This window comes from Dryobates pubescens, chromosome 3 (genome assembly GCF_014839835.1).
Source record: "Dryobates pubescens isolate bDryPub1 chromosome 3, bDryPub1.pri, whole genome shotgun sequence".
Lineage (NCBI taxonomy): Eukaryota > Metazoa > Chordata > Aves > Piciformes > Picidae > Dryobates > Dryobates pubescens.
In genome coordinates, this window is record NC_071614.1 from 707353 (window position 1) to 822511 (window position 115159).

The 115159-nt window shown below is 53.0% G+C and overlaps 1 protein-coding gene across 1 annotated transcript; it reads right to left on the reverse strand.

The window, feature by feature from the left end:
- Nucleotides 1-10479: 10479 nt before the first annotated feature.
- Nucleotides 10480-102073, reverse strand: PREX2 (phosphatidylinositol-3,4,5-trisphosphate dependent Rac exchange factor 2). The gene is made up of 40 exons (XM_054178955.1): nucleotides 101581-102073; nucleotides 79053-79124; nucleotides 78856-78978; nucleotides 77838-77942; nucleotides 75944-76045; nucleotides 74385-74546; nucleotides 69080-69213; nucleotides 68328-68431; nucleotides 63985-64134; nucleotides 63151-63295; nucleotides 61923-62023; nucleotides 58614-58717; nucleotides 57598-57647; nucleotides 57026-57101; nucleotides 55946-56018; nucleotides 54750-54892; nucleotides 54518-54610; nucleotides 54276-54424; nucleotides 52958-53043; nucleotides 50513-50649; nucleotides 48054-48171; nucleotides 47016-47200; nucleotides 45868-46029; nucleotides 41855-42077; nucleotides 41245-41452; nucleotides 38890-39069; nucleotides 36120-36214; nucleotides 34811-34893; nucleotides 34386-34476; nucleotides 33598-33726; nucleotides 31440-31481; nucleotides 29470-29687; nucleotides 28153-28255; nucleotides 26391-26534; nucleotides 24889-25003; nucleotides 18230-18296; nucleotides 17441-17631; nucleotides 12801-12903; nucleotides 11794-11861; nucleotides 10480-10593 (listed from the first exon to the last, which is right to left on the reverse strand). The coding sequence occupies exons 1-40, from the start codon at nucleotides 101719-101721 to the stop codon at nucleotides 10548-10550; spliced, it is 4821 nt and encodes a 1606-aa protein (XP_054034930.1). The 5' UTR covers nucleotides 101722-102073; the 3' UTR covers nucleotides 10480-10547.
- Nucleotides 102074-115159: the final 13086 nt, after the last annotated feature.

The following is a 115159-nucleotide window of genomic DNA, read 5'->3' on the forward strand; positions in this document are numbered from 1 at the left end:
AGAGGCTTTTGGTAGCTTGTTTCTGGTTTGACTTAGTCCAAGGACTTCACCAGAGTAGGCAATCCCTTCATATCCCACACCATCCCAGTCCTGTCACCCATTTTTCAGCAAGGAGACTGCTGCAGATCCAATGCTGAGCACCCAGTTTTCGAGTCCTGGGCACCTGCAGGACCCATCCATCACTGCTGGAGCTCCAACCCCCTGGGCTTCACAAAGGTGTTCAGCCGCAGCCAGAGCCGCTGCTGCCAAGCAGAAAAAGGAGCTGATGGCTTGGCTGGCTCTGAGGTGCTCTGGGGGTCACAACTGCCCAGAGATAAGTCAACAATGCTCTCCCTGCTGGCTCAAATCTCATCCATCTGCTCTGTGGGAGATCTGGGGTTCGAGATGGCATCTGGGGTGCCAAAGACACATTAAAATCTAAGAGGAACCCACAGTGGCAGCATAGGAATTTATTGCAGACCTTCACAGAGCTTTCCACCTCCCATTAAGTGCTTGATGCTTCAAACATCAGGCATTCCCTAATGAACCTTTAAAAAACGATCAGGGGAGGGGGGAAATAGAAGAGGTAGCAGGCCCAGAGAAAGAGGTGGTGATCATCCAGAGCTGGGGATGCTTTGTAAAGCTCTCCTCTTGTGTTTAACATAAGGTCTTTAGAACAGAGAGTTCTTCTGCCATCACTGTGGCCAGTTCCTGTTGAGTTTGATGTGCTGTGCAAAGTCATTAGCTGCTTCAGGAGGAGATGGGAGAGCTGTTAGTCAACAGCTGAGTGAGTGCAGCCCTTACAGGAGTGAAATGCAACTGAGGTTACCTTCAGGAGAAGAAAAGCCCCAGGTCCCTGCTTTTAAACCACCAGGCATTATTCTTTATGGCTAAAGCACAGCCTTGGAACTTCACAGACCCCTGCTGTAAAATTCTCTCCAGCAGCACACACACAGACACAGGCTGAGGACTGCAGTGCTTCCAGCTGCTTAAAATAATTGAGGTCTAGCAGATCCTGACCCAGAAAGCTGCCATCCAGCTCTTTATGTAGTGTTCCCTAAAAATGGAGCTGCTCCCTCAGCATCTTGTCAAAAGAAACAGCAGCAGCTGAGTTCAAGGCACTGAAACCCCCACTTCACCTTTTACCCCACACCCCTTTAGCAGCCAGAAGGAGGAACAGCAGCACTGGAGGGCTCTGCTGATGCCTGCCTGCACTTCATCTGCTTTGGTGGCTTTTCAGACCTGCCCAGGGAAGGATCACAGCCCCACAAGCATCAGCCTGGCTTTGGGCAAACAACCTTCATTGCCCTTTCCTGGCTCTCTGTTTGCAGCCAGCTCAGACCAGGCTGCAGCTGCTGAGCAGAGCTCTCCTAAACATGGCATTGGGACAGGCTGCCCAGGGAGGTGCTGCAGTCACCATCCCTGGAGGTGTGCAAGAAAAGAGCAGATGTGGCCCTTCAGAACATGGTCTAGTGGTCATAGAGGTGCTGGGTAGAAGGTTGGACTTGATGATCTTAGAGTTTCCTTCCAACCTTAATGACTCTATGGTGACTCTTGGCATGGTCTGCTGTCCCAGGAGCTTGCTCCAGATCCTCCAGCCGCTGGCAGAGCAGCCACTAGAGGGGAATAAAGTCCCACTGCACTCGCTCGGGGCACCGGTGTCAGCTCTGCAGCACACCTCAGGCTTGGCCACGGCCAGGAGCTGTCCCTCAGCTCTCCTGTGCAGTCTGATGATGCCCGAGGCAAGGCAGCCAGGCTGCAGGGTTTACCCAAGGGTCCATCCCCCCAGCATTTGTGTGCTGGCTCAAAGCCAGCATCAAGAGAGACCTTAAGATAGAGTTTAACACCACACAGCTCCAGTGCCCCCACTCTCCCCTGCCAGGGAGCTGGGAGCTCCAGCAGCTCTCTTGCCACTGAAAGCAAAGATTCTTCTGTGGTCATTTGACTGCAGGAACCAGAGGTGGAAAAAACCCAACAGTAACCACAAAAGGAGTGGTGATAAAAACCCACAAGGGTTGGCAGCGCTGCTGTGGCTTCTGTTCCAGACACAATGGAGCTGGAGTGGAAGACAATGCCCAGGGACAACAGCTTAAGGACTGAACATGTCCTAAGCTAAAGATTGCTATCTGCACACCAGCCCAGGGGAAGAGGGATGTGGGGGCAGGCTCACAGCCATCCCCTTTAATTTCCTGTGGTAGGAAGCTTAGCAACTGTTGGGCAGCAGCAGCTCCTTAGGTGATCGCTGCTGGTGCTGGGAGGCTATGAAATTAGAGGAAGCCCTTGAAATATTAATGCCAGTGCCCATTCCAGCCCTTGGAGAGGAGGCCAAGGACCTTGGGCTGTGCCACTGAACGCTGCCCCTGGCAGTGCTGCAGCTGTCACATCTGACTCTTGCTACAGGGAAAAGAATTCTTGGCTTGGGATCCATCCCCTTGGGTTTGTTCCTCATGGAGAATGCTGGGCACAAGGTTACCTCTCTGTGGCTGGTTTGCTTCACTGGAAAGGGAGATTGATATCTCTGCTGTGCAAGAGGCCAGTGCCTGATGCTTCTGCACCCAGCTGCCTTCAGCTGCAGCACAGTGCAGGGCTGCATGGGCTGCTGCTGCCTTGCTCTCCAGCTGCCTTTTCCACCTGCTGCATTCCAGATCTCGGCCAGGCAGCTGCCTCCAGGGACGGTCAGGCCCCCGGAGCACTCAGGAGAATGTGCATCACAATAAGAACATCCATCAGACTATCAGCAGGCAGGTAATTGACTTGTCTCCTGTCCCACAGCCAGAGGGGAGAGCTGGGCTTGCCGCTAGTGACATGACATCCCCAGGAACATCTGCAAAGGCATTTTTAATCTAGGATTAATTTCCCAGCGCTTGATAAAGCAATTTCCATTTCCTAAGCTTCATTGTCCCAAACAATTGTGAGAGAAAGGATTCTCCTCTGCAGCAAAACAGACAGGCTCCTCTGGAGCCTGGTCACCCAGTGATGGGGATAGAAACTTCCCCCCTCCCCAGGCAAATAGAGGCAGGCATTATCTAGATCACAGAATCTCCAACCCAACCCTCCCCTGGCACAGTTTCAGGCCACTTCCTCTCCTTCTATCACCTGAGAGTAGGGAGAAGAAACCAAGCCCTACCTCACTGCAGCCTCTCAGGGAGCTGTAGAGAGCAATGAGGTCTCCCTCAGCCTCTTCCCCACACTGAACGCCCCCAGGTCCCTCAGCTGCTCCTCCCCAGCCCTCTTGTCCAGACCATTCCCCAGCTTTGTTGCTCTTCTCTGGACCTGCTCCATCAGCTTAGTGTCTCTCTTGACATGGCTCCAAGATGAGTTTCCCTTCCACTCCATCCAGCACCCTAAACCAGCCCAGCCCAGGCAAGTGCTGCCCAGCACGCTGCCATCCTTGCCAAGCTGCCATTCAATCAACTGCCAGCCCAAGGTGTGACAGAATGACCTGGGTCTGGCTGCTGGGAGAGGCTGCAGCCCCTCCTGCCTCCCAGCAGGGTATTGCCTAAGGAGAGCAGGAGGGAAGCTGCCACCTGAGAATGGTTTCTTTAAGCACTGCAAATGTACCTTCAAGAGCTCTGAAGGGGGCTGTGGAGGCTTGCAGAAAGCACTGCAGGGACACAGCAAGGAAGAGGCAGTGCTACAGGAGGACATTTTCCTGCCAGCACAGAGCAGAGTCTGATTTCAGTTTCAGTTCACATTCCAACAGCTTGGAAAACAACCTCTCAGCAATGCAAATGTGTAGATGTTTAAAGGGAGCTGTCATGTGGCTGGCCTGGGCAGGAGCTGCACCGGGAAACTGCCTGCAGTTGGTGTTGGTCTGACGAGAGCTGAGCACGCTTGCAAGGCTGCTGAAGGAGAGGCTTAGGACCATCGAAAGGCTGCACTCAGACGCTGTGCTCTTCGGAGGAGTCCTGCCCCCGGCGCTGAGGCACAGGATGAGTGTGGGGATGGGGGTGAGAGCCCTGCAGGCCACCAGAGAGGGCAGCAAAGGTTGGAAGGAGGCAAGGAAGGAGGCAGAGCATCACTTGGAGGTGAGGTGACACAGGGACATGGGCTGCAAGGAAGACAAGGAACTGCACTGGCCCCAAAGCACACCTCTGCTTGTCACAGCTGATGAGCACAGAGCATGGGGACACATGAGGGCTTCCATATCCTGCCTGGACTGGAGGATCAACCTAGCAATGAGCAAGTGATGCTCTCCCAGCTGATGTGGAGCTTGGAGATCACAGAGTCATTAAGGCTTTAAGATCATGAAGTCCAACCATAACCACTAAACTCAATCCTGAAGCACCACATCTGCAGGCTTCCTGAACACCTCCAGGGATGGGGACTCCACCACCTCCTTGGGCAGCCTGTGCCAATGCCTGACCACTCTTGCAGCAAAGAAGTTCTTCCTAATCTCCAGTTTTAGCCTCCCCTGGGGCACCTCGAGGCCATTAGAGAGAAGAATGCAAAAGTAGGGCTGTTAGTGCTCAGCTAGAGACTCACCACTGAGTATTAACAGAAGCCTGAGAGCGAGGAAAGCGATGCTGGCAGAGCTGCTTGCACATTGAAGGGACCTGTGAGAGGGCTGCTTGCCAGTCCTGCAGAGCTCCCATCAGAGCTGGAGAGCAAGTGGAGTAAAATTGCTAACAATGAGTAAGAAAATGCCTGTGGAAGAGAGCGGTGTGATGAGCTGAGGATAAGATCTGATGTCTGCCCATATGGCCCAGAGAACAATGAGCTCAGAGCCCATCCTGGAGAGAGGCCAAGGAGCATGCCAAGCAAAGCAAAAAAAAAGATCTGAGCTGAAGGAACATTAGGAAATGAGTGATCACCATCAAATGAGATGGAAGATGCCAAAGCACTCAGCAGGAAGAGCTGCTGTGCTCTGCAGCAATGGACTGGAGGAGATGGAAACTGCAGTGCTTGGCCTGTGCTAATGGCAGAAGTGATGTCACAGTGGGTGAAAGAAGAGTGAGAAACTGGGCCATGGAGGCACAGAATGCTCCATGGCAGAGCAGCCACCAAAGAGGTCTCCTATCCATCCTGCCCAGTGAAGCTCTCTAAAGCTGGGCTGGGAGGGTGACCTGCAGTCTGCCACTAACAGACCACCCCAAAGACTCTCAGCTGCCCCCCCAGCACTTTGGCAGGGCGACAGCCACAGCAGAACCACTCTGCAAGCATTGGCAAAACCTCTCCAGAGTGCAGTCCCAGTGAAAAACCCAAACGTGGCCCTGCAGCAGCACTTCTCTGCTTACCTGAGCTTCGCTCCCCTCCTGGGGGATGCTGGGGAGCTTCTCGGGTGCAGGAGTTCAGATTTCTTGGGTAAGGACTCCAGCAGGAAGCAATTCTCCTGCTTTGTGTCAGGGCAGGACACAAGGCTGCCAGGCACCAAGTCCCTCTCAAGAGCCTTTTCCTAGCAGTGTGGCATTCACTACCAGCAGCTGAAAAGAAACTCTTGACAATGAGGGTGGGGAGGCACTGGAGCAGGTTGCCCAAGGAGGTGTTCAAGACCAGGCTGGATGAGGCCTTGAGCAGCCTGGGCTGGTGGGAGGTGTCTCTGCCCATGGCAGGGGGTTGGAACTGGATGATCTTCAAGGTCCCTTCCCACCCAACCCCTCCTGTGAATCTCTGCTTTCTCCTTGTCAGTAGCTTGTGTGGTGCTGCAGCACTGCCAGTTGCAGCAGCCCTGCTGCCCCCTCGCCCCAGCCCTGCCCTGTGCTGGCTGGATCAGTGCTGCCCTGCTGTAATGCTGGCTGCTGACAAACCCCCATTGATTACATGGGGGCTGCTTCCCCTTCCCAGCCCAGCTTTCTGTCCCCAGCCATGAATAGCTTCATTAATTAGCTGAACTAAAGACGCTGACAAGCATTCAAGCTAGTCCAGTGCTGCCATAATAGTCCCAGTGTGATGGATTCATCCTCTGCAGTCGATGAAAATTTGGTTATTCATTGGGATGAAAGCAGCATCAAGCCCCATTGGTGTGCCTTTGATTTGATTATGCTCCCAGGATCTGCCCACTGTGATTTGCTCCTCTGTTTGGAGGCTGTTCTGCTTCACAAGGGAAGACAACCAATTATTTATCCCAGATGTGAAACCCCCTCCAGCCCTGATCGAGAAATCTGACTAAGAAGGGCAGCAAAATCCTGCAGCTCCACACAAAGGCCTGGGTGCAAGTCAAGCCAGCAGCAATTTCCAGGGAGCCTTCTCCAGGGCTGCAGCTGCTCAGCTGCACTCAGTGCCAGAGGTTGGATTTCATGCTCCTGCAGCAGCATTCCATGGGCAGCCCTACTGAAAGGGTTAAACCCCCTCAAAACCCTCCCCCCCCCCCACTGCTGACAAAGGAATAGGTCTCAGAGGCTGTGTTATGAAGGGTTTATTGCTGGCTGTCACTCTGTAGTACACTGCTACCATTCCAGTCTTTAAGAGGGAGCTAAGAAAGGAGCCCACAGCTCCAGCAGGACACATTAGTTCAACGCAGAGCAACTGACTCAGAGAATGCCACCCAGGGGCTGCACAGAGCAGGGACCGAGCTCCACCTTCCAGGGTTAGCTACCAGAGCACTCCAAAGGTCACTGCTGAGACTCCACTGCCCCAGGGCTGCTGCTCAGGCCGGGTCCCAGCAGCAGCTGCCCAGGCTCTGTGCAGGGCTGCACTCAGAGCATGTCCCAGCTCTGCTGCTCCAGACAGTGCATTTCCTACCTGAGCCAGGTGTGCAGTGCTCAGTCAGAGCCAGGTTTGAAGTGGAACACGATACAGCCAGATACAGACACCATGTACAGGGGGTTACAGAGTTAATAAAGTTGTTTCCATCTGCCAGGGGGCACAGAGGGGACACCTACAGCCACACGGAGTGCTGGGCACATCCCTGTGACTCCAGACCTAAGCTCTTGCAGAATGTCCCAGCTGTGCCTCTCAGACTGAAGCAGAAGTGGTCTCTGAAGCAGCTCCACTCTACCCAGAGAGGATTCCTGGCACAGAGGTTCTGTTTGTGGAGGAGAAGGCAAGGAATGGCTATGTGATGGCCTCTGGAATGTCTTGCTGATGCCAACACCTGCAGGGCTGTGTGCTGGACACCCACTGACACAGACAGGACAAGGACAGGGGAGCCAGGCCCTCCAGCAGGGAGAGGGAGACACTCCAAGGGCACTGTAGGGGAACTGGGTTGCTATATACAGTGTATAAAACCCCTGCCAACGGCCAGCATACAAAAATAGCAGTTCAGAGTCTTTTTACAGGTCAAAAGCCAAGGGTGAGAAATCCTGGGATCCTGAGACAGGCAGCTGCTGTCCATCAGCTCAGCAGTGCCAGCAAGGAAAGCACTGCCTGCATCCAGCGAGTGCAGGGATCAGACACAGGGCAATGCCCCAGCTTCAGCAGCTCTCCTGTGCTCATCCCCTCACGCAGACATGGTGCAGAGTGTGTGCAAAATGCTGGCAGCCAGGCCCAAGAAGCAGCTGTGAGGGGCAGGGAGCAGTCTGCAAGGCTCCGAGTTCACCACTGCTACAAGGACGAGCGAGAGAGACTCCTGTGAGCACCCTGCTCAGCCACAGCCGGCAGAGCTGGCACAGCTCTGGGCCTTCACCCACACACTGCCCCTGACGAGGAGCTCAGGGAGCTCAGACTCACTGTGGCTTGCTGGGGAAGCTCTCTGGGCACAAACAGATCAATACAACTGGTTCATTGTGTTCCATTAGGGGATTCTCACAAATGAAATGAAGTAGGATTGCTGTAAATCCTCATCAACTTCATTCTTTGGGCTCTCAAGCTGCAGCAGAGCAGCTCTGGCCACTGCTGGCTGCATTAAAAACCAGTAACACCCAAGCCCAGCCCCTGGTGTGTTGGCTACAGGTCACTGACAAACCACCCAAAAGGCACCCAAGAGTGCAGCTGTGCCAGGGGATGCAAAAGGGGCTGGGGGGGTTCAGCTGACAGCAGGAAATGTTTCCTCTGGAAGGGATCTGTAGGCACAGAAGTGTTTGGCATTGAGGAGCAGGAGCTCATTCCCTGGCTGGATCTGGAGTGTCAGGACAGAACCTGGGGAGCTGGGCTGCAGCAGTGCTCAGTGCAGAGACTGGAGGCAGCTGAGCCTCCATGATGGCTGCAAAGATTGGCCAAACACCACCAGCTCTGCCTTAAAATCAGAATCTAAGCTTTCTCCAAGCATGACCCCGCGGCAGCCTGGCTGCCCCTTGGCCCTTCACCTCCCTTCCCAGCTGCTAGATCTCCTGTACGTCCCCCCCAGCCCCCACTGGGCCAGGGTCACTATGCTCAGGTATGCCTCTAGCCCCTGGCACTCATTCCCAGAGAGTTACACTTGTCTGGGATGAAACAGTACAAGTCAGGCAGAGACTTCGTCCCCTAAGCCACTACAAGAGGCTGTCAGGAGGAGGGGCAGCAGCTCCGTTGCTGTGGAAGCAGAGATCTGAGCAGCCAGGGCTGTGACAGCTCCTGTAAATCAGCAGCTCTGGGTCATCTCCTGTCAGATAAACTCCCTGTCAGCAGAATGCTCTGCAGGTGCAGCTCCTGCAAGCAACAAACATCCTCTGCATGCTCCACACGGGATGAGCAGCTTCAGTAATGAGCAGCTGCAGATGGATCAGTGAAAAAGGGCTCTGCAGGGACCAGCTCCGAGGCTGTTGGATGGCAGAGGTGTGGAACACACAACCAAGGGAAGAGCCTGGGGAGCTGCACAGGCTTTAGGATGCATGATGGCTTCTGAAGGACATGGAGAAATCAGGCACCCAGGATGCCCAGCTCCACATTGCTCATCTGCCTCGAGGTGAAAAACCAAACCTCAGAGGAGACCTGAGCTGACCCTGACCCATCCCTGGCAGGAGGAGGTTTCTCCCTTCTCCTGACCCCTGAGCTCCATCCCTGGCCTCAGGCTGCCTTGCTGAATAAAGCACAGCAAAAAAGAACAAGATCTGACCAGGACAACTCCAGGGGCCCTGACTCTCTGTGCCCTAGGTCACCCTAGACAGAAAGGGTCAGCTTCTGGAGACTCAAACTTTGTTTTCTGTTTTGTTTTGTAATCAAGAAGTTTATAGTCCCAGCTTCCAGGAACACACAGGAGTGTGAACTTGACTGCAGGAAGGTGAGAGTGGGAGTGGGGGGTTTGTGATTGCCTGTCTCTGTCGCAGCTTAAGGCCAACATTCCCTGCTTGGACCAGGACTCGATACAGCTACCTAAATATTTACATATTGCAGGTCACCCTCGGTGCAGACATCTCAGCTGTGGGGGTAGAAAAATAGTGATCTCCTTAGCAAAGTTAAAGTGAGTGAAAGATGAAGAGTGCTGGGAAAGGTCAGAGCTCTAATTCCTCCTTTGGAGAAAAGCCACAAGTCCCCAAGAGATCCTACACAGAAAACACTCTGCAAGAGCACAGCTCCCTTGGGATTCTCCCTGTGCCCCTATGGGCCAAGAGGGTGGCGAGTTCAGCAGGGGTGAGGGAACCTGCAAGCACTCTGTGGGCAGGCTCGGGTGCTGCGGCAGAACCAGAGTGCAGCTGGCCCAGGCAGTGGCTGGCCCAGGCAGTGGCTGTCCTGCTCTGCAGCTGCTGGCTCAGAGGGGAGGTTGTGTGTTCATGTGGAGCCTCAGCTGGGGGAGATTGCTCTGGGAGCCTTTGGCCACAACAGCAGCCAAATGCAGATGCATTTTCCCTGGGCCCTCTACACACTCACTGCAGCTTCCAAAGAAACCTCTAGCAAGCAGCACACCAAGGAAGGGCCACACCACACACAGCAGCCCTGGCACAGCAAGGGGAAGGGCAGCACAGGCCAGCAGACTCCCAACTGCTGCATCTCAACCCACAGAGACTTCCACTCTGCCCCAGCCCTGCCTGGTGGAGGTTTGCTGGGACATCCTAGGCATGAATGTGCCCAGTGCTGGCAAACTCCAGAGGAGCAATAGTGTCAAACATCCATCAGGCAGTGGAATTCAGTCAGCTATGAAGAGCAGACTCTTCCTTCTCCTTCCATCTAATGGGAACTGTCCACGGGCAGAGCCTCAGCTCCTGTGCCATGTGGGAACCTCTTCCAGAGGAGTGAGACAAGGCACTGCTCAGCCCTGCCCCCGCAGAGCAGCAGCCTGCCCACAGCTCTGGGAGGAGCCTTCCCTGCCTCCCTCCCGTCACAGCCTCCAACAGCAGCGTCCTGGCGGGCAGCAGTCGGGAGGGTGGCAGGGAGCAGGGACCACCAGAGCAAAGGGCCCTGGGAGGTCCATCTGGTCACCATGCCTGGGGGCTCCACGAGGCCCCAGCCTCTGCAGTGTCCCAGTGCTGCCATTCCCTCTGAAGAAGACATCTGTTTTCCAGCTGCTGGCTACACCTCTGGTGTGACTGAGCAGGACACACCAAACAACTCCAATTCCAGTGTAAAGCTCCCAGGGAAGGTTCCTGCCGCTGGTGTGTGGCCACAGCCACTCCAGACACGCCTGTGGAGGGCCCTCTGCAATGCCAATAGAGAGTATGTCGGGGATGCTTTATCCTGAGTGAAGGGGGTACAGCCCCAGGGCACGCTGCTCCAGGGCAGGCAGATTCCCAGGATCCTGGAGGCCACGACTGGAATGGTCTCTGGAGCTGCTCTCCTCACTCCTCCCCCGCAGGTGGTGGCGGCTGGCACAGTTTGTACAACCTGGCAGCAACGAGCAGCAGAGGCAGAGTTACTGTGAGGAGCTGGACATGGCCAAGATGGGTACAGCTGAGCAGCACCCACCACACCCCAGCCCTCCTGCCCTGCAGAGCCAGAGCTGCCAAGCTCGGTTTCACAGCAGTGATGCAGAGGTATCACTGACACCTACAAATGATCCTCCACAGACAGGGGATCCTTGGGGATCCTCCCAGGCTGGCATGCTGGGAGAGCTGGTCAAGTTCCCCTCTTTCTGCACTGAAGAGCCAGTTCTGGAGCGGGCAAGCTCTCCACTGATCCTGCTAGCAGTCACTGCTCCAAGTTCCTACCTGGGCAGAGCTGCTTGTGAAGGCAGGTGTCTGATTCTGGCACAGCCAGACCCTGCTCTAACACAACAGGAGCAGCAGCCTAGTCCTCTATGGGAGAAACTGGGGGGAACAAACTGCCTAGGAAGCTCCTGGGTATGAGTGGTCAGAGGCCACAGTGTCTCTGTGAGGCTATGGGCAGTGTGTGCCCCATGGGCACCTCCATCAGCTGCTGCCAACTCCCTGCTTCCTCCCAGGACACAAACACTGCCCTGCGGCTGCTCTGTGTTCCACTACCTGCTTGGCTCTCCAGTGTCTTCTCATTACTCAACAAAAGCCATTATGCCTTAAATTGGCTAAAGGGAGTTTAAATTGGAGCTGGATTAATAAAACCACTCTTAAATTAAGAACCTTGTTGCTGGGTTATTTTCCTTCACAAGCACTGTGCTTGTTAGGAAACATTTCAGGTACCTGCAATCCATCACAGCATTAAGCAGCAGCATAACCACAGCAGAGCTGCATTTTTCATTCTAATGGATGCTTCAGGAGCAGACAAAGAAGGGCTACACCACCCTGAGAGCAAGAGGAGCATGGCTCTGCAGTAGAGGATTCATTGAAGTGGGGGCATGGTTTTGGTGGTGAGCCTCTCCCCCAAGCCACTAACCAGCACGAGGGACCAGGGACTCATCCAGGCTCCTCGTGATGAGCAGCCACCAGGTTCCCCTCTTCAGCCTCAACTTCTGCAGCTCTCTGAGTGAAACTGCATGGCTGAGAACCTGACTCCATGCACGTTACAAGCCCAGTGTCGCAGCCAGGCTTTGCTCTTGGCTTCTGAGCAGGCAGGGCCGAGCTGGGCACAAGGTAGCCCCAAGCACAGCCCGGGGCACAGGGAGCTGGTTACCTTGGCACAGACTGCGGCGTCCGGTCCCTCACTCCCAGGTTCTTGGCTGTGTTTTGTACTCTTGCACCCTGTGCACGGAAAACAACAATTTTGCTTCATTTAGGCCAACAGAGGAAAGTGTTCTGAGCTTTCTGGATGAAAATTCCTATTGCTGGATCAATGCCCATGCTCCAGCTCCCACCTGCTAAGGTAGGGAGCAAGTTAAAGCAATTCATCAATTCCCAGCTTAGAGAGATAGGCAAAAGGAGAGACAAAATCCTTCCCCTTGTCACTGAGGCAGATGCAGACAGACCTTAGGAACACAGAGGGTTGCATTAAAAACTAACACTTAAGGCTTAAATCAACCCAATTTGGGTTTGCCACTGTTGCTAATTTCTTTCTGACCTTCTCCAACCCTTCTCCATTCTGCTGTACCCTTACCCTGAGAAGGCCATCAGGGAGCTCAGAATGCAGGCTCATGACGTGCTGCATTATCTCCCCTTGCCTAAACCATTATGAGCTCTGATTTGCTCTATTGACAGCCCTGAGACTGGAGCTGATGCTCCCATCACATCCTGAGGTGCTGAGCAGGAGCTGCCCGGACAAGCTCACAGTAATTTTGAGTGTGAACTCGGGGTTTGTGCCCCCTCTGTGTGCATCACTGGAGAGCTACCTGCACCGATTCTCATCTCCCACTTTATTGCTCAGCCACCAAGCCTTGCAAGATCCTTTTGTAGCTCCTCAGAGATACTTCTCACCTTCAATAAAATCCCAGCAGGAGTTCAGGGGAGAAGAGGGGGACCGGCGAGGTAAGAAAACAACTGCAGGAATGAACTGCAGTCTTCCCATCCAGGCAGGGATGGCTTAGGGTGAGATTAAAAGAAAACCAAGCCCATCCCCAACACCAAAGTACCCAAAGGAAGAGAAGTCAGCAGCCATGGAGCCACAGCAGATGGAGGTTAAAGCAGCTTGGTCGGGCAGCTGCCCTTGGCTGAGCCCTGGGCACGGCAGCATCCCACGGGCCTCACCTGCTTGCGCATGACGTCCGTGGCTTGCATGATGTAGCGAGGAGGCAGCCCGTGGCTCCTGGCCAGAATGATGGCCTGCTCCAGGGTGACACTCAGAGTGCAGCTGCAGGGGGAGATGCACGTCAGGGACCTCCTTCAAACAGTCACTTTGAGATCAAACCAGCGCTCTGCCCTCAGACTGGGATCAGAGTGCGCAGCGCTCTGCATCTCTCCTTAGCTTAACGCACAGCTTCGCTTTCGGACCTGTGACCACCGAGGCTGACAGTTCCCAGCAGCCTTTCCCTGTGCTGCATCCCTGTGTTTAGTTACATTTATGGATGTGGGGATGAGAGGAAATGGCAGTGCAGACATTTGGGCTTTGCCAGCACAACTGGGCTGAGAATTCCTCCTTTTGCCCATTTGGTTTCCAAGAGACAGAAGGGGCTGCAGCTGCTCCCAGCCCCTGCTGCCATCCCACTCTCCCAGCAGCCGTGGCAGTATTGATATGAAGATTAAATACAGACTTCCAAACACCTTCTGGCTCTCTCAATCCTGAACAAGAGGCTCAATCCCTTTGTGTCAGCAATAGCTGAGGTGTTTTGGGCTGGATGTGATCCTCACTGAAGGACAGATACACCTGCCCTGGAAAACGCAGCTGAGAGAGAGGAAAGCAGAGTGAGATGTCCTAAGGAAGGGATTACTTGGTGACAGCTTGTTCAATGTCACTGAAAGGAAAAGGAATTTGAGCTCCTGTTCACTCCCTGCAGAGCTGCCTCACAGCAAGCCCTGCAGAAAGCATCCAGATCCTGCCCATCACTCACAGCTTTCAGTCAGGACTCCAGCCCTCCCACCTCCACAGAGGCAGCAAAATGCCCCTTAGAAAAGCACCCTGAATAGGAAAGAGGAGGTGAAACAAATTGCTGGAGGAGTTACCACAGCCAGAGCTCCAGGATTGATCCTGCTCTGGCTATGGGAAGAGGCAAAACAAATTAAAGGATGCCTGCACACTCGGCCTGATTAAAGTCCAAAGCTCCTGCTCAACATGTAATTGAATGCCAAGGGCCTTACTTTAATTACTTTTCATCCTATACATCACAAGCTAACCACTTGTCACCTCTTTCAAACCAGTTACACCCCCAGGGCTCCATTTGTTTCTGCTGTCACTGGACCAAATGCCCCCACAGCAGTCATTGCTTAGCCCAGCCCAGGCAGCAGCTCCAAGCTCAATGCTGAAGTCACTCACGTTGGGGGAACAACTTGGATATTAGGGAGCATTTCCCCACAGAAAGGGCTCTCAGGCTGCCCAGGGAGGTGGTGGAGTCCCCATCCCTGGAGGTGTTTAAAGGACCTGTGGCTATGGTGCTGAGGGAGGTGGTTTGGTGGCAGTGGCTCAGCAGCGGTGGGGCTGAGCTCTGGGTGAGCTGCTGGGCTTGGTGATCTCAAAGGTCTCTCCCATCCTCAGCAGTTCTGGGGTTTTACCTTTTGGGGTCTTTCTAACTACCAGGTGTGATCACTTATTCCTCAGTGATGGCTGGTAGCAGGTATTGAGTAACCCAGAGAAGAAAATGGGTTGTGATTAACCCAAAACTGAGGGAAAACGTTTGGGAGTATAAGGAATAGGCATCAGATGTGCAGCCAGGTCTGGCCCAAGGCTCTCCTGGGATTTCTAAGCTGGTCTCACCTTGGGAGTATGTCTCCATGTAAGCAGCAGTGATGGCACAGAATGCAATACTCCCCTGGCCTCAACTACCTCACCAAGATCAAGGTTTGGTGTTGCCTCCTCAGCAGGCACCACAGCAGCACAGGAGGTGCAGGCAGCCACTGAAACACCAGGAGGGAGCCTGGACTGAGAGCACAGCTTAGAGCAGAAGGCTGGAGGGAGCAAGGATCAGCTCCTCAGCCTGTGCTGATCTGGCTGCTGGAAGCAGTCCCACCAGAAAGCCTCTGCACTGTGGAGCTCACACAGGCAGCTGCACAACTGCTAGGAGACTTGGGGTTTTTTTTGTAGGATAGAAGCTCAGAGCTAAATTCCTACAGGAAAAGTCCCCCAGAAGATAGCCCAAAAGGCAGAGTGCTTACAGCAGAGTGGCTGAAGCCACAGCCCCCATTTTCACCTTGCTTCACCTGGCTCACAGCAAGGCAGCTGGCCAGGAGGCACAGCTTGTGGTGTGACTCCTCAGGGAAGATGGAGCAGCTTTAGCTGGGCTTCAGGAGCTGGGCCAGCTCCAGGAGACAGCATCCTCAAGCCTTGGCACAAGCCAGCTCAGCACTCAGCCAGAACCCTGCTGCCTGAAGGATGCTGACACTGAGGAGAGACTTTCTAGAGGGGAAATGAAAATTGGAGAAGGGAAGCAGGACAGAATTCCCTGGGGTCCATCAAGCTTAAAGCCTTCTTTTCTCCCAGTCCTCCAGGAAATGCACAATTCTAAATAAACTTGGGATTTGTTTTGTTTGGAAGCCTGAAAGGATTGCTCTGAGCCTGGGAGGCCTGCAGTCCCTGCAGCAGCTGCTGCACCTAATTCCACCTTGGCATGGGAGGAGGCAGGGCATGGCTGAGCTGTGCAGGGCTCTGCCCTGGAGCAGGAGCCAGCACCAGCACTCAGTACCGTCCCAGAGCACCTCTCATCACCCAGGGGAGCACAGAGCCTCGGCAGCTCCAGCCAGCATGGGTCAGGAGTGCACAGCCCTGCGTGCAGGGCCACAGCCAGGGGCAGGCAGCAAGAGAATTGTTCCCAGTGGCACACCTCCAGCCATGGGGACTCCACCACCTCCCTGGGCAGCCTGTGCCAGTCCCTGACCACTCTTGCAGCACAGACATTTTTCCTCCACTCCAACCTAACCCTGCCCTGCACAATTTCAGGCCATTTCCTCTCCTTCTATCTCCTGAGACCAGGGAGAAGAGCCCAATCCCCACCTGGCTCCAACCTCCTTTCAGGGAATCATAGAGCAAAGAGGTCTCCCCTCAGCCTCTTCTCCAGGCTGAACACCCAGGTGCCTCAGCTGCTCCTCCCCAGCCCTATTCTCCAGCCCCTTCCCCAGCTTCCTTGCCCTTCTCTGGACCTGCTCCAGCTCCTCAGTGTCCTTCTGGGAGTGAGTGGCACAAAACTCACCCCGGGATTCCAGCTGTGGCCTCAGCCGTGCCCAGCACAGGGCACAATCCTTGCCCTGCTCCTGCTGGCCACACCATTGCTGCTCCAGGCCATGCTGCTGGTGGCCTTCTTGGCCACCCAGGCAGAGCCTGGCTCAGACAGCTGTCAAGCAGCACCCCCAGGGCCGGGCAAGTCTCCAGCCCCATATTTGTGGGGCTAGCTCAGAGCTCTGCTCCCAGTGCTGCCCACCAAGGCAGGTTCACTTCTGCTCTCCACAGGGAGTCTGCACTGCTCAGGTGCCACTTAGGACAGTGAAGGTTAAAGGGACTTATTTTTCCCCACCATTGTTTTTCTGATGATGGAGATCTACCGGAGGAGAGCTTCTGCCTGGCACAGATAGAGGATTTCAGGCTCTGATGTAAATTGCAAACATATTGTCATCATAGAAAGCAAAGCAAAGCAGTCAGCAGCAACCCAAAGTCCCTGGCATTATCTTGGATGTGGGGATGGGAACATGAGCCCTGCCAAGCTGCTTGAGCCCAGCACAGTGTAAAAAGCAATTTAGTATGGATCAGAGAGAAGTCAGACACCAAGACAGTGCTGATCCAGAGATCAGCAATCACTGTCAGAGCAGACAAAGCTGCTGTTTCATAGTTCTTGGCCTCTCCTGCACTCCACTGCCATCCAGCACCTCCCTCCCTAGCTACCTGGGGTCTGCTGCTGGTTAGGAGTGGTGGGAGAAGCCCCCCCCAGCTCCCTATCAATCCATGGCACACAAAGGCCTCTGCAGTCAGCTCAGGGAGAGACACAGAGCCTGGTGAGACTCAGAGCTATTTTGTGTGAAGTGCATTAAGCAGATCTCCACTCTGACAGGCTAATGGGCTGCTCAGTGCCCATCAGCAGAAGATGCTGACCTGCAGAGCACCCTGAGCTCTCACACAGCCTCTCCCATTAGAGACCAATCAGAGAAATCAGGCTAAGATGAAGGGTTTCACAGAAAGCACACAGGAACCTTGCTCTGAGTTGCTCAGTCTCCATTTTTTGGCTGGCAAATGGAGAATACTCTGCCTAGCTCTGCTTGGGAGACCTTCTGGTGGCCTTTCAGTGCTCTAGGGGCTGATCAGAAAGCTGGGGACAGACTCTTGAGCAGGGCCTGCTGTGACAGGACAAGGGGTGATGGTTTGAAACTGAAAGAGGGAGATTTAGACTCAGTGGAAGGCAGACATTTGTGGAAGAACTGGTGAGAGCCTGGCCCGGGCTGCCCAGAGAAGTGTGAGCTGCTCCATCCCTGGCACCACTGCAGGTCAGGTTGTTTGGGGCTCTGAGCAGCCTGCTCTAGCTGCAGATGTCCCTGCTGGCTGCAGGGGGTTGGGCTGGATGACTTGAGAGGTCCCTTCCCACCCAGACCAGTCTGGGATTCTCTGACTTCAGTCCAGCACTGCACATAGAGCTCTAGGGTCCCCACAGCCCTTCCCAGGCTCAGAGGGCAGACGCCGAGCCCCGCACAAACCCCCCCGGCTGGTGCCCAGCCTGCCGCGGCCGAGAGCAGGGGAGGGGAAGCAGAGGTCCTACCGGTGAACTCCGCTGTTGCACATGATGATGTGGCAAGCCCCCAGCCTGCTGCAGAGCTCGGAGGCCACGGAGAGCAGCCCCACGCCCGAGGCGCTGCAGGCGGTGTAGGCGCAGGCGGCAGTGCGCTTGGAGCGGATGAAGGACCCCACCAGCCGGTACAGCTCCTCCAGGCAGTTCAGAGGCCTCAGCAGCTGCAGGACAGCGACAGAGGCAGGCTTCGGGATCTGCTGCTCAGAACCCCCCCACCCCCATCTGGCAGCAACGTGGCCACGAACTCTCCAGCGGGAGCAGAGAGCATTAAATGAATGTTCGCAGCCCCAGAGGTTTAAAGGCAGACAAAAGGCATTGGAAGAAAACCTAAGAGAGGAGCTTCAGCAGAAAGCCTCCTGAGCAGGCTGCTGCAGCAGTCTCTCATTGGGAACAGCACTTCCAGCTCTCAGAACAAAGAATTCCTGCCTCTGCCGGCCCTTCACCCCCCACCACGCTCCCACACAGCAGCCCCACTGCTCGGAAAGCACAGGGAGAGAGCAGAGCTAAGGTTCTCCTCCTCAAAGACATCGAAGCCCTCCAGCCACACCTTTGCAAGGAGAACCGTCCAGCACCACCCCCCTACAGCACAGAATGCTGCAAGAGAGCTCCTCCCGGTCCCGGTCCCGGTCCTGTCCCCCCTCAGCCCCGCTCTAAGGAATTCCGATTTCCAGGGGAGCGGAGAAGGGCTCCGGAAGGGATCAGAGGAGCCCCGGGGGGTAACCTGCAGAGCTCAATTAGCCACTGCACATTTTGATGTACCTTGTCTATGTAAGCTGCTTTAGAGGTTGAATTTGGAGGCAAGTCGGACTTGTCCAGGTAGAATGCCCTGAAAGAACAAAGGGAACAAGGCAGGAGCTGTTAGTTGTGCAAACCTGAGCAGTGTGTGGGGAGTGACTCCCCTTAGGCACCAGCACGAGGCTGCAGTGGGTTTTGAAGTGTATTTCATGCTCAGAGAGGACGAAGGAATAATTCAGGGATAAGCAGGCACAACCACTCTTTCTTTTCCAGTCAGAAGAAGTCTCTGTGTTGCTCTAGAGACAAACTACCCCTGTGCCCTCTCCCAGCAGAGTGCAAAATGTTCACTTCTAGGCAGCACAACTGGATCTGAAAACCTGATGTGGAAAGAAGCAAACAAAGCAAGCATCCCCCCACCCCCAGCTGATTCCCATAGAACCATGGAAGGGCTTGGGCTGGAGCTTGAATTCTGGTGGATTTTGCTTTGCAGTTTTGCTAAGCACCTCCTAGACTGCAGGTCTGAGTGGGTGCCCTCAGGGAGCAGAGCGAAGCTCACCCAAGCCCACTGTTCCCTCCTGTGGGTTCCAGGGTGTGCTGGGTGTCAAAGGGAGCTACAGGCTGTTGGGAGGAAAAGAGGTTTGCAGAGAAAATTGCTCACAAATCACTTTGCCCACAGCACAGGAAAGCTGCCTGAGCAGCCACAGACCAAGCTCCTCCTCTGTCAGCAAAGCTAAAGCACAAAGCAGCCCTAACCCTGCCAGCAGCACAGCCTGAGCGCCCGGGCTGGTTTCTCCGGCCACGCCACACTAAACCTGCTCCACTCAGAGTGTCCTCAGCTCCCCCATTCCCTTTGGGCTGCTCTTTCAGCACACCGAGCTGCACGGAGTGAAACCAGAACCCCAGCAGAGAGAGGACAGACATGAGTGGGGGAGGTGGGAGGCGACCGGCTCGGGGCACAGAGCGAAGCAGCAGGGACGCAGGGATGGGAGCTGCACTTGCAGCAATTATCCCATTAATGCATTAACCTAAAGGGCAAACAAAGAATCAGCCACAGACAGGATTCCTTTGAACCATCAAAACACCCTGCTCCAAAGGAAGCTCTGCCCCCCTCCCCAGTCAGAGAGCACTCCCAGATGTTCCTCAAGTGCTTCATTTTTACTGCCTTCCAGAGGAGCTGTCTCCAGTATTTCACAGAACACCACAAACTGTGGACAGCACATAAATTTCCAAAGCACTTCACTTAATTACTAGATGCTTGTTAAGGTCCTTAATCATATTTTATGGGAAAAGTTAATGGCACTCCTGGCATGCTGCCCAATTTGGACAATATTTTCTAATCCATTTGCAATGGAGAGGGATGAAATCATGGCTCTCTGGCTGCTAGGGCATGCTGGTTTGGCTCCTCCAGGCCTTGCAGTTCCTCTGAGCTGCAGCAGCAAAGCCTTCCTGTACAAAAAACACCCCCAAAAGCCAAAGGCAAGGAGCCTGCAGAGGGCTCTTGCTGGGCTAAGGCATCCCCTGTGTGACAGGGTCAGGCAGTGGGACGAGGATCCCAAGGAGAACTCCCACTGGAATCAGGTGACAAACATCTTAGTGATAACAAGGCTGGCATGAGATGGGCAATTCACATTCCATGTGCCAGCCCTGCCTCTGTGCTGGCCACTGCTGGGGCCACTCCTCGAGTCCTGGGCTCAGGTGTGGGCTCCTCACTCCAAGAAGGACATTGAGAGGCTGCAGCAGGATCTGAGAAGGGCAGCAAAGTTGGGGAAGGGTCTGGAGAACAGGACTGGGGGGAGCAGCTGAGGGAGGAAGGTTGCACAGGAACAGCCCTGCTGAGCCAGCAGGCATCCCATGGCCCTACTCATACCTCTAGAAAGACAGCAGCAGGGGTCACAGAAATCAGTAATCAGTATCACTAAGGTTGGAAGAGACCTCAAAGATCATCGAGTCCAACCTGTCACCACAGACCTCATGACTAGAGTAGGGAGGACACTAGTGCCCACTGCAGGCTTGAACTCACGACCTTCCCCATTAAAGGTCTTATGTGCTACCAACTGAGCCACACCACCCTCTTAAATGTGAAGGCAAAGTCATGGATGTTGAGGAAATGGAAACCCTTCCACTTGCCCTGTGTTCCCCTGCCCATGGTCCACATGCTGCATCCCAACCCCTGTTTTGCCAGGAATCTGCTCTCCAGCATCTCTACCTGCTGCAAGGTCACCTGGAACCATCCTACTTGTGAGGGGAAAGGGAAGTTCCTGGGCCACAGACCAGTCACAGCTGCCTTCCTGCCTCCCCAACAGCCAAATCCAGGCTGATCCCATTAGTACTAACTAATTGTTTCCACATTTGCCTTGCAGACAGTAGACATCTCCCTTTTGGCTCCTGATGTTCCAGACATGGAGCAGACTGTTAGACAAGGCAGCAATGCCAAGCAGCCACTGGGTGGTCAAGGCTTCTGCTCAGCTAGGAGGTGTGCAAGCTGCAGCCCTGGGCTGGATTCCCAGCACTGACCGGGAGGGGAAGAGCACCCCTGCAGGTCCTCTGTGCTTGCAGAGCATCAGGAGTGCAGGATGAAGCAGACACCCCCCTCGGGGGGCACACAGCTTCCCATTCCAGGACACCACCCAGCAGAAACACTGACCAGGCTCTGTCAGGAGCCTACAGAAACAAAAACGCATTGGAGGAGAGGAGAAGCCAAAGCCAAGCTGAAGGCAGCTGGCAATGCCTCTTGGACCAGCTAGACAAACTCAATTTCCTTTGTCCAGCCTCTCTCTATTCCTCACTCAGATGCAATGAATCTTCATTTCTGTTCTACCTCAAATTAAGCTCATCAGGAGCCAAATTCAGTCATTGTTTCCTTGTTCTGCCCTTCAGAGGCACTGCCTCATTTCCAGTCCTTCCCTCATAAAGGTTTTGCCTCTGGAGTTCAGCCACAAGTGCCCAGCTCCTGTGGGGCCACATCTTCAGGCTCTAACAGGTGTCAGGTTTGCAGTGTTTCTGGTCACAAAGCACAGGACAGATGTGTGCAGCTGGCTCTGCAGCCCACTCTCACTGCTGCTCTGTGAACCACCAAGGCCCTGGGACTGTAAGTAGGAGAGGAGCTTCCCACCTGCTTTATAAACATCCCCCTGCTCCCCAAAGGAAATATTCTCACAGAGTCCCTCCCTCAAACCTGCAGCTCTCCTCAGGTTACTCTCGTCTGGGTTTGATGGCCTGAAGGGGTGCCAGGGGAGGGTTAGGTTGAAGAGGAGGAAGAGTGGTCAGGGATTGGCACAGGCTGCCCAGGGAGGTGGTGGAGTCCCCATCCCTGGAGGCGTTCAAGATGTGGCCATGGCACCTGGGACAGGGTTTAACAGCCATGGTGGTGCTGGGAGGGTGGTTGGACTCTGATCTGAGAAGGCTTTTCCAGCTGAAACAGTCCTGTGATGGCTCACAGAGGGCACAGGGCTGAGGGGAGAGGACTCAGGGGGGAACAGAGCAGACAGCTGAAGCTGCTTAGCCACATCAGCCTCTCCCTTTGGAAAAGCTTTGCCGTGGAACCAGCGTGGGGAGGAATCTGCCACTTGTCAGGTGGATCTCGGAGCAGTTCTTCCAGGAGTGAAGCCCCGGTGCTTGTGCTGCTGCAGGCATTGTCTGGAGGCCCCAGCGGTTCCCTGCAGCCAGAGAAGCTCTGACAGTAATTAACTCTAAGTGGCTCTGTCCTTTCTGTCATTGTAGCTCACTTCTACCAAAGCATCTCTTCGACAGTCCCAGCCAGCCCGAAGCCGCGAGTGCCATCACAGCTCTTTTCTGCCTTGTCTGAGTGACACAGGATCCAGGCAGCATCAGCCTGCCAGGGAGCCTGCAGCGTGAGGCTGCCCCATGTGGCTCCAGCGGCAGGAGGTTCTGCTCCTCACACAGATCTCTCCATGCCCGCAGAGAGTCCAGGGGCAGAGACAGCTTCCTTTTATCGGCTTGCTTCAATCGAAAGACACAAGAAAGCCTCATGGCTCCTAACATCCCTGAGTGAGGGACTGAATGAAACTTGCCCTCCCCCTCTGGATGGGACTTGTTTGAGGCTGCTTGTGCTACAACACAGGAGGCTCCAGACAGGGAAAGTGCTGGGAGTGACACTGGGAATGAAACACTTTGAAGTGACAAACATTACATTCAGCATCATCAGATGCTCAGTGTAATGAGGGTAGTTAGCTAAATCATTAGTCATTAGATTCACTGATTGTAATTGCTGCCTTAGCCTACCAGGGCTGCAGCCACCTCCTAAAACAACATCCAAGGGAGCAGCAACACGGGGCAGGGGGGAGAGGGGGGAGGGGAACCAACACAAACCCCTCGAAAAACTGGCAGCTAAAGAAGTAGCTGCAATAACCCCAGGCACTGCTGGCTTCAGAGAGCAGCTCGAAGCATACAGGAGGAAAGGGGCAAAAGGGAAATGTGTGTGGGGGGAAGCTACAAAGGCTCTGCACAGAGAGTTCCTCACACATGATCCATGTGCTTTACCACAAGAACTCAAGAGGTGGCTGAGCAAAGGTTCAATCCCTGTTCCTGTCCTGTTTGCACACCCCAGGCCAGACCAACATCTCTGTCTGTAGGTGGGACCATGCACAACAAAGGAGTCTCACCTGTCCCACACTCAGAGCTGCCAGCCAAGCACATCGGGAATGAGAGAGGCTGAAATGGTGTGAAGAGTCCTCACCAGCCAACCAGTAGGCTTGGCCCCAGCCTCTTTTCCCACCACTTCTCCCCTTGCTGTCTGCTGCAGCAGCAGTGGAGAGGGTGCAAGATGATCACCAGATGGCCACCTCAGAGGCAATGTGCTCCTGTGCCACGGAGACTGAGTGCCTCACGGACTCTGGCTTCAGTGACTGATTTCATTGCTGGTGAGGTGCTTCTGGCCCCAGGATTGCTTCCACCTGAGCAGTGCAGGATGGCATTGCTGCACTTGGCTCTTCCCAGGGAATATTCCACTTCAGGGTTTGCTCTGCTGAGCAGTTACCCCAACATTGGTCTCTTTTGCTGCTGTAGCTACTTGGTTCTCCTGGCCAAACACCCACACAGGCTAGCAAACAGCAGAACAAAGCATCTGCTCTGCTCCTTTTCCTCTTCACATTACAGCACTGAATTCCTGAAGCAGCTTGTGCCTCACTTGAGAAATGGAAGAGCTCACCAGACAGCAAACACAAAATATCAGTTACTGAATGTTCTCTTCAGATGGCTGGGGAAAAGCCTCCAGACTGCCCTGTTCTTGGGATGGGGCAGAGCTACCCAAGGGAACTGCTTCATAGTAAATTGGAGCTTAGCTGATCGGGGCTGGGAGTCAGCACAAGAGGAATGGAGCTCATCGGCGCCCCAGCGTGAATGGAGGTCCCAGCACAGAAGGTAAGCAAGGTCAGGGAACACTTGAGCATAAAGCCAGGAGAATTGCCTTTCAGAATGTCCATGGGGGCTAAATTTGGGCTATGCTTACAAAAAGCAGCACAGAAAGCCTGACCTTGTCCAGCTCATAGCAATCTCTTCCCAACAGCAGCTGACTGCACCTAGGCCAAGCACTGGCAGGAGCACAGCTCTCCCTAAAGCTGATTTACAGCAAGAGCCTTGTCAGAGACACTCAGGAGGAGGAAGGGCTAATAGAGGCAGGTGGGGAACAGTCTAAGTAAAGAAGAGATTTGTGCTTAGCAGAGGGGAGCTCTGGTGCAGATGGCACTGAAGATGGAGCACCCAGCCCTGCCTGAAGGCAGCTGCCTCCAGCATCACTTCTGCAGTAGCCCTGCTTAGACTAGCACAGACTCCAGAACTCCACTGCTCTGCTAACTCATTAGGGAAACTCTTTTGCAAGATCCATCAGGAAAACCTTCCAAAGACAAGAGTAGGCCAATGGGAAGTGAAGGCCACCCTTCCTCATCCTCGTTCCCCTTCTCCACTGTCCTTAACCTATGGTAACTCCTGTCCTCAGCTGCTGAAGAGCTGCCCAAGAGCTCTGGTGAAACCACAGCACTTCCATCTGACTCAGGAACTCTGACAGCAGAGAGCTGATTGCTCTGCAGCCCTCTGCCCTCTCTTTCCTCCCCTCACACACTCAGAGAGGTGCTTTTCACAGGCAGGCTGATGCAGGAGCAGGCTGTGCACACATCTGCATCATTTCACTCCACAGCCCAGGGACTGTTCTGCATCCCAGAAACTGTCTTTGTGTGCCACCTCCTAATGAAATATTTACTGCGGTGCCCCAGCTGCACATCTCTGCAGCTGCTGGCAGGCATGCACTCTGTAACCCACGCCCCAGGCTGCTGCAAGCATCCAAATGTGTTTACATCCCCATCAGCACAGGGAGGGAGATGCTCAGCTGTGAGGGAAGCAATACTATTTTTAAGTCCTGTTCTGTGGAAATTAGGTAAACATGGCCTGCAAATCAGATCAGAATGTTTAGCCATTCCAGGATGCCCCTGGTGACCAGGCAGCCACCTCCCTCCCTAGGTACAGCCACCTGTGGGCAGCTACAGCTGCAGCTTTCATGGGAAAACCCTTTCTCTGAGCCCAGAATGCAGAAAGCCGAAGTCAGAACCGTGAACCTTGGCCCTCAGTCACACACCAGAACACAGCCACCACACAGGGCACTGTGGCAGAGAAGTGGAGCTGCAAGGCAGAAGGTGGTGAGCTGAGGCCAGGGCTGTTGGGTTGCTACCCACCGTAGTTTCTGGTTGTACTGCTTGACTTTTTCCAGGGAGGCTGCATTGATCTGGGCTTGGAATTCTTCCACAGAGACACTGTCTCTGTAATAATAGCCTTCCATGCTCTCCAGTGCTGTGGGGGGAGAAAAAGCCAGTATTAAATATTCAGCATCCTCCTGCACTGCAGCTTTGCCCACACTCCAGTGAGTAACTATCGACCTTGAGGCTGTGGCCCTTCTGCAGCTTGCTGAGCTGCCTCCATGTGCCCCCAAACTCCTGCAGATCTCTCCTTAAGATTGCATGGACAAGAAAAATGATCCTGCTTGCCTTGGAAACCAGGCAGGAGCACACTAGCCTGAGCTCTGCTGCTCTAACCAAAGTCTTCCTGCCTCTGAATGTGAAGTGGGGTTTGGCTCTGGCACAGCCTGGAAGAGCACAGTGGGATGGGCTGGGGTAGAGAAGGGGAAGGATCAAAGTGCCAGAGGGAGACCAAACAACTTCTTAGGAAGCCCCATTTTGGGAGATGTGGAGCACCTGAGCCTCTAGCACTGTGCTCATGTGAATGTCTTCCTCTGGATCAAGCAAGGCAAACTTCTCTGGACCCCTGAACATGCCCCAGGATCTCCTCTGCAGGCTTCAGGCAAGTTTCCCAAGTCAAATATTGACTCTGCCAACCTTTGTGGCATTCACCACAGCAAGGAGGAAGACTGCTGCAAGAACTCAGGAACCAGCCACAGACTGCCACTGGAGGATCACCTCCTTCCCTCACCACCACTGCCCAGCAATTAGGAGTAAGAAACAGCCACACAGCCACTCCAGTTTGGGAGCTATCATAAAGAGACAGCAACCCCCAACCATTCCCCAGCCTCTCCCACTGAGAGACCTGGGCAGGTTTAACCTTTCCTTTAGCCAAGGCAAAGCAAGCATTTGAGAGGCTCTTGAGCAAGTTTGGACTGCAATAAAACCCAAACAAAGAATCCAAGGTCTTCTCTTCAGGAGTTCCCCACAAGACTCAGGCTCTGGGTGAAATTCCAGGCTCGGGAATATTGGCCCTGTCATAATCTACACACTCTCAGAACTCCTCACTCCAGCAGCAAAGGCAAGCACTAAGCAGAGCTCTGGTGGAAGGGTGCTGCCCCCTCACAGCTCCAGCTGCCCCCGGAATATCAATGCTGCTTGCACTGCTCGGTGTGAGCAGCTGATAAATCATCCATCCCTTGGAGGGAAGGTGCAAGTGCACTCCTGTGCTCCCAGGGCTTGGGATTCTCCTTCTGCAGGAAAAGAGACTCCATTTCAAGAGGCAGGCTTGCTGCTGAACTCCCCTGGTGCCGAGCCACAGCAGAAGGCTCCCCAGAGTCCCTGCCGGACTCCCCTGCAGCGGCAGCGGCGTGCAAACCGAGCTGACGGTGCAGCGCCAGCAGGGAGCTGGGGTTAGCCAACACCCAGCCTAAGCCGTGCCAGGATTCCATGAGGAGTTGAAACATGGTGTCAGAGAACAAGGGAATGAGAACTCGAGTTACCTTGTGAAAAAAGCACTGGGTGGATCTTAAAGCCCCCTCCATTCTTCAGCCTCTGAGGAAGCTGTTCAAAGTGGCAGCTGTCAAGGTAGAAGTAAACCTTCAGGCTCTGGCGGCTTCCTTCTGCCTGGTAGGTGATTGGCACGTCTGGGAACACAGCCAGAGTCACCACTCCATGAAAGGCATCCACATGTCCTGTGCCAGGAGCTCTGGCACCCCACATTCACCCCCAGACAAAGGCCCTGCAGCCAGGGGAGCAGCATGGGCGGCGGTGCTGGGGGTCACTTCGGGCTCAGCCATCAGAGGGAGGCTGACAAACAGAGCTGCAGCGAGCAGCCTGTGAGGGACACCAAAAACACTGAGCCAAGGGGACCTCAGCCTGCAGAAGCACACTTCCTTAGCCTGGGAAAGCTAAATGGCAGCACAGAGCAGCTGGGATAACCACCAGCACTGCCCTGCAGCGGGGCCCAGGGGCAGCACAAGGGTGACAGGCACAGACTGGAACGTCAGAAGTTCCATCTGAACACGAGGAGGAACTGCTGCGATTTAAGGGTGGTGGAGCCCTGGAGCAGGCTGCCCAGAGAGGTGGTGGAGTCTCTACCTCCAGAGATGTTCCAAAGCCAGCTGGATGTGCTCCTGTGTGACCTCCTCCAGGTGCTCCTGCCTTGGCAGGGGGTTGGACTCAGTCTCCAGAGGAGCCTTCCAACCCCTCCCACGGTGTGTGTGATCCCCCAGCACACACAGTGTGCACTGTGCCAGAGGCTGAACTGACCATCAGCAAGAGCTGGGGCAAACTCCACCTAGCTCCAGCTCTCAGAGGCAGGCTGGCTCCATCCAGGCTCTGGGAGTGCTTCCTGCTCAGCCACCATCCCCACGCTGATGTGGCTGTAGGGATTTGCACTGACCATGCCATGCAGCTTTTACTAAACCATTTTGCACCCACATGGGAAAGATTCCAAAGGGATATTTTTCACTCCTTGGTAACAAGACACAGACCTGGGGCACGGGCAGCCTCGTGGAGGAGCTTTGTGCCTCCTGGTCTTGGTTCCTGCAGCAGCTCTCTCCTGTGTGGTCTCCACCCAGCAAGGGGATGGGTTTAGGGAAGCTTGATGGGAAGCAGACAAGCTTCCCTCCTTCCCAGGGCAGCTGGGAGGCTTGGGGGGAAATGAGGGCTTCCTGCTCACTCAGCAGAGTTCCCTGCAGGAAAATCTACTGGCTGCAAGCTCAATAAAGGAGCAAAGGGGATAAAGAGCAGACTGCAAGCCAGTCCCTTCCTGTGAGCCAGGGGGAAGGGGTCAGGATCCTGACCCTCTGCACCAGGAGGCCTCTTGCACAATTTGAAGCTATCCCAGCAGTGTTTGCCCTGAACTTCCAAGGAACTTTCCCAAGATCTCCTTTGGCTTTCAGGCAACGCCATGGGAAGGGTTTTGTGCCTCTGCTGCATGTCTCCAGCAAGACCCTCCTGCTTCACTCCTGACCCTTCAGTAACACCTTGGTCTTCCAGGGCTTCCCTGGGGCAGTCACTCCCCATGCAGCATTCTGTGAAGCAGCTTTGCCCCCAGGCTTGTGACATCGCCAGACAAGGACTCTGCCTTGCCACTGCTGTGCTTCAGGGGCTCTAGGGGCACGAGGGGAGCTCCTAACCCCCCACAACCCCAGTTACAGAACACTGCCTGTGGGAGGCAATGGCTGGGAGAGGAAAATGTGACAAATGCAGGTGACTGTTCTGGAGAGCAAAGCTCAGCTGCCGATTCCACTCACTCACTTGCAACCAGCGGCTCTGGCTCTGCTTGTCTGAAGTGAAAAACAACTTTCTCCAAGTCAAAGAGTGCAACCAGTGTATCCTCCAGCATGGCCTGCTCATCAGCCTGGGGAGGGCAGAAGGAAAAGGGAAGTGGTCACTGCAGCCAGATGTTTCCCCTCCCAGAAATAACCAGGGCAGGACCCAAAAGCCACAACAAACATTGCCCCAGGTTGCCCTGACGCAGTGCACAGCCCAGCCAACCCCCAGGTAATGGAGAGAGTTCTGCTTCCACTGGCACTCTGAATTCAAGTCCAAAGAGACTGAATGAATGTTCTGTTCCCCACGCTGAATCAAGAGCCAGTTCAGAGCTGCTGTTACTTCTCCTGGCTTTTAATCAAACAATCCTGCACTTAGCCTTTACCTGCAGTACCAGACTGGAGCAGCTCCTCCTGGCACTGGGTCTGGCAGCTCAGTGAACAGAGGGGAAATGGGAACCCAAATTCCTCCTTCAGGAAAAGCTCTGTGTGAAAGTTGCCTCAACTTGAGCATTTCCTTGGCAAGCAGCAGCTGAGGGCTTACCACATCCACTCCCAGCACCAACAGCTACACTGCCCTGGGTGCAAAGAGAGCCTGTGGACAGGCCAACAGCTCTGGGGATGTGCCACACCAGGGGTAGGAACTGATACTTTGGGGCAGGAGGAGGAACCCAATCAGCTGTTTTCAAACAGCTCCAGGGGGTTGACAGAGCAGAGCACACAGACCCCTCCCCAGCTCGCAGGAGCCAGTGCAGTGTGAGAGCAGCTGGAAGGGCTGAAGGAGCACCCTGGGGACTGGGGACTACAAAGCCAGGTCCATTTTAGCTCGTTCCTAAAGCGTGGCTCTGTGCCTAGCCTTGCAAAGAAGGAGCAGGCTGCCAGCCTGGCAGGCTCTGAGGGTCTGCCCTGTGCCAGCAGCAAACCAGACCAGCATGCCTGGACCTTTCAATAACTGGGGTTTGAGGAAAGGGAGAATAAAATTGTCCAAACCAGGTATTGTATTGATCTTGCCCTCGGGGGGGGGGGGGGGGGGGGGGGGGGGGGGGGGGTAGGGGGGTGGGCACAGGGGTGAACTCTCTGTCTCCAGACTCCAACTGCCCTTGGGGAGAACATTTCCCATACCATGAACAAGCTTCTCCCATAGCTGGAATTACCTAAACTGCAAAATCTCCAAGCAGCAGCTAATGAAGTGAGAAGCTGAGCACAAAGGCCACAGGAAACCACATTCACAGCTAAGGCTTTTTCACTGGGTTCAGGGAGCAAGCAGGGGCTGTGGCCAAGGATGCCACAGGAAGAGTCCTACCAGGTTAGGTGAGAGCAGGGACTGGAAGTGGAGGAGAAGCCCAGCGCTGGCTATCTGCTCCAACCACCTTCTGCTGGCCTCCAGGGTCTCCATTTCATACTCTCTGTTGCTGTCAAACATCTGATTTAAGGCCACCATGAGCTGCTCTGAAAAGGCACAGACTGTGGCCACGAGGCTCTGGCAGAAGACCATGTCTCGCCTCAGCTGGATCTCGCTGTCTGTGATGGGCAAGAGCCAGGGAAAAAAGAGGGAGAGGAGAAGCAAAGATGGATCAGGAGATTCATTAACAGCAAAGCAACTGGGCTGGAAACTTCTCCCTTTGTCTACAACGAAGCCATTTCGGTGCAAAGTAAATCCCAGGTTTACAGGCTGGTGTGAGCCCCAGCACTCCACACCCAGAAGTGCCAGGCAAGGATGGCTTCAGTCCCAAAAGGTACAGAAACGTCTTCCAAACCTGGGATTCAAAGCAGACCCTGGAAAAACAATGCACATTGTGGCAGCAGTGCCGTGGGCTTGGAACCTGAGAGTCAGAGCTCTGCTGAGCTGTGCAGAGCAGCTGGGCACAAGCACCAGAGGAAGGTGAGGAGCATGAGAAGCAATTCAGATGCCTGCATCACCACTCTGTGACCCTGGGCCATCACTCAACTCCACAGCAGCCAGCTGGGCTGGGCAGCTGAGGAATGGCCACTGTCAAGCGCAGGCAGGGCAGACAGGAGGGTGGCTCCCAGAACAGCCTCTACCCAAAGACAGTATTTATGACTTCAGAATCCAGAACATGAGCACAGAGCAGAATCACATCTTCAGCATGCAGCAGAGATTTATGGTGCAGAGAAATCCAGGACAGGTCCCCAGGTAGAAGTCCAGGACCCATTAGGTGCCAATTGAAATCAGGACAAGCTAACTACTGATTCGTTCTGGAGGGCACAGCCATTAGACCAGCTAAAGGTCAAAGGAGTGAGAAGGTGTCCTCAGTAAAGCACACAACTGTGGTGATAAATACTCAATCCTTCCTCCCCCTCCTCTTTTCTGAAGGGCTTCAGGATGTTTTTATCCTGCTGAGCTGCTAGGCAAGCATCAATCACAAATGGTGCAGGTAGACTTCACTCTGTCTCAGAGCAAGAGAAGAGTAGGTGACAGAAAGGCCCTTCCAAAGCCTAAAGTCTTTGTCCTCTCTTTTAGATCCTTCTGCCTCTAAGAGGCTCAGCTCCTTTTCCACCTTCCCCATGGAGCTGGCATGGCAGAGGAAGTCAGCACAGATCATTCTGTACTCACAAATGAGTCCTGACTCCAGCAAGAGGCTTTTCCTCAAAGGACTTCTATTTTGTCTGCTTTCCTCCTGAGCTCTCCTTCAGCCTCTTCCTCACCTATTGATAACAGTGACCACTCCTTCCCTATCAGTTTGATTCCATTTCCCAGGCTCTCAGGCACCTTTTCCATAAATGGTCTAATCCTGCTCCTGTGCTGTGACTCACTGCCTTGTGTTTGGGTAATTCAATTTATCCTCTCTCCAGCCCCTCCAGCTGTGCACAATCCAGGACAGCATTTTCAGCTCTACAAACTCCACCCAGCTCCAAGCCCCCTCCAGCTTCTCCATGGGCAGACAGGCCTGGAAATGGATGGGAATGAAAAGAGGAGGAAACCAGGAAAGAGCCCAAAAGAAGACAGAGCAGAAGTGCTGTGCCTGAGCTGAGTGATTCAGCAGCTACTGCAGCTCCCAGGATCCAAAGCCAATGACCACACAAGGTGCTTTACATTCAAAAAAGCCACCAAGGTGCAGTGTTGTTAGAAATGTCCTTGGAACTGCTGTGTCCTTCAGGAATCCTCCCTGTAAACACAGGGGGGAAGTTTTGATTATCAGACTCTCCTATCTGCCACTTTCCTCCTCTCTCTAAACAGCATTCTGGCCAGAAGCAGAGAGCAGCTCAAGCCACCCACATTCACTGCCCCGCTCCCCAGCCCAGCAGCATTACCTGTGTACTCCAGCAGGGCCAGGAGGATTCGTGCCTTCACCTCTGACAGAGAGAAGAAGATACACTGAGGTCATGGTCAGGGACTTCTCCCCCAGCACAAAGCATCTGCAGCTGCTCATTGTGCAACTTATCCACAGAGAGGATGTGTGTTTAACTTTCATTTCTAAACCACTGGAGAGTGGCAGCAGTGTCAGTGCCCTGCAGACATCCAGATGCCTGCTGCCCAACACCAGCATCACCTTGGGGCAGCACTGTCAAAGAGAGAACTTTTGTGTCAGGGAGGCTGAAAATCCTTTGGATTTTGCTGAGCTCTGCCACAAAATTTTGTTGGAGACTTAAAAACAGAATGGGTTGGAAGCAGCCCTGGAGAAAGAGACTCGAAGGTGCTGGCTGCTGAGCAGCTCCCCAGGAGCCAGCAGTGCCTCCTGCAGCCCTCAGGCAGCTGTGTGCTGGGCTGCAGGCAGAGCAGTGTGGGCAGCAGAGGGGATTCTGCCCCTGGGCTCTGCTCAGACCTCACCTCCAATCCTGCCTCCAGCTCTGCTGTCCCCAGCAGAAGAAGGACACAGAGATGCTGGAGAGAGTCCAGAGGAGGCCACAAAGACAATCCAAGGGCTGGAGCAGCTCTGCTGCGAGCACAGGCTGAGGGAGCTGGGGCTGTGCAGAAGACTCTGGGAGGATCTTAGAGCTGCCTTCCAATAGCTGAAAGCATCCTGCAGGAAGGCTGCAGAGGGACTTTTCATGATGGTGTCTGGAGCCAGGCCAAGAGGGAATGTTTGAAGCAGAGGCAGAGCAGGGTTAGACTGGAGCAGAGGAAGAACTCCATGCTGAGGCTGGTGAGACTCTGGCACAGGCTGCCCAGGGAGGCTGTGGCTGCCTTCTTCCTGGGGGTGTTCAAGGCCAAGTTGGATGAAGCCTTGAGCAGCTGAGTCTAGCTGAGAGATGTCCCTGCCCCTGGAAAGGAGGTTGGAGAGAAGATCTCTGAGGTCCCTTCCAACCTGAGCCATCCTAGGATTCAATCCCAAGGGCAAATGACCGCTGCTGGGCTAAGTCTGCTGCCTCTATTTATGGGCAGAGGGTCCATGAGCAGCCAGTCTGTGAATTCTATTTATGGGCAAACAAGTTAGGTGGAGAGAGTCTGCAGGAGGGGCAATGAAGGACACTTAAAGACATATCTCCACTCCTCCAGAGCTCTGAGAGAAAGAGTGATTAATGCTTGGCTGTAATTTGCTTTAGGCTGAAGATAGACCTGCAGGAAAAGGATCCCAAAATACTCATTCATTTTTCACTCAGTGACAGCCACAATTAAGCTAAAAAAAGGTATTCTCAGAATTGGGAGAGTCAACCTGTGGTGACTGACTCCCAAAATAGGAGACATTTCCCTGCTGGTGCTGCTGATTTTCTGCCCCAGAGCCTGAAAACATGACTGCATCTGCAAGGAGAAATACCAAGAGCCAGGGAGGAGCAGTTTGTTTGGTTTGGCCAGTTGGCTTTTGGAGCTTTATCTTAACAAAACTTATCACAAAGTTCTCCTCCAGTGACCTGAAATGTAGCAGCTCCCTTCTGGGCCAGGCTGGCCAGCAGCCAGCACGCAGCAGAGCTGACCAGACACAAATCATCCGAAGCTGGAGCCGACACCAGCGTTTGTTCCCACGGCAGCCCCCACGGCCAGCAGCTCTGCTCAGAACCTTTTGCCTGTGATTTCTGTTTATCAGACAGCACAGGAAATAAAGCAGAAGCCACAGGCAAGATCTGCTGGAGAGGAAATCCCAGCGGCTTCCTTCGGGAGCCAGTGCAGAGAGCAGAGCCCCCTGCTCCCGGTGCCACTTGGCGGTGAGGAGGAGCAGGCACAGGTGAGGGTTAGTGGTGGGAGGGAGGTGAAGGACATCAGCTGTGATGGAGAGAGCGAAAAGCAGTGGGAGAGGACTGGCTTTGGGGCACGTTTTAGTGGGATTCCAGACCAATGACAGGTAAGAGCAGGAGAGAGGACAAAAGCTGCCTGCAAAGTCCTCATCCTCCCATTTCAGGTGGCACCAAGAGGCAGATTGGACGTCCAGAAGAGCCCTGTGCTGGTGCACAGCAGCCCCCTGCAGCAGCTGTGCCCTTCCCCAGGCTCTCTCAGGGCTAGGAGGTGTTTATTTCTGGCCATGACCTTACTGACCTTCAACAAATTTCCTGATGCTCTGGGCCAGGCTGCGGACACTGCTGGGGAGGTTCCAGGGGTCCTGCTTGATCTGAAGCCGCAGCCTCTTCGGACAGTTCAGCTTTGGTTCCATTTCCTGCTGGAACTCTGAGCAAGGACAAAGGGAATGCTCTTCTGCTTAACCCCCCGAGAAAGCAACAGGCAGACCTTCTCTCTTCCTAAATGCTGTCACACCTGAGTGCTGAGGGGGTGCTGAGACCATGGCCCAGGCTGCCCAGGGCGGTGGGAGATGTCCCATCCCTGGAACCATTCCAGGTCAGGTTGATTGGGGCTCTGAGCAGCCTGCTCTGGTTGGGGATGTCCCTGCTGGCTGCAGGGGGCTTGGACCAGATGGGCTTTGAAGGTCCCTTCCCACTCAAGCCATTCTGAGCCTGTGACTCAAGGAGCAAGCTCTAGTCAAAGCCAGGGTGCCAGCTCTGACACCTGTGCTCCCTGCTCAGTCTAAGGCAGGAGTGAGCAGCATCTCCCAGCAGGACTCTTTCTGTAGCAGCTGCCTCTCTCCATGGAGTGAGAGAGATCCTGGAACTTTCAGAGGCAAAATTAATTCAACCAGGAAATGTAAACACAATTTCTTTGCTACTGACTTTGTTTTCAGCTGAGACCTACCCAGCAAGAATCTCAGCCCTCAGTTACTGCAGAGCAGGTCAGGATTAAGCCAGACCAGTTCTCTAGCTCAAGGACTGCAAAGTCCATATCCATGCACCCATCCAGCTGCCTGCTGATTCTCCCAGAGACTTAAATGTTACCTTGGAGGCCTCGACCTGGTGTGAAATACTTGGTCTGCTCAAAAGCCCTCATCACAGCTGGTCCCTTGAGGAGGTTGGCAATGGAATCGACCTGTTGGGATCAAGGGTCTGTGAGGAGATTTGACAGCACCAGTGAGCAATTCTCTAAGCAATAAGGACTCCAGAAGAGCAGCTCTGGATTGTTCCTTACCTAATGGCTCTAAGGGAGCAAGCCAGGGAATGCCAGACTAAACCTAAGGGCTTGTTGTCAACTGTTTACAGCAAGCTGAAGGAGAGCGAGTCAATACCTACCGGCCCAGGAAACACATACATGCCGGCCCAGTAAACAGTGGGAAGCAAAGCAAAGAGAGAAAGAAGTGTTTGCTAAACACAGCTCAGCTCAGACACAGACAGCAGCCTCAAAGCCAAGGAAAACCATCCCATACTTGACCGAAGAGGTGCTCCAGGCAGCTGTGGAGCTTGTCCTGCTTGTCGTGGGAGATGCGAACGCTGATGGGGAGCTCGTCGCCTGCAAGACATTGCGCAGCAGGAGCTGCTCAGAGGCTGCAGCGCATCTGCACTGCACACAGCCTGCTGCTCAGGCCCTCAGGGGGCATCCACAGGGACACTGCCAGCCCGAGCAGGCTGCCCAGGGTCCCACCAGGGCTGGCCTTGAATGTCTGCAGGGGTGGGGCCTCCGCAGGCTCCCTGGGCAGCCTGTTGCATGTCTCACCACCCTCACTGGGCAGAGCTCCCTCCTGCTGGCCAGCCTAAGTCTGCCCCGCTCCAGTTTAAAAGATGGCCAAGTCTCCCTGGTGGCTCACATTCAACTCCCATCCCCCCAGTCTTTCCTTCCCTAAATCATTCCCAAAGGATGAAGTCCCAGCTTCAAGTAAACATTTCTTCTGAGTAGTCCCTGTGCCTGACCTGCTGCTCCAGGCAGCTCCCTGCCATCCACCCCTAGCAGCAGCTGCATGTATTTAAGTTCACATTGCCATGGCATAAACAAGAGCATGCTTCTGTGTCATCACACCCTTCAGCAAGCACAGCCACATCCTGCTGTCCTGGTGCTGACACAGCCTGGGACAGCACCCCACACTCACCTAAAATGCTCCTGACCCTCTGCAACCCGAGGCACTGCCAAGGCCAGGGCAGGAGGTGACAGAGCTCTGTCTAACCCAGCCTGCCCACATGGGTGCTGGAGTCTTGGCTCTGCCACAGCAGCATCCCAGCCAGGCAGGAGCAGAATTGTGCAATCCCAGACTGGTCTGGGTGGGAAGGGACCTCTCAAGTCATCCAGCCCAACCCCCTGCAGCCAGCAGGGACATCTGCAGCTAGAGCAGGCTGCTCAGAGCCCCAAACAACCTGACCTGCAGTGGTGCCAGGGATGGAGCAGCTCACACCTGTCCAGGCAGCCTGGGCCAGGCTCTCACCAGTTCTTCCACAAGTGTCTCCCTTCTCTCCAGTCTGAATCTCCCTCTTTCAGTTTCAAACCATCACCCCTTGTCCTGTCACAGCAGGCCCTGCTCAAGAGTCTGTCCCCAGCTTTCTGATCAGCCCCTAGAGCACTGAAAGGCCACCAGAAGGTCTCCTGCAGCCTTCTCTTCTCCAGGCTAGACAACCCCAGTGACACTTCTAGCACCAAGGAGGATGCCATTCTTCAGACAAACCCAACCCAACTGCCAGGCAATGAAAAGAACAGACCTGGCTACAAGGAGCAGCTGGCAGAGTCCCAGCTGAGCCTGCTGACCGTACCTGAATCCATCTCATCACTGTGGAAGTAGGAGCTGCACTGGCTGCTGCAGACACTGGTGAAGGAGGCAATGGAGTTCCTGTTGCTGTTGCAGTCACTGAGAGAGAGCCACAAAACAAATGCAGGAATGAAGCCATGTCCTTTACCACAGGCTCTGCAGCAGAAATCCTCTCCCTGCTCCCCCAAGAATGTACCCAGGAGCTGCTCTGCACAGCACTTCAACACCACCACAGAGCCCTCTGCTCAGCCTCTCATCCCATCTGCAGTCCTGGCAGCACTCAGGGGACCAGATTCCCAAACCAGATGATGCAGCTGCCTCCCCTCACCCTGCATGTGAGCAGGTACCCTCAGGATGGCAGCCCACATCTCGCTCACAGGAGTTGCAGGGTCTCAAACCATGGCCCCAAAGCTTCTGCCAAGCTGTCCCACGTCCCACTTCTGCACTCCCAGCCCAGAGCTGGTGCAGCCCCCCCCAGCACACTGGCTTATGACTGGAGTCCATGGCAGGGTTAGGAGAGACCTGATCCATTTGAGCAGCACCAGAACTCAAATTACAAACTGTTTTTCCCTGCCAGGCAGAAGAGAGCTGATGATCCTCTCCCCTGGAGCTGCTCACGTTGGTAGAGACATGCAGGCATTTACATCTGAGACTTCACTGAAGACTTCAGTGCACACAGAATGTCACCCACGCTGGGCTAGCAAGGAGATGTGAGGATGAAACTGTGGAGTTTCCCTTCTGCTTTCCCCCCACCCCAAAACTACCTGGCTCTGTAGAGAACACAGATGGAGAGCAGCCCTGCTGCTGCAGCACCAGCAGAGCCAGACACAGCCTCCTGTGCTGCAGACCCTAGGAAGGTAAAGCTTGAAGTCATTTAGCCACGTGGAGGTTGGTTCCCCTGATGCAGGACATGCTTGAGTAATAATTACCCAGCAGAAGCAGCCTAAAGACCCCAAGAGGACAGGAGGCAATGTGGAAGTGCACCTGAAGGCCACCTGCATTCGGTGACCTGGGGCTTGGCTGCTGAACTGGCTGCACCCTCTGCCCCCCCCCAGCTCTGGGTCACATGCAGTGCTGCAGCCCCACGCCAGCCCAGCTGCTCCCTGCTGCCTTCTGGATGTTCCTGAGCACAGAGGTGATCTGTGCCTGCTTCTGGCACCCTGACTGACATGTCCTGGCCAAGGGATGTGTTTTGGACCTGCAGCCAACCAGGTAAGTGGCTGGGGACAACTTGTAATGAAGCAATATGATCTAATTACAGTCACATCCATTAAGCAGATGAAAAGACAGCAGCAGCATGTTCCTAGCAGAGGGTGAGCAGTCCCTGAGAGCAGGGAGGGTTTCTGGCTGGGTATTAAGAAATGTTTGCTAACCAACTCTCTTCACTTACTGAAGTCTCCAAAGGGGAGCTGAAGGTTATTTAAAACTGGATTGTGCAGAGCATGAGAAAATAAAGCCCAGGGAAAGGAGAAAGAGAGCAGAGGTATCAGCCACAGCACTCTGCAGCTTGGGGGCTGTGTTGCTGGACTCCAGCAACCACACAACAGGAACATTGCAGGGCTGAGGCCAGCCCAGCCGGGGGGCATGAGGGGGTCTGGAGATTGTAAGCACTGCCTAATGTAGTGACTGAGGCAAAGAAACCAAACCACCCCAACCTCACCCCAACCACTGTTTTAACCTCACAGGGTTTGTCACCATTCAGCACGTGGAACCCTGGACTGCATCGCTCCTGAACAGCCGGAAGGGGCTGGGAATGCCTGGAGTCAGGACCAGGCTGGTTGGACTCAATGGCTTTGGGAGGCTTTTCCAACCCTAAGGGTTCTGTGGTTCTTGCTTGCACCAGGGCCACTCCCTTCTCCACACACAAATCCTCTGCCAGCTGGGGACCTGCACAGAGGGAGCAGCTCCTGCACAGCCAGTTGGACACTTCATGGACATGCAGCAAGCCCTGAGGGAGCTGCAGCTGGCTGAGCACTTAGTGTGCTGAGCATGGTTGGAAAAGCTCAGGTTCCTCTGTGCAGGTGAGCTCTGCCTCCACTCCTGTCTCAGTGTCTCTCTGCACTTCTGCTCTGAGCAAGGGCTCCTGTCTGCCCTGCTGCAGTAATCAAATCTCAGCTTATGAAAGAGAGCTCAGCAAGCCAGGGCTCTGCTCAGAGAGCGATGACCCCACGGAGCTGCTGCTGCCTGGGCTCAGTAACGAACGCTGCTAACGAGCAGATAATGAAGCCTTATTGCACTCGCAGCTAACATTTCATTTAGGTTTTATATCTGGTAGTTAACCAACTCTCTCTGAGCAACAGAAGATCATCTTTATAAGCCCTCTGCTCGCCCTCATTACTTCTTCCCTTTCCAAACTCCTTGCATCTTCCCTCTCAGCGAGCATGAGGCATTATGGCTTCTAGAGGGGAGCTGGTGCTGCCACACAGAGTGGGGGAAGGTGAGGAAGGTGTGGAGAGAAACAGGGGTTTGCCTTTGGCTCAGCCAGCATGGGGGCTCCAGCTGCTGGCTTTCCATGGCAGGTGTTGGAGGAAAACAAGAACAGAAATCCTTCTGGCTTTGTTAAGAGAGGTAATCCCAAGGAGATCTGTGCAGCCCTGGCTCTGACAGCCTTGTAAAGGACCTGGTAACTCATGGAGGAGTTGGGTTTACACATCCTGTACCACATCTTGAGGCAAGTGGGAAATGTCAGGGTCCTTATATCATTGCCACCTGACAGCCTCCAAAGCCCCAGGCTCGATTCAGCTGCCCGATCAAAGCTCTGTTAGCAAAGCTACCTGTACGAGTCCCTGTTGCTGATGGTGTCATGGCCAGAGTCCTCCTGCTCCTCCCCTGTCACGCTGAAGCAGACTTTCTTCCCATTCCTCTCCCCCTTCTCGTTGTCACTGTCTGCTGGCACCACGGGCTCAGGCGTCTTCCGATCCGACTGCGGGGAGTAGGTGATGGAAGAGAGGAGGCTGCGGGGGGCGACAGCAGCAAGAGACATTCATGGCTTGCAGGAGTGAGCTGACAACGGGGCCACATTCCTCCTCAGCTGCCCCCAGCTGCTGCTCCATAGCATGAGAAGGAGATAGCTTGATCCAGTCCATGTGCAGGTGAGGAAGGGAAGGAAGGGACACATCCTGCTGCTCAGAAGGGTGACTGAACCCCTAACGAGCATTGCTAAGCTCTCAGTCCTGTATGGAGGCAATGACTCCAGCTGGGGAAGGAACACAGCAGGCAGCTGGACACTGGAGGTCAAATCTGATGCCAACACAATTGTTTTAAAATCATGAAAGAAAACAAGACACCAAGAAAAGGAACCCCCAGAGGCAGCACTGCTGCACCCCACACACCAGCCACGCCAGCCTGCCCCGCCGAGCAGAATGCCTCTCCTCAGGCTTTTGAGGAGCCTCACACATCTGTGCACTTCCTGACATCCCCAGTGCCTAAGCCACCAGCACCACTGATGATTAATGTCCAGGCTCCTGTGCCAAGCACAGAAGCGAGACCAAGCCAAGAAGCCAGGAGAGTGCAGGTTGCAACGTCCAGAAGCACAGATCCTGGGGGCTAGAGAGCGGCAGGCTTGGGGTTAAGATTAACTGCTGCTGAGATGCTCCAGCTTGCTGCCAGGATCAGGACAGCTCTAAAGGGCAGCTGCTCTCCAGTTCCTATTGCTCAAACACTCCCTTACAATAGAGCTTTCAATCCAGTATCTGGATGTGCAAGGCAGCTTTTCTCCTGCCACAAATACCTGCTGCCTGCCTGCCTGCAGAAGACACCAAAGGAAGCTTTTCTGTCCTGTGAAGTCCTTCAGGAGCAGGGCTTACTGCAGGAGCTGCCAGAATGGTCAGCTGGAAAACTTCCTACCACAAGCATGGTGGGACTGCAACACATCACAGACCTTCTCGGTACACAGCTCCTCCTTCTGAAGGGAAGCCCTGGGAGATGCATCTCAGATGTGAAGCAGGGTGCTGCCCTGACTGGAAGTGAAGGAGACTCTCAGAGTTCCTTCCTTTGCTCTCACCACACATACTCTGATTTGAAGTGGGTCAGGGCTCCACCTCCCTTCTGGAGGGGCTCTGCCAGTTGAAGTAATTCATTATTAATCCTAATCAAGGTAACTTTCTTCAGCTGCAGCTATCACTTTCTCTGCTCCTTTGACGAGGAGGCTCTAAGCAAACAGCCTGAGCCGAGCTGCTGCTGGCAGTTTCCAGCCTCCCCTGTGCTCCCATTACCAGCAAAGCAAATATGGGCTTTGGGCACATCTCTTCTGGTAACTTCTGGTGGATTTTGTTGTTGCAAGAAAATAATCAAGAGTAAGAAACAAGCCTAATGAACTGCAATTGCAGCTCCTGGAAATATCTCCCCCTGAGTAGTTATTTGTCAAGACACAGACAGACTATTATATCCTCCTCTTTTATGTGAGTGTTTAGTCACTGCTGCCAAGAGCTCAGCAGAAGACTGATGAAGGTAGCTGAAGCTTTTCCTGAGGGAGCTTTTTGCTGTCTCTCAGCAGGCAGGCTCTTTTTGCAAGGAGAATGGCTTTGCTGAACTACTCTGAAGGAAAGCTGGAACTCTGGACAACAGAGCTCCAGAGCTGGTGGGTCCTGAGGTCACCCAAGTGCTCTCAGAAACCCAGTTCAGGGAGTCTAAACCACACAACCCAAACCTGGCTGCAAACCCAACTCAACAATCCTGCTTTAGACCTCTTCAAAAGGGTTTTATGTTGTCTTTTTCCCCCTTGAACACAGCACCTGCACGTTAGCTTTGCTGTGAAGATGAGTCTGCCCCAGACCAATCCAGCCTGAAGAGTTCAGTACAGCTGTCTTCATACCTCTGCCCTTTGTTTGCATTCCCAGAGTATTTTCAGCTGACCTGGGGGTCTCCTGTTTCTCTCACCTCAAACCAATCAGCATTGCCACATGAGAGGGAAAAGCTACGAACTGAAGTGGGGTTATAAAGACCACAACAGGGATGCTGTGAGAAAGAACCAACTGCAGCATCACCTACACTTCAACTCTCTTTTGATCTTCAATCTTTGTGATACTCTCTGAAGCCAGCACTGATCCCACACCACACAAACAGGCTGCCCAGGCTCATCCATCTTCAATGGCAAACTGAAGCCAGCCCAGATGGTGCCATTTACTTACTCATCTATCTGACAGACACAGGATTCCACCTCCTTCAGTGCAGCCTGCAGTTTGAACAGCAGCTTCTGATACACATCTTGTGTTTCCAGATCCTCTTCTTTCAGGAGGTATCTCAGCCCATGGCCTTCTTGCTGCCCAAGAGACTGGCCTGAAGGAGCAGCCATGGTAGTGATGGTGTGCTGGATATACACCATGGGATTCAGCTTACCTGGGAGACACCCAGAGAAGTGATGTCAGTACCTTTACTCTTCCACACACTTCTAGAAGTTAGTTTGATACTACAGTGCAGGCTGCCCAGGGAGGATCAGGCTGCCAGGGAGGCTGTGGATGCCTCCTGCCTGGAGGTATTCAAGGCCAGGTGGGAGGTGTCCCTGCTGATGGGAGCCAGATGACCTTTAAGGTCCCTTCCCACCCAACCCATTCTGGGATTTCATGATTCATGTCATTATTTCATTTGCTATTTAAGATGTGAAATTCTGATTAGACTTATAATGGTTAAAAATAAACCCAAGCACCAGAAAGAGAGGCATTTCACACAGGCTGCTCCTTGTTTTGGGGCACAGACCTAACCCAGTTGCCTTTTGAGCTATTCCCACTTCAGCTGGCTTACCTTGATCTGAGTTTTTAGTTTCCTTCTCATGGGAGGAATGTTTTCTGCTGTCTAGCTGCACACCAAAGGCACTACCCAGGGAAGTGGAGGTCTTAGGGTAGGACACCTCCATCACATTGATGTGGCAGTTGGTGGGACAGAAATCGCTGCTGTGGAGAGGGGAAATCTTCGACTTGGCCTGTTTGAAGGTGGGCCAAGCTCTGTTTTTCAGTACTCTTGAAAACTAGAAGTGAGAAGGAAAACAACACTTTGATTAGCAGCTGCTGAAGTGTCAGTGCTTGGCTGACAAGCTCCTGTCAGTGTTTAAACTGAAATATTCAAAGGTCTCCTTGACTTCAGAGCTTCCACCTTCCTCCACAAAGGAAAGAAAACCCCTTCTGCATTCACAGAGGTTTCCAAGTCCATCTCTCTCCCATGCTTGTCTATACTTTATGCCTGAAGCTGTAATAAATCCAGGCTTGGAAGCTATTAATTGTGGATTTCAGATTCAGGAAGGATGAATCCCTCCCTAGTGGAGTCCTGGGAGAGCTGTTGCAGCAGGTGGAAGGAGGTGATCCTGCCTCTCTCCTCAGCACTAGCTGAGGCCAGACCTGAAGCTCTGTTGGAGTCTCTTCTAACCTCAACCATTCAGTGATTTTAAGTGATCCTGTGAAGCTGATGGATTCAGAGCATAAGAGTTGCAAGCACCACACCTGACAGCCTTTGCTGGTCCTCCACCTCTGCTCCCCCCCATAGAGCAGCTCTGCAAATGATGACTGTGGATCCCCCCCTCCTTGTCCAATTCTCCTACAGTGCTCAGCCACATCTCCCTCACTCCAGCACCTGGAATTCTGTGCACAGCTGACCAGGCTCAGAGTTATTTGTTTGCTAGGATGAAATGATGTCAGCCCAGCACAGCTGAGACTGAGCTTGGAGCCCATGAGAATGCATCTCCTTCAGAACCACAGGTCAGGAGACCCAGCTCTGCTGCTGCAAAAGAGACTTGTCACTCACAAGCAGGACTTTTGCCAAGCTTTCCAAACTGTTGTTAGGGGAGATTTCTGTCTGGAAGAGATGCAATCAGTTCCAAGGCCCTGGTATTTGAATCACAGCATCTCTCCAGTCAAAACATCGCCCAGCCCCACCTCAGCCAGGCAGCGCGGCTCACGCACCGCAGGATTTTCAGAGCTAACTTGCAGAGCTCCTTCCCCAGTAAATGTCAGCACCAATCCAATCAGTCAGGCTGTGACAAACACTTCAGCTGAACCAAGTTATGCCTCTGGAGTCAAAACAGCTCTTTTTGTGCTGGGATCCGAGTTCTGTTTATTTGGCTGTCACACGACTCCAGCCTGACGAACCTTTGGCTGATTCGTTACATTAAATCTTTACATCAGAACCAGATCTGGAAGGCTGCAAGAAATCCAATTATGGACTTGTCCACAGGCTGAAGAATGCACAAATAGTTAAGAGGGGCAGTGAGGACAATGTTCCTGCGAGCAGGACATATTTCACATCTCAATCTCCCACACATCCTGCTCCAGAGAGACCAAATGCCTGGCTGAGATTTAATCAGGTCATAAGTCAGGCCCAAAATTCTTTTCATATATGTGTTGAGAAACATCTGGGACTGATGGTGCTGGGCTGGAGGGCTGTTATGAGCAAAATGTTCTGGTGATGATAATAATAATAGCAACTGCAGAAATCTACAGGCTTCCTATTTATAGGCCTGGAAGTTGTGCAGCGCAGCCAGGAGCCAAGCCGGGCCCAGGCGCTCGGCAAAGCCTCCTGTAGCTATGGTTACCTGCACCTTGCCAAGAAAACGACACAGCTCTGCCCAAAGCCACTGCCTGGCTAATTGGCATTAAAAGCTGTGACTGTGAAACCAGTGATTTTTCAGCAGATGAGCTTGGGAGTGCAGTTTGTATCAGCAAGATCTGCTCCCAGACAGCAGAGCACTGCAACCACCTCCCCGAGGCTCTTCCTCCGCTCCCTGCACGCCGTGCTCGGGTGTTTCGGCTGCAGGAGAGGTGTAACCCACCCAGGTGTTACTCAAACTCAACAGCTCACTGGATGTTATTCATGTTAATACATTATTCATGTTAGAAAGTGAGGAATTTGGGGTTCAAGATGAGCTATTTTGATATTGAATCCATCTGAACAGATGGAGGTTTCCAATCCAGGCAGGCAAGAGAGAAGGGATGTTTGGTAATGCAGCACCAGAATCCTCTTGACTCTGCACTCAGCTCCCCAGTTTATTCCATCTCCTGCCAGACAGCACCCTGAGAAGTCTTTGGAAAGCCACTTCTTGGCCTTCATCCTGCAGAAGCTGCAGGTTTTCCTTGAAGGCTTCCCTCCTTGTCCTTTGGAAAACCAGAGTTGAGCTGCTCCTTCTCAACCTCCAGACCTGTGTGAAACTTTTGAATAGAATTGAATAGAATAGAATTAACCAGGTTGGAAGAGACCTTCGAGATCATCATGTCCAACCTATCATCCAACACTACCCAATCAACTAAACCATGGCACCAAGCATCCTGTCAAGCCTCGCCCTGAACACCCCCAGCGTCGGTGACCCCACCACCTCCTCAGGCAGCCCATTCCAGTGGGCAATCACTCTCTGTGTAAAACTTCCTCCTAACCTCCAGTCTAAACCTCCCCTGATGCAGCCTGAGACTGTGTCCTCTTGTTCTGGTACTGGTTGCCTGGGAGAAGAGACCAACCTCTGCCTCACTACAACCTCCCTTCAGGTAGTTGTAGAGAGCAATAAGGTCACCCCTGAGTCTCCTCTTCTCCAGGCTAAGCAACCCCAGCTCCCTCAGCCTCTCCTCACAGGGCTGTGTTCCAAGCCCCTCACCAACTTTGTTGCCCTTCTCTGGACACCTTCCAGCAAGTCAACCTCCTTCCTAAACTGAGGGGCCCAGAACTGGACACAGGACTCGAGGTGCAGCCTAACCAGTGCAGTGTACAGGGGCAGAATGACCTCCTCTTCCTCTTTTCAGTTTCTTGCATATTACCTCCCAGAACAAACCAGTTTGTGAACGCCACAGCTTAGATGCCCTACAGGATCAGGCAAGGCAGTTTGGCTCTGGTTCCAAACCAGTTCCAAGCTCCTAAGAATTAGTTTGGATGGGAGAGAAACCAAGAAGCCAGGATGAGAAAATCAGTTTGCTTTAACCAACTGGCAAGTGGTTGATTCCCACTCCCTGAGAGCAAGCAGAGGTCTCACTGCAAGTCATGACCTCATTCCCATCTCATTAATTCACATCTTGAGTGCATGGAAGTCAGCACCCTCTCCTTGTTTCCATGCTATAATGTTTTAAGCCAAGTCAGCCTAACCCTTTACAGAGCTGTGGCCATTAACAGTCAGGCCAGAAAGCAAACTCCTGCAACCTGGAGAGCAGAGCAGCTGAATCAAAGGGTAACCATTTGCTATTTAAAACTGAGATGCATTAGAAGGACAAACAACTCTGCTGTTGTTGCTTCACTGCTGGTGAACATCTGCAGGCTCCCCAGAGCACTGGTGTGAGGCATTTGGAAGGATGCTAGGCCCAGTGTGGGAAGCATGCAGGATTGTGTCTGCAACTGCACACAGAAGGGGCTGAAAAGGGGACAATAAAGGGCAGCCTGAAAACAATTGGTGCCATTGCTCACTGCAGGCACTCACAGCTCAGAGCAGCTGAGGTGCCAGCCAGCTCTGCCCCTGCAACAGCCACTGGGCAAGGGGCAATGGATATCAACTCCAGCACAGGAGGTTCTACCTCAACGTGAGGAGGAACTTCTTCACTGGGAGGGTCCCAGAGCACTGGAAGAGGCTGCCCAGAGGGGTTGTGGAGTCTCCTTCTCTGGAGCCTTCCCAGCCCTGTCTGGATGTGTTCCTGTGTGACCTGTGCTGGACTCTACGGTCCTGCTCTGGCAGGGGGGTTGGACTTGATGATCTCCAGAGGTCCCTTCCAAGCCCTGCCATCCTGTGATCCTTGGGCTGTGCCACTTCCCCTGGCCTTCCCCCAGAGGCAGGTCTGAGGAGCTGCTGGCCATACCTTTTTGTAGCTGGAGATCCTGCGGTGGATGTGCTCAATCTTCTCACTGCTGATGACACTGAACTTGCTCTGCAGCTCAGTGGGGATCACCTCATGCAGGCAATTCAGACTGGTGCAGCTCTGCACAAAGCATTCATCACTTTTTGCCAGGGCTTCCAGAATCTAGACAATAAAAGCAGGAGCAGGAGGTGGTAAGATGGCCAAGCTGACCCCTCACTCATCAGCCCTTATCACTGGAGCTGTAGAGCCTGGCAGCCAGCTGCCTTCTACCATTACAGACCCTGCAGCCTAACAACAGCTGATGGAACTTGGGAAGCCAAGAGGCATCCTTAAATCTATCCTCTGCATAATTTATACCCATAATAAGTACTTCTATTTGCCTTCTCATGGCACTGATAATGGATTCACTACTAATATCCTACTAATGTAGCCACCACAGCTCCTCTGCAATGCATTGGCTGCTGCAAAGCTGATGAATTAATTCATTGCTGGTAGCAAAACTTTGCTCTGGCAGAGTAAGTGATGCTAACAGCCTGAGAAGGCACACAAGAGAAGGGAGTGCTGGCCTCTTGAGTGTGCTGCAGAAGTAAACAGGAACTGGGAACCAGAAGAAGCTGTACAGCCCCAAGCCTGACAGTTTGCTGCAGTGGGAACAGCACCAGAAAGGGTAGAAAACCCAACAAAACCAGGCATAGAATCCTAGAATGGCTCAGGCTGGAAGGGACCTTGGAGATCACCTACTCTAATGCCCCTGCCATGGGCAGGGACACCTCTCAATCTGACTTGGTTGCCCAAAGCCTCATCTAGGCTGCCCTTGAACACCTCCAGGGAGGGGGCATGCACAGCCTCCCTGGGCAGCCTGTTCCAGTGTCTCCCCACCCTCACTGGCAAGAGCTTCTTCCTCATTTCCAGTCTAAACCTGCCCTCTCCTAGCTCAAAGCCGTTGCCCCTCATCCTCTCACACTCCCAGCCCTTGTCAAAAGTCCCTCCCCAGCTTTCCTGTAGCCCCTTCAGGTACTGGAAGGCTGCTCTGAGGTCTCCTTGGAACCTTCTCTTCTCCAGGCTCAAGAGCCCCAGCTCTCCCAGCCTGTCCTGCTGCTCCATTGCTGCTGATCAGAGAGTTACTAGACAGGAAAATGGCTTCACACCTTTGCAGTCAAGCTGAAGAACCCCTTTGGTTCAATCATCTTCTCCAGTACGTGGCACTTGATGCCAGCTGTGCTGTCATACTCATAGACCACCCCATACTCCAGGTGAACGTTGTCCACAGTCAGGCTCACGTGGTCTTTCTTCCCATCAATTATTGCCATGGTGTTAAACTTGTCAATTACCTCTGGAATGAAGAGAATCAGAGCAGAGAGTATCAGGATCACCATCAGTGTACATCAATAACAGGATCGGGATCGTCAGACTAAACAGAGCTCAGGTGAGGAGGGTTGGCCATTAAGCAAACTCAGCAGGACACAGGTCTGGAAAGAGGAATGCTGTGATCATTCCATGTGCAAACATTCAGCCCCACCCCCAGCTGAATGGTTGGAAACCCAGACCCCCCAGCAGGGGTATGGGTGCTCAAGCAGTGGCTTGGTGCAGCGGCATGGGCAGGCACAGCAGCCTCCCTTTGCAGGCAGCGGGGGGGACTCACTCAATTTCCTTTACAATCCAGAGACAAAGAGCAACAGAAAAAGGAAAACCGAGAAGTAAACAAACTAGAAGAAAGTGACCATGGGAAGTGTCAGCACTGAAAGGCAACCACAGCAGCAGCATCTGCCCAGAGAACACAGCTGCAGCTCACATGGGAACTGTCTCTAACCACCAGGATGCACAGGGATGCAGATTATTAACTGCCCTGAAGACCGCCTGAAGGAGAGCTGACTTGGCAGAGCTCCTCCAGCAGCGACTTTCTGAGCCTTCAGTGGCTGCCAGTGGTGACACAACTCAGGTAATGCCTAGGATTCTGTGTCCTGGGACTCAGAAATGATCAGCCTTCCCCTAAAGTGTGCAGGGAAGCTTTTTTCCTCTGATGGGAAATAGAACCAGAGAGCAGCATGCTGGATGCACACCTTTGGAAGCAAATCCTGGTGTAAAAAGCATCTCATGCTCTGCTGGCAGCTTCCCCTCTGGAAACAAAACCCTGCCTCTGTTTTCCCTGCTCCTGCACCAACAAAAGCACAGCAGGCAGCACAAACCTTCCACTTTGCAGTCAAAGGCATCTCCTCCATCGTCTCCAGAGGGCTTGCTGGAGGCTTTCTGAAGATCTTCCTGCGCACTCTCAATGCTGTTGTAAACCCACTGGATAGAATCTTGCTGAAAGACAGCAGCAAAGGCAGCTAGGAGCAGCTTTGTGAGAGCCTCTGAGAGCAGCTTCCTGCACTGCACCCCACCACTGAATACTGCTTTAATTCCCTGGTTGTTATTAGCTTCCCTGGAAAGAGTCTGGCCCCAGCCTCTTGCCCTCCACACTTTAGCTCTTGCTGAACATTGATCAGATGCCCTCTGGGGCTGCTCTTCTCCAGGCTCAACAGCCCCAGGGCTTTGCTCCTCAGAGGGTTCCCTCGTTGTTTGAGCTTCATCTAGCCTCCTGGAAGCAGTAACTGCTTCAGCTGGAAGCCTCTGTTTCCAAAGGCAGAAGCTGGGTTGCAGTATGGTTTGCTCTCCAAAAGCACTGGAGAGGCACAAACCTGTCACACCAGGATTAGTGCCCCTGCAAGGGAATTGCCATCCCCAGTAAAAGCTGCTTTCAGTGTTATTTATCCAGGCAATGCAGAGGGAACACAAACATTGCCCAGCAGAGACTCTGCAATGAGCTTCACACATCAGGCAAGCAGGAAAAGTCCTCCCCCTGAGAAGTGGAACTCCCAGGAAAAGATTCCCCTCTCAACTGCACATCTGCCAGCCCCAGGAGCCTGCAACGTTGGGATCATTGGAAGGCAAACTAATGAACTCTGCTCACAAACCAGGAGAAACCCACAGCCACCCTCCCAGCAATGAGCCCCCAGGTTCCTGAACAGGAAATGAAACTGGAGCTGTCTGCACTCCAGGGGGGCTGCTGCCCTCGCTTCAGCCCATACAGCTCTGCCCTCACACTGCAGAGCACTACAGCCTCAATTAAGTTCTGCTTGTCAGCCTGGGGGATTCCAGGGATCCCTGAGCTGCTGAATTACGACCAGCTCCTGAAGGACTGAAATAAATACTGTGTGTAGGAAAACCAGCTCAGGACTCCCCCACACTACACAAGTGGATTAGCAAACAGAGCAGCGCTGCTTGTCAGGGCACTTCTGCCAGCCAGCACGAACCAGCCCTCTCTGGAGGCCCCTGAGCACCACAGGAGCGCCACACTTACACACAGAGAATCTCAATCATTTCTGGGAGACCTTCCAGACCAAGCCCAACCATTAACCCTGCTCTGCCAAGTCCACCACTAAACCATTGCCCCAAGCACCACATCCACACAGCTCTGAAACACCTCCAGGGATGGGGACTCCACCAGCAGCTCCCTGGGCAGCCTGTTCCAACACATCTGCCATAAAGAATTCAACTTCTCTCTGATTTGAGGCAGTTGCTGGTGCACAGAGCCCCACTGCTCACTGGAGTGCATCCTCCTCTAAAGAATAGGTGAGCCTGACCTTGACATGGAATTGAACCACCTCAGCTCTGTGCTAAACACCAACATCTGGCCACACATCTCCAGAGGGACTGTCTGCATGACACAGCTGCAGCTAACTCTTACTTATCATTCTTGTCTCCTATCTGTGCAGTAGGTGTGGGAGAAGGAGTTCACTCTTCATTCTAATTGCATTCTTCTTCTCAATTAATGTGCACTGGTGCAGCTTGAGGAGTTTAATTAATACTGGCTCACAGCTTATGGAAAAATTGCAGGGAGTTGGAAAAATTACACTAGAGAAGGCAGCTGCTTCGGGGCTGCTTCCTCCTGTTTGTGTCTTGCAAGCCTGAGATTTTCTCCTGTGCTAATGTGAGGAAGGGAACAAAACCTGCAGGTGAAGAAGGAACAAAACCTGCAGGTGAAGAAGGAACAAAACCTGCAGGTGAAGAAGGAACAAAACCTGCAGGTGAAGAAGGAACAAAACCTGCAGGTGAAGAAGGAACAAAACCTGCAGGCTTACATCAAAACAAAAAGGCAATGCTGAGTCCTTGGCTGCATGCTTGCTCCAGGGCTGGAATGCAAAGAGAGGACAGAGGCTGTGGCGGATGCTGCAGGTGCACTCTGCTCTCTAGGTGCTGAGGTGTTACAGGCTCTGGGAGAAGCTTTGTGCATTGCACTCCGCTGCTGCTCGGCAGGCAGTGAGCTGCATGAACCCCTCTGCACCCCGAGGGGAGCACAGCTCCCAGGGCTTTCAGCTCCCAACTGCACAAACACCTGCAGGATCCCTTTCAAAACACCATGTGAAAACAAAACCAGCCACAGGCTGGGATTCCCTGCAAAGCAGAAGCTAACCCTGAGCACCAGCAACACCTCCAGCAGCCCCCACTGCTCAGCTGCCTTCCCCTCCCTTGGGCTCACCACTCCTGCCCCTCAGCCCACCTGAGCACAGGGGAGACGTGGGCAGGGATACACACACCAGGCTGCTCACGGTGGCCAAAGCCAAAGGCTTCAGCAGAGGTGTGCCAGGGCAGGAGGGCAGAGTACCTGCATGGGGCGCCGGTACTTCCTGCAGGCAGTGACGTGGGCGATGACGCTGGCGTGGGTCTCTTTGCTGACGTTGATGCCATTCACTTTGATTATGCACTGCCCGGGGTGGAGACCTGCTGCAGCTGCCACTGTTCCTGTTAAAAAAATCCCCAGAGTTCACAGATCTCTTCCCCTGAGCATGTCCCTTGCAGCTCACACCCCCAAAGCCTCATTCGTTTAAGCAGGCTCTGCTCTCTCCGATGCTTACACCCTGGCCCTGGCCACGGGGCGCTCCTGCAGCTGTTCCCCGGGAGATGGTCCATAAGAGGAGACCAGACCAGGCCACTGACAGAGCCACAGAGCTGCTGAGGTTGGAAGAGACCTTTGCGATCATCAGCAGCTCACCCAGAGCTCGCAGTCCCACCTGGGCTGCTAAGCCACTGCACCCTGTCCATCAGCACCACAGCCACAGGTCCTTTAGACCCCTCCAGGGATGCAGACTCCAGCACCCCCCCGAGCAGCCTGTGCCAGTGCCTGAGAGCCCTTGCTGGGAAGACATTTTTCCTAATCTCCAACCTGAACCTCCCCTGCACAACCTGAGGCTCTTTCCCCCTTGTCCTGCCACTTGCTGCAGTGAGAAGAGACCAGCCCCCACCCGGCTCTCCAAAGGATGTTTTGTCACACAAATGTGGATTGGGAATCTGAAAATGGGGAGAGTCTGTCTCAAAGAAAAGGACAACAAGAGCTTGAAACTCACCACTTACACCTAAGGCCACTTTTACACACCCCAAGCTGATGAGTTTCTTGACTACTTCAGATGCCTCTCAGAATAAAAGCTTCCTGACAACTCCTCATGAAGCATCGGAGCACACCAGAGGTCCTTGTTAAGTAGTAAGTGAAGTATCCAAACCCAGAGGCACTTCCAGGGCTCTTGTTCTTATTTCAATCCTTTCACCAACTCAGTTAGTGCAGTGCCTCAGCTTTCAGCAAAGAACTCAGAGCTAATCATGAAGGGGATCTCAGATTCAGTGATGGTGGGGAGGGAAGCAAACCCCCAAACACTCTCTTTGAGCAACATGAAATATATGGCTCAGTGATTTACTTTCACAGTGGGACAGCCACCTTGGGAAAAAGGTAAGGAACACTCCTGGATTCTCCTCTCCTTGGGTACCACCAGCTCAGCTGACAGCTGCATTTTAAATCTAATATCAAAAGCAGTCTGTGGCAATGGCACCAACCACTGCAATCCCACCCCCCCAAACAAAGAGGATTTAAAACTAGACATAGAAAGAGGCCTTATTAAGGCTCATGAAGCCCAGCTCCTCAAATACCCAAGCTCCCAATTCAGCAAAGTATTTAAGCATATGCTTCAGACCTGCCAGCTTTAGCAACCCCACAAGCCAGCAGCTCCATCGTGCTGTGGCTGGCTGGCTGAAGTGTGTGCCTAATGAGAAAGGAAAGGCAGCAGAGCTGAGATCCAGGTGCAGAAATAATTATCACATCAGCCCAACTGCCTGCTCTTCAGGACAGACTTTCCCTTGGAAATCTCATTTCTGGCACCACAGCCTAGGAGAAAACAAGTCCTCGAGCTCTGCTCAAATCTGGCTGCAGCACATCAGGGCACTTGAAATGCCTCAAAGGGAGGGGGGAGGAACAAGGACCCAGTTGCCCCACAGCAGCTGAAAACACTGTCCTGGTTGGCTCCTCCTTGGCAACAGCATCGAAGAGCTTTTCAGCTTTGTTTATTGCCAGTGCACCAGTCAAGAATCAGACTGCTCTGGGTGGGAAGGGGCCTTCCAAGGCACCCAGTGCAAGCCCCCTGCAGCCAGCAGGGACATCTGCAACTGCAGCAGCTTGCTCAGAGCCCCAGAGAACCTGACCTGACCTCTGGGAAACTGGGAGCAGGGTCTCCCCAGCACTGTGGTACAAAACTTCTCTCCAGTCCAAATCTCTTCACCCCTTGTCCTGTCACAGCAGGCCCTGCTAAGGAGATACTGAGTTGAGGATGGCAGCATGTGTCAGCCACAGCACCAACTGGCCAAAACAGTGTGGGAACATCTGCAACCACTGAGAGCAGTTCAGCAGCACCACTGAGTTGGAATAAGTGCATTTGGTGTGAGCAGCTTCCAAAGCACTGCAGCCCCAGGTGGCTCCCCCCCAAATCAACACTGACTGGCTCCCAGCACCCACCCACTGGAGACCACCATTTGATCCATCAGCTGTCCCTGAGGCTGTAAGCAGCACACAGCTGAACTTCCCTTTCCTACATTCATGTAAAGGCAATTCTAAGCCCAGGAAAATCTGTCCCAAGTGTACCAAGTCCCACAGAACGGCTCTGTTGACTGCTCTCTGTTCCCTTGGCGGGGATCTGAGCTGAATCACTGAACCTAATGTTGATTTCTCTCAGCCACATGACTTAGATGGCAAATATTCACCAGCACCCCAGCAGCTCTCCTGGCTTACCTCTCCCAACAGCATGAACCACGGACGGGCCAAAGCCCCGGATCTGGAATCCAAGGCCATCTGCAGAGTCAGGAATCTTCACTGTCCTGATACAAGCAAAGGTTCCATCAGCAAAGCAAAAGGCAGCACTTGGTTATTCAAGACAGAAGTGGGCAGCAATAAGTCAGTCAGAAGGGTGCCAAACTGCACAGCTGCAGTCAGTTCACAGTCTGAGGTTCAGCAGCATTCCTGCTCCTGCACTGCACCACTGACAGCAGACACGGGAGCAAGCCGAGGCACCAGAAGAAGAGGAAGGCAAGAGGCAGGGAAATCCCAGCTGCTGACCACCAAAGTGGCACTGGGGTGAGCTCTCCGGCACAGCCAGCTCTGGGAAGGCTGCAAGTGCCTCAGCCAAGAGGTCACAGCCTGGGGAGCTAAGAGACACCTTCTGTGCTTGCTGCAAGACTGTCAGCTACTGCCCTGGGGGCACTTTGCTGCTGGTCTTGTTTGCTTGGGTTGTTGGGGGGGTTTTGAGTACCAGCCCAGATAGCATCTTTGGGCCACATTTCTTTGCTCTCTTTCGCTCTTGGGTGCCACAGCATTTCTCAGGACACCTTTAGTTATTAACAGGAGAGACACATCTCCAGTCCATCACTGAACCAGAGCCATTTCCAAGGCTCTCTGCTTCCTGTGTGCTACCAGAGGACAGCTCCTTCTTACCTGCAAACTGGATCAAAATTACTCCTGGGCCCTGCTTCTTACCCTCTTCATGCTTTGGCATCTCTAAACCAGTGCCACCTGCACTTTGTTGGCAGCCCTCTGCTCATTCACATGCTCACTGAAGTCCTTCAGCTTCACTTGGTATTTCTTTCAGGTAACAGAAACTGCATCCCAGAGAAAATGCTCCAGTCTGTGCCCAGAGCTGCTTCTGTCAGGCACAGCTGGGAGCTCCTCACTGGCTCAGCACACAGCGAGGGTCCCACCAGAGCACAGCATCCAGCTTCTGCCCCAGGAGCAGCTCACCCCCAGGAGAACTTGCTTAATAAACACAGGGAGGGAGGAGTGAACAAAAGTGGCCCTGCAGTGAGGGGGAGCTTCCCTCCTGCCTGCAGCTCCTGCAGGTGCTGCAAGTGGCAGAGCTGCTGGTCTGCAGCACTTGGGGTTTGCTTTTGCTGACTGCCAAGTGCCACGAAGCTAAACCAAAGCAGCTCAAGCCGCTTGACTTCAAGCCAGCTGAGCTGCCGGGGCGGAAGGAGCTGCCAGCGGTGCCGGTGAAGCTCCCCTGCTCCTGCCCGCTGCAGCCGGGCTGTGGCTTGCAGCAGTGCTGCTGAGGACTCACTCTCTCGGCTTGGTGCTGACGAGGACGCGGAGGGGCTGCCTGCTGCTCAGCAGGGCTCTCAGGAAGCAATCCACCTCCCCGAAGGGCCGCAGGAACACCAGGTCGCCGTTGATGGCGAAGATCTTCCTCCCAACCTCCAAGCCTGCCATCTGCAAAACAGCACCGGCCCTGGCTCTGCTGGCCTCCTACAGCCACTGGCACCGAGTGCTCCTCTGCCAGATAGAGCAGGGAAGGGGATTTACCTCAGCGCTGGATCCTTTCTCCACCACTTTAATGATGGGCACTTTGTTTTTATCTTCCAGACCAAAGCCATAGGTGCCTTCATTACATTTGATCTGGAAGAGACAGTGGTTGCAGACTGCTCAGAGAAGAGCTGCAGCACTGCCCCACCGGCTAGCAGCTCTCAGTGCTCGTGCCCTGGTGCTCAACCCTTTTTTCCCACCCAAAGCACACAACCACCACTGCTTCACTCACCAGTAAGGACTTGGCTATGACATTCTCCACCACCTTCAGATCGTGTTTCATCAGCCTGTGCTTCATGTTGGACCCTTCCATCTCCTCGTCCGCGTAGAAGCGGAACAGCAGAGGCTCGTCCTTAAACTCGCTTTTCTCCAGCACTGTGGGACACAAACCACTCAGCCTCAGCCTCTCTCTTGCCAGTAGTGTGTCTTCTGGGAGCCACAAACCACTGCACCCACGGCAGCCTCAGTGTGTCACTCCTGCTTCCCACCACAACCAACCATCACAGGCAAGTGTCACTGAGATCACTTTCAGTTACAGCATCTGGATTCCACCAAGCTGAGCCTGAAAAGGTTTCCAGGGAAGATGCCAAACAGGAGAGTTTCTCCTAAAAAGGACTTCACAACCTGGTTTGGAGAAGTTCTGCTGGGCTCCCAGCTGCTGGGGATGCTTCCCAGCAAGCCATGGACCTCTCCAGGAGGTGAGGCATGCCAGGGTCACTGTTAGGAATGGGCTAGGTGAGGATGTGGAAGCAACTAGACAGCAAAGGGATGCAGTTTGCATGGCCAAGGGCAAAGAATGGACAGTGCCAGGGAGGAACGATTCTCCCTCCTTCTCTACAGAAGGTGCTGAGGAAATCCTCTCTCCCTCTTCCAGTGCAGGGAGTGACCTGCTGCTTCCACCCTTCCCCTGAAATCTGCCCTCTGAAGGGGTTCAACATGCCCTTGTTCACCTCCTTTCTGGCACTGCACACATCTCTGCCCTTCCTTCTTCCTTTGCTGCTGTCAGGAGGATTCTCTCCTTTTCCTCCCTGCCACTTGCTGCCTTTCTCACCACTCACTTCTGAAAGCCATGCTCCTTCAGCCTCTCTTCACCACTCCAAAACCTCCTTTCTGCCCCACAGATTGCCTCAGCTTTATCCTCTCACCTCTGCAAACCTGCTTTACCTGCCTCATGTCTTCCCAAGGGGCCAATGAAGCTGCTCCCCTCCAATGCCTGTGAGGGTCAGCTCCCCAGGACATGCCACAAAGCTGAACCAATTTGCAGAGGATGCAGTTGGGTTCCCTCCCTTCTCGCAGACTCCAGCCTGGGGCTCCTCAGCAGCACAAGGAAACAACTCCCTGAGAGTCATTCCCATGAGAGCTTTGCCAGCTCCCACATTTCCTCCCAGCCATGCAGAGAGCATTAAGCAGCAGAAAGGACTTACTCACCGTGGTGCATGAAGCCATTATCACAGAGAGCCACCCCAAATATCATTGCTTCCTCCCTCGTCCGGCAATCCCCCTGGGTAAAAACAGAGCAGATTTGGTTAATGTCCCCTGCAGAGCAGCAGAATGGATTCTGTGCACAGTGGTGCAACCTCTCAGGGCTGGCAATGGATGGAGATTATATTTACCAAGGCCACTTTTATATCCATCTATAACCACAGAGAGGACTAAACAGTGATTTTTGGTTGGAAGAGACCTCCAAGGTCATCCAGTCCTACCCCTCACCCAGCACTGCCAGGGCATCACCAGCCCATGGCCCTCAGCACCACAGCTCCAGGGCTTTGAAACCCCTCCAGGCATGGGGACTCCACCCCTGCTCTGGGCAGCCTGGGCCAGGCCTTGACAAACCTTTCAGGGAAGAAATTGTTCCTGATGTCCAACCTAAGCCTCCCCTGGTGCCACTTGAGGCTGTTTCCTCTTGTCCTATCAACTGCATAAACCAGAAGGGGATATCCATGTTTATCACAGGATTATGGAACAGTTTGGGTTGGAAAAAGACCTCTCTCTGCTACACCTCTTTCTAGTTACAAATAACTACATCACTGTTTCAGCAGCACTGCTTTCTCCATACCAGAAGCCACCACTGTCAAGGTGTTTAACTGCTCTGAGCCTGGTGCATGCTGCATGAGTGGCCAGGACAGGCTGTGCTTGTTCTGAGCTCACTTAAAACAAGGCAGAACCAATGACAGCAATTTGCTGCTGCCTCTTATCCACCTCGATAGTAACAGAGATTTCCAGGGCCTCTCCAGGTCCTGTTAAGCCATGAACAATGCTGGATCACAAAGCTGAGTCTCATTAGAACATCCAAAGTTCAATGGCAAATAAGGCAGATAAGCACCAAGGGGCTGAGCAGCTGACAGCTGATTTCTGCTCCTTCCCTGCTTTAAGAGGATTACAGCTTGCACAGGCTGCTCTAATAACCCTCACACAAAGTGCCTGCATCTCATTCTGCTCAGCACATCACCACCTCTCAAGGCAGAGCTGAAATGCAGAGTGCAGAGCAGCCCACAGGCACCCACTCACCTGGGCAATCAGCCAGTCGATGAGCTTGTTAGCCATCACCACCGACTTGTAGGTTCTCAGGTGGTAATCCTTATCCCTGCTCAAAGCACAACAGTTTCAAAAATCAAACAGAAGTCAGCAGAGCCTAAGAGAACAAAATCTTGTATTGGGTAAGTTAGTGCAAGCATGGCTGGAGTGGTTGGTACGGGCTCAGAAGCTGCCTCCGGAGGCCAAAGGCAAAGGAAACCTTCCCGTGGAGGCAGCGGGGAGGAGGCTGCCCAGATCTCACTTGGCTGAGAGCAGCACTGGGGTACAAAGGCAGCTGGACTCTCCAAATGAAGCAAGAGTGCTAGAGAGGGGTATCAGTATCCACAGCAGCATGGCCAGCAGGGGCCAGGAGGCTCTGAAAGGCTGTGACAAAGGTCAGGCTGAGCAGAGCTTGCAGCCACTCGATGATTCAGTGGCAGTTCTGGTCCCGACAGCCCTTCAGCCTTGTTTGAAAGGCTGGGTTAGGCTCCTACACCCAAACACAGGGTCTGCAGATTACAGCCCTCTCCCAAATGCTTCCCTGAGGCTGTCCCAGCTGGACTCACCTGATTACTGGGGTAAAGAGGCTGTGAAGGCGGCAGTACAGCCGCACCCCCTGCGAGAGAGGAAGATGAGGTTAGTGTGCTTCACGTCAGGGACGCAGCAAGGGAGCCTCTAAGCTCGAAATGCACTGAAATCAGGCAGCAGAGACAGCTTGCTCAGACTTCTATCTGCTTCACATACCAAAACATAGCATTTCCAGATAACAACTCTGACCAACAGCTTAGGAGAGAGGAAACATTCCCAGTCCAATCACAGCCACACGCAGCAAGGATTAGCTTGAAGGCAGCATCGAAACATCCCCAAGGGACAGCACTTGGAGAAGTGCAAAACAGCTGGGTGGCAAAGCAAGGCTCCTGTCTGCTAAGGTTTTCCCAGCCACTGGCTGCTGCTCCACACACCAAGGGAAGACCTCTGCCTGTGAGTGTCTGCACCAGCACCTTGGCTGCAGAGGATAACCAACAAATACACTTTGAAAAAGGAGTCAATAAAAACACAAGTCAAAGGCTCTTCTGCCTGCTTAAGGCACTCATGGGAGACAGAGTCCAGAGAAAATTAACTCCAATTTTCCATCTGGTGGAAGCCTCATCCCTGGAGGTGTTGAAGGCCAGGCTGGATGTGGCCCTGAGCAACCTGATCCAGTGTGCGGTGTCCCTGCCCAGGGCAGGGGGTTGGAACTGGATGAGCCTTGAGGTCCCTTCCAACCCTGACAATTCTCTGATTCCATGACCTAGGGTTTCAGATCTATTAAAAGGGATTGGAAAACACAATGGACTGAAACAGCAGCTCCAGAATCCCCCAGAAACAGGAGGCACAGGCACTGAAAGCATCAAAGGGCAGAAAATTGGCAAACTTTGGCATTTCCAGGGTGCAACGAGCCCAAACCCTTCCCTCTCAAGCAGAAGGCTCCTCTTGGCTCCCATCAGTGCAGAGCCAGGCCAGCGTGAGGGGATGCAGCCTACCCTAGCAGAGCACTGTAGGTAGTTCTCAGGCAGCCCTTCCCCTCCTGCCGTGTGCATACCTTGGAGATGACGTCCTGCATCTCGCTGCGGGGGTAGTACGTGCCGTCGTCGTATCGGAACCTGTACAGCATCTGCTCGGGCTTGAACTGGTGCTTGTCTGTAACTGGAGCCACAAACATCCTCATCAGGCACTGCTGGGGCACAGCTCCACAGAGAGAAGAGAGCCAGCACCATCCCTTCTAATAACAGCCCATTAGAGAGCAGGCAGGAAGGGCAGGGAGGCTAATTAGTTCATCAGCTCTGAGCTCCTTCGTGTCACTGCTGAGAAGATTTCTCACCACGTTCAGAGAGGCCAGAAGAAAGCAAACAAGTTCAGGCCAGGGGGCAAAGAGTAAGAAGGACAGGCAGGCAGAGGAGAGCCTGCAGAGTGAGGCACTCAAGTCTTTCTAGCCTGTTGCAAAGCTCCTCAGCCTAGCAGAACTTCTCTGCAGTTGGCCACATCAGTGTTCCACATCATCCTCCCTCCTGGTTCCTGCTGAGGCCAAGCTCAGAGGAGTCAGTAAGGATACCAACCCTCCACAACACATTGACCACCCTCGCCCCAGGGAGGAGAGGAATGCCTTCTTCTGCACAAAGCCAGCTGAAGGTCTCCAGGAGAGGACACTATGGAGGTGCTGTTAATCCATTTCCCCGTAACTCATGAAGAAGGATCTGAATGGGTGGCTTCCCAGAATCCCACAAGATCCCAGCAGCAGACCTCACAATGTGGAGATGTGGTGCTGAGGGACATGGCTCAGTGGTGACCTGGCAGTGTTGGGGCAATGGTTGGACTGGATGATCTGAAAGGTCTCTTCTAGCCAGAGCCATCCTAGACCCTAACTTGAAGCTCCCAAACTTCTCCTGGGAATGGCCCTACAGCAGCTCCTGCTGGAAGCAGCTGATTCAGCTGGAGGCTGAGGCCAGCACTAGCACCTCCCCAGGATAATTGTCTTGTACTAATTACTGCTTTGCTTGCAGATGTAAGCTCCAGTTCTGAAACTCAATTTGCATGGCATCAGCTGAAAGGAGGAGGCTACAGTAATGTCTTCATCAATCACAGAGGCCTGACAGCATGTCCTGGTTTAGGCAGTTCTCCTGTGCATGCCTTCCCCCTCCAAGGGATGAACCCATCACACCTTCTCCTCCTCACAGGATGCAGTCAGGCACTGGCTCCAGGGAAGTGCTGCTGCCTGCATCGCTGCTCATGCCCCTCGCAGCCCTGCAGGCTCCCCACACATCACCTGGCAGCTGCACATCAAAGCTGACAGAGGGGCTTCAGCAGTGCCTTGTGCAGGAGCAAGAGGACTTCTCTGCATGGATTTATCCATGAACAGCAGAGCCCAGGCCACTGCTCCAGGTGCCTGCTTGCACTGCTGCCTCGTGCCAAGGCGATTACCCAGGACAGCCCCCAGGCTCCTGCACGTATCATTGCTTCTCAAAACATCAGACACAGACTGCTACACCTTCACACAGAGTGCCCACAACAAGGACCTGGCTTCATTTTACTGGGTTGGGATCATTTAACTGAGGAAAATGATATCCTCTAGTTCTGCAATTAAAAATTCCTTCTGTTGAAGAGAAAGGAAAGGATTTCTGGCAGCCTTCCAGGACCTGAAGGGGGCTACAAGAAAGGTGGGGAGGGACTTTTGACAAGGGCTGGTGGTGGTAGGACAAGGGGCAATGGGTTTGAGCTGGCAGAGGGGAGATTGAGACTGGAGATTAGAAAGAAATTCTTCCCAGTGAGGGTGGGGAAGACACTGGCACAGGCTGCCCAGGGGGGTGGTGGGGTCACCATCCTTGGAGGCGTGCAAGAAGTGTGACCATGGCACTTGGGGACATGGGTTGATAGCTATGGTGGTGTTGGGTTGATGACCTTAGAGGTCTTTTCCAACCCAAACAATTCCATGGTTCTATGATTCAGACCCCAGGGAATGGCAACAGGTGGATTTGCACAGAGAGCAAGAGCCAGGCCAGGGAGTGAGCAGAGGGAGACAAAGCCCTCTGCAACATCTGCAGTGTGACAGCCACAGCTTCCCCCTGCCCTGCTCCCTCTGGCAGAACAGATGGTTCATTCAACTTTATTTTAGGGATCCTGTTTGCACTGAGCCACAGCTGGATGCAGTATTCCAAGGAGCAGCTCTCACATTTCTGTGCTCCAGCATAATCAGCCTTTTATCTCATGAAATTACACTAACTTCATTTAACTCTGGTGAGAAAGTCTGGGGCTATATTTGGGACATCAGTTGCAGGACGAGGGGAAGAATCTTTGGCAACAGAATGATTCCAGTGCAAACAATGCAGTGTGTGCAGTAAACAGAAGAGCTTCTGACACTGAGGCAAGTGCTGGGGACTGGCATTGGCTACTCAAAGCCTGCACAACTCCACATGAACAGCCTCCATGCTCTTGCTCCCCTGCTGTGCAGGTTTGAAATGCACACTCTGAGCCTCCTGCTTTCCTCCCAGGCAAGGACACTGCAAACGTGGTGGCAGAGAACTTGGAGGGTATGAAATGCCCCCGTGGCTGAAGGCCAGCAGCACTGACATGCACACTGGCACTGACTGCAGCTGGGCTGCCAGCCTGCACCTAAGCTGCAGCAGCAGCTGCTTCACCACTCGTGTTTTGCAGGGCTGCAGCTATTGCAAGCCAAACACACTGTCAAAACCAGGAGTCTCTCCAGTTTGCTTATCTGGTCCTGCTGGACTGTGCCTTCTAAAGGGGACGGAGCCCAGGAGCTGATCTGGCCAAGGCAGATGACCTCCAACCTTCCCCTCAGCTCAAACCCTGAACCATTTCAGGGATGCCTCTCTCCAGGATGGGCTGCATGCAGGTAGTTGAAAGTCTCAGCATCAAGACAGGAAATTTAGTAAGGATACAATGCAGGGAAAAGAAGGCCTTGGAATTCCCAAGATTAAACTCTTGGGTCTAGGCAGGATTCCACCAGCTGCACTTGCAACACCCAAGAGCTGAGCAGGCACCTTCCTGGGACTCATTCTCTTTTACAGTCCTCAGCTGAAGGTGAACCCCTGCACATCCTGGCCTTAAAGCCTTCCAAGCAGTCCCCCCTCCCCTTCTCTGCCCCCAGAATGTATTTTGCAGGTCCCTGCTTGCACTGCTGAGTGATGCCCAGAGCACAGCTGTAACCTGGCTGAATCAGTGGAGCCTCTCCCAGACGAGGGCCACAGCCCCCCGAGGTCCCTGCAAGGAGGTGCAGCAGATCCCCTGAGCCAGCCTGCATGAGCAAGTCCACCTCTGCCCCAAACTCAATTAAGTCAGCTCCAATCACAGCAATTACCTTGCAAACAAGTGGGTTAGAACTCATTACATTTACCATGATGGATGATGCCATTCTCTAGCAAAGCTTGGCCAAGATGAACTCCTTCTTCAGACTTGTGGATCTCTCCAATTTCCAGCAGCCAGGACACAAATTCACTGGAAGAAAGGCAGACACAAGCCCCAGACTTCAGATGTCAGACCAGCAGGGCTGCTGCGTTCCCCTCTCAGTTCCTTGTGTTTCTCTCTAACCTAGGAAGTGATTCTGGAGCCCTAATGCTCCTCAGAGCATCACCCCACCTTTAAACCCCCACTCATTTCAACTCCACTGTTCCACCACAAGTACTTCTGGCTTCCCTGGAGAGGGTTTTTTGTTTTCTGCTCAGAGGTTTGGCCTGCATGAAGTCTACCCTGCGTGTGGTGAAGGCTTTCCATCTTCTCTGGGAGCTCCTAAACTAGCATAGTCACGTTGGTCTTACCTGGTGACCCAGGGGGCAGCAGAAGTGCACCTCAAAAGGGTCCTCCCCAAGCCCAGCAGGGGAAAGCAGGTGCTTGATGCCAGCTTCAAGTCTCTCACGGCTCCTCACTATTCTTTACCTGCTTCCATCGACTTCACAGAGGGAGCAGCACTCAAGCACGACTCAGGCACTAATCTTAACCCTGGCCTCATTCTGACAGCAGATGAGGATCTCCCAAGCTTCACTTCCACTTTGGAGCTCAGTGGCATCTTCACTACAAGGTCTCTGTGTGAGAGTCCTGGGAGTTCAGGAGAGCACTTGGCTGCCTTGTGGTCAGGACTCTGCCTCCTAAACTGTTTGGTCACATTGACATTTTTTGGCTCTCTCTCTCTTGCACCCAGTCTCCTTCAGCCCCAGGCATAATGTGCCATTAAGAAGAGCCTCTGGATAAGAGGGGCAGCATTTCAAGCTTTATTTAGTAACTTTATCCCTGGCATTCAGGCAAGAGAAGGACAAAGTTTTAGGCACAGAGATGTTATGAAGGGGAGCAAAGCAAATGTTGCTGCTCTAAACTAGACATTTCAGAGCCAAACTGCATTATTTCTCTCAAGGAACTCTTCCTTGATGCATTCTGCAGCCTTGTCCCTTCCATAAAGCTCCTCTGAAGAGGAGCACACACCTAGGAGCTGCAGGCAGATCCACTTACATTTTGGCTAACTCCAGGGCAGGGACAGGGCCAGCAGGCACTGCAAACCAAGTGTGGTTTGCCCAGAATCCCAAAGAAGGCTGGAAATGGCCACAAGTCCTGCTGAGAAACGCAGACAATACCTTCCAAGAAAGCATTTGGGGAAAGTGGTTAATTTCCTCTTCCTGTCCTTGATGAGGTTCCCTTGTTTGCACATCATTTTGTACAGCCTTTCTCCTTGCTCAGAGATCATCACCCACGTGTCCTGCTCCATGCCCAGCTTTAAGCCTGCCAAAAACACAGCAAAGTGTGATGAGGTGATGCAGCTGGGGGGCTCAGCTCTTCCCAGGACTGGAGAAGCAGATCTAATAATTGCACATCAAAAGAAAGCAAAGAAACTGCTTTCCTCTCCTTTCCTTTTCTCACCAGGAAGGTCAGCTCTTCATGAAGCACAAGCAGATGGTATCCAGGTTCCTCAGAGTGCAGTTAAAGTGCCCCTGCATGGACCCCACCCTGGGTGGGTGTTGCAGTAACAAATGCTAACGGGGAGCTTTGCAGATTCCAAACCACAGCAGGGCAAGGCAGCAGCCACATCTTCACAGGGGGAAGAGGAAAAGGCCTTGGGATTGCTCAAGAGTGATCAGCAACCTGATCTAGAGCAAGGTGCCCATGGCAGAGGGGCTGGAGCTAGATGAGGTCCCTTCCAGCCCTGACAGTTCTATGATTCTGTGAAGATCTCTCTGCCAAAGTAACTTCACCCAGGGCATTCCCTCCCCTCCCTGGAAACATCTTCCCACCTCCAACCCAGCGGTCACTACCGGTGCGCACAGCTCAAGCCACGATGCTCCCACCCAGCACAGCCTGGGCTTACTCTTTCCAGCCCTTCAGGCTGGATGTGACAGCTGAAGTTTGCCTGGCAGCACAGAAGCAGAGCCTGGCTTTGTGGTGGAGCAGCACCAGGAGGGTTTCTAACTCACCTTTTCTCCTCTCTCGCTCTTTCAGGATCGCTTCCAGCCACTCCTGCTTCTCCTCTGGGGTCTTTGCCATGCAGACAAACCACTTGTTCTTGGCTGTGTTGTGGATCTTCCAGCCATTAATGACTGTGTGGCCACTGCTGTGGTAGTCAGCTGGGCAGAGACAGAAGGGTTTAAAGAGCTTCCACCCTTAACCAAGCCACAACTGTTTGAATTCTGAAGAACTCAGCACTGCTCAGAAAGCCCAGGAAACACAGAGCATAAGATGAAGTTCAAGTCACCTGTGGCTTGTAGAATCAAACAATTCTTTTGGGTAGAAAAGGGCTTCAAGGTCATTGAGTGCAACCCTTACCCCAGCACTCCCAGGGCACCACTAACCCACAGCCCTCAGCACCACATCTCCATGGCTTTGAACCCCCCCAGGGATGGGGACTCCACCAGAAAACTCTCTTGGTGCAATGTCAGACCATTTCCCCTTGTCCTGTCCCTTGGGCTCCAACCTCCTTTCAGGGAACTGCAAAGAGCAATGAGGTCTCCTCTCAGCCTCCTCTTCTCCAGGCTGAACACCCCAGCCCTGTTCTCCAGACCCTTCCCCAGCTTTGTTGCTCTTCTGCAGACCTGCTTCAGCCTTCTCAGCCACCTGGGCACAGCCTGGCTCATCCTCAGCTGCTGTCAGCCAACACCCCCAGGTCCTTCTCTGCTGGGCAGCCAGTCTGCCCCAAGCCTGGTCGTTGTGACCAGTGGATTTCCCTTCTAAAACCCAGCAGAGGGTTGCCCAGCACATGGAGGAAGGTGTGGGTGGAATGGCCACTAGGCCAGGCAGAGTCCCAGCGAAAGAACAGAGCAGGACACTTGGAGCACTCCTGCTGCTCTTAAAGGGTAATAAATAGCCCCTTTAAAAGAGCAGCAGTGGGGGGGTGCCTGGTAAATCACCCAGAGCTGCTCTGCTGGCTGGCAGATTTAAGTAAGACCAACTACACAGGAGGGAAAATCCCAGTGTCTGTGTGGCAGGTCAGCAAATCACAAGCGTTTGATGTGCCTTTAGTGGCTGCCTGCAGAAGGAAAGAGCTACACTTGTGGCATCTGCTCTGATGCAAAAGATGCTGCACTGACCAAAGGCAAGTCATTCTTTACTGTGGACATCACAGGAGGCAGCTGACAGCTGCTGATGTTCTTGGGCATCTGGAACTTCTGGCTCTGCACATGCAAACCACCCTGCTACAAAGCCCAGACACTTCAGTGCTGATTACCCTTTCTTTGCTTCTATAATGCCTAGTTTGAACAGTCCAGCCCATAAATCCTCTCCAGGAATTAGCTAAACAGACTCCTCCTCCCCAGCTAACACCCTGGAACATCCTCCACCAGGATCACTCTTGCTTCCTGGGGGGGAACTGTGAAGCCTAAATGCCTTCTGATAAAGAGAGATGCTGCACAAATCACAGATTAAAACTAAAACTAGCAACCACCACACAAAGTGTTGATAGAATCAAGAGGTCATCACTTTCTCACCACAAACTCTCATTAAGAGGCAAGAACGTCCCAAGGCCAGCCCTGGACTGCTGCACTAACTCCAGAGCTCTTTGACTTTGTAAATGCTTGCTCCCAGCTCAGCCCTGGCCTGTGTAATGAGCTGGGATTTTCCAAACCTGACCCCTTGCTGAAATGCTTGCTCAGATTTATCAGAGGTCTCAGCAGACATGCTCAGAGCCTTTCAATAACTCTGCATTTTAATTAGATGGACAGCAGCCAAGCCTTGTGTGCTGGGCTGGGAAATGTCAGAAACCACTAGAAAACCATGAGGCTGATGGAGCATTCCTGCACCAGCAAAGCTTCCCAGCACTCCCAAGTGCGATGGGGAAAGATGGGGCAGAGTGGAAGTCACTTACCCTGCGACACCACGTTCACACCACTCACCCACGGCTGCATTCACCTGCAACTAGAGGTGCAGCAGAGAGAGGGCTCTTCAACCCTGACTGCTCCAGAACCCTCTGATAAACATGGCTATCCCCTTCTGGTTTATGCAGTTGATAGGACAAGAGGAAACAGCCTCAAGCAGCACCAGGGGAGGCTTAGGTTGGACATGAGGACCAATTTCTTCCCCCAAAGGGTTGTCAAGGCCTGGCCCAGGCTGCCCAGGGCAGTGGTGGAGTCCCCATGCCTGGAGGGGTTTCAAAGCCCTGGAGCTGTGGTGCTGAGGGCCATGGGCTGGTGGTGCCCTGGCAGTGCTGGGTTCATGGTGGGACTGGATGACCTGGGAGGTCTCTTCCAACCAAAGTCATTCTACAATTGTATTTATCATGGGTTTAGTGACATAACCTGTGTAACCCTTTGCCCCCTTAAAAGCTCTCTGCTGAGAGCCAGCCCTCCTGTCACTCATGCACTGACACAAAGCCAAAAGTCAGAGGGAAGAAAGAAGCCTCAGACAGCAGCTCTCAGCTGCCAGACTGTGGGGGTCAGAGTGCTACTGAGGAAGGGAAGCTCTGCCTGCTTTGGTTTAGGGGTGACCTGGCAGTGGTTATGACTTGATGACCTTAAAAGTCTTTTCCAACCTGTGACTGCAGAGACTTTGGGACCTTAGGAGCACGGATGCTCAGAGACAGCAAGGGGAAAACTGCTGCAGAGCATCGAGTCCCTTCCTCCTCTGTATCATTGTTGCTGCAGTCTCTGGTTACTGTTCTCTTGTAGAGCCTTTTCCTCTTCCATGCCTTGCTTCAAGGCATGAGGGGACAGAACTCAGACAATGTAAGCAACCCTAAATCTGGTCTGTCCCCTGGTCTCAAGTGCTTGTCCTCACAGACTAAACAGCCAGGGAACAGCTGGCAGTGCCTCTGCAAAGACTTTTGTCTCCAAAGAGCTGCAGACAGACCAACCAAAGCCACCACAACACATCCACCACCTTCCAGAGGCTTGCCAGGGGCTGTGTGGGCACATTGTCTGAGGAGCACACATGGCCTGCCCTGGATCCCAGAGTGGTGCTGCAGCTGAGCAGAGAGCTTTCAGCGAGGGCACTGCTCAGCCCCGGCCTCATTCCATCACAGAAAAAGTGCCCTTCACAGAAAGCTTTGTTAGTTTCTGCAGGCACCTTATTAGCATGACAAAGAGCCACGCCGGGCATCTGTTTTGCTCTTTCTGAGCTGCTGCTTACAAACAACCAAGACAACATTCCCACATCTCTCAGCCCCCAGCTTCCCTCTGCCAAGGGAGCAGAGGATCCCAAACTCCACGGTGGAGAACTGTGGAAGCATCCTCTGCAAAGTCTTTCACCTCTAGAAGAGACCTGTGAAGGGTACAGGAGGAAGAGTCAAGTGCAGAGAGGAAAACAGAAGCACTCAGAGCTTCCACTCCGGCTCAGGAGAGGAAATAGATGATTAAGGAGAATGAAAACCAAAGCACCCAAAGAGCAGATGCAGAGCTAACACATGAGATCCAGACAACCAGATTCCCACCTCTGGGAATGAGGTGAGAGAAAAAGGACACAGCAGAAGAGAGCTGAGCTGTAGTTCCAACGTGGATGATAAACAGGGGATGGGAAAGAAGCCATCTGGGTGTAGCACGGGAGAAGAGCACAGGAACGGAGACAGAGCAAGGCTGCCAAGTGTGAGGAGGAAGAACATGCTCCTGACTCCAAGGAAGGAAACCAGTGGGGGTGCCTTTAAAATAGTCAAATCAAATTGATTACATAAACAACAAAGAAAGAAAGAAAAGCAAAACAGAGGGGAAGGAGTGGCAAGAAGAGGGCAGGAAGGTGCCACAGGGCAGGGGAAGCACACAGGCACTGCCATAGTTCCATCGGTCCAGGCTGAGCTCAATAATTGCTGAGCTCAAAGCTTAAATTCAGGTTTCTCAGCCCAAAGCCTGACAGCTGCAGGAATGCTTTAGGAATGCTTTTCTAGAGTAGGTCAGGAGAATGCCACACAACCCCAGGGGCTGCACCTCTGAAGGCACTGAAAGAAAAACGATTCCTTTTCCCCTTAACCACCCCTGTCACAGCTTCAGCATTTCAGGTCTCTGTGGCTTCACTCCAGAGGTAACTTCTCCACTTGCTTTCACAAATACATCACACACCTGGGGGGATAATCTCTTCAAGAGTGCTGGGATGCTGTGAAGGGAAGTTAAATAGATGGTCTTTAGCTGAACAATAAATGTCTCCTTGGTTTATTGCTCTGTTCCTGTCAGTGTGAAACAGCCAGCTCCGAGCACCTGCCCACGAACCCAGGCGAGCAGGGACGTGGCACAGCAGCAGACAGGGGCTTGGAGTCAGCCAAGGACAAGCAGCACCCTCCACTCACAGCACCCTGCAGCTGCTCTCAGCCTGCTCTGAGAGTGAGCAGCACACAGGCACTCACCTGTGCCGTCGTCCACGTTCTCCACCTCCATCACCTCTGTGTTTATCCTGCCCCTGAAGAGGTACCGGTGCCCATCTGTAGAGGCTTTGCTGTTCTTCAGCCGCCTGGGGAAGCAAAGAGCAGGTGAGCAGCTCACCCAGCAGCCCTCCCTGTGCTTCTGCACTGCTCCCTCTGCCTTCCCAGGGCAACTGGGAGCTGTCAGCTGGACGGGACGCTGCTGATGCTAGCAGAGATGCTGCCTCTGGGAAGAGCGAGCTGCAAGTTACTGGATGACAGAAGAGTTTACCAGGGACAGCTCACTCTGCAAAACCTCTGCTCCAGCTCTTTGCTACCTACAACCTGCAGAAGCTTGTTGATCAACTAAGGAATCGCTTTCTGGTTGCCTTCCCTGATTGGAAAGACAAAGCTTGAAACTCCTGAACCTCTGGAGGCTTATGGGACAGTTTAAGCTACACTACCCATGTGTTTGCTCTAGAAAGGCAGGCTGTTTACCCTGCCCAGGGCAGAGGGAGGCCATCACATGCAACCTCTCGTGCAAGACTGACAAAACAGAGTCTTTCTTCCCACACTTCATCGTTAGGACTCTGCATTCCTGCAGCATCTTCCCCAAAGCCTGCACTCAACAGCTCTCTGTGGCTGGCAGAGCTCTGAACATGCTCCCACCCTGCAGCAACCACCCTGCCGGTGCCCTGATCTCCTCCTGAGGTTTAGCTCTGCTGAGAGGGAAAGACCTGCTTTTGCAGAGTACCAACCTGTGCTTTTTCTTGCAGTAGACCAAAAGGTTATCAAAGAGAAAAAATATCCTCTCCTGGATGTTCCCTGCCGAGATCTTCAGCAGCAGCCCGCTCCTCAGCATTTCCGTGCACGTGTCCGTGATGTTGGAGCCCTGAAATCCATTGGGGAGAGATCACTCTGAGAGCTGGAGGACTCTGCACCAGCACAGGGCTGGAGGAGTGCCTTACCCACACTCACAACCGTAGTGGAAACAGCAGTAATGAACTGATGGTAACTTGTGACTCTGCACTTAGATCACAAATCCTAACGCTGCTTGACAGCAGCTGTGCATTCATTTAGTGTTCCCCATGCTGGATGAGGCTTTGGGCAGCCACTTCTGGGTGAGAGGTGTCCCTGCCCATGGCAAGGAGTTGGGGTAGATGATCTCTGAGGTCCCTTCCCACCTGAGCCATTCCAGGAGTAGCTGGGGGGGGGGGGGGGGGGAGGGTTTGGGGCTTTTTTGAACAGATAAAGTTTAATCCCTGAAGTTTCCAAATCACACCACGAGACCTGTCCTGAGAAATCAGGTCAGCTGCACACAGCAGCTCTTCCCCTCAGTGACTCCAGCCTGAGAGCAGGGCTCTAAAGTCCAGTGCTGAGCAGCTTTCACTTCACCTGAGGGATAGCTTTGGGCAGGATCGCAGCCATGGTGCTGTGGCTGCAGGTCAGCGAGTTTTGCTGTGGCTGTTGATCTGCTGAGGTCTGAGGGAAGAAGCTAACAGGGTCAGGAGTCAGAGCTGGCTGTGTGACAGCACATGATCAGTGAGAGCAGGCAGAAGTCACAGATCCTGGCTTGCTCCCCAGGACTTGTACATGGGGAAACAATCAGAACAGGGGAAAGGGCCACAAATTCTGGGCTTTAAAGCAAACCTCACTAAGATGCAGCTTGGTGATCCAGGGGAAGAGGAGGGAGCAGAACACTCTGTGCTGCTGTCACTAAGCTGTGACTCAGGCTGGGTTTGGTTTCCAGCTTAGCACAACCCCAGCAATTGTGTTTGCTCTCCTCTCCCTGCAGCATCCCCACAGCCTGCCCGGGCAGACCGCTCCAGCTGCCGAGCTGCTCTCCAGCTGAGACAGCCACCTACACAAGCCTGAAACCAGGCCAGTGAGTGGAGCCACCTGGGAGATGAAGTGAGAAAGTCCTTGTGCTGCACATCATCTTCCTTGAAACAGATGTTCCATTTTTTCCATGAATCTGTATTTTTATCACAACAAACACAAGCTCCATTTTGTGACAGCGGTGCCGAGGAATCCAAGCCATGCTTTGATCACCTTCTAAAAATAGCCCTTTCAGGGGGTGTTTCCCCCCCTTTCCTTCCAGCTGGGGCCAAGCAATGTGCTAAGCATTTCCTTCTGGAAGGAAATCTCCAACAAATTTGCCTCTTTATTTTCAGGCAATGCAGGACCCCAGATGTTTGTTTAATTAAATCCACTCCCAGGGGTTGCATTCAGAGGGGTTTGGGGCTTTTTTGGGGGGAGTTGTTGGGAATCATTCAAAACCCTCTCAGCTCTCATCCAGGCTCTGGAATTCTCACCATTCCAAGAACTAACCATAAATGAGGTTTGAAAAGGATGCAGGTAATAAGATCAGGGCAGGCTGTGATTGGGCAGCCTGTGGCTGCCATATGATAGCATCAAACCTGCTCAGCTGAACTCCAGTGGCCACCACCTCGCTCCACTGCAAGTGTGCTATTCTGGGCCCTTGGCCCCGCTTCAGAGTTCAAGCTACAGTGAAATCCTAAAATTAAACCAAAGAACCAGAGAATCCTTGGGGTTGGAAGAGACCTTGGAGATCGTCAGGGTAGGGAAGAGCTGAAAAGCCCCAGGGTTGGAAGGAAATTGTTAATGTTGTGGTTCAGAAGGGATTCTGAGCACAGAAAGAGGCAGCCTGTGGTTCACACGCTGCCCTCCATGTTGCTCCCTCTCCTTCTTTGGTACCTTTGCTCCTTAATAACCATTTCCCCCATGGAAAAGAGAAGGGCTGATGGGGACAAGTTATTGCTGGGGAGCTTCCAGTTGGACTCCAGATGAGAACTTTTCCCCATGAGCACAGTCAGACATTGGAATCATCTGCCAGGGGCAGCAGTGGAGTCCCCTACACTGGGCAGTCTTCAGCCTCAGCTTGCCAGGCTGCTGGGCCAGCTCCTTTCAGCTGCACCAGCACCCTGCGAGGCTGGACCGGACGATCCCTGGGGCCCCTCCCAGCATGGATGCTGAGATTTCCAACAGCAACCGTATCTCCTACTGTACATCCTGCTAGGGATTCAGAAGGAAGTCAGTGCAGCAAAGTGGGCTCCTTTTCCAGGGTCAGAGGCTTGAGAACCATCAGCTCTTCACCATCTCCTCTGCCTCACAGTGCACTGGGTTCGTGCAGCTGCAGCTCTGCACTCCAGCGCCTTCATTAAGATGGGTTTGATAACTACCTCCAAGACTCAGGCACTGAGAGCAAGCAGAGGAATTTTAATCACCACAGTGCAGCAGAAAACTTAATTGAAAAGTTGAGGGCAACAGGAGTGAAGTCAGCAATGGGCACTGAGGATTATTAGCAGAATTTCCTCACATCCAAATATTCATCAGGGAAAGCACTTAGTTGTTACTGCTCTGTCAGGAGGCTGCTGCACAAGCCCAGCGCAATCCCATGTCCTCACACACTCAGCTCTGCCACCACTGCTGATGTTCAAGCCCCTTGCAGACAGAAACTTCTTTCCATCTGGTGTGAAGAAGCTGCTCTTCAGATATTTGCTTTGTTTGGTAAGTGCTAGATCAACAAGAGCTGCTCTGCATCTCTGTTTGGAGCTCTGCTTCACCTAAGAGTCACAGAATGGGTTGGAAGGGACCTTAAAGCTCATCCAGTGCCAACCCCCTGCCATGGGCAGGGACACCTGCCACCAGCCTGTAATGGGTTGGGCAGCTCACAGCCTCATCCAGCCTGGCCTTGAACACCTCCAGGGGGCTTCCACAGCCTCCCTGGGCAACCTGTGCCAGTGTCTCCCCAGCCTCCTTCTAAAGAATTTCTTCCCCATCTCCAGTCTCACTCTCCCCTCACCCAGCTCAAAGCCATTGTCTCTCATCCTGGCTCTCCCAGCCCTTGGCAAAGTCCCTCCCCAGCTCTCCTGGAGCCCCTTCAGGAACTGGAAGGCTGCTCCAAGCAGTCCTTTCATTTTCAAACCCCTTTTCTCTTTCAAAATCATTTCTCTGAAGGCTCTGGTTTTGTTTTATGTGAGGTTGAGGACTACAACTGAACACAAGTTCCTCTGAACACAGAGCAGCAGCCACAGAGCTTTTGTCCTTCCTAAAAATCCCTTCTGGAGGCACAGGGAATTTCTGTGGAACATTTCCTAATGACAGCCCTGTGCCAAAAGTCTGCACTGCCCTGACCTGCAGCCTGAGGATTTTCCTGCTCGGGATCATTCCTACTGCTGGCACAGCAATGGAAGACTGGAGTTCTTGGAAATGCACAGGAAAAACCAAACCAAACACAAAATCCTTAAGTGAAAGTTTCCAATCCCTCCATGTGCTGAAGGAGGACAAAGAGCCCTGGCTACAGCGAGAGTCATTGCTTGGCCCATGCTGAGAATGACCAAACCTTCCCCCGCTGCTCCCTGAGCAGCAAACCAAAGGGCTGCCCCAGCCCACAGGTTAGGAGATGGCACATGGGGCAGGCAGGAAACAATTCTGCAGTGCCATGGGCGGTGCTGAGGGGTTCCCTGCTCAGGTTGATGTTTCTGCTCCTCTCAGACCAGGGCTTGTTCTGCTGAACCCTTCTGGGGGACAAGGGGAGGGTGAAACCACCGCTGCAGAAGCAGAGCATGTCCTGAGGCACAGCAGAGTCAGCAGACTGCAGCTGCGGTGAGCAGGAGATGAAAGGAGGGAACAGAGCTGCGTGGAAACTCTCTCTTATTTCTGATGTTTCCTCTCTCACTGTGAAGAGCTACTGCAGAGCTGACTCTTCTGGTCAACATTCTCATTTTCAGCTGGGGAACTCAGTTAAGGTTCACAGAGATGCACCTCAAAGCTTTCTCCAACTCAGTGCCCTGAGCCCTTTCTTTCCTCTGCACTGTACAGAGCCACTTCCCACCAGAGAGCTGCAAGATCAGGTCTCAGCCTATCAGGCTAAGGTGCAGAAAGGACATTTTTCTTGCTATCCTTTCCAGACAGCTTTCCACTGAGCTTAATGGGCTGAAACCTGTGCCCCAGCTCCTCAGCAGCTCTCTCGGGAGGAGAAGCAGCACAGTGGCACAAAGTACTCAAAAAACCCCAAGAGCCACCTCCATGAAATCTGTGTCTGCAACCCCCCTGTGTCTTGTGCTCAAACCTGGCTTCTCTCAGGAATGTTTCCCCTGCCTGCTTTCTGTTTCCTGTTCTGGCACTCGTGTTTGCCTCCCACCTCCGTGTGGGCAGCTCAGACAGCCCCAACACAAAACACCTCAGGCAGCTTGAAGATCCACTGGCGTCTGCATCCATCCTTCTGGGGAAGCTAATCACAGTGCTCAGCACATGACAAAAGGCAGATTTTGGCATTACAGCTGGGAGCTGCTGTCAGCTAGGAGCTGTCCCCTAACTCGCTCAGATCTCTGCTTTCTTCACAGAACCGAAGGATTTCAGCTCAGCCACCTGCAAACCAGAGAAAAGCCCCAAGAGGTCTGCGTGGGGCTGAACACCTTGGTGTCAGCTTAGCTCAGCCTATAGTGAGAGATTAAGCACAGGGGGGGCAAAACTTCTGGACTCAGTGCTTAATAAAGGGATCCTACAGGAAGGCTGCAGAGGGACTTTTGATAAGGGTGTCCAGGGACAGGACAAGGAGCAATGGTCTGAAGCTGAGGCAGAGCAGGGTTAGACTGGAGCTGAGGAAGAAGTTGTTCAGTAGGAGGGAGACCTTAGAGCTGCATTTCAATATCTGAAGGGGACCTACAGGAAGGCTGGGAGGGGATGTTCAGAAGCAGCTGTGGGGATAGGACAAGGAGCAATGGTCTGAAATTGGAGCAGGGCAGATTTAGGTTGGACATCAGGAGGAAGTTCTGCACAATGAGAGTGGTGAGACACTGGAACAGGTTCCCCAGGGATGTGGTTGAGGCCCTTTCCCTGGAGACATTCAAGATCAGACTGGATGTGGCCCTGTGCAGCCTGTTCTAGCTGAAGGCATCCCTGCTGAGTGCAGGGGGGGGACAAGATGCCCTTGGAGGGTCCCTTCCAACCCAACGCACTCTGTGAACCACAACAGTAGGGCAACGCACATCTGCACCTCCCTCCTCAGTGAGCAAGGGACAAATCTCACTCCAGTACCTCCCAGCCCTCCACATGGGACTGCCACTCTTCCAGGAACTCCAGCTTTTCCATCTGCCTCTTGGCCTCGTTGATGTTGGAGCAGACAGCTTTCATGGCCTGCAGGGCTTCCATCAGCGCCGCGTAGTCGCTGTGCTTCCGCGGGGTCCGCTTCAGCAGCTCCTGGGCAGACACGTGCAGAGGAAGGAAAACAAGGGACCTGTCTGGGACACCTGGGTGCCTGTGACAGGAGGCTCTCACTGACAAGGACCCAGAACCACCAAGCAGACAGACTTCTTCTTTAACTCAGTGGGAAGATGAGAAAGCCTCCAGCACTGTGCCAGAGCAGTGCACGAGAAAATCAGAGACAAACTCCTGACCATAAAGCAATCACTGCTGAGGGAAATCATTTGCATTGCAGCTACTTTCTCTCCCTCCCCCAGCACTGTTTCTTCAGGGTGAGCTTTGGGGGGTTTGGGTTTATTGTTAGTCTATTGGCCACTTGCCCTTTGTGCCTGCAGAGCCTTCATTGACAGAACAGAGCATACATAAAATGATGGGAAACAACAAGCAGCCAGGGGAACCATAAGCACACAGAGAGCTGGGGATGACTCAAGCCTCACTGCAATCATTACCCTCCTCAAGCTGTTTTACACCCCTGGATTAACCTGCTTCTTCCCAGGGGCTCATGCCAGCGCCACGACACACACGTGCCTCAGCAGCCACACTCACACAGGCATGTGCCCAGTACCCAGGTTCCCAGCAGCTCCTACAGCAGAATCTGCTTGGGCTTCCCTCTCACAGTTCGAAACAACAAACAACATTAGACCTTAATCTGTTGAACAACAACAAAAATGGTTTCAGTATTTATTTTCCTGCTGATTGCATGATTTGATTTCCTACCATGGAAACGTTCAGGAACTCACTTTTCATTAAGTTCTAAGCCCTAACAGTAAGGGAGGAATAAATATCAGTTAAGAATAGATGTGAATGGGCACAGCACCATCCACAGCATCTTACTGCTGCTCTGCAGTTTGCCTGAAAATTCCTTTCCATCCATTTTTCATTGCCAGTGGGCTGATGCTAAACCACAAGCAGGCTGCAAAGCAATTCTGCTACCCCATGTGTGTGGAGCGAGAAACAGCTGAACTCAGTCTCACTGAGCTCCCTGCAAGGGCTCACCCCTGTGCAGCCAGGGAGATGCAGGGGAGAGTCACTCTGTGGAAGAATTTGGGGTAATAAGAAGAATTCCTTCGCTGCAAGAGTGGTCAGGCATTGGGACAGGCTGCCCAGGGAGGCGGCGGAGTCCCCCTCCCTGGAGGCATTCATCAAACAACCAGCTGTGGCTCTTTGGCACATGGTGTAGTGGTCATGGAGGCGCTGGGCAGAAGGTTGGGTGTGATGGCCTTAGAGGCTTTCCAGCCTTGATGATTCCATGAGTTTTCACCCAGCCAAACTGCTCTAAGTTCTGATGTCAGCAGCTTCAACGAGAGCAAGCCCGGGGCTGGCATCTAACAGCTCAGAAAGATGCTTAGCAATCAGGTAGAGAAAGCAGAGGGTCCTAGAGACAGCAGCTGTACCTTGAGCAGCAGGGGGTACTTGCATATCCTCTGTATGGGCGTCACCAGGTACCCCTCCAGGGGCACGTCCGTGTTCTTGCGGCCCCCCAGCAGCATGCAGTTCTGCAGAGGGAACAGGGCCACCGCTCATTAACAACCAGCCACAGGGAAACCACCAGCAGCCAAGCCCAGGTGCCAGCAGCACTGGCAGAGCTAGGGGCAGGCATTGCAGACACCCGTGGCACGAGGGAGGTTTGCAAGGCTGTCACGAGAACAGGCTGGACCACAGGGACCACACAAGACCCAGCATCTCCCCCAGCGACCTTCCAGACTCCTCCAGGCAGCTTCTCCATCCAGCCTGACTAGGAGAGGGCTTCTGGGGGAGTTTCCAAATAAAAGACAGCAAAGAAAAAGCTCAGAAGATGCTTTCATACTTCACCAAACAGAGACAACCACGGTGGCCACTGTGGGTGCTGTTGCTCCCACAAGAGTTCACCTTACTGAGTGGCAACGAAGCTGGGCTGGAAGGTCTGAGCAGAGCCATCCCCCCCAGTGTTCTGTTTGCATGCTTCTGTGTCAAACATGATGGGCAGTTCATAAAATGCTGAAGGATAAGTTGTCACCAGCCAGCCACCTACAGAAGCAGTGAGGAGAAACTCCTGGCTGGGAGCTCCCATGACAAAGCAGCTAAGAGCGCGGGGGGAGGGAAGTGGAGTCAGAGAGTAAGGGCCTTGGGGGCTAATGAGGTATGGAGGACAGCACAGCAAACACTGGGAATTGCTGGGATTCCAGGGGAGGAACAGACAGCCCCACAGTCAGGGCAAAAATTGGTCTGTGGAGGGGCCAGAAGGAACTGTGAGGCAATGGTGTGAGCTCATCCCCAGCTTCACAGGGCAAGATGCCTGACCTGGGAACACCAAGCAGCAGCAGTCTAACGCAGCCAGACATTGACAGGGGCCACGAAGCTGGATGCAGACACAGTGCTGATGGAACAGAGGCCACACCACTGGGAGGTCACTGCAGGCAGCACACAACTCACAGCAAACATACCCAGAGCCAGTGCTGCCAGGGGCATCTCACACCCCCCCTCGGGGCTCTGTGCCCAGGGGCAGCCAGCTGCTGTCTTATCCTAAAGGATCTCACTCAACCTGCCAAGGAAAAAGCTTTTCTGGTGCAGACTGAGCAAGGTAACAGCCATGCAGGTTTATGTGGTGACTCTGTCCTCAGAGGGCTGGTTTCAGCTCCTGCTTATTCACAGCTAATCACATCTCTAATGACCTGAACTGCCCTGTCTGCCTAGAAAGCCTCAACCATACTCTCACGTCACAGCCAGACCTCTTACTCTAGGCTGGACTGCTGCCACTTCCTCTACAGACATGTCCTGAACCTATGAGGAGCCCATAGCAGATGTGAAAGGCCAGGAGCACCCAGCACTGACACGCTGTGAGCTGCCACAGCTTCACACTTGGCTTCCTGCTCCACACAAGCAGCTCTCTGCAGTCTACATCTCCTGTTCTGCTTCAGCCTGGCCATGCTGCACCCAACACAGAATCATGTGTGTGAAGCTCCCCAGTGTGGGGCAAGTACCAGGGCCTGGACCTTCTCCTCAGAAGTCCTGGTGAGTCCCTCAGCTCCTTTTTCATAGCTTCTTTCCCTATCCCTCCCCAGTTACCTTACCCTGTTCTCTTTCCTCCCCCAGACAGGCTGGATGGACCCTGTCCCTCGGCCAGCACGGCCAAGGCAGGCTGCATAAGGCTGTCAGCCACACGGACCCCAGTGGGGCGGTGAGACCTCCACCACCCCCAGCTGAAGCTGCCTGCCAGCTGCTTGTGGCTGGTCCTTGGTGGTGCTGAGAGCTCTAACCACCCTGCCTGGGCAGAGGCTGAGCCAACCCCCCAGCTCAGAGCCTATTTACCAGGAGGAACGCCCGCACTGTCCTGATCTTGTTCAGGTCAAGCAGAACCTTCTGTGCCTTCTCGTGGTTGCTGCAGTACTCATCATAGATGCGGAATTTCTCCTTCTGCAGAGACAAGGACAGACATTGTTCTTCTCTTTAATTAGTAAAACATGGGATGAGCACTTTGCAAAGCTGAGCAGCTAACACAGCCTTCGTTTGGGGAGCTCAGCTCTTCCCCCCGCCCCGGTTACTCTTTGAGCTCCAGCCTCGCAGCAGAACGAGCAGCACTCTGCAAGTGTCACTGGGGAGCCTCAGTCACAGAATGCCAGGCTGGAAGGGACCTCGAGGACCATCTGCTCCAACCCTTTTTGGCAAAAGCCTGGTCTAGACAAGCTGTCCCAGCACACTGTCCAGCTGAATCTTAAAGTGTCTAATGCTGGGGACTCCACCACTTCCCTGGGGAGATCAACCCAATGGCTGATTGTTCTCCATGGGAAAAGTTTGCCTGGTGTCCAACTGGAGTCTGCCCAGGAGATTGTCCCCATTACCCCTTGCTTCCCCTTTTGACTCCTTGTGAGAAGGGAGGCTCCATCTTCCTTGCAGCAACCCTTTAGATACTGGAGCACAGCAAGGTGGTCTCCCCTGAGCCTTTTTTCTGCAGGCTGAACAAAGCCTCTTCTCCCATGGCAGCTTCCCAGTCCCTGCATCATCTTTACCAGATCTTATGATCCTTCTACCTCCAGATCACACAGCAGCACTGGGCTCAGCCACGCTGCAGGGCTCCCTTGGTCAGCCTGGGCCAATTTGGTGACTACGGAAAGGATGAAACCACAAAGGTTCACCCAGCTGGTATGTTCTGCATTCTCCTCCTCTCTGCTCTGGACAGGACAGTAACCCAGAGATGACCTCAAAGCACTGAGCAACCAAGCGGTGTTTTGTCCTGGTGACTGTGCACACTCCTCACCAGCACAGCAATTAATAAAGGCAACTAGGAAAGGAATCAAGTGGGAGGAGGCTGTGCTAGAAGGCAGCATACATAGTGCAGAAAGCAGGTCCCAACTTCATGCTGGGCACTGGGCTCTGGCTGCAAGCACTCCTCCACCAGCGACAGGAAGTTTCTGTGCACTGCCAGAATGTCTTCAATGTTTGAAAACAACATCTGCAAGAGAGGGAGAGACACATAAATAAAACATCAGCTAGGAGGGAGCAGAAACATGCAGTTAGGAGACAAACCTTAACTGTCTCTTCTGTGACATTTTTGTCCACCTTGGCTGCAGCACACTGGATCATGCGGTGAAGGAAAGCCTGGGGGGAACAGCACACAGAAGGGAGAAGTTATTTCAGGAGGATCTGAACAGCTGTGGGCATTTCATACCAGGGATTTGCTGCCCAGCTTTCTTGTGCTTTGGGTCCCAGCAGAGCAGTGCTCAGAATCCAAACCTGGTATTTTATTCATGAAGCACTTAGTGGCTCTGTTCCCCTACCCTGGCCCAAAGCTGCATCCACACAGTGATGAAGAGAGCTAAACCAGGGGGGGTCTAATGCAGCTGGGACACCGAACAACCTTTGAGTCCCACTTCCACCCCACACTCAGGTCACAACCAATCAAGAGCAGATTGAGCACTTTCCAGTCTCACTCCAGCACCTCACACAGCGACCACAGAACAAGCCACAAATCAGCCACTGGTTTCAGGAGCTCTCGGTATGAAGTGGGACTTTTCCCACACTGAGCACAAGGTTCCTGATGTACTGATAGTCAAATCTGCTGTGAAGGAAACTGGCTTAGAGAGTCAGCTGCCTCTGGCTTTGTTTGGTGAAAATGTTCACTCTGCCCTCCTCCAGAACCTCATCCTTGGGGGCTGGAGAAGTCAGCAATGCCACTAAGGAAACAGCAAAAGAGGGAGGTCTCTTGTATCTCGCATTCAAGACCTGCAAACAACAAGAGGAGAAGCCCAGGAAGCGATCCCAGAAGAAATCAATCAGGTCTCAGGTACAAAGGGAATCATTAATTTGCATTTATTCACCCATGCCACTGGGAGGGCTGCAGGATGCTCTGAAAACACCACCACAGGGCAGACCAAACCCTGCCATTGACAATTCCTCACACAGACACAGATTCCTCAGCCATGGAGCTGGCACGAGTGCCAGGTCTGCCATGAGCAAGTCTCTGTGCATTGTCCTCTGCTCACAGGCTCAGCTGAACTCTGGCAGGCTGCAAATTGCCTAGAAGCAGCAGCAGGCACCTGCTGTGAGGAAGGACAGCAGCCCCAGCAGCCCTGTGCTTCTCTCTGCTGGGATCCAGACATGTTCTCCCCTTTGTATCACTGCTTCCACCCCGAGATCCGTGCTGCCTTGGGCACAGCCAGGGAGGGCTGCAGACACACGTTTCAGGAAGGTCGTTTCCTGTGTATTTTCTCTTTAGGAAAACCAACCCTGCAGCAGCCAAACTCTCCTGCTGAAGGCAGAAGGAAGCCAGCAAGATGGGTTGGACATCAGAACTGAATTGCATGCTGCTCTGCAGGCTGTCAAAAGCCAAAGCCCCAAAAGAAACCCAGAAGGAAGGCTTGCAGCCTCCTCACAGCTGCTGAAGCACAAAGCTGAAATGCTGGTGGCTTTGCTGTGCTTTCACAGCCTTAGAGCATCCAGAGACATCTGGGTGGTGGGAAATATTCTGCTCTTTTCACCATGTTCCAGTGGTCCCAGACAGACCACCGAGCCCTGTGCTTGGGAAGAAAGCTGCTCTGGTCTGTAGGTGCTCAGCCAAACCCATTTCCTATCATGGGCAACCCAGCTCACAGACACTGAGGCAGTGTCCTGCACAGCAGCCTGAGGCTTCTTGCACTAGAATTAATGCACATCAGATTCCAGGTCTCAGCAGAGCACCAGGCTGGGTTTGTTGAAGCACTTCTGCTTGATCTTTGCCACCAAAGACTGATTGCCGTGGCTAAGACTCCAGCAGCAGCTGCGGCAAGCCCCGTGTGCTCACCCTCCTCTTCCCATTAACCTGTGCCAGAAGCTGTGGCAGGAGCTGCTGAGGCTGGCTTCTGAGACTGAACAACAGACTCCTCTGCTCTCTCCAGCGACCCACCAGCTGAGGCACCACCTGTTTCTCCCATCCTGCCTGCAGGACTGGATGAATCACAAGCAGCAGAGAGCACCAGCCAAGGTCAGAGAGATCCTTCCTTCCTCCCTCCCTCCCTACACCCACTGCCACATCTGCAACACTTTCCTACTGCTCATTTCCTTTCACAACTCAACAAATGATTCCCTTCTCCTTCCACCCAACCCAGGGGGCATCCCTCTGCCTGAAGGAGCATCCCTGGCTTCTTGAAGCACCCATGAGCTCAGCAGTAAACACACACACGAATGCTGGGCTGAGCACAAATCTCCATCCTCTTTTCATGTCTGCTGCTGCACTTTGGGATCACCTCAACCTTTTCTCTCCCACTGCCTGCTGAAGCTTTTCTCTGTCATTTCAGACAATGTCTTCCAAAAGAAGAAAACCTTTCCCCACCCTGTCCTGTGTCTTGATCACATTCCCTGCACTTCCCCTGTCACTCACAGCACTTTTCACCTTCTTACTGCACATCTTGTCCACCTTTCCTGCCCCCTGAGGCTTCTCACGTTCCCCCTTTGATGAGGGAGTGTCCTGAAACTGCTCTCCCCAGCTCTGAAGGCACCTAGGCTGTGACTGTGCTTTCACTTCTGATCCCATCCTTCCTTTCAGCACCACAGCAGATGACAGCCAGAGGCACACGGCCCAAGCCCAGCTGCCCTCAGCCAGGAGGGAAGTGTGAGGTCTCCACCCTCTTCCTTGTGCCGAAGCCACTCTCAAAGAGATTTAGTACAACCTTTTCCTGGCCCAAAAGGAAGAGATCTCTTCCCTTTCCTTCCCAGATGTCAAGAGCCCTCTCACTCCTAGCTAAGATCTTCATTTGGGGAAATGCTTCCCCAGGAGCAGCTCTGCTCTGGCTGCTCAGCACAGGTTTGGTTGGACACAGAAGGAGCTCTGCTCACAGGTAAGGTCATGCCCAAGGGAATCACCAACCCCCAGGCTGGATGCCACACATCCTGCCTGCTGCCATCCACAGCCACCTGCAGAAAGCTGCTACAAAATCATCTCAAAGCTTTCTTGATTAAAGTACAGCTTACCAAGAGCCCCCTGGGCTAAGGGAGGAGCACCCCCCTGGCAGCTGAGCAGGAGGCAGAGTCTGGTCCCAGCCTGTGGCCCTGGTGGTGCAGGTTACACAGTGAGCAACATCCCTCTAACCATCCAGCTGACCCTGCAGCTCTCTGGGGTGGGAATGGGAGAGAGATGACATCTCCAAACAGTTTCCCTCTCATGAAAGTCAGCAGTTTCCTGAACTCACAGAACAGGAGGTTCCCACCAGGAATTCTCCTGAGCTCAGCTGTGTCCAGCACCAGCAAAGCAAAACAAGAGCAGGAGAGCTCAGCACCAGTGGCGTAGCGCTCTGTCCCCACCCAGAAAGCCAAGCTTCATGCTGTGGTTTCTGCTTCCACTGCCTATCCTCCCCAAGCAAAACACAGATCTTGACTTTCCATTGAACTTTCACCCCCCAAATGCTGATTTTCCTTCCCACAAACACAAGATCACTCCACGTTCCTGCTGCCTACCACGAATCAGCCTTGTGGATTTTCATCTGCCTGGGTGGTTCTGAGCCCATTCCCAGGGCACTGCAGTCAGGAAGATCTCTTCCTGGGTCATATCTGATTCATGAGGTGTGCAAATGCAGAGAATCCTTCATCTGCTGCTTCCCCATTGGCTGGATGGCTATCAGAGTGCACGTAAGAAAATGTTCTTTCCTTCATGCATCTAAACATCTGCTGCACATTAATTACATCTCAGGGTATTTACCTGCTAATCCCAGCTCACATCCATCACAGAGCTTTCACTCCTTGAAGGCTATAATGACCACCAAGGACACGATTTTAGAGCAATAAATGGAGCATGTCCACATCCAGAGTGGAGCTGCAGGAATGGAGCCAGAGCCATTTGGATTCCCCCACGCTAGCAGGGCTGCCTTGCTGTCACATAAATCTGTCATCTCAAGATATATGGAGCTGGACTCTCCATGCCTGCTGGGGAGCAGTAACCACACACACTCCCAGGCTTTGCTCCTCTCCCTGCTCGAGCACAGGCTCTGCTTCTGGAGCTCTCACCCAAAGCTATGGCCTGGCTCTGTTTGGTGAGCTCCCAGCATAACTGCACCATTTCCCTCGACTCCCTGGGAAGCAAGTCCTGCTGCAAGACTGCGTGGCTCCTCCTGCTCCTGGCCTTCCTCTCTGGGAGGGAACAGAAGACACAGCCTGGTTGCAGTACCATTTCTTGCCCTCTTCATCATTTCTTTTGTGGTTGAAAGGGGTGTTAGGAAAAACTTCTTCCCCAAAAGGGTTGTCCAGTCTTGGAGCAGGCTGCTCAGGGCAGTGCTGGAGTCCCCATCTCTAGGGGGGTTTCGAAGCCATGGAGATGTGGTGCTGAGGGAGGAGGGTTGGTGGCAATCTGGCAGCGCTGGGTCCAAGGCTGGACTCGACCTTAAAGGTCTCTTCCAAGCAAACAATTCCATGACTCCAGTGCTGGGACTTTAAGATGAGAGAGCTTCTCACTGCCTCTTCCTGAGACAAGAGCCTCATTTGTCTGGGTTAAAAGCAAAAGCTCTAAACCTCCCTCCTGACTCTCTTCTGTTAAAAATAGCACCAGAAAATCTGCCCCTCCCAAGCAGTCCCCAGGGACATTTGGGCCACTGCTTGCATTAAAAGAAGAGAACACTGAGCTGTGCCAGCACCACACCCTCCTCACCAGACCTCCTGAACCCTACCTGCAGGCAAGCAGCAGAGCTGGGTGGTGGCAGCAGCCATCTGCCCATGCTCAGCCAGAGCCTGGCAGCACTGAACACTGCTCCTGCTGGGACACCCTGCTGCCTGAGGACACCCATGGTGACTGCACAGACTGAAGGTTACCCAAGGCTGCAGAGCAGGTTTTTAATCACTATTCTCTTTCCTTCCATTCATGAATGTGCTGTGAGGAAGAACAGCTCCTACCCTCCTGCAGCACAACCCATCACATTGTGTAAGCCATTCAATCCCCCAGACACCAGCCTTCTAAGAACAACACAAGGAAACAATGGTGTCAGTGGGACCAGGAAATCCAGGAACTATAAATAAATACCAGGTATTGTTTCCCAGCATCTTCAGTAGCTTTGGGCCCTGCAGTCCTTCCTCTGGGGGAGGAAATGATGCCTCTGAAAGCCCACCTCGGGTCCCTAGCAGGCCACACAATTTGCCATACCTGGGCAACCTGAAGGCACTGAACTTGCAGGCGAAGAGCCAGCCACAGGCTCATCTCCTGGGCAATAAAAGCCACCCTGACCACAGGGCTTGACTGCAAGGTGCTGCTCCTCCACTGCAAAGCTGATTTCCTCCTTTTTCAAGGAACAGGCTATGACTGTCTCAGATGCCCAAGCCATCAATGCCCAACTGCATCAATGTACTGGGAGAGCCTGAAAATGCAGGCAAAATACCTTCAGAGTGGCTAGAGAGCAGCTTCAGGAGAGCTGACACCAAGAGCAGGTCTGACACTCTTCAGGTCTATAAATAACCCTGGTAGAAACCTTTTGATCTTCCCTCCCCAAAATCCTGCCTGCAGGAAGGACCAGCAGCAGGGAGACAAGCAGGGCAGCAAGGCCAGGTCAAGATGCTCTCTACTAACATCTCTCCAGATGTGTGGCATTCACAGCTAAGCCCAAAATGAAGCCAAAAGGCAGCAAAAGGTGTGGGGGCAGAGGGTCACTGCAGCTGAGGAAGCACAAGGCCAGAAGAATTACCACTTGAGACACAACTGAAGTGGACACTGCCGAGGGAAGCAAGCACGGAACAGGCTCCTTGGTCTTTCAGGCTTCCTCTGACTCCCTGCAAACTGCCTGTTAAGAGTTGCTAATAGCTGTACTTCAGGTTTTTTCCCCCAGTGGCGTGTGAAAGAAACTGGGATAAGTACAGGAGAAAGGTGCCAAACCCACAGAGCTAGAAACTTTCCACAGGCTTCTCTTTTCTTGCCAGAAGAGTCAGGGTTTCACTTCAAAATATTTTTCTAGCCTCTTCTACTGCAAGGCCTGCAGGGCAATGCTTCCAGAGCGGGTGCTGCCTCCATCGCTAAACAAAGCCATCGCTCCCAGGAGAGCTGACCTTCACCTGCCAGCCCAAAATAGTGTGGCCAGCTACAGAGCAGCAGCTCACATCCTTAGAGGATGTCTGACAGCATTATGGAGCCAAGCACTGCTCTGGACTTCCAAGTTTGCTGCAGGCAGCACCTCCAAGACTAAAACAGACAACTAAACCCAACAGCTGTACTGGTCAGAAAAGAAACGGCAGCAGCTCCCCAGCGAGGCAGGAGGAGGCAGTGGGGAGCTGTTGTTCTTGTTAGAAAGAATCCCAGAATGGCTCAGGTTGGAAAGGACCTCAGAGCTCATCTACTCCAACCTCCTGCCATGGGCAGGGACACCTCTCAGCTAAGCTCATCCAACCTGGCCTTGAACACCTCCAGGGAAGAGGCATCCACAGCCTCCATGGGCAACCTGCTCCAGAGTCCAGTCTCCCTGCCTGGCCTCAAACACTTGCCCAGTCCTTCTGGAGATGCCTCCACCCTTCCAGCTGTGTTAAGGACACTCTGACAAGGACTTCGTGCGCAGAGCTGTCACACATGAGGGTGGAAATTTCCAGATCCAAAGAGCAGCAAGGAGCTCACAGACACAGGATCCCTTCTGCAGACAGCAGAAGGCTTGTCTCATTCTCCAAAGGGATGGGTGACATCCAGATATTGTCTCCCAGCTCTCCCTTTGGGCAGCAAGGACACTTTTTCATTGTCATCCAGAGCAATGGACCAAAGGGAAGGAGCACAATTTCCTGCCTACTGCAAGAAACCAGAGTTCACCTAAGGAACAAAGGAGGGTGGAGGCTCCAGCACTGCTGAGTCCTTCTGGAGCAGAGAGTGCTCGGAAACAGGCAGCACTCCTGCCATGCTGACCTACAGCAGCCCAACACACACAAACAAATAAATCTGACAGACACAAAAACAAAGTCTCCATGTGCAGAAGGGGCCCAAACTGAAGCCAAATCCCCAGGGAAGGCTTGGCTGAGCTGCCCCCAGCAGCTCAGTGCCCCAGCAGGCTCTGCAAGGCAAGCACACAGAGCACTGCATGGCCACTGTGGTTTTCCTGGACACAGGATGCTGCCAGCCTTGGGCTGTGCGTTTGCAGACAGGAAGGGGCCTTGGCCATGGCCTTTCTTCAGGGGTAAGCAGGAAAAGGTTCAGGTTAGCAGATAGGTCAGGCTAGAAGTCAAGCAGCAGCACTGCCTCTCTCTGTCCCACAGCTGCCGTGTAGACAGCCCCCAGTGACTTGCATGGCTTTACACTGCAGGCCTGGCTATGGCCATGGACACAGCACTAAGTCATTCTGTAAACATTTCCATCCTCCTCTTCCAGAGCCAGACATCAATTTGGAAAGATTTCATAGCATGCTCCTGCAAACAGCAAGGCCACCACAGCTGCCCAGGCAGCCTCTCCCTCAGCATCATCCTTGTCAGAGTTCTTCTGCACATGAAAGATTCCAGCAGCCAAGTTCTGCCTTACAGCAGGCTGCGGGACCAGCAGGGGTTCTGAATGCACCTTGCTGTCAGCCTGGCATCCATCCCAAGAGCAACTCAATATTCTTCACTCCAGCAGCATGCAAAGGGCTGGAAGCCTCCCAAGCTAAAGACCGAGCAAAGTCGTCAACAGACACGAGCCTCCTCCTCCTCCCTAATCAGATCCATGGCCCTCCCAGAGTGAGGAGCTGGGACCTCTGAGAAAACACAACAAAACACATCTCTCCTCTTCCCTACTGCTCAGTACTTATTGCAACTGAAGCCATGCTCCCCCTCTCCACAAAGGGGAAAAAAGGACCAAGTTTCTCATTGTGTTTGCCCTGTTTGGCTCATGTCCTAGAGAACAGAGGGAGCAAGGTGAAGCTTTGCTCCTCCTTCTGGAAGGGCACTTTCTCCATGCAGGAAAATCAAACCTGAGATGAGTTAAGGCACATAACCAATTCAATCCACTTCTACTCAGCTGGAATACTTGGGGCTGCCCAGGACACTGGGAGTGCCCATCCCTGGGAGGATCTGAGCACACAGAGAAGTGCTGCTGAGGGACAGAGCGGAGGTGACCTGGCAGGGCCGTGTGAACAGCTGGACTTGGTCACCTTCAGTCTTTCAACACAACCAATTCTATCATCCCCATGACAGAGCCACACAGCTGCAAATGTGCCCCAGCAGGAAGCCTTCAGAGCCCAGCAGCTCCAACAGGCACGGAGCACAGCCACAAGTGCAGCAGAGCCGACTGGAAGCATCACAGCTCTGCACCTTCCCCACAGGATTCCACAGGGCCTCAAGGAAACAGAGCCTTGGTGATGGACCAGCTGTCCAGCTGCAGCACGATGGTCACAGGGGACAGGTCTGCTCCATGCAGCTCCCTGCAAGGTCTAAGGCTCGTCAGGAGGAGGAACCCAGAGCAGAGCCAGTGGCTGCACAGGGAGCATTTCCTGCGGCAGCCAGGCCTGATCTGTCCCTGTGCCCTTCTGCCCCGAGTGAGGAGCACCTTCCTTGGACTTTGCCTTCCCTTACAAGCACAGCAACAGGAGTGTGCCCAGCAAGAGCCCCACAGCCCTGCTCAAACTGAGCACTCCACTGCAGATGCTCTGGAGGAGCAGAGACCCTGAGGCAAGTGCCAGTCACACCTGCCCCAAGAGAAGTGAAGGCCACCAGCATGCCACAACTGGCCAGTCCACTTCTTCAGTGGCCAGCTTTTCCCTTTAAACTCTGCAAAAGACAAGAAAGAAACATCCAAGATTTCACAGGGCTCCTTCTGTGAGGTTTTGAAGGGAAGATTTTTGCTCTGGGAACCAAGGAACTTTAGGGTATGTTGGTTTTTGCACCATGAGCTTGGGGATCAGAGTCATTGTTGAAGGGGGGAAATAAATAAAGGGAAAACAAAGGAGTTAAACCAAAAGTCACAGTTAAAAACAGGCCACAGAGTTGTGACCCTTAAGCACAGCTCCAGTGTGTGTCCGCTGGCAGACAGAGTTCAGGTGCTTTTACTACCACCTTCAGCTCTGCAGTCAGTGTATGGCTGCTCAGCTAGAGACTCGGAGCATGAGGTGTGACACCTGGTGACAAGCTGCAGGCAACTTCAGTGCATCTCAGCTGAAGGAAAGCAACCAGAAAACAAAACCACCACAGCAACCAAAAACCCCAACCCCCAAAGCTCCGATTCCTATGCTGAGCTTGCATGCAGTGCCTGGAGAGCCACGACAGCCCCGACGGCAGCAGGAAGCAAAATGCCAGGCTGTAATTAATTTTAATTGGGTCCCAGTAACAAAGAGCTCGCTTCTTCCCACCCCAGCACGCAGCCTCACCACCAGCCAGGGCACTGCTTTGGCTTCACCCATCTTTTGGGGGTCCTTCCACTCCTGTCTTCGCCATTGGGTGTACACCATTCATATCCTGCCTCCCAGCCCTGCTGTGGTCCAGCTGGGGATGTTTGGGGACCAAACCAACCAGCTCCAGAGAGACCTCAGCCACCAAGACTTGGTGAGGAGCCACAGACAGCTCGGTGCAGCAGAGGGGAAGGAGAATGTCCTCAGCTGGCAATGCCAAACAAACAAACAGCCTTTTATTCCTGTCAGACCTAGTGATGATTGGGCACGGCAGCCCTCAGCTCATCCTCTGAATTTAGATCACCAAGACCTTTTATTCTGCTTCATCACCACCTTTAATCCCTTGAAACACTTCAGTTGCCCATGCCCTGAACCCATAACTGTACCACTTCTGAAGTGTTCCTGCCTGGGGGGGTTGGCAGAAGTTTCAGGACCTTTACCTACCAGCCTGCAGGATGGTCCAGGATCCTTACAGCACAAATCTAATGTGGCTTTCACTTCTTTTAATGAAACACCCGAGGACCAACCTAACCCCAAGCCTGCCTGTGTGCACCACACTGACGATGCAAAGCCAGCTTGCCAAGGGCAGTGCTTCCAGCAGGACTGGCAAAGTAACAACAGGGGAAGAACCCGCGTCCATGTGCAGCTCCTCTGACCTCTCCAGCCCCAGCACAGCAGAAGATGGTTTGCTCCACACACAAGAGCTGGTGGGCAAATTCATTTTGCAAGTCCCACAGATGCCTTTCATCTTCAGAGCATCAACAGCCAGCAAGTGAGGATGCTCTGTGCAGCTTCTGCAGCTGCCCACAGGATCCTCTCTCCTCACTGCACACAGTTTTGTCTTCCAATTAAGTCTGCAGTAATTAAAAGAACTTTAGGAGGGGGACAACCAACCAACCCACAAATTAAAAATGCTACAGTCCTAATTGAGATGGACAGGGAAGCAGTGCAGGTGAGAGCAGGCAGAGAGAGCTGCCACCCCGAGAGCTGACTGCAGCCACGGCATGGCCGCAGCTCCGCGCACGCAACAGCCGCGGCGCCGCCCAGCCTCCGAGCCCCAGCCACAGTAATTAGCCAGGCAGACAAGTTTCAAAGCATACCAAATGCTTACTAGAGCTCGCCCTGCCATTGTGCTTCGCTCTGCAAAGCAGCCATGAGGAGGGAAATCTCCATGATAAGCATGCTGCAGCCTCAGAAAGCAGGGCCCAGCCTGCCTGGAAACCGGCCGCCGCTCGCTGCCTTTCCTACACTTTATCTTATGTTCCTCTGCTCACTGGAACCAATTGGCTGCCATCAATGAAAAGCAACTTTGCATCCAATCAGTGGCATGAATTTAGAGTGAAAGCTGCTGTGCAGGACTTCTGTGAAGAGCCTGGGCCCTGTGCCATCCTTCTGCTTGTGAATGAAACAGCGCGAGCCACATGCCCTCCTCCTCCTCCCAGAGCTGGGGCCTTCACCCTCCCCTTTGCTGAGGGACCAGGAGCCAGCCCTTTGCTGCTGAGAGGACCATGACCTAGAAAGGCATCCAGTGGCATCAATGTTCTCACTGCAGAGAGCTCAGCTGCGCTCCATCCCACAGCTCTCCCTCCTGCTTTCCAAACCAGCGGCTGGAGCAACGCTGAGGCAGCTCTCCCGACTCGGCCCCTTGATAAATAGTTCCCTAAACTGATCCCTGACCTCTCCACATACTTTTCCTAAGTCACTGCTGACCCCAGAGGCTTTGCACCCTGCTGCCTGTACAGGTCTGGCTTTGTTTTTGTGTTGGGACATACTGCTCAAGAACAAACCCCAGATGAACCAAAGCCCAGCTTGATTGCCATGCAGTCCTCCAGCAGCACTCCCTGCTCACTCCTAAGAGCCACCACATGGCTCTGGTTAGAGCACTAAAGCCAGGAAGAAAATCCAAAGTCTATTGAGGCTAATGAAATGCCACTTTTGTTCCAGAACCAGGGATGTCTTCTTTAAGCAAAGGAGTTCCCCACAAGCTGAATTTTGCATATCAAACATTGCTGACCCTGGACAAAGAACTGGCTGCTGCTGAGCTCATTCAGCTCACCTGAAAGCTGTCAGACTTGGAGAGCAGGCTGTTAAAAGTCTGTTTCTGATGTGTGCTTGGTTAGCTCCCTTCTGCAGTCTCTAACTGTGTTCAAATGCTGCTCAGCACCACTCCAGCAAGGTGCTCACCCCCACTGAACACACTTCAGACAGAAGTGCCAAGAACACCAAGTGCAAACAGATTCTGTGGGCAGCCATGGGGGGGGCTCCTAATTAGCCTCCAGCCAGCACTTCCCAGCTTTTACTTGGTCGAGCTGCCTGGATCCACACTCAGGAGGAAAGGTCAGCTCCCCAAGGCTGGGAAAACCACCCCACCACCTCCTCCACCTCTGCTCCCTCATGTTCAGTGAGGCTCTGTGAAAGATGAAGGTGCCAGGCTCCTGGCCAAACACACAGAACTCTCTTCCACGTTTCTCTACAGCTGTGCAGTGAGCTGTGCTGAGCTGAGCTGAGCTGAGCTGTGCTGAGCTGTGCTGAGCTGAGCTGGCCATCACACAACACAGGCAGCTTCTCACATGTGAGTGCTGAAATGCACCCAGAAGGAAGCTGCCCCTCAGCATCACATTGCCTCTGCCTGCAGAATTCACTTGAACAACTTTAAATACTTCTTTTCACTTAAAAAAAAAGACCTTTAACTGCTACATCATGAGCTCTCAAGCGTGGAGGCACAGCACATGCACTCCATGCGAGGCAGCAGCTCACACGAAGCTGTCAGCACCTGTGCCTCCTCTGTCCTTTCTCCTAGCCCAGTTAATGAGCTCCTTCCTTTATCTCTGTCCAAGCCACTCATCCCAGCCAGGTTCCCACAGCCTGCTGCTCTCTGCAGAGCACCAGCACTGGCTGCTCTCATACCAGTGGGCCTGTCCAACAGGAGGGTGGATCAGCTTTTCACTGCCTGCTTTCTTGATCCACCTGGGACAGGAGCAGCCAGAAGTTCGGGCTGTCAGACACCATCAGCAGCCAGCTAAATAAACCCTTCATGCTGTTTCCTTAATCAGGTCCTGGATGCTGGAAGCTTTCTGTGAGCCTCCTGAGCTGTAGCTAAACTTCAAATACTTGAGCTAAGACATTTCCTTCAAATTCCAGCATTCCAAGACTCTTTTGCAGTTTGCCATCAGCAGGGTGGCAGCTGCTGCAGTGTTCAGTCTCTCTCTACTCCTCCTTGTACCTCATCCTACAACAGCTTCAGATGCCACTTGCCCCAATACCCACCCAGAGCAAGAAGTGGCAGGAACAGCATGCTTTGAGTTCCAGCTGTTCACAGAATCCCAGCAGGGTGGGGTTGGAAAGGACCCCTGGAGATCACCCAGTCCAACCTCCCTGCTGCAGCAGGGCACCCATAGCAGCTTGCCCAGGAGCACAATGGAAGCTCTCCAGAGAATGAGGCTCCACATCCTCTCTGGGCAGCCTGCTCCAGGGCTCCAGCAGCCTCACACCAAAGAATTTTCTCCTCCTGTTCAGATGGAACCTCCTGGGCTCCAGTTGGTGCCCATTGCCCCTTGTCCTGTCCCTGGGCACCACTGAGCAGAGTCTGTCCCTTACAGAGCAAGCAAGGCTCAGCAACTGCAGCCTTTGGGGAGCAGGTCTGGGCTCTGTGCTCTCCAGCACTGCTATCAGCACACACAATCTACAGCACACATTAACAGTCTTTTTGGCTAATGTAAATTTGGACTTGCAAAGTAAATATTTATTTCAACTAAGACAAAGCACTTCCATTATGACAGTGGAGTTCCAGGGTAACCTTAACGTCTTAGTGCTTTGGGGGGTTTAGAGCTGCAAGCACAGACAGCAGCTCCTGTAAAAGCCCTGAGAATGACAGCAAGGAAAGCTTCTGGGAACCTAAATGTTTTATTCCTGGTCAGACAGTGAATTCATTTTTGTGGTTACCAAAGAGAGGTGACAAAACCTGTCAGCTTTTGCCCATAGCAGGGAAGTTGAAGAATGGAATAGGAACAGAGGAATTCATTGCAGCATAAGAAAAGCCTTCAAGGGAACTCCAAAGCTGAACATTTATTGACAAATCTGATGGAAATCTTGGCTGCTGAAGTAACACCAAAGAAAAATTGGTCAGGCAAAGGGAAAATAATCTGCCAGGGCTTAGGGAGGCACTGAACTGAATATAGGAACTGAGGCACAAGAGATGAAGTCTCCTAAGCAAGCTGCTCTGAATCAGTCCCTGAGGCAACTTCTCCCCCATTAACCACCTAAGCAGCTCCTAAAGAGGCATCTCTGAGATGCATCAGCTTAGGGCTGAGTTAGAAGTTCAGGTGCAGGCAGCAAGTCTGCAGGTCACTCACATTTTCATTAGCCAAAACCCCCTCCAATCATTCACTGTGCAAGACCTCATCTCACAGCAGCAATATTCAGGATGCAAATGTTTGCTTCCCATCCACAGCACAGCAAAGCTACAGCTGCCACTGAATGCTGCACTTCTCCACTCCACTTATTTATCAAGACAAACAATCTTCTGCTAGACAGAAGTAAATAAAACAGGAATAAATGGGGGGATAAAGGGTCAGCAGCCACAACTGCTGCGATGTGCTGGTAAATTCTAGGTAACTCCAGCCAATGCTTCACTCCCTTGCCACCAGCCAGCACATGAGAAATGTTCACTCTGTGGAATTAAAAGGTTCAGCAAGAAATGGAGAAGTCTGAGCACTGCTTTAGCCCAGAGCTGCACGGTGGCTGCAGAACAGGAAAAGGAAGGGAACAGCTCCCACAGCACATTGAGACAGGCAAGGAGCTGAGACACAAAAGAGCATTCTGCCACAATCCTGGGTTACATCTAAAGGCTCAGGCAGCCAAAAGCCAAACTATACTTGGCAAGGGGGTGGGGGGAACTCTTCAGTACAAGACTGTGCGATGTGCAAATGCACAGCAGCAGCCATGGTGGTCATGCCTGAGTTTTGGTTAATGCTGCTGAGCCCTTTGCTCCAAAATCCAGTGCCTTTCCTTTTTTAATCAGTAAAAGCTTGAAGTGCAAAAAATTGACTGTTAATTAGCTGAAAGTTAATTAACCCAGCATATTTCCTGCACACATTTCTCCCAAGATGCCCAAATTAACCTCATTTCTCACGAGCCAGCAATTCTCAGCAGAAAGCGACTCTTGCTCACACATCCCTTACAGTAACCTGCATGAAACCAGCTGAAATGGCAGGAGAGCTGAGGCTCTGTGTAGCACTGCCCTTGAGAGCTGCTGGGAAGTGGCCTTTGTGTATGAAACAGAGAAAGAGGAGCAGCTTCAGAAGGTGAAAGGCCATTCCTAAGCAGTAACTACTCAATGTAATGACTTACAAACAGATAGTACAGCAGAGAATAAGCTGCCATAACTATAACACAGAAGTCTACCTTTGACAACCAGCCAGCTTCTGACCTGGCAAAAGTCTCCTCACTTGCTCTGTTGGATGAAATGATCTTGAACCAGTACTGCAGCTCCTGCTCCACCTCCATCTTCCCACACTCCAACCAGAGGAGCTTTTCACCATAGCTGAGTGCTTGTAACGTGTCCATGCAATGTAACAGACAGTTGATCCCTTGTGAACTCACACAGCTGACTCTTCACCACTTCTGCAGTGGTTTTTGGAGGGAGGGTCAGATCCTGCCCCTCCTTACCTAGAGAAGATGCTGTCTGGAAAACCACAGCTTGTGCAGCAGCAGCAGCAGCAGTGTGATTTATCCTCAGCCTCACAGGAGAGCTCAATCACCCTCAGCTGACACTGCTTCACCAGCCTGCCCCCATTTTGTCAAGCACAGCAGACCAAAACCACCAAAGAACAACTCTTTTAACAGTTCCCATCCCCATTCCCTGAACAGCTCCAGTGTCTGTCACATCCATATTCTCCCCTGCTCCTTTCTGAGGATGCCAGCCAGGGGGGCACACGAATGTGAGGGTTATTGAATGCAAGCTCCCTTCAACACCTTTGCAAAAGCATCCTAACCACAGCACATTGGAGCTTTTCTACTCTGTGGGGCCAAAGACCTCTTTGGAATCTGCAGAAAACAGGAAACTTTCCTTCCCATTGTTTCTGTCCACTCCAGGCCCTGCAGCAGCTCAGGAGAGCTGGACATGGGAAAAAGTCCTTTCGCTTCCCGTGCAGACACCCTTGCAGCACAGGGGAAGAAATGAACACACTCACACAGACCACAACTGCCAGCTTCCAGGCATTATGCTTAACAAACAGGATCTCACAGTCAGAGAGACAAATGGACGAGGAGGAACCTTAAAGTAAACAAAAAGTTATTGCTAGCAGGTCCTTCACTCCCCTGCTCCTGTCCCCATCCCCCAGGTACGTTGCAGGCAAGTCAAACATGGGAACCACAGCCAATGAATGCTGCAATGTTGTTCTTCATGGCAGTGATTCTGTGACTGAACTACAGAATCAACAAACCTGTCCACACGGAGCAACAGCAGCTGCCATCGTAACTGCAGCTGCACCTCCAGCAGGACAAACTGGGGCAGGAGTGCTTAGGGAGTATTTCAGGCAAGACATTCAACATGAATAGGAATTATTTTGTGGGAAACACATCCAGGAGTTGTTGCTGCCAAAACCACACAAATGGTACAAAACTGAAGTGTGTAAACTCAGGGCAGTTTGTTTCCAGGCCCTGCAGCCCCAGTCTCCAGCACAGACAGCCCCCAGACCACTGGTGCCTGAAGTTCATCCTCCTCAACCAGCCCTACCAACCCCCACCACAGAAACCATGACTGTGGCAGAGCCACAATTAAATCTGCCCCAGCCAGTCACAAATTCCTTCCAGCACCTCACATCTGAGCCTTCACCTTACACTGCAAGCTCATTTTTCAGAGGTACCTTCCAAGCTTTGAGGAACAAAGCCCAGCAGGCAGTGAAAGGAAGGAAGCAGCCAGCACTGAGCACAGGGTGGCCCTTTCCACAAAGGCATTCTATGAATCAGGACGGATTTGCTGCCTTCCTGCCTGACATGGCTCTGTAAAATAACTCTCCCCCACAGACAAAAGGATAAGTGACAATTAAAAAGCTTCCCACTGCATGCTGTTACTGTTCTCTCCACCCTTCTTCAGCTCCAGCTCTTTCTCCTACCCATTCCCCTACGGTAAACTCCTGCTCTTCACCCTTGAGCCTGAAAGCTCCTGAGGTCTGCCAGATGACTTGGCAGCCAGGCTGCCAGAAGTACAAAGGAGAATCAGGAGGTCTCATGGGACCTAAAGAAAGTGTCAACCCCTAACATCTCAGTGCTGTCCCTACAAGAGGATAAACTCAGCTGTGAGCAGCCTGGGAGAGAATCAGCAGAGCAATGAAGCTTGCAGAGAAAGCAGCTGGCTCTGGAGGATTATCTGTGCAGCTCCTCAGATGTTTTAAGCAGACAACCATTCCTCTGGCATCGACTCCATCTGAAGGGACAGAGCTGCTCTGCTGTCAGCACACTGAACTAGGAAACAAGATATCAGGTTATATTGCTGGCTCTGCCACGGACTTCCACTGGGACCTCAAACTCAAAATCTGTCTCAAAGCCTCCCATTTGTAGAACTACTCAGATTTGATTTATTAATGACAGCAGAGCACTGAGCGAGCTCTAAAGAGAAAATATTACACAAGTGCCAGGTTATCTCTCTGCTGAACAAATACAATGCAGCTGGGGAAAAACCACCAAATCTGTGCACTGGAGTTTCCTTTTGGACTTTGAATGTTTGCTTGCAGGACTGCACAGCTTGGCCATTGCACTGCAAGTTCAGAGGACAGGGGAAGGAAAGCAGAGGTGCACCCCGAGATGCTTGCCCTCCTGAGCAGCTGAAGCCTGAAGACACTCTGGCTTGCCCCCAACTCACCAACAGACTGCAAAACTCAGGACTCATGGATGCTGGAAGGCACTTCCAGAGGTCACCCAGCCTGATTTCTTGAGCTGGAACAGGTTGTGCAGTCTTGCCCAGCTGAACTTTGAGCAACACAAACATTCCACAGCCTCTGAGCAACTACTTCAGGTTCTGGCCATCCTCGTGGTACATTTTTCTCTCCCCTCACACTGAGCTGGAATTTCCCATTATCCACTGCCTCTCTTTCCTACACTGTGCACCTCTGAGAGGAAAGTGGCTGCATCTCCACATCTCCCCAGCAGGTAGCTGTAGACAACAAGTCCACTGAGGCTCCTCTTAAGGTTGAGGAAACCTTGCTCTCAGCCTCTCGTGATGCTTCAGGGACCCTCCTCACCTTGCTGCCCCTCCACTGGACTTGATTGTTTCATGAACTAGGAAGAAGCCCAAAGACTGAAGTCACAAAAGTAATGCAAATAATTATTCAGGTGTCTTTCACTGATGGGTAGCCCAGTTCCTTTCCAAACAGGGACATAATATACAGACACCTACAGACTGGCAAGCTGACCCCACCAATATCTTAAGTCAACTGCAGCCAGTTTGGACTTGCCTTTTTGGCCAAAAGACAGGGCTTTGGTTTCCAGTTGTGAAGAACTCCTCAGCTGCCCCCACAGTGTAACGCTGTTACTAACTGTGACTTCAACAGCTCTGATAAAATTGTTCTTCATGCTAACCCTACCAGAGCAACACAAACCAACCAGGAATTTCAAAGCACTTGGTGTTTTAAAAGGGTGACAAAAATTCCTGCTGCAGAGGGTTGAAAAATAGGTGTCCATAAATACCTGAAATCACTGCAAAGAGCCTTGGGCCGCAGGGGGCAACTTCAGTCTGGACACTGATTGATGGTTCCCTCCAAGCAGCCTCCTCTAAATTAGCAGCTCACATTGCAGACTTGGGAAATACATGTGGCAGGAGAGTTAGGGCTGAACTATCAGGCAGAGCAGTAAGTGGGAGACTGCAGATAGGAGATTTATAAACACAGCTAAGTCAAGAAGCTGTCCAACACCCCTAAGCATGTCAGGGTCTCCAGCATGACACAACTGGGTCTGCATTAAGCCTTAGGAACAGAAGAGTTTCTGAAATGCTCTGAGACTGGGATTTCTCCTTTCAGTATGTTGTGTTCCCACTGAGGAGTCAAACCACCTCTCTTAAAGGGCAGCTTTAAGAGAGAGCCTCAAGCACATCTGAGAGCAGCAAGAAGAAACCCACTGAAAAGCATGACCCTGCCAGCACAGTGTCATTGCCTGCACTGCCCACCACAGCAGAGTGCTTGAAAACACTCTGCAAAGCATCTCTGCTTCTTGCCATTGCCATGCATTGAACCTACCCTGCTCTGCCAGCAGGGAAGGGAAGAATCCCTCTTGCTAATATCCACCGCATACAGCTCGGGGGACAGGGGTTACACAGAGCCAAACAGCTTCCAAGCAGTTGCCCTTCCTCTGATAAAAACCCCAGGTGGGACTATTGATCCAGGCAGGCAAAGTCAAAGAAGAAGAGAAGGCCACAGTCCCATTTTTGGTAAGACTTAGGGGAGTCAAAACCAGCAGCAGCTGGAAGTGAATGGCAGAGATCTTGACTTTCTATGGTAATTGTGTTTGCACTTCCTTTTGGCTTCTGGTGATGAAGTAGCCATGGAACCTTGCTGTTCTTTTCCTGAAGAGAAAGGAAATCACACAACCTTATCAAAAAACGCAGCCAGCTGAAGCCCTTCCCTTCCATTCACCCAAATCCCTTTTAGAAACCCAAGTGCAATGAAGTCACTAACCACTGCTGTAACTGAGACACACGGAGGGAGCTGGACTCGACGAGCCCCACAGATCCAACCTGAGATGCTCCGTGACTCGTGGCTTCTGTGGTTCTGTACGGTCAACGCACACAGAGCCACACCAGGCTCCACGGCCTGCGGTAGCCACTGGAGGAGCTTCAACCCAGCACACAAATCCTCCCTTGCTTCCCTGGATTTGTAGCACTGAATGTCACCCGAGTTTACCTGAAGTCTTAATTGCTATTAATCTCTTGTCCAACTAATTAGTCTGCTCAACAATCAGAGAAATACCTCTTAAGCCAAGAAAGGAGAGGCTCAGTGAGGCAGGAAAAGGAGAGAGATGAGGAGTCACACAGCCACCAGGAAGGCTGGGCAATAAACCTTATACACAACATCTCTTTATGCTCATTGAAGAGCCAGGATTTGGCTGAACAAGGCACACAGTTAAAGAAGACAAGCCCTTTTTTCACTCCAGTGCAAGCAGAAGAGAGGGGCAAAGACAGCACAGTCACATCTAATGGAATTAAACTGAGCTGGGAGAGTCAACTGGCAAAAAGTTACAGTCACAGGAGAGACTCTGAAATCACACTGCAGCCTACACAATAAACCAGCTTTGTTCCCCCCCCCTCCAGCTGCTTCAGGATCTGAGCAGTCACCCCAGCTGAGGCTGTGGGGTTTTGGAAGGCTTACACAAGTGCCAACATCTGCTTCTCTTCCCATCAACGTCAGCTCTGTCAGAGCATCAAACTGCACCAGGAAAGCAGCCCCTGCCACAGGAAAAATAAACCCTGCCACCACGGACACCCCCTCGAGTGCCCAGAGCAGCAGGTCTTTTGCATCTCCAATTCCTACTCCCAAATGAGGCTTCTCAAATATCTATATCCATACTTCTGAGCTTATGTAGATGTAGTTACCTTCTACTGTCTGCAGCCTACTGCCCTGCATCCCAAAGCCCTTCAGGGCCCGGGCTGCCTTTCCTGGCCCAGCAATGCACAGCACAGTCAGAGAAGTGAAGCTTTACATCAAATTACAAGGTGCCAAAGCAGCCACTTTGGGGCAACTCTTTGCTATTACAAACTTGAATTTCTCAGCAGCCTCTCCCCACAGTTTTGCTGCTTTCTTGGCTACTGCTGTGCTGAGGGTTCAGGTTATCCCCCTGAGTTACATAGCAAACGGAGCCCTGTAGGGAAAGCATCAAGCAGATCTTAAACACAACAAAACACAGCCAACCAACACCAACAAACAAAGCCTTTTAAAAAGTCCTTCCATGAAAAAGAAACAATCAAATCTGCTCCCCAGCACAAAATCCTGGGGCACTGAGACTCAGGAAGTTTCAGGAGTTTTACTGCAGCTAGCCAAAGGCGTTCAGAGCAAAGTAGGCAAGTTTCACTGTGTTTGTGCAGAGCACAAGAAACAAACTTCCCCTTGGCTTCTGCTGTGAAGAATTTAAAGGATGAGGCATTGATAAAGTTAGAAAACTGCTTCAAGGGCAGCTTCTTCATGGCCACTGAAGGTGGCACTAATTATTCAGTCATGCAGTGGGATGACAACCATTTGAACAGCAAATATTCAGCAGTTGTTGCTTTCTCTCTTTCAGACAGTAAATCTGGGGGGCAGGGGGGGTATAAACCCGGAGCAGATTCTCACAGAATCCCCTGCAAGTGCAGCTTCTTTCACTGCAGAACACAGATTTCACCTCAGGGAGATGATGTGATCCCCAGAAAAATCATCCAGCAGCACACAGATCCCACTTGCTCAAACACTAAAGCATCAATGGTTTGTAAGCAAAACCTCAGCTTGTGGCTCAAAGTTCTCCACCAGCAGACAGCTTTCCAGGAGGCTTTAGCACCCTGGGTAAACTTCTTCTGGCACTCAAGTTCTAAGAAGGCTAAATGCTAACAGGAGCAACCACTCTGGTAGCACAGTGAGCCTCCAAGTGCTGCAAGGAAAGCTCAGAAGCTGGCTCCTCACAGCCAGGCTGAGGTGCACTGTTCCCTCGCAAGGAGCCACATCTCTCAGCTGCCACTTTTCACACACACTGCTATGAGAAACTTGCCTCAGGAGCAGGTATTCAACTGAAGCTCTCCTCCCTTGCTCCATGTGATTTCACTCATCTGGATCCACACTGCACAAAGGCTCCTCCATGAGCCTGTTATAGTCAGATGCCCCTTGAAATCTGTGCAGTCTGCCCTGTAGAAGGAGCAGAGCACTTCAACAGCAGCCTGCTCTTGCTTCAACTCTGCAGCCCAAAATTAAAGGTTTTGCAAATCCCTTAGATTTGCTGAAATGATTCATGACTCACCCCAAAGCTGAGCCTTAAGTTAAAGGGCATTCCCTTAACAATAGATGCAACAGGTAAAATCCCTTTGTGCTAGATGGAAAACTTGCACAGCCACTTCCTCAAACTTCTCTTTAATGAAGCAAAGCACACTGGACCGTTTACCAGTTCTCATGGTTCTGCTGAGGAGAGACAGATGGAGAGAATAAGCTACTCTGCAGATCTTATTTCACTCCAGAGCCTGGGCTTTTGTGCTCCCTGTCACAGCCGAGCCGAGAATTTCCTCTTTCATGATAATAAGCAGAAAGTTCAGATCCGAAGGCAGCAAGGCAGGAAGTTTGCAGCTTGAAGGATTTCCCCTCTTCAGTGGGACAAGGGAGGAGAGGAAAAGCATGAGTGGGCTACTGGGAAATCTTTTCCAAACTTCAGCAGCTGATCAATGCTCAGCAATATCTAAAGAGTGGGGTTAAGAGGAGGGGACAGACAGCTCTCAGTGGTGCCCAGGGACAGGGCAAGGGGCAACGGGCACAATCTCAGACCTAGGAGGTTCCATCTGAACAGGAGTAAAAACTTCTTTGGTGTGAGGGTGCTGGAGCCCTGGAGCAGGCTGCCCAGAGTGGTTGTGGAGTCTCTTTCTCAGGGGAGCTTCCAACCCCCCCTGGCCACTGTGATCCTGGGCAAGCTGCTGTGGGTGCCCTGCTGTAGCACGGGGGCTGGACTGGACGATCCCCAGAAGTCCCTTCCCAGCCCCATGCTGGGATTCTGTGCGATCTGGACAGACTTCTATCTACAGGGTCCTAAAGTGATGCTACCAAGACCCCTCGGGCACAGAGGAAACCCTGCCTGCTGCGCAAGAATTTGTCACTTGGGCTTCCTGAGAGAGTGCAGGCTCCTGCCTCTCCGATCAGGGCACTGCCTGGCACAAACACTGCTACCAAGGGATGGAGGAGGAAGGCTGAACTGCTGCCCCCCAGCTCTCCCCAGCAACCCAGGACAGGGGCGGGTGCCACATGTGGCTCTCATGCCCAGCATCTGCGGCACAGCTTCAGTCCCCCCCGGTCCCTGCACGGCTCCCAGGTCTCTCGCAAGCAAGGGCACCGCAAGCCCCTGCTGAACACAAACCCCAAGGCAAACCCGAGCCCAAACTCAGCACCCCTTCAGCGCCTGTGCCCGGAGAAGTGACATCACCTCCGAGAAGGAGAGTGGGGGACACACACGACCCCTCCCCGGCCGTTCCTAGCCCTGTTCGTCCTTTCCCAGAAGAGCTGAGGGCAGGAAGCCCCCGGGGCCGCTCCGGTGCCACCGGCGGCGGCTCGGCGCCCCCCGCTCACCGACACCAGGAACTCCAGGGTGCCCACGTAGTCCCGCTCGGTCTTGAGCAGCTCGGTGAGGACGCAGACCCGCAGGCGAAGCTGCTTCTCCAGGTCCTTCCCGCTCTCCCCCCTGCCTTCCCCCTTGCTCTCCTCCGTCATGGTGAAGCCGGAGGGGAGCGCTGCCCCCGGCCCGGCGCCTGGCTGCGGACGAGGACAACAAAAGAGCCGCTGGAAGTCACATCGCGGAGCCGGGCTGCGGGCGCTCCCCGGCCGAGCAGCAGCCTCGGCTCCCGCTCCCCCGGCCCCGCAGGCGGGCAGCCCCCCCGGGCGGGCGCCTTTCCCGTCAGGAAGGGGCCAGGGCCCGGAGGAAGCCAGCGGTCACTGGTTCCCAGCTCGCCCTGTTAGCGGAGGGGCTGGAAAGGCTCCGCGGCAGCCCGGACTTGGACATTAATCAAAAGCTTTGCATCCATGTGACTGCAAACCCCTTCCCCCCCCCCGGCCGCCGGCCCTCGGGAAAAGGAAAGGAAGCGGCTGCGGGGAGCGGGGTGGCAGCGGCTGCCTGCGCACAGGGCTGAGGAGCTGCTGCCTGGGGAGCAGCCGCAGCACCGGGGCTGGGGAGCTGCCGCCTGGGGAGCAGCCGCAGCACCGGGGCTGGGGAGCTGCCGCCTGGGGAGCAGCCGCAGCACCGGGGCTGGGGAGCTGCCGCTTGGGGAGCAGCCGCAGCACCGGGGCTGGGGAGCTGCCGCCTGGGGAGCAGCCGCAGCACCGGGGCTGGGGAGCTGCCGCCTGGGGAGCAGCCGCAGCACCGAGGCTGGCAGCGTGTCAGAGCACTAATCCCCGGCCGGGGAGTCCGCAGTTGGCTTTGCTTGCCTTTAATCATCATTAAATATCAAGAGTGTGGCCAGCGGGTCAAGGGAGGGTCTCCTCCTCCTCTGCTCTGTCCCAGTCAGGCCACATCTGGAGTTCTGGGCTCTCCAGTTCGAGATGAGGAGCTACTGAGGAGAGTCCAGTAGAGGCTCTGAGGATTGAGCATCTCTGCGGGGAGCAAAGGCTGAGAGCCCTGAGGCTGTTGAGCCTGGAGGATAGCAGCCCCAGGGGGGATCTGAGCAATGCTCAGCAAGAGACAAAGGGCCAGACGCTTGTCACTGGTGCCCAGGGACAGGACAAGGGGCAATGAGCTGATGCAGTGGTGGAAAGGCAAAAAGATGTGACACCCTGGGGCCCAGGAAGTTTCCTCAAGTGATAACCAGCAAGTGGGGTCCAAGAGCAATGAGGGAGAACACCAAGCTACCACTTTCCCACCCCTAAATGCATGTTGGTGCTGTTTCTCAGGAGTCAGTGGTGAAGCCTCCTGTCAGCAAGAACTTTGTCCTCTTAGGAGAACAGAAATAAGACAGCTGGCATCTCTGACCTGGGAGATTCCCCTTGGCTCCAGCCCTAGGCCAGTGGTTTTCACACCTCATGTGCACACTCCCAGAGCTGGGTGAAGCCTAAGGAGAGGCAGCAGCAGCAGCTTCCTGTCCTATTTCTTCCCCACCATCTACCGCAGTAAGAATCCCTTCCCTTCACATTGTCAGCTCATTGCCAGGAGACCTTAAAGCCAAAGTGATCTTTGTCCCAGCTGACACTTTCTGTCCTCACACAGGCAGTTCTTGCTCCCCCATTCAGGCAGCTCCAGCTGCTGGAGCCAGCAGAAGCATAACTGACAGCACTGTCGAGATGGTTGTGACTCACATAAGGCCACGGAACCCGGAGCCACAGCAGCTGTGCAGCAACAGCCAGGGCAGCTCTGAGCACCAGGCACACCGTGGCCATGTCTACAGCTACCCTTTTGCCTGGCAGCCTGCTGTCAGTACTCGAGACCAGGGCAAGTGACTCTCTTCCACTCCTTTCAGGGGAAAGCTGAATTGCTCCACTTGTAGCTTTCACTACACCAAAACTGGGGGGGGGATAAAATAAAAGGCCTCATCCAGCCTGGCCTTGAACACCTCTGGGGAGGAGGCACCCACAGCCACTCTGGGCAACCTGCTCCAATGTCTCCCCACCCTCACTGGAAAGAATTTCTTCCTAATCTCCAGTCTCAATCTGCCCTGCTCAAGCTTCAATCCGTTCCCTCTCATCCTGCCACAAGCCCTCCTCAAAAGTCCCTTCCTGGCTTTTTTGCAGCCCCCTTGGTTTATTTCACCTCCTGTTGCGGTGTGAAACTGACCAGCGGTCTCCAGTCGCTGAAGATGCACCCTGAGGTACTGCAGGTATTGAAGGTTCATTTAAGATTTCCAGCAAATTAAGCAAGGCTACTAATTAGGCTAAAAATTCTGTCTGGCTTTATTTGCCGGGTAAAGCAATATAGGAGCCTCAAATATCAAGCAACTGAAAGCCCAAGACACACACAAAACCCCAAGCCCCCCCCAAACAGAAACAAGCCCCACCCCCAGCCCTTGGTTCCTGCGCTCTCAGAAATTACTTTTTTCTGCTCAAAGTGTGTTGGAGAGAGAGGGAGCAGGAGGAGAGGTAACATAAAGCAGATGTCCCAAAGCAAGGCACACATCTGTGCAGGACTCGAGTCACGCTGCGGATCCCAGCACGGAACCGGCCTCCAGCTTTCCGCCGTGGTTCCAGCAGCCGACGCCTGCAGCACGGCTCCTTGTCGCTGCCAGAGGAAGAGCCAGGGCAGGCTGCTCCAGCTCAGAGGGGCTCTGAGGTGCGTGGCAGCTACGCTGCTTTCCTCTCCTCCTTTCTCCTGCCATCCACCGACCTGCACAGATAATAGAAACCAGCTGAGAGGCTGAGCTCAGTGCTTGGAGTCGCACAACAAACTGCCATCAGGCTCCGGAGAGTTCCTGTTGATGATACCCAAAGCAGATATTTTGTGTTTCCAGCCCTTCAGAGAGTAGGAGAGCAGAGACAGTGCTGACCTGAAGTCATTCTGAATTAGGTGTTTCAGCCAGACCTATCCATCAAGAACAGGGAAACTTTAAACTCAACTGCAAAGTTAATTTGAATTTTATTAGGGCTGACGCAGTTGCTTGGGGAGGGAGCTGAGAGAATGATAACTATGCCAGAGAGACCCTGGAGGGTTCTTCCCCAGGTGGGATTGGTACTGTCAGAAGATGAAGCTTCTGCCAAAATGAAGCCTTTAAACATTTTTCTGTTAGAGGCTATTACCAGCAGAGCAGAGTGAGGCTGGACGTGCCCAGAAAGCTCAACCAAGCACAGCTCAGGACTGCAGCACTCTCTGCATGAAGAACTGAATCCATTTGTACAAGCAGGAGTTACAAGAACCTGAGCAGGGAGCTGACCACAGTGGCACTTCATAGCAAGATATTCCACAGCCCAGCCATGATTTTTGTGTTCTCTGTGTAACAAGCTCAGGCTCTGCAGCCTCAGCCATGTGCCTGAACCATGAAACAAGGGGACAGGAGGGCAGGTATCAGCTGACAGAAGTTACCCTAAGTCCATTGCCTTCGCTGGCCATTGAAGACCCAAGTGAGGTATGGAGCAGCAGCCAAACCCTGCTGGAACCACCACCATTCATTTTAGCTATGTACAGGAAAAAGCACAAACATGTCACCATGAGCTGCAGAAGTTCTTTGGAGGCAGAAATGTTGCTGGTTTACAGCATAGCTTTAATAGGCTTTGCTTCTCTGGGAAGGCAGGAGAAGGATGGGGAAAGAGTGAGCCAAATAAAGTCTAAACACCATCCAGGTGCCTTCAAAAACACACTCAGCTCTTCAGGCACGAGGAGAGGCTGAGGGAGCTGGGGCTCTAGCCTGGAGCAGAGCAGCCTGAGGGCTGCCCTCATCGCTGGTGATAAAGATGTGCAGGGCAGTGTGGGGAGGACAGAGCCAGGCTCTGCTCAGGGATGTTCATGGACAGGACAAAGGGCACTGGGTGCCAGCTGGAGCAGAGGAGATGCCATGGGAACAGAAGGGAAAACTTCTTCCCTGTGAGGGTGGCAGAGGCCTGGAGCAGGCTGCCCAGAGAGGTTGTGGAGTCTCCTCCTCTGGACACTTTCCAAACCCACCTGGATGCATTGCTGTGTGACCTGCCCTGGGTGCTCCTGCTCTGGCAGCTCCTGCTCTGGCAGGGGCATTAGACTGGATGATCTCTGGAGGTCCCTTCCAGCCCCTACCATTCTGTGGTCCTGTGATGAAAGGGTTACACGTTGATGTTCAATGTTTGTAGAATACTTTAAAGCATGATATTTTGCTCTGAGTCACTTCATTTTTAACCTTCCCTTTCATAACACAGATGACTTCATCAATATATTCACATTGCTTGCCCCCAGTGAGCTTCAAAATGTCAAGCAGACCACTACAGATTTCCCTCAGGCAAGACTGAGTGAACAGGGAAAGACAAACTTCTTCATTCAGCTCCTCCATCTCCCAGGGCTTTGTTTCCCTAACACAACCACTTTGATTTATCACTCTAAGCCATGACAAGCTGCTTAGAAAAATGAAGATTTAAGCTGGAAATAGAAAACTAATTTTATACAGCAGAAAGGGGGAAAGGTTCAGCATTACTCTGCCTTCTACCTGATCTCAACCTCTGCATCTAGGCCTTGCAGGCAAACCACGCTGGCTAAACTCCAGAGTTTCCTCAGTTTTTCCCCCAGTTTGTTCACACATGACAACAAAACCAGGCTGCACTGAGGGGAGAAGGGCCTCAGCCTATCAATAATCAGTAATCAATAATCACAGCTTTCCTCCTTGGCTGATGGCACAAACCCTTTTGATACTAGTTGAACAGGCTACCCAGCTGAGTTTAGTGTCTGCTACTGTGAGCAACCTGCTCCAGTGTTTCAGCGGTGCCCTGGAGATTTCCCTCTCCCAGAGTCAGCATTTTCCATGTGGCAGCTTCTCTGTGTCTCCTCTCATCTGCTCTGAGCAGATCCTGGCTCCAGCTCTCCACACCTTGCTGCTTGTGGAGCTACATCCTCATCACTGCCTGCTCTGGGTTGGGTCAGCACCTAGGATTCCTCTTAACCTGCTCTTCTAGGAGTAGTTCTCTCAGCCCATCCTCATACACCCTGTTGGCAGCCCTGGGAGCTCCCTGCTGGCTCTCTGGGCTCATCCCAGCATGTCCACCTCTCTCTGCTCCTGGGGAGCCCGAGGCTGGGCACCCTGCTCCAGCAGCAGCTCTGACCTGCCAGACACTGGAGAAGAGTCGCTTCCCTCCACCTGCTGGCTACTCTTCTGTTCTCATCCCAGCACAACATCCAGCACTGAGCAACTCCTCCTGGAGAGCAGAGCACAGGACTTGCTGCACTTTTGTTGTGCCAAGGAGCAATGCAGCCTGAACAGAGCCAGGTGGTGCCTCGGGGTTCATCCCCTCCTGGTTATTTGTGAAGGTCAGCATCACTCTGTGGAGTCCAGCAGCAGCACCACGCTGCTCTGAGACAGGATTTTGCTGGCTGCAGGATGCAAAGGTGGCTGCAGGATTTGTGGGCACTGAAACATCAGCCACGTGAAGAAAAGTTAGGTTTGGAACAGCACCCGAGGCTGCCATGGGAGTGGATGATGGGGAATTTCCTGTGGAAGTAGCAATTTCATTTTCCATGGTAAAAATTCCCACTCAGCCACCATGACCTTGTTTGGAGCCCTGGAAGCTTCCTGTACAGGTGCTCCTGCAGCGTGGGGCCAAGCAGCGCACAAACACTCCTGTCAGCAAGACAAAGGCACAGCTCAAAACCTGCCAGGGCACTGATGGAGAATCAGGGCTCACTGGCCAGGAAGAGGAGAAGGAAGGAGAAAAGAAGAGGAAGAGGAAGAAAATTAGGAGGAAAAAGAAGAGGAAAAGGAGGGGGGAAAGGAGGGGGGAAAGGAGGAGGGAGAGGAGGAGAAGAAGGATGAAAAGAAGGAGGGAAGGAAGGAGGGAAGGAAGGAGGAAAAGGATGAGAAAGAGGAGGAGGAGAAGGAAGAGGATGAGGAAGAGAAAGAGGAGGAGCCCCATCCTCAGCAAATCCTCCCCTTTCTACTGAGGGCGATGTTTCTGGGTTGGGATTCAGCAGGAGCCAGCTCAGGTCAGTGCCCTGGAGCCGCTGCTGGCCTGCAGACCCTGCCCAAAGCTGCTTTCCTATCTCAGTCCTGCGCTGTCCTGGCAGCTGGTGTCTCCCTCCCTGCTCTTGGCTCTGCGGAGCTGGAGCAGGGCTGTTGCTGCAGACCATCCCTGCGCCCCTGCCCTGATCCTGTTTGCTCAGGCACCCACACGCCACAGCAGCGCCAGAGACACCCTCCGCAGACCAGCAGCACCTGCACGTCCTGGCTGTGGCTCCCACCTGTTCCTCTTGCCGTGCAGTGCCCTCTCGTGGGCCCGGGTCAGAAAATATCCTAAATACCAATCCTAGAGGAAAAACAGAAACCCCCCCGGACTGTTTGCCCCAGCGCTGTGGAGAGCCTGGACATGGGGTCCACAGCAATCCGCACTCAGGCATTCCCAGAGCTGACCCCTGGTTCAGCTGGGGTAAAACTCTCTTTGCATGGTCTGTACTTTGCATTCCAACCAGAGCTCTTTGTGTCTGCAGGGCACTGGTGTTTTTACCTCCACATAGCTCATAGATTGGAACAAAACTTCTTCTCTGTATCCATCATAATGCTCCTAATCAGCAGGCTTGGCTGTGGTGTGCTGCCACTGAGCAGGGAGCATAACCCACACGTTGGCTCCACCATATGTTGCATCAAGCCTTCAGAACAGGGTCAGTGATTCTTTATTTGCCCCCTGCCAAAGCAGTCTGCATCCCACGGTGCTCTCCCAGCGAGCAGAAGGACATCTGAGAGGAGCATCAGATGCAGAGTGCAGGATCTGACTCCATTTAGTCGCTGCTGTTAGCGCTCGGATCAAGGGATGGTGGCCAAGGACTCTGATGGGGAATACAAGTGAGCTGAGGGGCTGCACTGCATGAGCATCCCCAGCTGATGAGGGAGAGCACAGGCTGGAGGCCAGTGCTGTGTGACTGAGCCCACAGCCTGAACTCGTGGGCAGCACCTAGGGCAGATCAGGGGTACAGATCACCCTGTGCCAGCAGCACATCCCACCTGCAGGGCTGGAGAAGGCTCCACCAGAGCCCTGTTGCCACCCAGCTGAGTCTGTGCTCATCCCTGCTGACCCCCAGCACCAGGATTTGCAGTGCTCTTTGGTTGCTCCCTTCAGGAGTCAGATTCTGTGGTGCTGCCCATTCTTTACTCCACTTGGGGACGGATGGGTATGGTGACAGTGCTGCCTGGCTCTGCAGTATAGCTCTTTATGAAGCAAGCTGCCAGCCTGTAGTATTTCTAATTTACAGGGATGCTTTTACAGCTTTCATCAGCACCAGAGGAACTTTCAGGAGCAGCTAGAAGTAAACAGCTACAGAAATGCACTTCAGGGAATTCCAAATTCAATTGAGGTCTATTTGAGCTTTCAGTTCTTTTATCCAGGCACCTTTTAGAGCCAACTAGGAACAGCACAGAATGAAGGCAGGGAAGCTTTCCCTCCCTGGCCATCCAATCAAACTGAGTGGGTCAGCTTTAGAGAGGAAAGTGTTCTTCTGTTCCCCTTTGAGCCTCCTGCTCGGGCACTGGTGGGATATTCTGGTTTGTGCCTTTTCTCTTCCACCAGCACAAGAAGTCCCAGGCTCAAGAAGAGAGGTGGTTTTGTTTGATCTCCCTCACAGCAGCAAAATCAGAGCAAAAGCAGGATTCAGCAGAAGAAAGGCTCAGTAAAAGGCTTTAGAGTTGTGGATTCCGCTGATTTCCATGGCAGTAGCAGAAAACAGGATCAGCCTCATTGCATTTCCCTGCGTGGTGCATTGCTTCCTTCCCATGGCAGAGGGCACCAGCAGCACCTATTAACAAGTGCACCACTTCCCACCCAAAATGTTGGGTTCAGTCCTTTACAGCTCTGCCAGCTATCAGTCGGTGGCCCTTAGATTCTGTCTGCAGGCCAAGTATCATGTCAGCTCGACATCTGGGACGGGGGAGAGCAGGAAAGGGATGGATCTCTGTGAGAGCAGTTCAACAGTTCAGTTCTGGGGAGTCAGAACTGGCTGAGGATGGGCTTGGCTTGGCTGTAAAAGGAGAGCGACCTGGGTGTGTTAAAAGTTTTAGCAGGTTGTTCTTTGAAGCAGGGACTTGAATTTCAGGTGGGAAGGGCCACAAAATGTGGCCCTTTGATCCTCTGGAAAACCCACACACATGTCTTCAGGTTGTAAGTCCACCAAGAACTAAAGCTCCTGAGCAGAGGCTGAGACCCTGGCAGGGTGTTTTCCCATCCAGTCCATCTCTACCCAGGCAGGGTCTAACCCCATCCCAGCAGAAACATTTTTGGAATAGCAGCAGCTTGACCAACTTCCCCCAGCCTTAGGTGAGGAGGAAAAGGAAAGTTCTCCTCCCTGCTTGTTGTGTCTCATTTTCACTCAGGTTGCCAGAGGCTACTCAGAAAACAATTTGTGGCTTATTTCCTCCGCTAGGGAGTCTGTTGTCCAGAGGAACTTGGGACCATCTGGAATGTGGCAGAGAGACACGAGGAAAACTCAGATTCCTTTTCCAAGAGGTATTTGCTGAACAAAACCTTCTTGAGGAGCTGGTAAGAACAGGAAGAGGAGTAAGATGTAATATGTGGCCAAGGTGGCCACCAGCATCCTGGCTTGGATCAGCAATGACTGTGGTCAGCAAAAGCAGGGAAGAGAACATTTCTCTGTACTGGACACTGGTGAGGCCATACCTTGAATCCTAAGTTCAGGTTTGAGCCTCTCACTCCAAGGACATTGAGGGGCTGGAGCGGGTCCAGAGAAGGACAACAAAGCTGCTGAAGGGTCTGGAGAGCAGGGCTGGGGAGGAGCAGCTGAGGGCCCTGAGGGTGTTGAGTCTGGAGAAGAGGAGGCTGAGGGCAAGAGGAAACGGCCCCAAGTGGCACCAGGCGAGGTTTATGTTGGACATGAGGAACAATTTCTTCCTCAAAAGGGTTGTCAAAGCCTGGCCCAGGCTGCCCAGGCCAGTGGGGGAGTCCCCATCCCTGGAGGGGTTTTGAAGCCATGGAGATGTGGTGCTGAAGGACATGGGTTGGTGGTGCCCTGGCAGTGCTGGGTTCATGGTTGGGCTCCATGACCTTGGAGGTCTTTTCCAGCCTAAATATGGGTTGTCTTAAACTGTGCATGCTGGAATGCAAACTTGCTCCTTGTTTGAATGCCAAATGGGTCCCAAAGACTGAAAGCAAGGGTTTGGTGCTTGCATCAGAACCCATAAATAGAGGAGAGATCTTGGGCCCTATACAGCGATGTGTGTCTGAGCCGTTTGTGTCATGCCGAGGTGCTGAGCGCTGACAACATAACCACCACGATGTGTTGCCGGTTTTGAGCTGCACGGAGGGAAGCTGCCGGAGCCTGGGCCAGGGTCGGAGGTGCAGACGCGGTGGTTCTGGCACTAGATGGCAGGAGATGGAAGGGAATCGCTGCGGAGGGGCGGCGCAGCCCTCTGAGCGCATCGCAGCCGCCAGCCGCGTTGGGAAGCCGGCAAGAAAATCAAACACAGGGAGGATTCTGCAGTGAAGGAGAAGAGATTTCTCTGGCTTTACGGCCGAGGTGTTTCCTGGAGAGTGTTTGCTGGGACACACACATAAAACCTAAGTGGAGCTCAGCAGGGGTTAAATAAAATAGAGCTGATTCTACAGATGTCAACCCCCAGTGAGGGCAGCACAGCTGTGATTAGAAGCCAATGGTGCAGAAAGTGAATTACATGTCAGAAAGGTGTGAAGCTTTGGACCCGAGTCCATGTTTGCTAGAGAGATCAGGATGGAACTTCATGGCAGAGGCAGACTGCTCCTTACCAAGTAAAGGCTTTTGTATCTTCTCCTGGAGTCCTGCATGGTGCAGCTGAAGGAAATAAGTTGAACTGAGGTTCTGACAGGCACTTCAGACAAGTTCATGCCATTGCCTCCCTCCTAGAATTTATTCTTCATAGTCTCTGGCTCAAAGCTTCCTGAGTTTTGAACAGGACTCTTCAGTGTCATCAGAGGAGGACTGTCACAGCTGTCCTGCAAAGGGATGCCATCAGCTGTCTGTCTGTCTGGCAGGTAACTGAGAACGTTCACAGAATGTGCAGCTGCCTCTAGCCCACCTGGTGGCATTTGAAACCCCAAGGGTGCATGGAATGGAAGGAGGCATCCTGGCACTTCTCTTGCTCTGGAGGGCAAGAGTCTGCTGCAGCAGTGGGGTGGTTCAGCCTTCAGATAGCTGTGTGGCAATTTCCTCTCGTGTCCTGAACTTGCCAGCTGCCAGAGAAAGCTCTAGATTATCAGTCTGGATCCTTGGGTTTAATCCAGAGAGAGCTGTCTCTGACTGAAGAGATTTTTGCTATGGAAACAGTTTCCATGGTGCATGGATAAGCCCAATTCTGACTATCAGATAGATCAGCCAGGGTGACAGCATTTGGCCAAAGTACATGCAGCCTTCTTTCCCCTTTTCTGGGAACAACAACATGCTCAGCTGCAGCCACTTGTTTATCCCCAGTGGCAGCTGCCTCACAGGATGCAGCATGGGATTCTGCCAAGGAACTTCCATCTTGATGAAGATGTTACTCAGAGAGAGCATCCCTGGCACCAACTGTGGATCCCCACAGCTAAGCTTTGCACTGACAGGGAGCAACAAACTCTAATTCCTTCCCAGGGAAAGCTCCCACAGCTCTTCTTCCTTGGTGTCTCAGAACAAGGGGAGTTGTCACCCTGCAGTTTGGGTCCCAGAGTGTTCAGTGCTTGTCTGGTGTGCCAGGTGCATGCCATGGGCAGGACAGCAGCTGGGATGGAAAACAAAACCAAAGCAAACAACTTTTAAAGCTTAGCAAGACAGCTGAGTTGAAAACTGAGTAATTGAGTTGACAATTGGATCTGAACTGAGCTCCTTCACCTGGAGAGCTTGCCTGCCATGCTTAGGCTTCATGTGTAGCTGGGCTAAATGCTTTTGTGAGGGATTGTGCACTCCTGCAGCCACACAGAGCCTGGGGGATGTGAGACACTCACTGTAACACTGCCTGCTTGTGACACATGAGGGTGGTTGCTCTACAAGGGGCTTGGGGGTTCCTCCTGTTTCCCTCCTCTGTTCTCTGGTATCTTTCCCCAGATCTAGATTCTAGTCCCTGGCTTTTTAACCTCTCAAAACTGGACTGGCAGCCTGCTGTAGTGCCAGGATATTTCCCTGTTCACATTTTCCAGCCCTTTCAGCATTTTTCAGTATTCAAGCTCTGAAGCACACTAATTATATACAGCTTGGAGCTCTCAAGGCATCCAGATTTGAAGGAGGACAATCAAAATATCATCCCAGGCACAGATGGTGAAATGACCTGATAATTATCAGGCAGCATTAAGGGTGAGAAAGGGAGGAGGAGGAGGAGAGACACTTTTCATGCCAGTGCAGCTGACAGATAAATTAACAACTCAGTAGTTACTGCTTCACCTGCCTCCAGGATGGTGTTCTACCTAATGCTCCCTTTCCCAGAAGACACCAAGACCTGCAGAGGAGCTGGGAGTTCCCTGGGGAGCCACACAGCACACTGCTGTACCCAACTCATTCTTCCAAAGGTGCCCTTCCCTCCTACCTATTTCTGCGTGTACACCTATGGGAAACGCCAGTGGATGTAAAGAACAGCTCAGCCCCGGCCAGCCTGTGCCTCAGCAGCTGCTGTGAGCAGTGCCACCCAGCTCCCCGGGGCAGCAAACACCGTTCTTAGGCTGTTCCTTCCTCCTCAGCGTTATAAACAATCCTTCCTGAGTATCCGGTGGTTGCAAGCGACCTGTCAGTTGCAGCTAGGGGCTGAGCGCAGCCCTGCCGCTCGCTGTGGGGCGAAAGAAGCGAAGCTGTGCCTAAGCCTGTGTGCTCAGACAGGTTTGAGGCTCTGGGCACTGCTGTTTGCTGTATAGGTTAAAACCACAACCTAGTACAAATCTACAGTGGTTTATGCTCCACTGGTTGTCAGGAGACCCTTGTGCTGGGCTTGCAGTTGCCAAAGACTTGCTCTTTCTCCTGGGACAAATCATTTCTCCTAGGGCTGTTCAGTCTGGAGAGGAGAAAGCTCTGAGGAAACCTTATTGTGGCCTTCCAGTATCTGAAGGGGAAAGCTGGAGAGGGACTTTTTAGGGTGCCAGGATAGGACTGGGGGGGATGGAGCAAACCTAGAATTGGGTAGATTCAGCTTGGATGTTAGGAAGAAGTTCTTCCCCATGAGGGTGGTGAGAGACTGGCACAGGTTGCCCAGGGAGGTGCTGGAAGCCTCCTGCCTGGAGGTTTTTAAGGCCAGGCTGGGTGTGGCTGTGAGCAAGCTGCTGCAGTGTGAGGTGTCCCTGCCCATGGCAGGGGGTTGGGAGTGGATGATCCCTGGGGTCCCTCCCAACCCTGCCAATTCTGTGATTCACCCTCCCCGCTTCTCAGTATCCCCATCTGCAACCCAGCTCCAAAGTCCTGGTTCCATGAAAGAAGGGGAGGGCTGAGGTCTTCCGTGGCTGCAAGGCACAGAAGCTCAGAGGGCTGGAGGGGAGTGCAACCCAAGTGTGCAGTTTAACTAGACACGAGTGGTTTGTACAGAGGGTAAACAGACATGCTGTGTGGGGGAGGTGCAGGAAGACCTTTAATTGCCATCCTCAGCTTTCCCCGGAACACAGAGGCCAGAGCAAACTCCTCCCTGCTGAAGGACTGAGGATGCACTCAGGTGAAAAGCTCAGAGGTTCAGGCAGAGGAAATCTTGGTGATGCTGTTTCTCTGAGTGCTGGCAGGGCTGAAGAGACGCTTTAGAGAGAGTCTGCACCCTGGCACACTGCTGTTGGTTTACCCAGGCTGATCCATCTCTCTCTCAGGCTTCTCAGCAGCAATGCTTTTTTTCTGTTTTCAGAACTCAACCAGAAGTTTCAAGGCAGGTGGCCACAGGTGTCTCAAGGCAGGGTCTCAAGGCAGAAGGAGCTTTCCTTCCCAGTGCTGCCTGCCGCAGATCCTTCACAGGAGCTGTTTTTCTTTCCTATGGGTGGTGTTAAGAGGGAATTCCATCCATATAAAGCAAGAGCACAAGTCCAGCAGTCTTTCCAAGAGCACAGCCATGCTAAGGAGCAGAGCTCATCAGGCTGGTAGTGCTGTCCTCTGCTGTTATCCATCACCCTGGCTTCTAAAGGCTCCCACGGGGGTTGATCTGTTTGTGATTTGTCTAATTTCCTTTAGCTGCTTCTGAAGCACCCTCAATATTTAACTGGCTCTCCTTTCTACAAACCAGAAAGGACTATGTAACCCACGTCCCACTCCCGCTGCAGAGTAACAGGGTAGCAGCAGGACTGGAGGTGAAACGCTTGTGGGATTCCATTCTTTCACTTAATTGAACCTTTTAACGGTAGTTCAGAGGTTCTCATCTCCTCTTCCATTTAACTCTCAGGGAGTGCTGCAGAAAAGCAGGACCTGAGACTGCAATCTAGAGCCACACAAGCCCGTCATAAGATTCTGCCTGACTCCAAGGGAGTCAAGGTTTCCTCTTGGAAGCAGAAATGTTAGCATAACAGCCAAATTATTTTGCAACAGAAGCCACTCAGGCCCCAGCTTTTGGGGCAACCCCAGCCGCTTGAAATCCCACCTTCCCCTCCCTTCGTGGTTCCT

Coding starts and splice junctions, on each gene's coding strand:
- PREX2 (XM_054178955.1), bottom strand. CDS start 101,721: ATGACGGAGGAGAGCAAGGGGGAAGGCAGGGGGGAGAGCGGGAAGGAC. Junction 78,979..79,052: donor TCACAGAAGAGACAGTTAAG/GTTTGTCTCCTA, acceptor CCTCTCTTGCAG/ATGTTGTTTTCAAACATTGA. Junction 41,453..41,854: donor AACTAAAAACTCAGATCAAG/GTAAGCCAGCTG, acceptor GGTGTCTCCCAG/GTAAGCTGAATCCCATGGTG.